Consider the following 111513-nt stretch of genomic DNA (forward strand, 5'->3'; position numbering starts at 1 on the left):
GTGCGTGCGCGCGCATGTATGTATGTATGTATGTATGTATGTATGTACAAAACTCACTTTTAATTAAATTGATTTTTTAATTTGCCTCTCTCAATCTAACAAAGAATTTCAGGATTCCAAGCTATCTTTCCAGTTGTCGCTGAACATAACGACGCCGTCGATGTATGCAGAGGCGGCGTTAGGAGTACGCAGGGCCTAGGGCCGACAATGACCACGCGGGGCAAGAGTATCGGGAGAATATAGCTTGACAAACTCATAAGGACGACCTTAGGCCTGAAGAGCGGGGTCCTCTCAAGAGCGGGGCCTTGGGCGGTCGCTCCACTTGCCACCCCCAAACGCCGTTCATGGATGTATGCATCACATACATCCATATCAGATGTTATCATTTTCTTGAACAGCTGGAATGTTGATGGAGAAATTTTCATACCAAATGGCATCACACTGTATTGTTGAGTCCATCTGGAGTTCCAAAGGCCGAAATTTCTTTTGTTCTATCTGTAGATGGAATCTGCCAGTATCCTTTTCACGGGTCAAACTTGGTGACATAATTTGCGTTTCCAATTTTGTCAGTACAGTCATCAATTCTTGGTATTGGAAATAAGTTCTTTTTGGAGACAATGTTCACTTTTCTGTAGCCAGTGCACATACGGGAAGGATTATCTGTTTTCGGCGCGAGAATGCAAAGCGAACTCCAGTTACATTTGCTTCGTTCAATGAAGTTATTCTCCAGCTTGAGAGAGTTCATCCTGTAAGGGGGCCTGTTTTACAGGCTTAGAATCTACAATTTCTGCATCATGGTAGATTTTGTTTGTTCGAGTTGGAGCAGCTGAGAACAAATACACGTATTCACATATTAGCTGATTTAACTCATTCGTTGCTTCTGGCTCTTTAATATTGCCGAATACTGAAATATGGTTGAACCAAACGCATTACAATATGGTTGTTCATCGTCATTTAAATCGCCACTGTGCGGGACAGGTACAACTAAATTTACTTTGATTTTTGATTGAGTAGACTGAATATTATTTATTGCCACCTCACAAGCTTTCGAAAGTTTGTATTTACGGTCAGACACATAAACAAGTATATTAATCTTAGAGGCATCGGTTAAAGAAGTTTCTCTTTCAACAACTTCAGTGGTCAACAAACAATGTGTCCAAAGCAAGTTAAAAAGGGCAAAAACCTAGGACTCTTGAACTCGCTCCCTAACAACAAGCAATAATAAATGAACATCTTCGACCCAAACTTTTCTGTTATCAATGCAATATGACCCTATTTCATTCTTTGAAGTGTGATCAAATCTTTCCAACCCCCATCCCCCTCCGGCTTGCAGCATGAGTTGCAGAGGACATAAATTGTTGAATACCTAATTCATACATAACTTGTTAGAAGATCCCAGGTTTGAAGTTAGAACCTTGTTCAGACTGGGCGTATTTTCGAAGGCCAAACATTGTAAAGAACTTTATTAAGGCTTTTACTAGAGTTTTAGTCTTACTGTTCCGTAATGGAATTGGCTCTGGAAACCTTATCGGCGCACACATTATGGGCAACAAGTATTGGTTGCATGTCTTGGTCATAGGTATGGGACAAACACGGTCTACCATTATTCTAGTAAATGGTTCGTCAAATGCAGGAATAGGTTGTAAATGAGCTTTAGGTATCTTTTGGTTGGGATTTCCTATCATTGGAAAGTATCACAAGATCTAGAGTATTTATTAACATCACTCTTAATGTTCGGCAAAAAATGATGCAAGATCTTGTGAGAGGTTTCATCGAGCCCTAAATGTCTAGCCAAGGGAGTTTCATGGGCTTAACTACGAACATTCTGTCTATACGACTTTGGAACAACAATTTGTTAGCTTCCTGACCCCACTTCACCAGCTATACTTTAGATGATCTATATTTGCTCATATTGACCACATTTATAAAAAAATGGCAAGTTGGTACCTCTGCAGAATATGCTTCGCTAATAGCGCTCGGAAACAAACTGACGATCTGAGGATCTCTTCCTTATTCGACGACAAGTGATTGTCGTTTGTCACCCTGATTTAAAAAGGAGTGGTTAATAGAGGATCCCAATATTTAACACTTTTGATTGATCAGTTTCAGATACAAAAGTGTCTTCATCAAAAGCCTGACCAATAAATGTGTTAGGCCAAGGAATACTTTCCTGATTAACTTCAATCTCAAGAGCTCTTTTTGCCATAACTCTAGTAACTGCAGAAACTGAGTATGAATCAGGGATTTCATTTTTAATGCGATCAACTTTTTGACCCAAGTCAGGTTTTTTCAGTTAGAAGTGTATTAACCACAAAATAATCTTCAGCTAACTAATTGCATCACAATAAATGAACACCCTCAATGGGCAAAGAATTCACATCTCCTATATTAATCGGTCATGAGCCTAAGTGTGATGACAAATTAACATTATGTATAAAGTAGAATTTGTATAAAGCCACCGCACTCTACTTCCTGAAAAAGAAGACCTTCGGAAGAAAATAGTTTCTCGGACAAATGCAAAGTAGCTGATGATACAAGTATGTGAAACGCATCTGTCCCTTAATATTTTAATAGGGATTTAATTGACCGAATCACTAATAAGTGATATAGAACCTTTCGACGTGAATCGTTTGTAATTCTTTAAAAAAATCAGACTGTGGCTTGTTTGACCCAACAAAAATGTTGTTTCGTCTACATGACTATGACTTCGACTTCAGAGAAACAATAATATTTGGAACAGCTCTATCTTTATTCTGCTGATTATTTTTTTAAACATAAAGCAGTCAGAAATAAATTGCCCTATTTTTTTCCAATAGATGCACGAAGAAAGAGAAAATAATTTCTGATCAGTCTTATCAGAGGATAGATCCTTATTAATTGTGCCAGATTGAAATTTGTAAGTAATCGCTTGAAACTGAATCGGTTTCCTGCTTAAAACAGGCTGAGAGGAAAAATGAAACTTTGTGAGTCAAGGAAAGGTCATCAACTGTACGAAGTGTCTACATGGTGCTCATCAAGGCACGTAGGTAATGACAGTACTACGGACGCAGCTCTTGAACTCTTAGAGTAATATTAGTTATATAAGTTTCTCATAACTTTGATTAATCGTTTTAGATGCAAACCACCTGTCGAATAGATGTTCCTTCTTCCTGGCAACATCGGCATGTGTTTGGCTACTTTCTTCTATTTTTATGACCCATGTACCGATTCACAACCCTTCACAAAACGATCCTTGACCAAACCATAAACAGCACTTGCTTCTACTCATAGTGAAGTGTACATTTCACGAGCTTTGTCAATAAATACACTCTGTAAAAGTAATGTTCAATGTTTTCTTGGCCATTTTAAATTCTCGGCTATTTTCCCAAATGTGAAAATATGGATTTACTTCTTTTTCTTAAAAGCGGGTACTGATCTAATATTCTTGTTAGGATCAAAAACTGAACTTTCGTGAGGCGAGTGCTGCTCCATTTCTTTTAATTTCAAATGCATTTCAATCTCTCTTTCTTCTTTTTGTTTTGGCCTCTTTCTCTCCCCTCATTTCTCTCTCTCTCTCTCTCTCTCTCTCTCTCTCTCTCTCTCTCTCTCTTGCATTTGTGTTATGTATCTTTGATTCAATTTGTATTTGATTTAATTTAATTGTAAATTTAAAATCTTTTTCTTTTTTTAAAATTGTATTACATGTCAATGTAACGTAATTTTATCTACTAGGAATTTGATATGTTTCAGAAAATTCGGTTTCACCTGGATCTTTAGATCATTACCTAATAGTAGAAACATTTTTCTATTTTTGACTTAGTTCCTGGCCTTGATTCGAGGTCAAGTAAACAACTTTGTTATTATTCATTTTTAATGTGTGAATGATAATCGTGAAATCGAGGCTGTACTGGTTTACGTGCCATTAGACTTGTAAATTGCTTCCAAGGCGTTCTATAATTGATCACGTGACCTTCATCCGTGCATCTGTTTTGCGCAGTATTCAGGTTTTATGCCGATGTCTATAGACAATTTAGTCAGTCTGGGCTTAAAACACTTGATGTCATGTCCTTCCTCTGTTGTAGCCAGTTTTCGAGTTATATGTTAATTTTTCTTCAGATTATTTGGATTTTAAAAGATTAATTCGTTTCTCTGGAAATAGTTTAGTGCTCAGACAGAATTCTTGAACAAAGACATTTCTTAAAAATGTATTCGGATTTCCAACACCGGAGTGTTATTTCTTGTGTTTCTACAAGGAATTGTAGACAACAGCACTGTATAGGATACATCATACGTCATCGCCTTCCATCTTGGATGCTTCGTCAGGACTCGAACTTGTATTCATTAGAACATTTTATTGTTAGGACTTCTAAAATTTTACTCGTGAATTATTCTTGGATTATTTTTGGATTTCATTCTTAAAAGCGTAATTTCTTTTTTTTCTTTTTCATTTTTACAGCGTTTTCTTTCAAGAAAATATTTTTTTTTAAAAATTGTTCAAAGCTTGTTATTTCGAGCATAAACACGTAACATAAGAATTTGCATCTCTCTTTCTTTTTTGTAATTGCGTTTTCCGCTCTGTCTGTCTCTCTCTCTCTCTCTCTCTCTCTCTCTCTCTCTCTCTCTCTCGCAGCATTTCATCTCTCTTTCCACTTTTCTTTTTGAAGCTCAATTTTTTCTCAGGTTTAATTCTGTCTGGTTGTTCAATTTCAATTCTATAAAATTTATTTCATAGCTAGATGGAGACTTACTAATTAATCATAAATCTGGATGCATAGAATGTCCCCCTCCACCAAATACTTGACTAAAATACATTTTAGTTCCTCTTTTAACAAAGACGATTTTATGTCCGAAATTTGAAAGCGGTTAGCAAGCTTCAGCACCTCATCTTTCCTTAAACACTGAAACCCGCATGTGTCGGATTGGAAACAAAATCTCTCCACTCTAGAAGACATTGTGAAAATTTGTTGGTATCACCATGAAAATAAAATGGCCAGGGGAAAAATTATTCCGAACTAAAATGAATTTATATTTTAAAAAAAGAAAGTTTTATTTCTGTTAAATATTTCTGATGTTCGTATCCCGGACGATCTCCCAATTTCTTTTACGATTCCATGGTTTTAACTAAGTAACAAAACCAACAAGTTTCGTAAAACTTAACAAAAATATTAATTATCCATATCATAAAATACAAAATTTAAGAGGAACTTACAATTTTATGTATTGAATACGAAATAATCCCTTAAAAGTTTTATCAAAGACCAAAATAAAAAAACATTGCGTACAAACGGCAGATCACGAACATACTGGTCCGCCAACAGTCCTAGCGTGTCCAAATGGCGTTGTCTAGAACGCCTTTGAATATCACACAATAGTCGCAGAATAATAGTATTGTATAAGGAGAACATTTTATGTCCACTGAATAATCGTAACAGATTTTTCTTCTCAAATTATCTAAACACAACATTAAACACATCTGCAGACTGATTTCAACATATGAGATCAGAATCCAAGGAATATATTGTATCCAATATAGGAATGAATATGATTGCTATGTTCTCTCTTTATATACACTTTCAAGATTATATCGCGTCTGCATGTCGCAATATATCCCACCTGACAGATCGTACTACTGAATCTAATATTTCAAAATACCTATTTATGTTATCTAATTCGACCAATGGGAATTACCTAATTCTTCTTAAAACCCGCCTGACCTAACCTAAACCCTCCAGCCAATGAGAAATGATCCAAAAGTTGTCAGCAGGTGTGTGTGTGTGTGTGTGTGTGTGATATTTGGATTTTTGTCGTAGCTTTAAAAAAAATCAGTCATATCAGTGTTGCAGTTTAGACTGATGTCGAGCACTGTGGCATCATGCCTCAGACATGTATGATGATGTCTCACCCAGCCACATTATCCTGACACCAGGCTGACCAGTCCTAACACTAACCCCTTAATGCTGAATGCCTTGCGAGGGAGCTGTTAGTACCATTTTTATAAGTCTTTTGTATGACTCGGCCGGGGTTCTAACCCGCGACCTCCCACATCCTAGGCAGACGCTCAAACCACCTAATGTTTTATTATTGGAAACGCGACATCTATTTATAGATCCTATGCACTCTTCACTTGTAATATCTTAAAATAGAATTGCATACCCTAGTACAAAAATTATCTATCTAATATCCTGACTACAGATGATAATTACAATGTATAGTCAATAACAATAACTACACATAATATAAACACAGTCATGAATCAAGAGTTACAAAAATATAAATATACATAACATCATAACAGTTGGGCAGAACCCGCTGAAGATGTTTATCCTTACAGGCTTAATCAAACGCAGTATTTTGAAGAACCAATAGCTAACGACGAAAATAAACAACCCCCGGGCAGTGCTGTACGCGGTAAAGAAACCCGAGAACAGTTAATACACAATTCATACATATTTTCTAAACAAATTCTGCGAGAAATATTATCCAGAGGAAAAGAAATTTATGAGATGTCCTTTACGTTTAGTAATATATTTGTATGCAGTTCTGGTTTGGTAACTGGTATTTTTCCTACTGTTTGTTTTTTGTCTCGCTTTGATATCCGATAGTGTGTATAATGTTTATGAAAATTTTAAGGATATGAAGAGATATTAATTTTGCCATACTGAATAAGATTTTACCTATCATATTAAAGTGCCTGTTATTATTTTAGGTGTTGCCGAGGGTTGATTTAGCAGCACGTGTTCCTTCAGCTATCCGATTAATAAACAAGTGTAATACATCTTTAAAAACCACATGTTCAAAAACACTAGACATCATAAATTTTCTTTTAAATAAAACATCATTGCAAAACGTGATAATCAAGATCATATAAGTATATTTACTCACATTAAATTTAAAAAGGTCGTTAGAGATTGGAACATTACAACTTGTCGATATTGATTTTCATGCCATCTTCTACGTACGTTTACCTCACCATCCTGTCTGTCGCATCTTTAAAAACAATGGATCTTGGTATAAAAATGCCAAAATTATGCAAACCTTTGTTCAGTTCTTTAGGTTCTTTACTGAATCAGTATAAATGGCTACATTTCCATGTAGTACGTAACAAATCTAAGTGTCAACATGATACCATTCAGTGCTCAGATTGTTGCAAATGGTACAATAATATGTTTGAACAATAACTAAAGTCTTGGTCTCGGAAATCACTGAACCTCTTCTGAAAATCATGTGTATTTGAAAATGACGAGTATGATACCAACGTTAATTTCTCAAGGTCATCTAATTTTATGTATTATTTATCCGTCCTATTTTAAAGTGAAGGCATCTCTCATTATGCATGCGTGTAAGAACTTTATTATTATATCCACATCTTCTTATATTTTCTGTAATCTATAGGTTCAAATCTAATGTTGATTTTGCAGGATTATCCAGTAAGCAGTACACACGCATGCATTTAAAACGTCTCTGTAATCCATCAGTTTTTTTATAGCAGTTTCTAATATACAACTTTTATGCAATTTGATATTGTGATATTTATTATATTACAATAATTTATTTTTTATTTTCTTAATTTATTTGCACAATGACTCTCTCTTTCTATATATATATATATATATATATATATATATATATATATATATATATATATATATATATATATATATATATATATATATATATATATATCTGTGTGTGTGTGTTGCTAACTTGTTATAAAATATTTACACCATAAAAATATAAAAAATATGCAATTTCCTGTCGAAGGAAAATTGAAACAGAATATGAAAAGAAACACACAGTTGTTAGAAATGCAATAAAACAATAAAACAATGTCATACTGAAATACATTTTGATTTTTCCCCCTCTTGTTCTGGTAAGTTCTCATTATGTTCCGATAACTGCCTTTATGAATATAAATACACACCAAATGATTTTAATAATTCTTCAGATTAAACGTTATTCTATTTTTTCTGTGAAACTCGCAAAATGCTTGTTCCGTAATTCCTGAGAGTCAGGTCTCTTCCGATAATGTATATTTTCTAATTAATTTGCTGTCGAATTCCTGCATGTAAAATTTGTTATTTAATCATTTTTCGTCAGTAAAGAAAGTACACGTTGCTCTCGCATATAATTAATATTAAAATATCAACTAAGGACTTATAAATTTCGGTGGTTCCAGTGTGTTCCGTTTTTTCGTTTCGTTTCGGTATTGTAAGCACCTAAGTTGGACCGTGTAATTGACAGTAACAAGGCATCAACTTTCGTTTTTGAAAGGATGTATACGGATTTTGTTTGATTAGAAACTCGTGTTAAGTTCTGTAGTTGGTGGGAAAATAATTATGGCATTAACATATATATATATATATATATATATATATATATATATATATATATATATATATATATATATATATATATATATATATATCAATTTCACATCGAGGCTTGGGAAGGAATTTCTTGTAAATAAGTTCCTGGTTTACACAATTTTGTTCCTGGACGGCAGGGATCAGATGTTGTTCTGTATGCATTTATAGGGATATCCTATATATAACAAAACCACAAGGGATACTACTTTCCATGGTGGGTGGGTTAGTTCTTGCATCATAGTGTCTTCGTAATAGTATGCCTTGTAAAGGAGCCATACTACCTGTGATTGGTCTTGAGTCTGATTAAAGGTATGTCAATGTGATTATGTATGTTCATCTACTGAAATGAAATTAAATATTACTGTAATTGTTGTTCTAAAATGTTATACTACAATAGTTTAACCAAAGGCTATTGAATTCTGATTGTTCGATGCTCAGCACCTTAAATGCCGTTAAAAAATCATAGACGAAAATTATTGATAACTATCGGTTTTTACAATAATGACCAGGTACTGAACTGGGCGAAGAAAAGAGAACGTCGGGTCTATCATAGCAATTAACATGATAATACGAATTTGTTTTCAACATGTGTTGCTTTTATGGCGACAACACAGTGCATGACATTCAACTGGGTTTGTATTGGATCACACCGTTGGGTTGACGTCATCAAAAATGTCCCTGTAATTTTGACATTGATTTTGCCATAACTATTTCTTGGTGCATGTAAATAGCGACCATCCAAAGGAAAATCGATGTATGAGAATCCAAAAATAAAGTGAATAATTGCTATTGAAAGGTAATCAAATGCAAAATAAATGAAATCCATTTCTGAAATAGTTGGTTCTGAACACCTGCATGACATATACGACTTTTACTATAGTTCAATGCCACATTATAATGATATTCTTGTACTGTACAGCATCAACCTTTAAAACAAGAACTTAATCAATATTTGTGGTAATGAATTCCAGTCTTTGGTTGTTTTGGGGGTAAAGGCTGAATTTCTAAACTGTCAGTTCATGTGTATGGAGGTGTTATAATTTGCGCTGGGTTTTATTTGACTTGACCATATTGTATTATTTTACTTGTACAGGCCTTTGTAGAAAAGTCTTAATCTATTTTCCAGTCAAATTTTTTAAATAGTTTTTGATGACAACTTATTCAGGACTGAGGTTACTTCCTGGGGTATAGTCATAATTTGATGTAATAAATCTGCCTGTTCGCTATTGGATATTTTCAATGTCATCTTCTAAAACATTGGAAAAGGGGGTCCCAAAGTGATTAAACTTATTCTAAAATGGGTCTAACGAGACCCATTAATGTTAACTGTTCTGCATTTTGTTGTCAAGATGACAATCTACATCTTAGTTGACCTAAAGTATGATTTATACATTCTTTTAATTTGAAGGTTCCATTACAGATCACTAAAAATTGTGACCCCTAAATGTTTTGGTTACACAAAACTCTCAAATCTACTCAAATGAACCCTGATCTACCCCAAATATACATTTGATACAGATAAGATACAAAGGATATGTTCTTTAAGTATGCAGTGTATCCACTAGGGGTGAAAGAGTAAAAAATCCTCTTGGTGTCAAAATTGGGAGTCAGGCTGAGTAAAAAAAACAAAACTGGGGGTGAAATTAAAATTGTTGGGCCCTTGAAGCATAAATGAGGGTAAAGGGAAACACTGGTATCACAATAATAACATGAATATATTAGAAAAGTAGATAAATTGCAGTAGATGGTTAAGAGTTTCTATACATAGCATAATATATATAATAGTCTGGTTTTTGTATTTTTTAAAATATTTATATATACAATTAATTTATATAAAATATTGCTAAAGGTTCTTTTTCATATTTTTAATTGTTTATATTGACATCACAATTTTCAATATTTTTTGCCCTTGTATGACACCAAAATAATAAGTACTGTACCTTGTTTATTATGTGTATCACAGTTATTAAAGGTATATTTGTGTGTACATGTATTTGTGTGTACATGTATTTGTGTGTGCACAAGTGTACTCCAAATACACATACATTGCATTATATACACAGTGTATTTTTTTGGGTATCATGTATTTGACAAAAATATCAGAACCGTTGATTAAAAAATTTGCAGTTCAGATTTTTGTAAACCTTGATTAACCAAATACACAAAATTGCCCTGTCACATTACCCAACATGTATAGATATTGTTTACAGCTGGTACTGTATGGTGGTGTGACTTGAGATCATAATTAAAATTCAGTTCTAATCTGTGCTTGTTTCTGTATTTTGAGCATGCAACAGATTTAGGTGGTACTCCCAGTGTACATGAATTGTTACTGTGTATTCTTTCTTTGGTGTATACTTTCACAAAATATGTTTGTATATCATCACTGTATTTTGGTTTGAATCATTGGATGGAATAGTAAAACTGCTTGATTTGTTGTCTAAAACACTAAATGCTTTGTTTTCAACACACACACAAATATGAAATTTAAAGAACTGACATTCTCTTACTATTTATTGATTTTTCAAGTGTTTGTTTACTATTTGTTTGTATATTACACATATCAAAGGTATATTTTTGGTGTAGATTTGAATGGATTGGGTGATTTGTGTAACCAAAATGTTATATTCAATTGACGTTTTCTAATGTAGTACCTTCTAATGAACATGACATTCTGATTTTATGGAATTTCTTTCTTGTTATTTGGATTATGTTGTATTTTATTGGGTTGGAATGAACGTCCCATTTTTATGTCTACTGTCTGTGTCTGTTAATGTCATTTGCAATATCTTGGTATCCTGTTGGGTTGTCATTCATCTGTAGCACACAGAGCCATCTGCAAAGAGGCAAATTTCTTAGTTCATTAATGATGCCATTGATGTGCAAGGAGAAAAGTACTGATTCAAGGACTGTGCCTTAAGAAACTCTGTAGAAAGTAATTTTGGACCAACCAGATTTGTATCGATTTACCACCACACATTTTTCTTGGAAACAAAAACAAAAGACCATGTCCAGTCTAGAGTTTTCCCTGCAATTCCATAATGAAATTGGTTACTGTTTAACAATACATGGGGGCAGTGTCAAAAACTTTTAGAAAGTCTAATAAAAAAAATCTCTGCTTGGTCACCTTTATCTAAATATTTAGCCCAATCATCAAAAACACAACAGAGTTTTTGGTGTTGTTTTTGTCTTAGGTTTAACTCCATTTTTCAGCGCATGATAGGCTGGCTATACATGGCGGCCAGAATAATTGGTGGAGGAAGAGCCTGGGAAGACCAGGGTTTTCCCAGGCTCTTCCTCCACCAATTATTCTGGCCGCTGAAAGAGGTTACTGGCTAAGGTAGAAGATCCTTTATTCCCTTCATTACTTTTGCTGTGTGTATAAATCGTGGCTGTGTTAATTAGAAATAAAGAATATTAATGGCATGCAAATAATTAATAGAGAATTCAGGCTTTCGTAACAAGTGGATCATCCCTCAAACATTGATTGTAACCTTTGCTAAGTTTGAGACAGTTTCTGGTTTCAAAATATACATCTGTATTCCTCATGATAAGAAATAATAATAATTACACTACCTTACCCCTAAGACTGTCTGCTCCCACGATGTGCCCCTCTGCCCCTTCTAATGTGCCTCTGCCTTTTGGAACTACAAAATTAGCATTTTTATAATCACTATGTCATTTTCCACATGCCTTTTAGCTTCAATTGGCTGTTTTAATTGTCTTTCCAACATTAATCACTTGCTTAATCATTTACAGATCCCATTCTACTTGGACTAAACACTAAGTGGCTGGTACATGTCATTGTCTGACTTAACTTTAAATTTAAAGGTGTTTCTGCAAGTTGTCCAGCTTGGAACCATCTGTCTCGTCAAGGTTCACCAACAACATGAATGAGTTTACTGGTTATTTCTGCCACATTAAAAAATAATTGTCAAATTTAAATATTTGGGGTATAAGTCAAACAATATTGCTATAAAGCTTACAAATTCAAATGGTTGTTTGATGGATTGACACTCAAGTCGTACAGCCTTGTCTAATGAAAAATATAGACTTTCCAAAACAATCGCAAAAAATGTTGCAAACCAAAATCATTCATTAACTCCCTTTTGGGCAACCAACAGCTATTCCAAGAAATCACCTTACATTTATTAAAAAATTTCTTCATATAATCAGTGCTGTCACTTTTTATTGCTACCTGCCATACTGTCTGATAAATGACTCTGTCACAATTTGATGTTGAATGATTAATTAATGACAGGCTTTATATTTACTTTATGAGTGATTTGAATCAATTAATATCATCATCATCATCATCATCATCAGTCCTGTAGTCTGGTAGACCGTTGGGGCACTGCACAAGACCGAATAACCAGCTTCCGCCATTCCTCTCGAATTTCCGTCTTTCACAGTGAGTCACGCAATGTCAAGCCTGTCCATTCTCGAATGTTATCTTTCCACCTCTTTCTATGTCTGCCTTTCTTTTTTCTTCCTTGTACAGTGCCTTGCAGGATTGTCTTGGCAAGTCCTGATGATTGTGAGACATGCCCATACCACTGCAGTTTACGTTTTTTCCACTGTGATCAGGAGGTCATCATGAGGCCCATTGGCTTGTCTTATCCTTTGCTGTATTTCTTCATTGGTGACATGGCATTTGTATTTGATGCCGAGGATCTTTCGGAAACATCTCATCTCTGTGGCCTGTATCCTTTTCTCTAAGTCAGCTGTTATGGTCCATGATTTGCAGGCATAGAGAAATATGGAGATCACCAGTTAGTGCATCAGTCTTACATTTGAGCTGAGTTCAATGTTCTTGTCGTTCCAGATGGGCCTCAGTTTTGTCAGTGCTGCTGTTGTCTGTGCAATCCTGGAGAGTACTTCAGGCTTCAATCCTTCATCTGTTACAGTTGACCCCAAATACTTGAAGCTGTGGACTGCTTTTAGCTTCGTACCTTGGACCTTGATGTCAGTGCTGATGCCATTGGAATTTGGTGTTGTTGGTCATCATTTTGGTCTTATCTGCACTGATTTCCATGCCATAGGCTGTATATGTTTTATCGAGGCTCTCTACTAAGCTGGCCAATTCTTGCTCATTTCCTCCTAGTCCATCAATGTTGTCAGCAAAACGTAAGTTGGTGATTGTTCTGCTTCTGATGCTGACCGTCCTTTATGCTTTTCAAGCGCATCTACCATGATTCTCTCCAAAAAGATGTTGAATAGTGTGGGAGAGAGCAGACAGCCTTGTCTAACTCCGACTGTCATTCTGAACCAGTCCCCTATGTTGCCGTTGAAGTACTGCACTGGTGGCCTTGTCATAGAGATGCTCTATTACTGTGATGAGGTTGTCATTGATGTTGTACAGTCTCATGGTCGCCCACAAAGTTGCATGCCCTACCCTGTCAAATGCCTTCTTGACATCCATGACGATGTACAGATCTTGTTGGTGTTAGATGTACTTCTCACACAATATCCTGAGGTTGACGATCTGCTCCGTTGTGGTGCAACCTGCTCTGAACTCTTCCTGCTCCTCGGCAATGATCTTTTCAGCCTGTGGCTTTAGTCTGTTCAGCAGTATCCTTAACATGACTTTGCTTGGATGGCTTATAAAACTGATTGTACGGTGGTTTTGACGCTGTTGCAAGTTGCCTTTCTTGGGGAGGGTGATGATCAGTTATTGGGTCCACGGCGATGGCCATACTCCTGTTTGCCAGATCTTTTTGCAGATGTTTGTAAGGGCACTGATCATTGCTTCTCCCCCAGCTTCGATCACGTCTGCTGGGATGTTGTCCACTCCTGCTGACTTCCTCTTTATCAGCAATCTCACTGCAGCTTCTTCTTCTTCACGTAGGATAGGGTTGTTGTTGTTGTTTGTTGCTGGAAGGACATTCAGTACCTCTGGATCTATTTTGTTTCGATGGTTGTAAAGTTCTGCGCAGTACTCTGTCCATCATTCCAGAATATCTTTTTCTGTGAGGTATTTACCGGCTTTGTCCTGTAAGGAGGTAACCCGCCGTTGTTTTGTGCTTGTTAGAACTTGGGCCAGTCGGTATGCTTTCCTGCTGTTGTTCGTATTCAAGTTTCCCTCAGTGTCTTTGGAATGTTCTTATATCAAGATCTCTTTTACTTTTTTCATGTTTTTCTTAACTTCCGGTTGACTGCCTTGTACTGCTCTGCCCCTTCTGTATCTTTATCATTAATATACAGAACCACAAATAATGACATTACATCAATTATTGAGTTGATAGTATTTGTGTTATAATGCAGAATACTAACATAATATTGCTCACTGTTTCCTAGTTTTTCATCAATAACAGTGACACTGTACCAACCCTACTTTTGTTTTCTGATATTATAGGTCTGTTTCAGTTTTGGAGTAAACAACTTAAGGTAAATTATCACTCTTATAAAATCTCCCCCTGATACGAGTAACAAACGTCAAAAGCATGATTAACATAAATGCCATATTCCCAGACTGTTGGATTTTTTGAGACTCAAAAACGTTTTTGAGGTCCCAAGGCAGGGTCACTGTGCATAACCTAAAAATATTGTTGTCCAGTTGAGAATGGTGCAGTCATTTCATATGCTCCAAAAGAAAATGAAGGAGGTAGAGCATCACAATCGTATGGTTGTAACCTCCCTTTGAGCAGGTTGAGCACATCATCAGTGGATTGTTCCATCCTAACCGGAGGTTGAGCACTGCAATACATATCGTGCTTCTGGCAGAGTGTTGCCCTCCTTCTGTTCGGGAGGCAAAACACCATACCCTTGATGCACACAGTGATAATTTTTTGAAGACGAGTTCTTCCCCATTTATCACTCATGGGCCTCTAGGTCCAGGAACAGAAAAGAGGACCAACCTCCCCCTTTTTAACATCTCAACCTGTGCAGGATTCCCAATCTATACACAGGACTCAGGCTAGGGTCAGGGACTGCATCGATTTATCCTGTTCCCAGTTATACATGTGAACCCTTATTGGATGAGGGGCCTTCCACCTCAGGGCCACTGGTCCATTATGCATCCAAAAGTTGTGAACCTTGCCTTCGCAGTTGAAGTGATGCTGTGGCTCATATCACCTCATCACCAGGTGGCTCCGTTTTGGAAGGTTTAAAGTGGTATATCGTTGAGGGAAGACAGATGTTCTTGTTGATGATGATGACAATGCACTCTCTCTTTCTTCATTGCCTCCAGTGAGATTTAGACAGAAGCTGTGGCAATGACACCTTCTCTCAGGCCCAACCCTTAAGCTCAAATGGATGAGGAAGAGGAGGTCTGGTTCTTTAATAATGTGGTAAACGAGGCTTATCATCTATTATCCACTGACTTGTGCCCACAACCACCTGGCGCACAGTCCATAAGGATCCTTTCCATTCTGGCAAAGCTCTCTGGGGTACAAGCTCAACCAAGCCTCTTACTTCTCCCACATTCATGATACATACACGATTACGGAGGTATTCACAAGGCCAGTGAGGTCAACAATGTAGAAGATGGTCTGTTTCTCCCTCATAAAATTGTACCCCATTTTCTCCTGCTACAGGGTACATTCCCCGAAGTGGTCTATCAAACCTCCTCCCTTGTACACTAATGCAGCCAAGGTCGGTATTTCTGTGGAAGCCTGGACATGCCTTCCCATCAAAATAATTGATGCCATGGAGCAGGAAACTGGTTCCTTGTAACCATAGTTTTGCATGCCACCCTATTCTCAGCTATTTCCTTAGCATTTTGATATAGGCCTCTTTGAATCCAGCCGCATTGCCACCTGTGCAGGATGCTGTGGTCAGGCATCTCGGCATGCACTCTGTTGCTTTGGCATTATAGGCAGACTTTATGCACATCCACCATGATATTGCATGGACTCCTCGAAGGCCTTGCTTCACTACAGTAAAGACCTTATAAAAGCTGCTTCTCTAGAAGCAGAGACCCTCTTGGGGGCATCATTCCTACCCTGACTTCTCCAGCCTTGCTGAATCACCAACTTTGATCTTTCTCTCCACTACCGTCCATCGCAATTGACCAGGAAATGAGATCAGACAAATCGCCCTCAGTGACCATCTGCAATTTTTTTCAGCAGGCACAAGCCCATTCCAATCCTCAACTTCTGCTAGACCACTTACTCATCAGGTTCACGGTGCCCAGGTCACGACAGATCTGTGAGGAAGTTCTCTGACCCTCCTTCCTTTCCTACCAGTAGAAAAATGGGGGGGGGGGAACCGCCCTAGCAAATTAACCTTATCTCCTGCTGTTCATCTCCGTCACGCATCCCAGTAAGTGCTCACCCAGGCCTCTTAGGGGCTTGGTCAAGCATTATGAGACGGTGGGTGGGTCCTCTTCATTGTGAATGAGGGTTATATTCTATAGTTTTGGGAACATAGCCTACTATCAAGGACCCCCAACTTCTTTCCCCATTCAAATCTGGTGGAATTGAGGGAAGAGGTGCACACCCTTTTGCAGAGAGGGCAGTTGAGAGGGTCTTGAACAATCCCTCTACTCCCGAATCTTGCTAGTCACCTAGAAAAGTGGGAAATTTCAAACCTTAATCAATCTCTTCCCACTCACCCAGTTTTTGTCGGAGGAAACCTTCTAGATGGAAACAACCTCCTCAATCCAGAACACTCTTCCTTCGATTGGGCCATCTCCATCAACTTTCAAGATGCATATTTGCACATCCCCTTCTTTCCTCCACACCGCAAATATCTTGTTTTTTGCTAGACCGCGAAGTTTTTCAATTCCGGGTTCTGCCATTTGGAATGTCTTCTGTACCCAGTCTTCAACTGGATAATGGGAGTGGTAGTGGTCTACCTACAAATACAGGGAACATTGATTCTCTAGTATTTCAGCGACAAACTGATCAATAGTGTTCAAGTCCAGTCCCTTCATCAGGATTTGTTCCACTCTTGGTCCACTTTAACTCAGTTGGGTCTCTTACCCAACCTCAAAGTCAGAACTTGTTCTATGGAAAGTCTATGTTTATGTTGGGATGAGCTTCCTCACAACTAAAACTTGGTCCAAATTCTTCTGGAGGAGGAAGATCGAATCCTGGTTCTCCTAGAGATGCTACAAGCAAAGCGTGTAGTCTGCCCACCTTTATCTTTCCCTTCTCAGAACCTTGAATGTCCCATGCATCCTCTGCATTTCTGCCCTCTTGCAAGTTGAAAGCCGCACAGAGATTCTCTATCAACTTCAAGTCACCTGGGACCAGTTTATCACCACCATTGCTTGGTTGGTGAATTGAGACAGATTTCTGATCAGGGTTTTCTTGCGCTCACCTGATCCCCACTCCTATCTGTTCGCCGATGCCTCAGATTCCGGTTGGGGGTTCATCTAGAGCTTGAGGGCATAATTGTCCACAGTTCTTAGACTCGGGCAGAATTGTCCCTCCACATCAACATCCTAAGAATGAAAGCAGTATTTCTAGCACTGCAAGGGCGCATCAACATATTAAGGGGCCGATGTGTTATGGTCTCCTCAGACAATAAGTCCATCTTAGTGTATACCTATGATCTCAAAAAGGCACACATGCCCCTTCCCTTTGGGTGGTGGTCTGGAACCTCGTTATCTCGTCAGCCTAAGACAATGTCACAATCTGAGTTCTCCAGATTCTGGGTAAGATAAATATATTAGCGGACAGTCTATCCAGAACAGACCAAGCCTTTCCCAGCAACAGATTGGGCTCTTCACCACTCAGTAACAGTGTCCCTGCTTTCCCTCAGGGGAAGACCTCTAGTGGACCTGTTTGTGACCAAGTTAAACAAACTTCCCATTTACATGTCTGTCCCAAATTAGAGAGCACGGGCAGTCGATACATTCAGCATCCAGTGGGATCACCTATTCTGATATGCCTTTCCACCCTTCTGACTGCTACCAAAAGTTTTGCAATGAGTCTAAACTTCTCTCCTCAGATCATTCTCATCACCACTTTGTGGCCCCAGCGATCATGGTCCATTGATCTCCATGACCTGTTGATAGATTGACCCAGGTCTCTACCTCATAGAAGGGATCTCTGTCATTACACAGCATCCTACATTCTCCACCTTCTTGCCTGGCTAATCTCTAACATTCTCTCTCTGCCAGAACTGATTTTCGGGCCAAGTTACCAGTTGCATCATTCAGGCCAAGATATTTTCTACTTCCAAGGTCTATGATGCCTGGTGGACAATCTTCTGCATTTGGTGCAATAGGAACACATTTATCCTCCCTGTCCCCCTTAACTTCATTGCTGATTTTCTTTTGTTCCTTTGTAAGACCAAAAGATTTTCAGTATCCACTCTTAAGGGCTATTGAGCTTCTGTCAACTTGATGTTCTTGTCTGGTGTTTTGGGTTCCTGAGACCTTTCTCCCACTTTCTTACGCCAGATGGAATCTTGATTTTTATGGTCATTAACCAAGCCCCATGTGAGTGAAGCTTCCTTCTGAAAGATAAGAACTGATATTCCTGCCTTGTCTATTGAGACTGGCTGAATCTGGTTTCTAGCTGGTTGCACCCTCCCATTAGGTAGGTTGTGCATGGCAATGGCAGGTTACACCATTTTCTTAAGGAGGTAGATCATCAGTACAGCAGGTTGCACTCTCCCATTAGGGAGATGGAGTTCTGCAACCATGTGTTGCACCCTCCCATTAGGGAGGTAGAGCACTGCAACACATCTCGTATTAGCGTATCTCTCTTGGGCCAAATGTTACAACACAAGAAGACCTCTAGTGAACCTGTTTGTGACCAAGTTCAACAAACTTTCCTTAAGTGTCTGTCCCGAAATAGAGAGAACGGGCAGTCGATATATTCAGCTTCCAGTGGGGTCGCCTGTTCTCATAGGCCTTCCCACCATTCCGACTCTTACCAAAAGTTCTGCAATGAGTCTAAACTTCTCTCCTCAGATCATTCTCATCACCACTTTGTGGCCCCAGCGATCATGGTCCATCGATCTCCCTGACCTGTTGATAGATTGAACCAGGTCTCTACCTCATAGGAGGGATCTCTGTCATTATACCGGGGATCCCTCCTCCACAACATCCTACATTCTCCACCTTCTTGCCTGGCTCATCTCTAGCACTCTGTCTGCCAGAACACATTTTTGGTCCGAGTTACCAGTTGCATCATTCAGACCAAGAGAACTTCTACTTCCAAGGTCTATGATGCCTGGTGGAGACTATTCTGCATTTGGTGCAGTAGGAACACATTTATCCCCCTACCTCCAAACTTCATTGCTGATTTTCTTTCGTTCCTTTGTAAGACCAGATGATTTTTGGTATCCACTCTTAAGGGCTATTGAGCTACCATCAACTTGATGCTCTTGTCTGGTGTTTTGGGTTCCAGAGACATGTCTCCCACATTCTTACGCCCAGAACAAATCTTGTTTCTTATGGTCATTAACCAAGCCCCATGTGAAATACTGAGTGAAGCCTCCTTCTGCAAGACAAGAAGTGAGAATCCTGCCTTGTCTATTGAGACTGGCTGTATCTGGTTTCTAGCTGGCTGCACCCTCCCATTAGGTAGGTTGCGCATGGCAATGGCGGGTTGCACCCTTCTCTTAGGGAGGTAGAACATCATGACAGCAGGTTGCACTCTCCCATTATGGAAATGGAGCACCACAACCATGGGTTAAACGCTCCCATTAGGGAGGTAGAGCACTGCAACACATATTTGTGTTTCTCAATAGGGCCTGTTGTTACAACATAAGATGGGGCTCAGAGATACATCAACCTTCTATAGATGGACCTCGCCCTCTATGGTGAGTACGACTCAGGTTCTCTGTTTTTGATCAGCTTGACTAAAGCATCAGCCTACCCACCTAACCGACAAGCTCATCTATGCAATAACGGAAGGATAAGTAATTGCTACTGTTAAAATGTAGATTTTTAGTGGGTAAAATGAATTTTATTTATCCAATACGTACGTGAAGCTATCGCCAAATGTCCTCCTCCCACCCCACTCTGATGTTTTGGGTAATTGTCTGTGAAAAGATGACGGATAATATCTGCCCTCTGCATATAACCATGTGACATATGGAAAAGTGTGCAAAATAAGAGAGTGGAGTACAAAATGTCATTCTGACAGTTTCTCTACTATGTGAGAGGATGTATGGACGGTTAGTTTTGACACAAAAATAGGCTAGCTAATCAATAGTGTGAGGTAAGTATTGAATAATTAAACTTAGTTTTACCCACCCAAAAAACTACATATCACATCAAAATATCCAGAGATAAAATTTACCCTACAATATTAATTTTAAATTCTGAATTCTAGATTTAATCATTTCTAAGAACCTGCCTTATGATCTTTGTGTTGCACTTAATGGTGAACCTATTGTTGAAAGTGACAGAAAAAGACAGACAGAAAATAATGATGGTATAAAAGCATCATTTTATTTGGAATATGCTATTTGTTTAAAAAGAAAAACAAGGAAGGCTGGATTTTTAATAACACTTTCAGCACTTTACTTGACTATATAATGCAGAGGAAATAGCTCAATGTCTTCTCAAGGACAAACAGAATAAGTTGATTCAGGCTGGTCTGATTACAAGTCTGATGCTCTACCAACTGAGTAACCATGGTTCACTGAGATAAATTTGATGTATATGATAAGTTTATCTTGTATCAATTTCAATACCATACCCCAATATCAATACTTTACCCAGGGGGTAAGCTGAATTCTCACTTTGTCAGTATTATCAAAGGGACATATTTTATATATCACTCCTTGGACTTATTTTCCTGAGTCTTCTGGGATGTCCCACTGTCCAATAATGAGTTTATGCTCATTGTTATATTGCCCTTAACAATGACATACAGGCAGCAGCCAGAATGACCTATGTTGCAGTACCCATACTAGCAAGGCCGAAAAAAGGCACTTTTGGCCCAGAGTTGGTATGAGGGTCATGCCGATAATAAATCATTTTTTGGGGGTGCAACTTAAGCTGCATCATCTATCCTTACTCTAATCTGCCTCACCTCCCAAGCCAAGGGCTTCTCTGGCCTTTGACTCTTAGCTGGTAAGGTTGGAAAACCTTTCAAACTGGGCAAGTTGATACAAGTTCTCAGAACCATCTACATGTTATGTACATTCTAAATCTGAGGCGGTAAGGAAGCATTTGTCCAGGGTAACTATGGAAGGAGGTGGGATGGAATATTCTCATTGTATTTGGTAAGAGGCTTCGGTTCTGTCATGGCATGGTCTGTAATTCCAAGATGAAACAGAAAAATGTTGACCACCACTGGAAACATCTTCTCCAGAATGTGGATGGTTCTATATAATCTTCAGTATCACCACATTCAATGGTGATGCTGTCATTGCTTGAGGACTCCTCCACCATGCTGTCTTCCTTCTTATGCTTTGGCTGTTTCCCATGCAGCAGATCACCCCTCTCCATGCAGCTGGTGGACCCAAGGGAACAACAAATGCCGATACAGCTTGGCACCAACGGTGTCTCAGGAATTGCCGGAATGACGTTGAAGTCAATGTCCGACTACCTTAGGGACTCCGATTCCGGATTTTCTGTCGAGGTTTACTCCCTTAACCTTTCCCATGAGTGGGTATAGCCGCAAGGCAGCAGAGGTTTTGAATCGGAGTTTTTCTTCTCCTTAGAAAGATGAGCTACCACCCAAGGTTTACAAGTCCCATCTACCCGAAGCGACTGGTTTTAAGGCGCCAGTGGCCCGCCTTCACCCCATCTGCTGTTAGTGAAAACATGGTCCGCCGGACTTCAAAGCTAAGCCACTCGCGAAGGCCTGGAGCTGGATTTTAGTTGACAGAGGTGATGAGAGATGCAAGCCGTATGGGGCATTTCTGGAGGAGTGGGGCGCTTGTCTTCCACTCCCACCCCGGCCATGTCAGCCTTGGACCACTTTGTGTTATCAAGGGTACAACAGCAAGAGAATATTACTATAATACAGATTGATACATAATATATATATATATACCCTTTATATTATCAAGGGTACATATATTATGTTTCAAGCTTATTATAGTAATATTCTCTTGTTGGATTACATTAGTTAAATAATACATCTTGCATAAACACGGCGTGTGCTATAATGTATATTGTTTTCCTAAACAATTTGGCAGTGATACAGCTGAACAGCTAATAGAAGTACTTTTTTTCATTTATTTTATGAGCAGCTGTGGTAGCTAGCTCAGTTGGTGCAGCATCAGACTTATAATCTAAGAGTTGCAGGTTCAATATCTGCCAAGGTCAGCAGCCTCAGTTTATTTTTGGGAAAGGCATCTAGCTTCTGTTTCATCAGCATGATATAGCCAAAAGTTCTGACTTTGCTGTAAGAAAGCAACTAACCAACCATCCAACCAACTGCTCTGTTTGTAGAACGAGTTGGGATTTTTTTGTAACCATGTCAGTTTTTACCAGAACCATCTAAAGTGCAATATTTAAAAAAATGGTTGAGAGAAACTTCAACGTTTTATTATAATTGAAGAGGTTCAATTTATAAATATTTGATTATGTTTTATGATTAGATTTGATCTCCAGGGTCTGTTCTAGGAGCACAGTTGTGGCATTGATACTGATTGTTTAAAAAAGGTACTAAAAAAACATAAATACAAATAAATTGTGCATAATTATGGCAAGACCTACCTTTGATTTAGTATATATGCTGATGGATGTCAATCTGTCCATCACAATTACCGGTACATAAGTGAGAATTTTGATGTTTAGACTAAAACTTGTCTCCACATGTGAGAAAATTTCACTCTTTGAGTAATAAGTATAGTTAGTGAACTAGGATAACGTATTTTGTTAGGCTTGGATGACATAGGAATGGCCATACATATGGACCAACCAAAAGAAAGGGATTATCACAATCTCACTAATTCTGTACCTGTATTATGGGACAAAAATGTTACATGCTGTAATTATACTTGAATTCCTTGTCTGCCTTATTTTCCTTTATTTCAGGCATATATAGTGTACCCAAAAGAATATGTGCAGAAATGTACATTAAAGGTGTCATCGATTATGATAGTAAACATCCTCAAACTCAAGTGAGGGAAATTCACTTTGTGGATATCAACAAAGATATGTTACAAGAGATCATAGGTGCATATGGGAGATGGACGCAGAACCAAACATGTCTGGACTTCAAGAATGCAAACAGTTATATCTCTGCTTCTGCTTCAGGTATATATGGTTAGTGACTGGCTGTAGTACAGGACATGTTATGATGTACCTATCTTATCAGTACAGTGTCAGATGTACATCTCAATAATCGAAGCAGATGTCAACATTTGAGAAAACAAAAAGATAATTATAATGTCAGTTCCATATGTGTATAATAACTTTTGTTAATTTCAAGTAAAGATTATTAAAATTTGTATATGCAGTAATACATTAGCAGCTACTGTTGCATTGCTACCCATTTCCAGGATGCTAAGTCCCCAGACCAAGCTAAAGATTCTCTTGTCCAGTTAGTAATTGGAGTGCCAGAAGCAAAATGAACATGATCCCAATCTGTAGTCAGTATCCAACGTATCACATATTTTCCTCATTTGGACTTTGACTTGTATGCATAGATGAGTGTCAGGATGCTCAGTGAAAGTTCATTTTCATTGTCATTTGGCTTAGCATATACCTTTTTGTGTAGTGTTAGCTTTTAGTTATTTTCTCCTCTTCCTTTCTATGCATGTATTTTTGACCCGTTTTATTTCTTTTAAGATTTTGTTTTGCACTTTGCTTCTAAAAGATGTTTCTTAGCCAATTTGACCCCGTCATTTTTACCAGTATCAATGTAAGTTTCTCTTATATTTTTCCATGTCATTTTTGGTGATTTGTCTTTTTAAGCTAATTAATTATATGGGTAAATGCAAGCATAAGAAGATCCCATGAGGCACTCACCCAAACTGTTATCATGCAGTAAGTGTACACTTGGCGACAGTTGTCTGATTTGTTATTGATTTTGGGAAAATTGGTGTTGGTCTAAATTGACATACTTATAGCGAAGGGAGCAAGGGTCCATTTCCTGTCTTTTTTATCTCTTGATGATCCACTCTTCCTAGAAGTCTGTGTCACATCCTGTTCAAGAGCAGTCTATGCATTTAGAGTGGGAGGGATCTGTAGTACTTTCTTTTGTTCAGAAATTGCCTAAAGCAACTGCCATCACTGAGCTTTAAAGCTGATGCTGTCAGCTTCTGTTATGGAGAAACTCTTGGGATGGAAATTGATGGTACCCAATAAAAGCAAGTGTTCAATCTTTTACAGATCTTATGTTGAGTCTAGTTCTCTGAACAGAGACTCTTCTATCAGATCACAATTACTGGACTGGTTGTCTGACACCAGTCTTCTAGCACCAGTCAGTGGTCACCAGGCAACAGCAACCAAACAGGTTTTGCCAACTATCTGGAGAGAGGGATTAGGTCAGTAGCCCCCCTTTCTCTTTGTTAATGTTTAATCCCAATGGGATATAGGTTGTCTGGTTTTATTCTCAAATGTTTGGAATGGTTTAGGGTTGTTCCCCATGTTTCTTTTTAATCCCTATGTAATATATTTTCCAGTAGTCTTCACATCATATCATTATAGATGTATCTTCCTTGGTTCCATAGTATGTCAACTGATCAGTTTCTTCCCTTCCTGGTCTCTTCTGGCCTTGGTTAAGAAAAAGAGCGGGCCACAAACAACCTTCTACGGTGTCAAAAACAGATCATTAATCTTGTTCTCAAGGAGAGAAGATTGTAGAGTTAGTTACAATGTTTCTTTTGAGCTAGGATAGGATGACTAAATATCATCTTAAGGACTCATTCTTCAGAGATGGAGATCAGGAAGGATAGGGTATTCCTCTTGCCTTTTTCATTCCACTACTGAGGACACTAGCATTCTCTCCAGTTTGGATAGAGATTCTGGAACACATTCTCATTCAGATCTTCTGTTGCTTTTGCATTCAGTGGTGGTTGATGGTTCAGGAGCCTAATCAGAATTATTTTAGTGTGGCATGAGGTTGCAAGATAGCTGGTTTCTGCCTTTGGTCAGATGATTTGAAGATTTGGAAACCATGCTTGAACCCTGGTTACAATAGTCTTACATGCCAATCTCTTTTCTGCTGCCTCTTTCACTTTATTGAAAGAGGAATTGTTATTTCCAGCAGCTTTGTAGAATGTGTTGAAGGCTGTGGCACAAATGGCAAGGCATACAATTATGATGTGAGTGGCACTCTATATCAAGCTACTCTACTTCTGTTGAGATGTTGCTTTGGAATCTTAAAATGTTTTGCTGGATTATAGCTAAACCTTTTGAGGGCTGCCCCTCTCGATGCAGAGATGCTCTTAGGAGGTCGGTTTCTGTCTGTGACTTTGCAAAGCTTGAAGAATCAACAACACTGGTCCTTGTGCACAACTCAAGGTCTGTCTAAACCAGCCAAAAAGCATGCTTACCCTGCTCAGTCAATGGGTATTTCTCCCATGTTTTTTAAACAGGGTCTACTCCAACAGCTACTCAAGCAGCCACGGTTGAAGTTTCCTTCCTTCCCATCCTTAGCTAGATTTGATGTCGTAGAGGCTAAAAGAGGGAGACAGTCTGCTTTAGGGAGTCACAGTTCCTCTCCTGTGATGTCTTCCACTGCCTATTGTCTAAATATATGTTCAGGTAGCTCTCTTTCCTGAGCTTTGAGAATGTTTGGGTCCTTTCACAGTAGAGGAAGGTTATCTGTGTCATTTCCAAGAATTTTCAACAGTGGACCTCATTTCTTTTCACCAGTCCCAGCTGGTAAATGTAACTCTAGTGGAAAAGGTGTACACCCTCCTACAGAAGGCATATTAGAGACTAGAGACTGAATTCTATTCCCAGATATTTTTGGTGTCAAAATTGATGGTAAATTTCAACTCACTGAACTATCTGCGTTAAACAGATTTCAGAATGGAGACAACCATCTCGGTCAGGAACACAATAAAGCTTAATTATTTGTCAGTCTCCTTAGATCTTCCAGATGTTTACCCTCACATTTCCATCTTCTTGTTGCTATTGTGTCGGGTACTCTTTTCCAGACTGAAAATATCCTCTAATGTGTGATGAGAATTCATCTTGCCATATGATGACTCCATAAAATTCTGAAGTTGAATCCATACTAATCTGGCTTATGCGCACTAATCCTCAGTCTTTTCCTTCGATCCTCTGCTTTGATGGATTAAAATCCACTGGGATGATAGTCTTGTGATTTGACCTGTACATGAAATATTAAGGTCCAGTTGGTCCTAAGTGAATATGATCATACTTTACCTCACCCCTTGCCAGTATCCAGTAATGTCTGCAAAGGTGGCAATTCTTTTTGGTCAGTTGAACTTCATTCTCTTCAGGAGGAGTTATAGCAAGCATATACATATGGGTCTGAACAGGGATTTACAGTATCTTGGTGTCCATGCCTATTCTTCAAAAACATAGAGGTAGCAAATGCAACATTAGTCATACACTAGCTTACATGTGAGCATGGTTGTCTGTCTGATAAAATCATTATGATTTAATTATACCTGTGCCCATTGGGTGCCATTTTGTTTTATGTAGTTATGGGTGGGGAATATTTTCTTCACTTTTTCTTGAATTTAATAAATAATCTACCCATAGGATCAAGGTTTTATGTAACTTAGTACACTTGACAAATCCTCAAATCTGGTGCAAACTTCTGACTTTCAAGTAGAATTATCTTGTCCTACACTGAAGTATTTTTTTGAGGATATGATGAATCTTATTTGTGAGTTCAGCAATTTTTCAAAGTGATCTTGTGTGGGTTGTGACTGTTGAAAATATTATATTGTTTTTATCTGAAGCAATTTATTGTTGTTGTCATTCTCTGACTTTCCTTTGAAAAGATCTAAAACTTTTGACAAAATGAGGTTTTCTTCTTTTGTGAAAATGTCAGCTCTGGTCATTGTACATGTTCAAAAATGTTTATGAGTTTTGTGTCTAATGATTATAATCATGTGATTAATTTAAACTGATTGGCTGCTTTCCATTAGTCATTTGGATGATATAACAATTTCTCACTGAAAGAAATGAAAGGATTAAAGAGGTGCTCTAGGGAGGTATGTGTAACAAGTGGAGAAACAAAAGCTAATCATACAATAAATCAGTAAGACAATGTTCTCACATGGAAATCCAGATATATAATAGGAAGGAGTACTCAGTGGGTAGGGAGAGAAATCTCTGATGATACAGTGTTATCATCCTCTTTATGATGCTCTGGCATCCCATTCATAGATATCATCTAACTAATATAAAATTTGTTGAATGATCGAATTTAGAGCATCTTGGAAACTACTTTTATTTTTATACATACACATCCAAGTGCAGATAATTTTGTTAAATTTTTCATTTACACTTATATCGCAGATGGTTGTGTTACATACCACATAGGAGGCTACAGGCTGTAAGGTCAAGGGTAACCGTGTTTGCTTATGAACTTGAATCGTTGAGGAATGTTTCCATCTGTTCTTATTTTAATACTTTATGTACCATAAGAGACATTAAAGACACTTGGTTTGCCCATAACACGTCACAAGAGCATATTTGCATTATGCACCTTATTCAAGTGCAATGATAAAAAGTCACGGTCACTGGCAGTTTAAAAAATCCTTTGTCTTCTAATGTTTCAAGATCACTCACAATGTGTATAGATCAGCTACCTATAGCTAGCTTTCCCCAGTTGGAGGTGCTGAAGTCAAAGGTCAAGATTATACCATACTGTTACACTCCATTTACTTTAAAATTTTCATTTTAAAATGGTTTATTTCTGCAAGCACTGCTTTTGTCAATGTATTTTGTATTGTTTTCTTTTTAACTGAAACGGTAAATAATATCCATCATATTTATACATGTTTGTTTGCAATTATGCTAGAACTGTTAGAACTTGTACATTGCTAAATTTATGTTACCATTCCCAACATTCTCAAAATTTCATAAGAAAGAGACTAAGGCTCAAACTCAGAGTGGGAAGATTTTGACTTTCAACACTATAATAAGAATATAAAGTTAACATTAGGAAACTTTTCGTAGATTCTTAGGATGATTCCTCATGAGCTTTTAATTTCTTTGAACATTTATATTTTACGTACGTATTGGTCCAAACAATTAAAATTGCAACTAGAATTATAGGTTGGTATGCATTTTCCTTCACTTCATTTAATTTAATATATCTAAGCAAGATTCAATATAAAGAAGAGTATGAGGAAAAACAGTCACTAATTGTTCATAAAATAGTACGCGAATGAATTTTTTCTTTTTTAAATTCATCAATCAAACATCATTGTCAGTCTTGTTATTAAATACAAAGAAATTGTGTGTGTTGGTCATTAAGTTTTTTCAGCTTGACACAATTATTGACATTACTTCAGCTTGCTGCAGCAGAATACCGGTGTGGCTGATTTACAGTAGATTGTAATCATCATAGATTTCAAGATCTCATATACTTTTCCTTAACTTTATCAAATTTTCTATGATAAATCTGAGTAAAACGTGACACAAAAATATCATGTTATTTAGAGCTGCACAGTAAGCATTGATTAGGCTGAAGCAGGCTACATTAAAATTCAGTCATCTAATGTCAAATATTAATGCCATAAATATACTGTAAGTATTGTATATAATTTTGGGACTTGAGCCTGAGCTTGGATTTTTGTGTGCAAACGATATTTGAGTATTAGGGGCAAGTGCTTCAGAAGCAGAATATTCTACTGGCCAGGCTCATATTCTGCCCATCCATACAAGGTATATATGATTAAACTGACACCTTGAAGTTCATGCACATGAAGGAAGTACAGGAAGAAAAGTGGAATAACTTGAAGAGCAATAGTTTCACATGGAGAAACAAAAACAAATTACAAAAGGGACTTATACTTTCTTCTAATTTTAAGATTTAAATCATTAAGTTGTAAATTGAAGATGCTGAAACAGTTGCAAATGAGGCATCAAGTGACCATGAGCTGAGTAGCGACTTTGTTGAAGGACCAGAATGGAAAGGAAGTGATGGTAAGAAACTTCCATATCAATGACCTTTATATAATTCTGTAAGTTAAATGTTTCATAACCCTCTTTTTAGCTCTACTGGTTTATGACCAGAGGAGCTTATGAGATGGTTTGTCATCTCTTGCCTCTCTGTTCATTACCAGATGTTTGTTATTGCTGTTTCTCCAACACTAATTGGAAGATTTCTGTGAAACTTTACACACACCTTGATCAGGTGGATGACTTGGTCCTGGATGAAAATGGTTTCGCTTGGATGTCCAGTATTTCTGCCAGACCAGCCATCTTGAAAATTCTGATATATCTACTAGACCTTCTGAATGGATGGTCAATTCACTATAGGGTTTTTCACTGAAAGTCTTCTTTTAATTCCTTGTTGGACCTAAATGAAACTGGTTGTTTGTTTATTTTTTCTTTCTATTCTAATCACAGGTCTTTTGACTTTTATGAAAAGAGTGAAAATATTATAGAATATCTGATAAAAGAAACTATATATTGGGTTTTCCATTTTTCTTTCAGTCAGATCTTCTGATATTTTTATACTCTTACCATGACATTTCAAAGCCTATGCTACATTACTGAATAGCTACCAGACCAAATCTTGAGCAAGAAAGTATAGTTTTCCAGAATGAAAACTGAATAAAAATGGACCACACTCAGACCAAATTCCTGAGCATTTATATACTTAAATTTCATAAGGACAAGGAACAATGCCTTATTTAACCAGGCTAATGAATATGACTTTCATCATATCAAACATTTTCTGTATCCATGGATGTGCAAATACCTTAAAAATTAATATTAAGATTCAAAATTGGCTTAATTTTATTGGTAGGTATTAGAAGTCTATGTGTACAACTTTAGAGAATGAAAACTTTCTCTTGTAAAAGAAATTATATACTGTGGCTCTTTACTGTATATGAAGGCCCTCAGTGTACTGCATGCCCCTCATTTAACAATTATAGACATTGATCACATTAAATTTTTTGCATTTTTCTCACTGCAACTTAATTGTTGGATTTGATTTTTAGTTCATATCTAATAAGAACCAATTTGATGTTATTTCACATTATTAGATTCCCTTTTTGTGTTTTCCTATTGCATTTTTAGACAGTCTTGGAACATCATTCTTTATAAGATTCACCCACTTATAATGTGGCTCACTTTAATAGCCTCCATGAGTGGTGTTATATGCAAATTCAGATTGTTTTCTTTAATGAACTTGTCTTTAACATATTGCATATTTTGCATGACCATTCAGCACTGGATTTACCTGCACCCAAACCTGAGGATGTTTGTGGAACCCTTATGAACAGTTTACTGGGAATCAGCCAAATGGGAGTATGTATAATTATTTACAACAAGATATCCGCCTTCCAGGATTTGAAAGATATGACACAGTGGAGCTTTTATATGATTTTCAAGATGGAATCCAGCAGGTATGAATTTGAAATTGATTTTAGGAGTATTAATTAGCATTTATAATACAGATGTCAGTCATTACACTTAGGTAAGCTTGTAACAAGAACATATATTTGAAATAATCATTTTTCAATAGATTTAACTAAATCAATGTGGATCTTGTAATTTATGGCTAGTAGTCAAACATGTCTTCTGTAATTCCCGGATAACCCAACATCAGATGTGCAAATGATTTTAAGTAAACAAAAACAGCATTTCATATTCATACATGTATAAATTAGTCGTGTACAAAATGAGACAAAAATAAAGAACTACACATACATGTGCTTATTTTTGTACTCAGGAAACTGGCTTCTTTGTATGGTGCCAAAATTATTTTGGATTACTTATTGAGTTTCATTGTAAGTAATCATTAACTAGTGTGCTTTACTAAGTAGTACTTACAGAAACAGTGTACCTATCCTAGACCCTACCCCCACCACTGAAAAAACTGCTTCACTGGGTCATTTTATTTTCATCTGGCTTTAGGCCAAGTGAAGTTATGATGTGACCATGCATTGTCCCTTGTGTATTGTCTATCATGCCTCCATATTTTTAATTTTGAGCTTCACTAAAACTGCAGGAGCAATTTTACCCAAATTTAACAGAAGACATCCTGGCTGAAAAAGGCATTTCATGTTTGTACAGATGATGCCAGTCCATCATCAAACATGACTGCTTTAACTACACATATAAACAAAGTTTAAATGAATTTTATTTAAAAGCTACTGATCAGAATTTGAGAAAAATTGACATGAAACACTCAGCCACAAACACTGGTACAAACCAGATGCCAATCTGATGTCCAACGTGACCACTATTCTTAAAAATTATACATATCATGAAACAACTTATTATCAGAAACTACTAGATATACAGACTATGGCTAAACTTGATGCAAAACATTCTGGTAAAAACTAGAGGTCTTTCAGTTTCGTTTGCAAATGATGACAATTTACTGTCAAATGTGGTCACCATTACTACAAACATATTAACCTTTAAGTGACCTCTCCTCAAAACCTGCCCAACAGGATTTGACCAATTTAACAGAACCTTTGGATAAAGGTCTTTTCAGTTTGCATAGATGTTTAGTAGTTCTGGAGCAGAAGTCATTTAAAAATTCTCATATTTAATTTTTAGCCCTAATGGTCCTGGACCAGAAAAACTTACGGAATGACCTATTTTGTCTGTTGAAAGGCATCCATCCATCATTAATCCATTAGCACAGACTTTTTTGCCTTGCACTACTTTCCAAACTACATGAAACTTGGCACAAGCACACATACATCCCCAAAATCTAGTTGGTTCAAAAGAAAATGTCATGGCTAGGACATCAAATCTTGTTATTGCTACTCCTTCTGAACATATGGCCCATATTAACTTGGGGCTTTCACTGACAGATTGTTTATGATATATATTTTGTCCTAATGAAAATGTAGCTATCAGTCTTGAAAATTGTGCTTTCACTTCTCCTGAACGATTGATATCATATTTTCATATAAGAAGTCTCATCTTGTCTTATTGGTTCTAAATGATGCTGGTGCCATTTAGACATTCAGGAAAGCCACTTTCTTGGTCATTTTGAAAATATGTTTGTATCACTACTCTTTCTTAAACAGATGATCATATTGGCATGGGGTTTTCGTTAACAGACTTCTTACGATTGGTCCTAAATAAAACTTATGCTAATGAGCTAAACATTAGCTATCTTGAAACTCGTGTTCTTGAAGGGATAGTCAAATTAACTTGGGGTTTTCATTGAACCACTTTTCACTCTGTGTAGTTGGTCCTAACAGAAAATGATCCCAATATAAACCTCCAAATTTTGAAAACTCTCATAACAGCTACTTCTAAATAGTTGACCATACTAACATTAAAAACAAAATGTCTTTCTTGCAATATATAATTACTTCTTTAGACTAATGATACTGGTCTGAGCTCCAAAATGTCTGACATGATGGCATTCTTGAAAATCTTTTTACGGCAAGTTCTGATGGACTTTATTATACCAATACGTTGCTAGTTCTGAATGAAAATGATGTTCATCTGACCTTCAACATTTATATTTCTATCAAAGTATCACAAAATATTATTAGCACAACCAGAAATGCAGTTTTTGATGGATCGTCATGAAACTTGGTAAATATTATGGCCATGACATGAAGACATATGTATTTATAAATCACTGTATTCCCAAAATTTGTATTAGTTATTACCCTTTTATTGTCTAGTAGCTTAATGTAGTCCATGATACAAACTCATTAGTGCAACTATATTTAAATACTTTTTTTATTATGGATTACCATAAAACTTGATATTATTGTCATCACCTGAAGATGTGTACTCAACAAATGATCTTGCTTCGACTTCTATTTCATTTTATTGTTGCATTCTTTCTGTGTCACAGTTTGTAATGAGCATCTGACAGTAATATCAACTGAGCTTATGGTAAACTGACTCTGAGCCCTTTGGCATTTGGGAGTTTTCTATAGTCCATTGTCTGTCAATCAGCAATGGCTTGTTACCACTCTGGAGTCCATATTTCTTATCCAGAATGATGGAATCAACTTGAAAATGGACATTTAAAAAATCACTTTGCTCCCACAATTTTTGTTTCAGTTGCTGCCATTTTAGCCTTGTAGCTTGATGCAGTGTATGACACAATCTCAATAGCACAACTAGTCCAGAAGTTTTTAATTGGATTACCATGACCTGAAGATATGCATCCACAAATCGCTTTGCACACACAATTTTTGTTAGAGTTATTGTCCTTTTGCCTTCTAGCTCAATGCAATGTATAATGACTCAACCTCTTTAGCACTACTAGACAGATTGCGGTCTGCCATCAAATATGTAAAACCACGATCACTGTTACTGGTTTGAAGGGCTTTCGTGTTTATAAAAATGACAATCTGTAATCAAACACGTTTGTGTTATTAAAATTAGGAAAATGTTTAAATTGTATTTTCTCAAAAGCCTTAACAGATCTTGACAACATTTCACACAAATCAATCTTAGCATAAATGCATATATTCTAGTCTTGACTTACACGATACTTCCTAATTAAAAACCTGATTGATTGCTGGAATTTACACATTTTGTTCTGCTAATTTAGCATTTGGGTTTTAAGAGTTTTATGATTGTTATTTTGAAATGATTTTACATTATCATCATTTCACCTTGGCTGAGCTGTCGGATACGTTTATGTACACCTGACCCTCCATAATGGTCAAGATATTGGGATTTCTGAATCTTCAATGGTCATTGGCATTTAGGGGATAGAGAATAGCCCCTGTGTTCACTCGAGTGCAACACTATTGTTCCTTGCTTTATCTACTTGTCATTCTAAAAGCTTTACTAATTTTAACATGTTAGGTTTCCCATCACTTAATATGAAGGTTCTATATGTTTATAAAAGATTTGGAATTTCAGATGTTTTAATTATTTGCCAGATTCATGGGAAATGTTTTGGTATATAATGCCACAAAATGAAATTTAAATACCAACTATACCAGAAATTTAAAGAAGATCAAACATTTATGAAATATTCTGCTGATGTTTCGATACTTTCAGCAGGGTGGTTCCATAGTTTCTTCTCGTGTGCTTTATTTTAGGATAAATCTTCTTTTTTTTAAATTCTCATATTTACTATTGTTTCTTACAGGAGGACCATCCCCACCCAGGGAAACGATACACAGGTACCAGAAGAAAAGCATTTCTTCCTGATAACTCAGAAGGAAGAAAAGTGCTACAACTTCTGAAGGTAGCATTTGACAGGAAGCTTATTTTCACTACTGGGAACTCCAAGACAACTGGAAGGACAGATGTCATAACATGGAATGGCATAGAACACAAGACCAGTGTTAAAGGAGGCCCCAAACAGTAGGTTTATAACATTATTAACTTTCAGATTGTATGAATCAGTAGAGTAGATGTTGATTATTGTAGTAGAAATACATTTAAACTGCATGACTACACTTATAATACCAATAATCCACTAGTTAGAAAGATTTGCTGGCTTTTTAAGTGTATGTCCTCATTGTGTATCAGTCACAGACAGGAATAAATCCTTGCATATTCCTTGCATATAAATTTTCGCTTGAGATATTTATACTTATTAGTTCCTGGATCTGAATCCACAAATAAAATGTTTGAAGTCCTAATATTGAAATATTCTAATGATTCCAAGTTTGAGTCCGGACGAAGAATCCAAGATGGAAGGCGATGACGTATGCTGTAACCTGTAATGTGCAGAAGTCTACATTTCCTTGTAGAAGCACAATAATTAATCCTCCAGTTTTGGAAATACAAAAAAAAATTTAAGAAATGTCCTTGTTCAAGAATTCTGTATTTAAGCAATAATATTTCCAGAGAAATGAATTAATCTTTTAGACTCCAAATAATCTGAAGAAAAAGTAACATATAACTCAAAAACTCAAAATCTTAATACTGGTCACAACAGAAGAAAACAACTTGACATGAAGTGTTTAAAATCCCCAAAACTCTATGAGATCTCTCTCTCTCTCTCTAAACATCACTATTAATACTAAGTAGTTCACAATTTTGGAAATGCCTAATTGCAAAATAGAGGATTATGTGATCATGTTTACATATAAAAATGACGTAGCTCCTGTATGTCTTTGATAATAACCAATAATTTTACTCCCAGAAAACATTGTTTACTATCAAAGCCAGGAACTAAGTTAAAAATTGAAACAGTTTTTCTGTCATTAAGTATTTAAGGAAAGATTTGGGTCAAACTGAATTTTCTGGAAAATATCAAATTCCTTGTAAACAAAATTACATTTTGCTCATTTGCTCAAAATTACATTACACTGACAACCCACAAACAATCAAATCAAATCAAACAAAAATTAAATCAAATAAAAATTAAATCAAATATATGTAACAATGTACTTTGTATAAGATAAGTGGAAATTAATAAACATTGTTCTCATTAGTAATCCAAGTTAGATATAACTAAGTTCAAACTGTCATGTCATCACAGGCTTATCTATCAACTTTTAGGCAGTGGAGACGTAATTTTCAAATTATGTGGTTGCAATAGAGGTCATTGTAAACGGTCTATTGTGTTAGTAACAGTTTGATTTTATTGAATAATATTAAAAAGAATGTATCATTGACTTTGAAAAGGACTTCATATTGGCCATTGAAACCATTTCTTGGTAAGGTAATCATCACAAAGTTTGGTTGGGACGTCACAAGTACACCCTTTCTAACATTATTTTTTATGCTAAATTAAACTGGGTGCGTTTGTGTAACTTACATGGTCATCATCAATTCCCTAAAAGAGTTTGATAATTACATATATGATTTTCAGGATTTGAACATTATTGACTATGAATTTAGCATTTTGATATCTGTTTGTGATACAATGTATTGTGTATCTCTTTAGAAAATGTAATATTTACCAACATTGAACAAGGGTCAATATTCCATAAATGTACATATACTTATTTGAAATACTCCTTGATTTGTGTGTATAATATCAGTATTGAGTTGATGTTAATCTGCAGTTACAATTTTATGTAATGTTTTCATGTCTTTGATTTACATTTGAATGTCAGTCAACACAATACAGGGCTGCTTAATATTTCTTTTCAGTACATGCGTAATATTATTTCAGCACATGATATACCATATTTGCCATATATGTTGAGGCACCATATCTGTTGTGATGGCATAAACTAGTTTTTAAAGTAATTTTTTGTGCGCTGTATGTGCTGGGACACATTGTTTTAGTCATTAGTTGTGGGACACTTTAAAAACCATTAAGAAATTACATGTCAGAAAATGCACTCCAACTAAATTTTTATTTTAAAAATTATAAAACTGTACTTGAGATAAAACTATTTAATCCACTATAGCATCATCTCAACACATCACTTCTTATGCACATGTATGAGCCATTCTTTCGGAGCATGAATATTTGTTCATACACTGAAAAGTTATCGTTGGAGAGAACACATCTCCTGAGGCGGAAACTGCAAGGATTAAAGTCAGATTTTTTTAACTTTGCACCAGTCATGCTAATTCCCCATTCAGCAGTAAGATCACAGTACACTAGAATTCCATCCATGTTAATGATCATATTGTCTGCAAAATCATTTTCTCTTCTTGCTTTCACGAATTCATCAAATGATTTTATTTTCTCAAAATCTTATGGGCAATGCTGAGTCGTCGATGTCCATGCACATCCGATGAAAAGGAACCAAAGTTATCTTCCATATCTCGACTGACTTTGTATATTCAAAAACATAAAAAATAAAAAATTGGCACACTTAAAAGAATTCAAAGGTGGCTTCCGAGTACAGCTTGATTTGCAATAAAAAAACCACCATTTTCTTTGATGTCCTGCCAGTAAGCTCAAACAATGAGTTTACTGCTTGATGCCAGTTGTATTTATTCACCACTTGGGCTTGTATTTGCATGGCATTTGTAGTTATAATTAATAATAATGGACATTGATGACTGCAGGTAAGCTTGCTTTAGTAGTATGTTTTGCAATCATGCTAGCGAAAAAGATTATAACTTGCACTCAAGTGAATGTGTTTTCAAATCATGATTTTTACTTTGCGAGATATTATCATATAGTTGACCTGGATATAATTCAATCTTGATTATTATGGACCTAACACAGTGTCATGTATGAATGGCAGATGTCTTCTAGTAATAGGTCAATTATCGCACTCCCGTTTGCGATTTTGTTGGATCCAGTTTTCAGTTGGATAACATATTCAAACCTTTGAGCACGACCAAACAAGATTTGTTTCTCAATGTTCAAGTCACTGAACAATGTGTTGTGTGTTATCATACAACAGCGATACAGGCTACAGTATGGATGCCTATGCTACATAAACAGAGTTCATGGATATATTTTATTCTTTCATGCTTATGATGAAAAAAGAGGAATAAATGATTACAATACAATATTAGTTTCTTTTATTTTAATGTAAAAAAGCCCTTTATTTATTTTTATTTATTTTTGCAACATGCAGTGGAGGTGTGTGCACAAATTCATCCAGTTTCTTCAGTCTTGGGACATATGACCGAGGTGGAAAAAAAATTGGACCATACGTTCTGGGACAGGAAACATAATTATTATTTTATCATGTCCCAATACATATTGTAAATACGGTATTATGATATGGGTACCGGTCAATGTTGTGTGGAAAACTTGTATTAGACAAAATGTCAAAGATATCAGATGCAATACAGCTTTTCCAAACAACACCGATGACTAAAATATAACTCATATAGTCTTTTTCAATTGTAAAAAGACCTTATTATTATTATACATCACACATCTTTCTTGAAAATTTGTAAATGTTCTAAGAAAAAGAAAAAGGGATGGTTTGGGTAGAACACTAAACAGGGTAGATTCATTATCGGTGGAAAAAGAAAGGATAGGACATGTAATTCTGTATTTCACTACCCGTGTTGCTTATTTATTGGGTGTGTCATCAGAGAAGCACAACAACACTTTGGTCTTAATATATTCAGCTTGTTTGTTAAGGTGTTTTGTCAGAAACATGATGTTGAAAGGAACACTGCTGAAGCAACAGAGTTGGTGAACAGACCTTCTGTTGAAAAGTCATTTTTTGAAAAAATAAAACTTCATACGAAAAAAAATAAAAATATACGGTCAATAACGTCAAAATGAATCCTCTAACTTGCCGATAGTTTCTCTAATTGGGTTAGTTTTTTTGTTACTTTAACTTTGTCGTTCGTTTTTTTTTAAATTTGTATGTCCGTTTGTTTCCTGCCGGACAATTCATTGAGGTCGCATCTCCTCTGCTGCTATACATGTATGAGCAATTAAATCATTATTATATCAATCTTTCTTAATACGAGGTGATCTGGAAAATTGAAAATAAATCCACGCCGTGGTTCATTTGTAGGAAATCCATCATTGGTAACTTTATAATAATTTCTGAAACATATATCTGTAAGATGTATACAGGGGTAAAATGCTATAGTGTTGGATTCTCATACTTGAGTTCTGGCGATCAAATCCTGTGACGGACAGCTGTTGACGGTGACGATATTTCGCGATTTTTCATTACAAAAGTGGGGGTTCACCCTATAGTACTTGCGGTGTAAATGTATATAAAATATATCCTTGTTGAGCATGACTGGATTCTTCAAGATCTATTTGACAGCTACCATCAATTGCATCACATACAATATTGACTGGATTGTTCATATGATATTTACAATTCCTGGTGAAACATTTCTGCCGCCACCGTATGGATCATTGTTATATTTGAGATAAGATGCTGGTGCTGATGTTTTTTTCTATGATTCAACAAGTTTTGGAAAGATTTCATTGATAATATCGTTGATTAATTGTTTTTCGCTCATCAGCACCAAGTCATGGAAGTACAAATCTTATTAATTCTGATTCAGTTATTTTAAAATAATTAAGAAAATACTGTTTTAGTCTTATTGTACTACGGGGGCAAAGATTCAGCACCATGGAAAATTACTATTTCAACGAGAATTGTATTGATATATTCAAGGTCTGATGTAACCTGGTTTAGATGCTAATTGCTGCAATAACCTGTTGTTTTCTATCATCATCATAATACTGAGATAAAGAACAAGATTTCGAAGACCTGTAAGTGATTTAGAGTGTTCAGACGTAATATCTTCGAAACAATACATTTTGGTATAATTTTTGTCGATGATAGTTATTATCCCTTTATAAGTTTCAAAATATAAAGTTACTCCTAAATCAGGAAGGTTTGCACCATCAGAAGCAATGAAAGTTCCATAAATACTCCATGGATATCCTTCTCGATATTCTGGAGTTGTTATAAAAAAAAATTATTTGTAAGAAATTCATTTAACATTGCTTTACGAAATCCTTGATAAACAGGTACAATTTCAGGCCAACCTAAAGCAGATCTGATTGATGATTGATAAATATCTATAAAACAATATATTTCTATCGGAGTTGATAAAGTTGGTTATATATTTAATTCTGCGCTGGAATTCATTGTTGATTTGATCAAGTTGACGGTTGCCTGTTGGAAGTTTGACAACTTGCCAATCAAGAGCTCCACCATCAGTAATATACTTGTAATTGTGCTAGCGCTATTTCTTTTGCTAGAATTGGAAGGTTAACATAACATTCAGGATTAGTTGAACTTAATGATATCATCGTTGTTTTTGACGGACTTGTGTTAATGACAATCTGTTGTAGTAATTCTTTTGGCGTTGACATTATTATTAGCAATATGATTTAAATATGATTATATCACAGTCATTGCTTCTTTGTAGACGTTAATCAACTCCGTGAACTCAAAATCTGACATTTTTCCATCACTAAGGCTTGGTGATAATAACGAGGATAATTTGGAGTATGCTAACGTCACTGTGTGTAATTTCATTATATAATCATCCAATTGTGCATTTGTCATGCACATAACATTTTTGCGATGATATTAAGAAGGCCAGCAATTGTTGTTGCAGCTGAAACACAAATTGTTAAAACTGCAGGTGCCATCACTAGCGATGGTGTTATTGTAGCAGCAGAGGGGGCGAATCGGACATTTTGTCCAATCGTTATTTTGCTTAATTATTACTTTCTGCACTCAACGATCTAGTGTCGTCAGCGCCTGGTAAAAAAAAAAACGACGTCGTCGTTGGGGGATCGTCCAAACGTCATTTGGTTTAATTAATACCTTCTGCGCGTCGATCCCCAGCGTCGTCAGCGTCCGGTAAGCACGTCGACGACCGCGTCGATGTCATTGCCCCCTCTGCTCCTTACAATGAAAATTATTTACAACTAACCGAATATTTGGTCAAGTCCGATACGATATCGTGTCCGAGGATTATGTAAATTTATCGTTACGAATCCATGTGGGGTCGACTGAGCATGACTAAAAAAGTTTCGAAAAACATTAAAGTCCATGTCACCGCCGCACCATGTCTGCCAAATATTTCGTAGCGTGTGTGTATCAACGCCGTTGAACACAGCAAGAATATTACAGTTGTCTCTAATTACTTTTGGAATCTGAGTGTATCGTTGAGTGACATATATCACGTCAGTGTTTTTATGCCTGCCTCTGGAAAATATCCTAGCTGGGTTTTTTTGATTGTCTAACATAACATCATCGTACACGACTAGATTGTTAACGTCGCCATCAATATCATCAATACCCGGTGCATCATTGATATCCGTAATAAACTCGATGACATTTTTTTTAGCGATCGCTGATGCATTCTCGTTGAAATCTTTCAACACCTCGTAGCATCGTTGATCATCTACGCTAGGAGCAACCAAATACAACTTATCCCACTTCATCCATCTCATTATTAAATTGAGTAACAATTGCGTCTTGCCGGATCCAGATGGTCCGATGATAATCATTCGGATCGAGTTTGGTAACGCTGCAACATGCTTAACTGGTTCTCTTGTTTTAGTCGCCGAAAAATCAATTATATTCATATCTCTATACATAAATTATGGATCTATATTGTGTGAAGTGTAGAGTACGTACTGGCACAAATGATATGACAACCGCTACGACAAGAAATAACAGATCGGCCCTTACTGGCAAGTGTGTACAATGCGGTACAAAGAAATTTAGATTTATTTCTATTAGACCCGGAGATGTTTTAAAAAAAAGCGAGGAGGTGACATCGCAGCCAAATTGGCAAAACTCCCCGGAACACCGTGGGCAAAGTATCCAGGAGAAAAACACCTTCCAGGATATAACTACTGTGGCCCCGGAACACGATTAGATATCAGACTCGATGATCAAAATCAGCCCCGGCCCGGTGAGTACCCAATAAACGCTATCGATAAGGCGTGTCATGCTCATGATGTTGCTTACAAAAGTAGCGATCTGCAACAGCGTCATATCGCGGATGTAAAATTAATTCACGCATTAAATGCTATTCCTGATAAATCCGTCAAAGAAAAATTGGCCTCATGGTTGGTAAAATCGGCTATGAAAGGTAAATTAATGATTGGAAGCGGAGCTTCTGGCGCTGGTAATTGAAAACGATAGCGTTTATAATAACAACATGGAATCCATCTATTATTCTCCGAGAGGATACTGGAAGGGGAAGGCCGCAATTGGTAAGCTTGCAAGCGCTGCAAAGGTAACAAAGACCACTGCGGCTAATTGGTTATCCAAACAGGCTATATGGCAAATCTATCTACCACCGCCTAAACAAATCAACTTCTCGCGCTTTGATGTCAGCGTACCTAATGAAGTTCATCAGGCTGATATACTATTTTTGCCGCATGACAACGGTTACAAATACGCGCTAACCGTAGTTGATGTTGCGAGTCGATACAAACAAGCGGAGCCGTTAAAAACAAAGTCGGCAACTGAAGTAGCCGCTGCGTTTGAAAAAATTTATCGAAGAGGCCCTCTGCGCTGGCCAAATCTATTACAAGTTGATCCCGGTAGTGAATTTCGCGGTGCTGTTTTATCAACGCTGAAACATCATAGCGTCGCGATACGACGAGGTCATACTGCGCTACATCGTGATCAGGCAATTGTTGAACGATTCAATCGGACTCTTGCTGAACGGTTATTTGGATATCAATACGCGAAGGAATTCATCCAAGAAAAACGATCTCGTGAATGGGTTAAAAGGTTGCCAGGTGTAATTGCAGCGTTAAATAACGAGATTACCCGAGCAATCAACATGAAACCCAGCGACGCGATTAAATACGAGTATATACCCAAAAGATCAAAAATAAATAGCGTTTCCAAGCCGATTCTCGGCGATGTTACCGTGAGATATCTATATGAACCAGGAGAGCTTGAAGGCGGTAAAAAAAGAGCTACTGATCCTATTTGGAGTGTTACCACACATAACATATCAACGATAACACGATCAACTGGTAGACCACCGATCTATAGACTGGATTCAACTGCTCCTCAGCGCGGATTTACACGCGAGCAACTACAAGTGATACCTAACGATACTCAATTACCCCCACGTGGTCTTAACTAGCGCCGTTGCGTCTATTGCACTCAAGACAGGTCAACCTCACATTGTTTTTGACATGACCGAGACTGTTATCGATCCTATCCACGGTAAATTGGCGAGTGTCTTTATCCGAATAACGCCAACTCATTATACAATTGCAACTCGCGCAGTGATTATTCTGTTGTTGTCGTAGCGAGATTATTAATTCGGCATCAATATCAAAACGCCGCTGTTTTTTTTTATCCTGTTGGCGGTAACCCGAGAGTTTTCTATCAATGACGCTTGCATCGATGGTGACTTTGTCGCCGGCTTCGTCGGTGGCTTCGTCAATAACAATTCTTCGAAGCTGATTTATCCTTCGTACTCTGGACACTGCAAGATAGACTAGATTCGACCATTCGATGCGATTATCAACTATCCAAACAATTGTGTCCGTGATGGTTAGTCCCTGCGAGGAATGTATTGTTGTTGCGTATCCTAGCGTCCACGGGGATTTATCAGCACGTAGCGCGTCCTCGACGACACCGATATCAACGAGCACGATATCATTCAGCACGAGAATTTGTTTTTCTGTCCGGCCTGGAATTTCAACTTCAATGTTCTGCCGCCGTGTGTCCGCGGGTCTATAACATAACGGCACTGGACGCGTTGGAAACTTTTCCTTATGCAACGTAAACAACTTCCGCTGAAGTGTGTCTCTGACTATCTTTCTACTCGCTACAATTAAATCATTTGGTCTCCATGTTTCCCAGAATTCATTTAACGGCGTTTCCGGAATCACCTCGCGGATTATTTCACACTGAACTCTATCCGGCTGTAATCTGATTAGTTTTTTAACCTCGCGCAGTTGTTCATCAAGTGCTCGGTAATCAGTATCGGTTTCTTCATAATAGTCCACGAACCCGCTCAACCAATCATGTGGACCCTCGCCGACAAATGGTGGTGGTTGGCCATGGTCCCCACACATGATCACCGCTGTATTCGCGCGCAGCAACCACTCAAGAAACATTTGTAAAGTATCTAACCAAACAGTACATATCTCATCCCAGATGATAATGTCGGGAATAAATTTTTCACCCATTCGATCAGGAGTCCACTCGCCGCCGCTGTATCGAAAAAAGCTGTGATAAGTAACGGCGTCAACATTTCGTTGTTTTATTTCTCGCGCTAGTCTATGGGTCGGTGTAAGCACGATTATACTTGCCCGCGTTCGAAATAATTCAATTGCCCGAGTCGTCTTTCCTGACCCGCCACAGCCGCTTAAATAAACCGTCTTGTGTCTACAAATTGGATCAGAACACGGTGGTGCATTAGACCATTCTGATAATTTATCACCGCGTAAGTAGTCGTTCTCAACGGTGACATCTGCTGACGGGGAATAATCGCGTCGTATTTCATTTTTAATTCTCCATGTACCCCAACTCTCGTCCGGACTAGTAAACTCGGCTACGTTTCCCTTATACTTTACGTCTATATAAAATGAATCAACGGCTACTCTAACCGCGGTGTCAGGAAATCTATTTATCATCGAGAATAAATTAATAGCGGCATAACCCAGCATAGACGCCCTCAAATGCGGGTATGCCGGGCTGTCTCCATCGCTGTAGGTAACAACTGTACCCAACCTTGTTCCATTGGACAAGAAAGCTGTTTTGCAGTTCACGTATCTATTTTTTGCCACTGCGTCCTTGATTACGAAATCATATTCTGCGTCATCTATAATCAGCCGTGAGCAATATCGTTTGTAGTCGTGGTTTTTTCCACCTTGTGTAAACTTACCAATTATTCTTCTACCGAGATCTTTTGCCTCGCGGTTTCGTTGGTTAAATATCCTCCTGGACCATTCGATGTTATATTCCTCGTCGGCATCAATGTTTTTTCTGGACTCGTCAATTATGCTATCTAGACGCTCCGGTTCTGGTAACCAGACTTCAGTCTGTGCCCGGTATGATATAATCGCGTCACTGACAATCAACGAAACTAGCATGCTACAATCAATCATATACCGTAGCAGCGCTATTGGCAGCCACTTCTTTTCAGCCATGTGTCTACCGATCCAAATATAGCAACAGCGATGGAGTCCTGCCGCGAATTCAAATGATACTATGCGAGCGAATCCGGTTAAATCAAAATCAGGCAGTGGTCCATTAATAGCAACACGAGTCATTTCATGTCTGGGGTGTCCAAATCGTTTGAAATACTCAGCGGCGGATCCATACCCGAGAAAACTCGCTGGATAACAGGCAACCATATCAACCGAGATCATAGCGTCGCGGTTGTATTCAGTGTTCCATAATCCACCGTGATAGTATTCCAAACAACTGGATTGTACATCCGGTAGAAATTCCTTGCGCGTTGGTCTCCACGCATTTTTCCTTGCTGCAACATGAGCTACAACCGATGGAATCGTAAAACAATTTGTTAGCAGTTGTTCATCATGCTCCTCAAATTCTATGGCGGTTTTTTTCATCCTGTTGTGAAATGCTTCAGTGCGATATAATTCACCGTTTGGTCTTACAAACTGATCAAAGGTATCCGCATCGTTTTCAGCGCTGCGAAGTAACCACATTGATACAGGGTCGTTTTTACACAAGTAGGCAATAGCATCAGATAGTTTCCTCTCCGCGAGAAAACCGCCCTTGGAGAATTGTTCTCCCAGGAATTCTTCGGGTATATACTTTACTGTTCTATCCCGTGGAAATATTGTGATCACGGGCGTCCATGCGTGTTCGTTATGATCAATAATTTTGATTGGGGCTCCCTTCGATTTATACTTCGATTCGTATAATACTTCACCGGTTATCGTTGTAACGGTTATTGGAAATCTCAGCGATGTTTCTAATCTCGCTATGTCGCTGATGGTTGCTCCACGCTCTTTTACGGTTAGTTCCCACTGGTTGATTTTGCTACGTCGTAAATCAGTCAATTTGTTTCCTCGACATGCATTTGTAAAATGCTCTATTATTCGTTCTGCTACACAATTTATCCCAGTTGACTGTTTCATCGGTTTCAGTTTTCCGATATCAGGTTTCTTATTTAACGGGTATATTCCATAAACAACTGCTGTTTCAGGATACGCTCGTTCATAGTATGGTTTGTCAATTCCGGTTAACAACCCCGGCTTGGAGTCGCGGCTGACAGTGACTGTTTTCTTGTCGCTGAGAACTGGTTCAAATTTATCACGCATGATCCAATCGCCTGATTCCACCCGGACAATGAATTTTACTCTGAAGAAATACCTTTTACCGTCAAGTTGTGATATTATCATTGCTGCGCGGTTGTCGTTCATGGTAGCATCAACAATGCCATCAATTCGAAATGTTGACCAACTGTGAGATGCGCCATCACGCTTGAATTCATTGATACAATCGCGTATTTTACTCAACAGGGTTTTATCGTTTATTAACGCTTTTGGTGTGTCCTTGAGGACTCTATCGAGATTGAACTTAATATTTTTCCGGGGTTTAATTGCTGCCAATCTCTCGAACTCATCCATATAATTAAAACAAGTATTTAAATGAAAGAATATAGTATAATGAATCACTGCAAATGGTTGATGATTGGGTCGACAACCCCGTGCAATAAATCATGTAGAGGTGAATTCTGCGGGTATCATTTACAAAGCGTTCGTAATGGTTCTCTTGGCCCCCTCCCGTGCTTGGTTTGCCACGTCGGTGTAAGAGGAAAATCGCAGTTGTGTATCAATTGTGGCGGAAAGCGATACAGGGAACTAAAACGCTATTATGACAAGCGAATTAAAAACGCCGTCATTGACCCCACCGCCGACTTCGTCATCAAAACCCCCCAAGACTACGTTGAAAGATTCATAATTAAACCAAATAAGAAATTAGACAAGTAGTATTATTATACAAATGGATCAAGAATTTCAGCCGCACCCCCTGCTCGTCAATTACGAGGCATCTCGCGACGGCATTGTTAGAAATCGTAGACTGAAGAAGCCGGTTGGATGGAAAAACAATCACGGATATTTGATGTTTACTGCTGGAGGGAAAAAATATCTCTGTCACAGAATCATCTATGAATGTTTCCACGGATTGATCAAAGATAGTCTCGTTATTGATCACATTGATTCTAATTATCAAAATAATAGACTGTGTAATCTGCAAGCCATCTCTCAGAGTGAAAATAGTAAAAAAGGCCAAACTGGTAAATACTCAAAGAAAGCAAAACCCGTAAAGTCATTTGATACAACAACTCACGAGGAAAAAATATTTCAGTCGATGAATGAGGCAGGAAAATATTTTGACATTTGTATCGCGTCAATACAATTTGTTGCAGAACGAATATATCAAACAGCGATCTCAAAAAAGACGGGTCATAGAATTCGATTTTCATATATAACATCAAAGGGAGATAACTCGTTTTGTGATAGCGTCGCATGACAAGAGTTACGTCCCTTGAAGTCCAATTAATGTTGCGATTAATTAATCATTTTACGATGAAAACTAATGAAATACACGCTGTTATCTAACAGCTGTATTCTTTTTTTTAATGTTTTATTTGAGTATTTGGTTTCATTTAAATGCCGTGAAACACCATTAATAAGTATTTAAGGATTCAAACGATTCAAGGGAATTCAAATTAACACACACCTTGTGACTGACGCCGCTGTATTAGTCACTTTATATATAAGATGACTCGTTATAAGCCTGGGGCTTTCGAAAGCCAATTCAACTAATCAAAACTAACCCACGCTCTTGACCCGGGCGTGTGGTTGTCTTTTGTTCACAATCATGCAACCGGGTTAATTTAATTGGGTTGCTTTTGATTGGTTGAATTGGCCGTAGAGTTCCGCCCCGCCGTTTTATATTTGTGCTGTCTTGTGTCGTCCCATCATCCATCAATCATTTCATTGTAAATATATTCATCCATGTAGTGATGTCCCCCAAGCATATCTTCTGGGCGGTCTACGATGACGTTTGTCACCCTAGGCCTCCCTCCCGGAGATGTATGCTTTGGGGTTCCAAGATGTGAATGTCCTTAATTAAGTATATGTATATGCCTGTAATCTGCCACAACACTCGAGTGGAGATCTACGGCATTGTACTGTCCATACAAAAAACGGGGTCAAAAATGGCCCAATAATTTTATTAAAATTTTTGATATTAGAAATAAGATGTTTTATAAGAATATGGATTCCCAAGACATCAATAATATATTAACTGAGATTTCAAAATTAAAAAATCAAGGAATTGAATTATCTGATGGTCTCGACAGTGAAAAAATATTATCCGATTATGAGATTATTAACGAACAGTCGAAACGGGGGCGTTTTACCCTGGCCCGCGAGTATTTTTTTATAAAACGATTACAACATACGATTAATGAGAACCTGTACCACAATGACGCAAATGCATTCATTGGACTATTTACTGCCGTTGAAATAATACGAAAAAAACTCGGACATGTTTATGAACGACGCCGGGAGATTTCTAGTAAGATCAAAAACATTAGAAGGATTATAGACGAAAACTCCGTGGAGCCCCCGATGGTACACTCGGCGGAAAATTAGAAATTTGCGGAGTAATTTGCAATAATGGTAGGTGAATCACTTACTACTCGGCTAGCCAGAGAGCGACTAGCAGCGCTTAGAAAGTTTATACCGTTACGAGACAGAGTGAGAGAGAAACTTCAAACGCGACAACAAATGCAAACCGATTTTACTGTTGGAAGCGAACAACTCTTTGCCCCGGTAACTAAAGCGACTAAGGATGTTACAGCTGCAACAGAACGAGCAATATACGGGGATATTCCTAAGGAGGGCGAACGGAAAGAGGCGCCTCTTCTTCCTGTACTTGAAAAGATAGCAGCAGAGACAGAACAAACACAGCAACGGATAAAACAACTTTCCAGTGATATAAAAACCCAACGAGAGTATGAACGATTAGCTGATATTGATGATTCTGAACAGGGTGATGTTGGTGAACTTCAAAAAATTTCCACTCAAAAAGGAGTCCCCTTTATAGATAAACTCACTGAAGAGGCTATAGCACAAATAAAACGACCTCAATTACTGAAATCCGACGAGTATAGGGTTTTTGGTAATTTTGCCGCTCAAAGCTATCATTCAAGAAAAAACTTTTTAAAAGACGAGTATAAAAACAGTAATATAAAACGAAATGACTGGGTTAATTGGTTGTATAAAACGAATAAAGAGATTGATCGCTTGGATACAAAAGAATTGGGATATAAAGAATTTAAAAAAGGAATTGATGATTATGATATACGACAACAACAAGAAATACTACAACAGCAAAAAGAAGAAGTCCGAGAAAAACGTCAAAAAAAAGCTGGTTCTAAAAAAACAAGCGGAGAGGGGTATCCAAGTGGTAGTGGTCTAGTTGAAAACGCTAGTGTTACCTGCCCTAATAGTGTTCTCAGTGATATATCACGGCTAGAGGTATTAATTGGAGGAAAACGAGCCGGAAATAACTCTACGGAAATAATCAATGAGGCTGCTGATATTTGCAAGCGGTTATTTGCAGGCGGTATCATAGACATTAATGCATATCGAACGCTTATAGACGAACTCGTGGATGATTAATTGGAAAACTGGTGTTTTTAATAAGGATGATCATACACTACAACCATGATAAACCAGTACTCGTCTACGTGGTAAACTCGCGATTGCCTGTTTACCGCGCGTACTATGGAGATGGTCTCGGTAGCACCATTGCGGGGTTATTTACAAGAATGGCTCCAAAAGTAGCGCCGTTAGCCAAACAATTAGGAATGAAGGCTATTGATGTTATTCGTGATAAGGGAATCAGCGCTATTGGAGATGTTGCCGGAAAGGCGCTTTCAGCCGCGCGGGGCAAACTAATGTCGTTGGTGAGGAGAAAAAAACAGAAACCACCGGTGATGCCATCAACGACAGTGATGCCTGCAAATGTCAGTAAAGTAATAAATAACGCCGTGGAAGAAAAACTAGAGTCGTTGGCGGCTCAGTCATCCACCAACGCGCCCATGAACGCAATAGCGGGAGAGTGGTCTTAAACAGAATTCAAAGAATTTACGACGAAAAAATCGCAATTGAAAACATCAACATGATAAATAATAAAATGTTTACGCGAACCGCTGATCCCGCGTTTGATATGGACGCCCCAGTGCGCAGGGATGATTCTGTCCGTGATTATCAATATTATTCTTATTATGCAGCGCAACCTGACCTACGATCGCGAATTGAACTTCAAGTCCAAGATACCAGTAAATACTTTCTGCCGTGTGAAGCGTTTATCGAAATTGAGGGAGAACTTGTGACAAATGCCGCCGATAATGCACCATACGCAGATGACGATCATGTTCGAGTTGGTTTCGTCAACAACGGTATCATGGCGTTATTTGAGAGCGCCAGATATCTTATTGACGGGCGAGAAATTGAATCAATAGAACGCGAGGTTGATGTTGCAACGACGATAATTGGGTTGGCGAGATACTCGGATGATTATACAAGATCGGCGGGCCCATCTATAATGTTCGCAAAGGACACCACTAATAACGCTGATCATTTTCAGTACATCAACGTGCTAATAAAAGAAAATACCACAATTGACCAGGATGAAGCAACCAATCCAGATCGCAGAACAAAACCAGGTGCTAATTTCACTGTTATAAAAAGTCTTAACGATAATTACAATATGGGATTCGCAGCACGAATGTTGATGCTAAAAAGACCACGCCGACAGTTTTCATGCGCGATTCCACTCCATCACATATTTGGATTCTGCAGAAATGTTAGGAAGGTTATCTATGGGGCCAAGCATACAATCGCGCTGACGCGAAGGGGCGATGATAACAATGCAATATGGCATGCTGTTGGCGTCGCTGCCGGTAAGGTTGTTTTAACTAAAATGGCATTGTGGATGCCGGTGCTGACTCCATCAGTTACCACGGAGGCACGATTGTTAGCATTTATGGAACAGGGAGGGAAATCGTTGTTGAGTTGGCTAGCGGTAACAACTGATGCTAAAGAAGATAACGTCGCCGATACGTTTACATGGCACCTAGCATCAAAACAGGGTGTTTCAGCCCCGCGTCATATATTCATAGCGCTACAGAATAGGGAACGATTGGGCAGTCAAGAACACAGCCATATGATATTTGATCAATTAGGAGTCAGGGATGTTTCGCTGAGAATAAACGGACAACAGGAACCATCCGAGGATATACAGCTTAATTACGGCGACAACCATATCGCACGTGTGTATCATCGATTGCTGTCGTATATGGGTCGTGATCAAAACGTCGACACTGGTTTGCAAATATCACAACTTGATTTTAAAAAACTGTATCCGATTTATTATTTTTCGCTGGAACATCTTGATTTAACGAGACAATCCGTCGTTGATATACACTTCCGAGCTCGTATAGCCCCCCCGGGTGGTGTTAATTATAGAGCGGTTGCTGTCATTCTCAGCGATAAATCAATGCTGCTAGAAGGCGTTGGTGGACGAATGAGAATCGTTGATGCGCCAGTGGAAAACATGTAATTGAAAGCACAAAACGCGTTTACAATAAAATGTCATATAGTGTCGTCAGTGTAGAGTTGACTGATGGTCAAGTCAAGAAATTACGATCAAAGTCGGCTAAACAATGCGGAACCACAATAACGCTGAAGCCGTCACAGATGGCAGGTGGTAATCATAAGATATCGTTGACGACGCGTCAAATAAAACATTTCAATGATGCGATGAAGAATAAAAAGGGTGTTCAAATAGATTTTTCAGCCGCAGCAATTAAAAACATGGAAAAGACCGGTGGGATATTTCCGCTGTTAGCTGCGATTCCGGCATTGATTGCCGCGGCCGCACCAGCAGTGGCTAAGGCGGCGGCGTTAGGAGCCGTTGGTACCGCGGCGGGAATGGCATTGAAGAAGGCAACCGGGAAAGGCTACAAAAAAAACGACCCGTGGCCGGAAAGGGTCTAAGACTACCGGGAACCCCGTATTCATGGTACTCGGGAAAGGGTCTAAGACTACCGGGAACCGTTTATTGACTCGAGAGTCAATGACTCCTGAGTCTATGACTCCCATGTCTAATTTTGATTTAATAGACGCCGCAAACGCGCTAGCGATAAAAAACTTCAGAGGTGTTTTTATGAGGGATCAATTACCGGCGGCCCCAAGGAATACTGAAACAGGCATAATTAACCTCGATGGGTCCTCCGGAGCGGGAACTCATTGGGTTGCGTACGCGATTGATCCGCGTGCAATCGTCTATTTTGATTCATACGGGTTAGCCCCGCCGAAAGAGTTCATGCGGTATGTCCGGGCGTGTTCAGCCCGGGCGTGTTCAGCCCCGGTTTTTTATTCCACGCTGCCAACACAGCAGTTAAGTGACCCACCGATATGTGGCCGTGAGGTATTGAACGTACTTGCGGCGATTTCATCATCGCGAAAACCACCTCATATGGTTGTAAACGAATACACTAGTGGGGTCGTAGAAGCTCAACGGATTTTAGAGAATAACATTTACAATAATAATGATTGATATCTGGGGGCGACCAGTTTCGGCGCTGAAAGAATCCACGGGAACGGCCGCCGCCGACATAAAAAAACTAATTGAGGATGAAATCGCTGATATGTTGAATCTAACAAGTGTTGACCCGGGCGAAATAGTTGTATTTCAAGACCGCCAGGGTAAATTGAAATCCGGTAATGTGTCACTGAATGACGTTTTAATACGACAGCGTGATGCCGCCGAGGACACTATCGCGCTGTATAACAGCGACGGACTACTCAAACCGGGTGAATCCATCTTGACGATAAATGGAAAAATAAGTACACTTGGCGACAATTATATAACCATGTCAAATTCGTTAAAAGGTTTACGTAGTGAAATTAAATCGTATGAAGAACGGATCGTGTTGACGCTAACGCATTTCGACGATGTGCGACACATTGTCGATAGTTTTTTTCGGGGACCCCCGACGGCAACCGAACCGAATTTTATAATAATAACAAATGCTATTTCGGATCTTATGACGCTGCCGGGCCAATTTACCTCGTTACGAAAAAATGTTAACAGGATCGATGACAACTTTGATAAATTCTTTGGTAAAAAAAATACCAAGCCGGATGAGATCACAATAACTATAAATGATATCACTGCGTATAGACAGGAAATAGAAACAATCAAAACTAATGTTGCAACGAACAAAAAGAGTGTAGACTCGCATGAACGGGAAATAGAAACAATCGGCGCTAATGTTGCAACGATCATAAATAATGTAGACTCGCATGGACGGAAAATAGAAACAATCAAAACTGATGTTACAACGATCATAAATAATATGGACGCACATACACAGGAAATAGGAACAATCAAAACTGATATTGAAGCGAACAAAAAGAGTGTGGACGCGCATACACAGGAAATAGGAACAATCAAAACTGATGTTGAAGCGAACAAAAAAAATGTAGACGCGTATTGGCGGGGAATAGGAATAATCAAAACTGATGTTGCAGCGAACAAAAAAAGCATAGACGTGCATACATATGAAATAGGAACAATCAAACTTGATGTTGCAGCGAACAAAAAAAGTATGACCGAGAATACACGGGAAATAGAAACAATCAAAACTAATGTTGTAACGATCATAAATAATGTAGACGCGCATGGACAGAGAATAGAAACAATTAACACTAATGCTATAGCGAGCAAAAAAAGTATAGACGTGCATGAAGGGGAAATAGAAGTACTCAAAATTAATGTTATAGCGAACAAAAAAAGTATAGACACGCATATACAGGAAATAAATACACTCATTACTAGGGTTGCAGCGAACAAAAAAGATGTGGACACGCATATACAGGAAATAGGAACGATTAAAACTGATGTTGAAGCGATTAAAGACGGACTACCGAGAGTAGCAGAGCAATTCGAAAAAATAAAAATCCCTCATGAGAACATCATCAACACAGTATACACAATTCGGCATGGATCATTCGATTGGACTCCTACACAGAATACAGTAAATATTACCGCAACTGTTAAGGGTATTTATCGATTGACACTGGTTTCAATGATGCAGTTTAATATATTATCGTCGAGTTCATCCGGGTTTAACAATACAATATCAACAATTATAGACAGGAACGCAACTGAACAGTTTACAATTTATGCCGTTGATAGAAATCTAGCCCGGGCAAACATTACATGGTATGTGGAATTTGCAGCGAATCTAAGTAATTAAAAACACTAGCTCTTTTAAAATAAAAATGACCACCAAGGAAATTGAATCAGAGGTATCACCGACGTCACATCAATATCGATTCGATACCGCAAAAGAATTTTCCGCGAACTTGAAAACGCTTTCCGAACAATACCGTGCAAAAATAAAAAAATACCGCAGAAAAATAACCGCCATCGACGCGGTCGTGTACTCGGTATCGGGTATAGTAGCTGGCGCCGGTGTTATTTTATCCACGGTGACCACGATAGCCCCGATCGCTGTTCCAATCGCTGTCTCCGCAATGACAACAGTGGCTGGAGTTGCCAACGCAATCACTAGGAAGATATCATCGTGTTTTCAGAAAAAACTCAACGAGTATACAGTAAAACGTCAAATAGTATCCGACGCATACTCGAAATTATCCGGGTTGATCTCGTTATCGATTGATAATTTGTTCGTATCCGATGTTGAATTCTCCACGATGGTCCAGTTATATAGCTCCGCGATGTCAAAAATCGAGGATTTTCAACTGGAAGCCGAAACCACCTGGTTGTTAAAATTAGACACTAAAAACAACGAATAATAATAATGTCGCTGAACCCCGAAGGGTCTCAATTACTTCAGCGGATCGCGGAGAATACCACTCCGGTACAAACAAATATGATATCGATAACATCAACGAAACCCGAATTCAGTGTAAACTTTCCATCACCGGTTCCAGTAAAGGAAATAGCGCTGGCAAAATTGCGAGTATATCACAGTTGGCCTAATATCCGAGCGGACGCATTTAACGGACAACAACCTAATAACTCGCTGGTTTTTGCACGGAAAAATAAACCCGATGGGACCCCAGACTGGGAGGAGGTTACAATACCAACTGGGTCATACCAAATAGAGCAAATCAATAAAGAATTTCAACGCAGAATAAAATCGATCACAGGAAAGGAATCAAAAATCGCTATTACGGTTCATGAACCGACGTTATCGTCGACGATTGAAATAAGCACACCGGGGTATATGGTTGATATTTATAACAGTTCAATAAGAACCATACTAGGATGGCCTAAGAATCCACCCGCGGATGCCCCCCCATCAACTTATATCCTCAGACACGATAACGGAGATGATGGTAGGCATATTGCCCCGTACAACGTAAATATCGCATCGGTGATAGCGATTAATCTAGTGTGTGATGCTATCGAAGGAAGTTACCAGGTGGATACCAAGCAATCAAATCAGGCTCAACAGGGATATATCCTTTATTCATTTTCACCAACAGCCCCTCCGGGATTTTTAATCGTTGAGAGTCCGATTAATCCGGTCTATATGCGATGCCATGATCGGTTTTTAACGAGAATTAATTTTAGAATTACCGATCAGTCAAATAACCTAATTGATCTGCAAGAGGAGGAGTTAGTGATCACTCTGTTTGTAAGATCATTGTAAATAACCACTTAGCAGCAGAGGGGGCGATGACATCGACGCGGTCGTCGACGTGCTTACCGGACGCTGACGACGCTGGGGATCGACGCGCAGAAGGTGTTAATTAAACCAAATGACGTTTGGACGATCCCCCAACGACGACGTCGTTTTTTTTTTTACCAGGCGCTGACGACACTAGATCGTTGAGTGCAGAAAGTAATAATTAAGCAAAATAACGATTGGACAAAATGTCCGATTCGCCCCCTCTGCTGCTATTGTTGATAATAATACGCCGGTTCCAACAATAACAGCAGATGCTGAATAAACAATTATGTGAACAGCAACTACACATCTGCGATATTTTTTACTTTACTGTATATTCATCAATGATTTTTTTAGTTTTGTTTGCCATTCATGTGCTAGAAATGTACCTAATACTTTGCACGTTGATTGGAATATTCATTATATTTTAATTGTTTAGTAATCAATTGAGGTGCTTAAGCAACATATTCCAGATACCACCAGTAAGACGCTGTGGTTAATGTTTTATCAGATGATTCCAGCATAAACGTTTATTCGTCGTCTTTATTGAACACAATAGACTCGGTTCCAGAAAAACTATCGGTTGAATGACGCTAGGGATACATGGTAAATATACTACATTTTGCACCGCTGAACACGGACAGTCTCTACACACCATTGACTTCTGCAGTATGTTTGATAGTGTTATTTTGATGTGACCATGTTGATAATCCTGATAACACTGTGTATACCACGTTGATAATCTGCTTGTGGGCAATTTTAATCAGATTAATTTTTTTTAACGATATTAGGAATTCCACTTATAACATCTAGTTTTTTTAACATTATTAGGAATTCCACTTATAACATCTAGTTTTTTTCTAATATCATGGATATTATTCTGCGCGATCGTGATTAGCTCTGAAAATGATTTAGGATCTCTGATAACACTTAATCGTTTATTGATAGTTTCAATGCCTGATATACCTGTTTAAATATCGCCGAGTTTTACGTCAACACTCAATGCACTTCTAAAGAAATCATCTGCGATTTTATTGAGTTTTTGAAAGTTTCTGCGAAGATTAAAAAACATAATTACGTGAACGTCATACTCACCTCTCAGCGTGGTTAAATTAGTATCTACTGTATTATATTTATTGTCTCCATATTTTTTGTTCCGGCATCTTCATCAGATATTGGATCTCTTAAAACAACTATTTTATTTCCATTCATGCTGAGTTCACCTGTCATTGTATCACTGGTAGATCGTAAACGATTAGCAACACTTTTTGTAATTTCATTTATAATAGCTGCGATTGATATATTTGAGTCTCTGATTCTACCACCATCAGTAAATACTGGAATGTTATCCGTAGTAGCACCGAGAACTCTACGAACTATGTCATTCCATTTAATATTACTCGTCTTTAAAACACCGTATTTATCCTGCAAAATAACAACTTCATCTCGGTCAACTCCAGAGAAATTCATAATATCGGCAAGTTCATCTTTAGTCGCGTAATTTGACAAATCAGTATCATCTTTTTTTTCTTCTTGTCTTTGATAGAAGAAGATCTTCCGTAAATATCTACCATTATACTTTAAGATCTGTTTAAGACGATTAACGGCTACTTCATACTCGTGTACGACTTTATGAGGCGGTAATGTTGATGAAGATATGGCAGATCCATAATTGTCTGTGTTGGTAATGTTGAATACCTAACTGGAGTTTTTACTATTTTTACGTAATTTAAAATTTCTTTTGGTACAGCCAGGCAATACGAGTCAGAATAAAGAATTCCACGTGGATCAATTGCGTATGCAACCCAGTGAGTGCCAGGACAGGAACTTTTATCAAGATTAATGATACCTGTTTCAATATTGTTTGGTAATTGATCATGCATAAAAACACCTCTAAAAATTTTAATATTTAATGTTTAGCTGCATCAAGTAAATCATAATTTGACATTGGACGGATTAGCGAACTGTTCCTGGAAGTGTCAGACCTTTTCCATATCGATGATGGGTTTCTGGTATTCTTAGACCTCTACTGCGTCTATTTTTAAATCCTTGTCATGTTGCTTTCTTTAATGCCATCCCAGCTGTTCCAACAGCACCACATGCAGCTGCTTTTGCAAAAGATGGTTTTTAGCGGCTATTAACGCTGGTATATCTGCAAGAAGTGGACATATATCGCCTGTTTTAATTGAGTATTTAACTGCAGCAGTAGAACGATTGAGTTTAACGCCTGTTTTTGATTGTTTGCCACTATTGAAATGCCTGAGTTTACGTTTTGACAATGACCACCTGTGATCTGATCTTTTTCTAGTAATCTTTGTATTCCGCAGTTCTTTGTTGAACTTGATTGTAGCTTTTTAATCTGACCAGGAGTCAGACTGACACTAACATGATGATATGACATTATAAATATCGTGAGCAATTTAATTACGTTTTCTATCGGAGCGTCAATAACTCTCATTCGTCCACCAAGTACCATCAAGTAACATTGCTTCAATCGCTGAGTATAACTGCAACTGCTCTGTAATCAACACCAGCTGGGTTTACACGAGATCGATAATAAATATCAACGACAGATTGTTTAAATAGGTCTATATGTTCCAGTGAAAAGTAATAGATTGGATACAGATTTGTAAAATCTAACTGTGATATTTGCAAACCAGTATCTATATTTTGATCACGCCCCATAAATGTCATCAACTGGTGATAAGCCTGTGCAACATGATTTTGATCAAAATTTAACAATATATCTTCAGATGGTTATTGATGTCCATTTATTCTTAAAGAAACTTCACTAACATTAAATTTATCAATTATTATATGACTATATATTTGTGAGTTTGGGGGCCCCGAGTGGCCGAGTGGTCTAAGGCGCTCTTCGTTACGGATCACTGCCATCTCACCTCTGTCTGCGGCGGTTCGAGTCTAACATTCAGCCAATTTGGGTATGTGAGAAAGCTTGCCAGTAGCTTCTCGAGGGTCGGTGGTTCTTTCCGGGGTTTTCCCGGGTTCTTCCTCCACTATTAATACTGGCCGCCATGTATAGCCTATCGTGTGCTGAAAAATGGCGTTAAACTCCACAACAACAACAACAACATTTGTGAGTTTAATCGTGCAGCATTTTGTAAAGCGATAAATATATGTCTTGGTGCAGAAACTCCTTGTTTTGATGCAATATCCCATGTAAATAACCCAGCAATATTACTTTGAATGCTATCTGCTGTCATTGTCAAGCATGATAACAATGATTTTCCACCTGAATTCATAAAAGTAATTAATTTTTTTCTTCAGCAATTGATGGGGTCATTACTGGCATCCACAGTGAAAGTTTTGTTAGTATTACTTTACCATGAAGTTGCAGCAGGATTAGCTCCTTCAAAAGCGCATCATCATCAGGAGACGTTCTTACAAGTACAACTTCATGTTTAGCAACAAATATAATTTTTCTGACATTTCTACAAAATCCAAAGATATGAGACAGTGCAATTCACATTAAAATATTCTACGATTACCTTTTTAACATTGATGCACGTTCGGCAAATCCCAAGCTGAAATTTGCGTTTATCAATATTAATGCAGGTGTTTCTGTAGTTCCTGCAGCGTTTCTTACATTACCTGTAGTTATGTTTTTATATTCAGGACGATTAGTGTTGTCTTTAACAAGCATCATTGACGGATCAGCTGATCTTACATAATTATCTAAATATCTTGCTGAATTTAATATTGTTGTAGCAACACCAACGTCTTTTTGAATTGCTAACAAAACCAACGCTATCATATGGATCATATTCAGCATCATCTGCTTTTACAATTTCTCCTTCTACTTTAATAAACGCTTCAACAGGTGAGTAATATCTGCGTGTATCTTAAACTAGCAGTTCTATTCGACTACGCTGATTTGCTACACGTGCGTCATAAGAATAATATTGAAAATCGCGTAAAGATTCGTCTTTAAGAACTGGTGCGTCCATATCAAACGCTGGATCAGATATACACGTAAACATTTTATTATAATTGTTATCGTCTAACACGAAGACCACGCCCTGCTAGTAAACTTGCTGTTATATTTTTTCTTTTTCTGATTGGGGTATATATGCCAACTCTGTTAATTTTTTATTTGCAGCTTGATATATTATTTTACTGATAATTGCAGGCATAACTTCAGTGCTGGTTAATTGTAATGATTGTGGTTTTCTTCGTACTAATCGAGCTAATCTTTCTTTGATTGCTAAAAATGCTTTGCCGGCAACATTACCAACAGCACTGATAATTTTATTGCGAATAGCGTCAATATCATTCATTCCTAATTGTTTTTCAATCGGTATTGCTTTTGGAGCTATTCTCTTAAATAAACATTGAACAACATCACCAAGTTCGTCTCCGTAAATCAATTGGTATGTAGGCAATCGTGAGTTTACTACACTAACTATCACAGGTTCTCGTTGAGCATTGTGTATAATCATTTTTTAAAATTACATGCTGATTAATTAATTGTTTTCAGACCCTGTATTAATCATCGACAATTTCATTAATGAGAGAATGATAAACATTATGATCCATAACAACGCCTGTAAATAATCTTCGACAAATATCAAATATTTCATTAATAATTTCTGGAGAATTATTTCCTGCGCGTTTTCCTCCGATCAGAACTTCTAGTCTATCAATATCGGCAAGGACACTGTCAGGGCAAGTTCCTTGAGTAACAAAACCACTTCCAGTTGTGTTTCTTCTGCATCTTTCTTATCCGGCGAAGAACGTAATTCCCACACTTGTCTAATTCTCTTAAATTCCGGGTCTTTTTCTTTTTCTCTCTCTCGTTTAGCTTCCTTTTACTGTTCTCTTGTTTGCTCAGACTCTTCATCACTTATTGTTTGAGATGGTTGCTCTTGTAATGATAATAGTTGTTGTGATTCTCTTCCTTGTAATTTTTTTTTATATAGTTATTTACTCCATCAATAAAATCATTATATCTTGCATCTTTTTTCTATCGATCCTATCAATTTTACATTGTACATTATAAACCCAATCGTACCAGGTTTCACTTTTTACATATTTATTAGAGTACTCAGGTTTAAAAATGCTTTCCTATCATTATAACTACACACGGTGAATATAGGTAAATCTACCTCTTTAATATTCCTTATGTGGAGAATACTATCATCGCTTAATTTATCAATTGCATAAACTCTTTTTTGTTCTGATATATCACCCTCCATTTCATCCTTTTTAATACGAGCTTGTTCAATATCTTCAAGTACTTTTTTATATATGTCAATAAGCTGAGCATCATTTACGTTAATAGGCTGAGTGGCATCTACTTCATCTGAAATCTTTTAAAATCTTGTTTGTTTCTTTAGTCGTTTTTGCTTTTTTTGTCAGTTTGTTCAGCAGTTTGTTTTAATGCCGGAATAAACCCTTCAGTGGCTTCTGCAACTCTTTCAGTAACCTTTTAACAGGTTTAAAAAATCGTTTTTTATCTTCTGCATATTCAACTTGTGCTTCTTGTCATTCTTGCAGTTCTTGTTTGAGAGCATCATGAACAAGAATATATCTTCTGATTGCTTCTAATCATTCTCAAGCTAACCTACAAGTGTAAGATTCCATTATTGATATAATAATGATTTAATTACTCGCACATTTATAGCAGCAGAGGAGGTGCGACTTCAATGACAACGTCCGTCGGGTAAACGAACGCACCTACAAATTTTAAAAAACACGAACGACAAAGTAACAAAAAACTAACCCAATTTAAGAAACTCTCGGTAAGTTATTGCCTTCGGTTTGACGTTATTGACCCTTTAGTTTTTATTTTGTTCGCATGATGTTTTATAGTTTTCAAAAATGACGTTTCAACAAAAGGTTTGTTTACATCCTCTGCTGCTGTTGAGATTGTGTTTGAGCACTTCTGATCTAGTTAATGATAATGACAGTACATTTTATATAAATTGATTTACTCAGAGCTCTAGATACACAGTATATTTGTTTATTTCTATGCAGATCAAGTGATAAAAACACATAAAGAAATATTTTAATGCATGCATATTATATATAATAATTACTTTTAAGAACTTAGTCCAAAGTTGTCAGTGTTTGTTTCTACTGCCTTCCCCATGGTGCATGTTCTATGGTGGTGCATTTTATCCCTATGATTTCCGATATGGGTACAATAACACTGAATGAAACAGAACCTAATAATTAAATGCACCTTGAAGTAGTCTTCATGATTAATCCATTTGAAACAGGCAAAACTTGGAAAGTTTTAAGAGATGGGTGTTTGAAATAGACGTAATATGCCCAAGATAATATTAGCATGGAATGTTGATATTGTAATAACTTACTTACAATCACGCTCGCCATTTTGTAAACTTCACTTGAAATTTCCCAGATACAGCATGGGTTTGCTTCTGTCATTGTATTCTGGCCAAAGATCTTAGAAATTTAGATGTAAAATAGAAGTATTTTATAAGAGATCTTGTGCAGCAGGAAATCATTTAGGAGAAATTTGCATAGTAGTTTATGCAACTGACAGATGTCTTTGTACAGTCACCCTTGTTGATATCTAGATAGGTCAAATTTGCATAGCAGTTTATGCAACTGACAGATATCTTTGTACAGTCAATCTTGTTGATATCCAGATAGGTCAAATTTGCAAGGCGGTTTATGCAACTGACAGATATCTTTGTACAGTCACTCTTGTTGATATCTTAGATAGGTCAGACGGTATTAGGAATAATGAAACCAAATTATTTGCTAGTTTCCTGACCCCTTTTGGGCAGTGAATGGGGCCGCTATTTCAAGATGGCTAAAATCCACATTGAAAGCTGCTGGGATCAATACTGATAGTTCACACTACATAGTACATGCTACTTTTTCAGACAAGGCACCTGTGCTTGCATTATAAATGGCTGGTTGGAGCAAGGACTCTATGTTCCTGAATATTATCAGAAACGTACAACATCAGACTTGTCATTCTGTTAAAAACTGTTTGAATCAGTTCCAGCCAATCGCTATTAAATTCATTGCACGCATTTACCATGTTCAGTTGAGTTTGCATAATAAATGCGCATGATTTACAATGCACAGCAATTCACCATTTAACTATAATATGCTTCTGTCACAGGATACACTCTAAACATCTAGTGGGGTCCTTTAGGGTACAAAAGGATCACATGACCACCTTCCCTTTCTGTCCCTGATCTTGTATTATGTGACCTCCCTAAAGTATGGCCAGTGATGTGACCTATGCATCATCTCATGTCATCCTTTAGGGTACTACAGGGCTCAGTGAAATTATCTTCAAAACTTCAAATTAATGTCATTTAATTTTCCGACTTTCAAGTATGTTTGTGTATTTTTTTCCTCTTTGTTTTCAGTCATTGAATTGTTTGCATTCCAACTCTAACATAAATCTTCATTTACACAAGTTAAATGTTTACTATTAAGACTTATTAATGTGGCTGGAATAGTCTAAATGGCTAGTTCACAGACAACCATCACTGACTTTGAACTTTATATTTCCTTTAATGACTTAGCCATCAAGTATTTATTTGTTTGGTACTATTGTGTGGTGGCTGGGAACATACATAAACTCCGACTGGGGTAGCTATCTTTCTAGATTAGCACAGCGAGAACATAATGTCATTCCAGATCCATAGACCCTTAGCTCAGGCATGGCCAAGACCATCACAGATTTTGTGAATGCTTGTTAAAAAAATGAGGCGCTCATTGAAATAAGTTCTTAAGACATAAATGAGAAAACAGCTTCAGCTAATAAAATGTTTCTCTGTTGACAGATATGGCTATCCAGATGGGGACTATCTAATCAGGGTTCAGAAGGAGTTGGCATTTATGGGTGTGACAGAAAAAGATATACCAGCTGCAGGTAAATAATACACAATGAAAGTACATCAATTATCTTATACATAAGTGATGATTAAGACTCATAGTGACACTGAATGCATTTGAGAGCAATTACAATAGCAAGGTGGGGTTCTATACAGAGACATTACACTTGCCAACCAGCTAGAACATGCATGGGCACCTTCTACCAGGGCACAGGGCAAATCAGTGGTTTTAAATGCAACACCCTGTGATGTAAATTAATGGATAAAATGAGAAGGTACCAAGGCTAAAATTGTCTTTGTTCAGATAATTAACTTACAATGTACCTATAAATTTGTTATCCATCATATGCCAATTGTCATGCAAACGTGACTACAGTTGCTTTCTACAATTACAGAGGCATTGTTCATGACGTTAGACCAAGCACAAATTGCATATATTTATATCATTCAGTGGAACTGATGTTTAACAGCTACACAAGCTACATGTAGCTAGAAGCTTTATTTGTGAACAGTTTTATTGAACATTTTCTGTATCAGCATTTGTCATAACAGTTTTGGACACATATAAATACCAGTATCATTTACTCATGGTAGCAAGGTGATGGTAAAATACAGTATTGGATTACATGTAGTAAAACTTGTTTCCACTGTAGAGGCTATATGTATGATCAGATTTAGAAAATACTTCAAATATAAGTTTAGTTCTTTTATCAGTCAGATCTTGGAGAAGTTTGGTCACCAGTGTTATGGTGACTTGGGGTGTAATTGGCCTTTGACAGAATAGCATTACAATTTAAACAGTCAGAATTAGTCAGTGCAGATTCTAGCTATTTTTTGCATCAGTTATCAGATTAGTCATAATTGGATCTAAATCATCAAAGTCAGGATAAGTATTGTACATGTCGAGTACGATAAATATTTGTTTCTTCTGATGATTTATTGTATTAGTACACTAACCCCATGAATAATAAAACTACTTATCATATTTTGCTTAAATGATTGCCCCAACCCCACCACATCAATATGAGCAAATACACACCTTTGACTCAAATATATCCAATAAAGGAGTTCTATTAAGAAAGTACAATCTACATCCTTTAAGTGTCCAATTTTACACATAAAATATCCTAAGATTAACAAATTCAGCACTGAACAAATCATGAACTTGCAGGTGCCTTATTGACTTGGCCTTTGTAATTCCATTCAGTATCATATATATTCAGTGGGAAAATAACAACAGCACATGTGCTTTGTTTGCAAACCTTGAATAACCTTTTTATTTTTGTTGTCGTTGTTTTGGGGTTAACACTATTTTTCTGGTAAAAGCTACTAACCCATGCAATGCTACTGGTAAACTTTGTCACATACCTTCTTTGGTCAAGCCGAAGACTCAATCACACATGGTTTATTTTTGTATTGTGTAGATAATATACAACTGGTACTATAGCCTTCTAGCCCAGCAACATGAGCAGTTTTTAAAACTCCTCTGACGAGTATTAATTAATTTTAACTGCTCTTCCAGGATGAATTATTAAATTCCATCGGTTTTTCAAGAAAACAATGTAAATTGTGATTGTAATTTGGAGTGAATTTCCTGCTGATATATGTCAGCTGATAAGATTATGAAGTGACCACGTTAGTTTTAAAAATTGATAAGTGATGTCATTACGGGTGGATGTGAGTGTGTATCAGTGTAAAACAGCATATTCTTTAGCATTGTAGCTATAAGTAGAAATGAGATGTAACCTCTTTTCACTGTTGGTTTATCGGGAGATTACTACTATTTGGAAACAAGCATTCCTAAGAATCTATTTTAATTTTGGTAATGTGCATCTTGACAAGCCTGTACATTGCATAAGCTGGCTCTCTTGCAAGTATCCACATTCCTGTGTATGAATGATGTTATCTGTGGTACTGTTGTGGATTCTAGCAAGTATGATGTGTAACATAATCTTCGTGAATAGAAGACAGTCATAAGTGGATACATGTTTGCATCTGATACAGTATTATTTTCTAAATTACTTCAGACATTTTACCATACATTTTAATGTGAGGTGGATATGCGATTCATATAATTTGCAGTTGGATTTCAGATTATCATAGACAACTCAAGACTTCAGTAATAATTAGGGATGAGCAGTTACTAAAGGTCAAATATGAATCCAAAATTGTCACTGTTTGATTTAGAAATAAGGGGAATGGCCATTATTAGAGAATGGGCAATTTGGAACAAATACAGTACCTGAATATAATATAAACACATCCAAAGTTTTCCCTTTAAAGTTTATACAAAGCTTTTATTGAATTTACTCAGAATGATTTACATGTATATGTTTATATTTGCTTATATGAAAGTCTGATGTCCATTGGTCATCCATTCATCTGTCCATTAGCAAAAGTGTTTTATTATTATTCATAAAAAACTTGGATGAGTGCTTTGAAACTTTGTGCACACATTCGTCCCTGCTTTTAACTTCTAAATTTATATAGGGTTTTCAGTAAACAGAAAAAAAGCTGATCCTTATTGAAAACATGCCTCTAATATGGTCACCATGTTGGCCTTCTTGAAATTCTTTGCTCTAAACGCATACTCATATTTACATGGGTTTTAGCTAAAAGACTTATGTTGTCGTTGTTTCTAAATACAAATGGTGCCAGTCAGCCTCTCCATAATTATGATGGTGGCCTTCGTACAATGTTATATCACATGTACTCCTGAATAGATGTTTGTTATTGACATGGAATTTTTATCAGCTGATTTCCTACAATATGCAGTTGGTCTTATACGAAATTGGTGCTGAACAGACTTCCACTATGGTGATCCTCTTAAAAATGATATCACTATTCCCTTTGAAGAGAAGGTCATACTGACATGGGGTTTTCAATAAAAGACTTCACACTATATGAAGTTGGTTCTATATGAAAATGGTGGCAATAACACCTTCACAATATTGGCGATTATAATGAAATTGAATTTTTTATGGTTGCCATATCGACGTGGGGTTTTCAATAAATATGTAATTAGTACTAAATGAAAATCTTGCTGTGACATCCCAAAATGGCCACCACAGTGCAGTCATTTTCAACATTCATGTCACAGGTACTTCTCCTGAACTCATGGTATTACATACATTTAAATAAGCAAAACTGCTTTCTTGCAAAATATAGTTATTCTTATTAACATTTTGTAGATCCAACCCCCAGAATTGTTTCCCTTATTGCCAACATGAAAACCATTGTAGAATGTTTCATTAAACTGTGATCATATGACCTTCAACACCATACAATAGTGGCCATCTAAACAATTTTGTTATCACTGCTCGTTTTGAATGAATGGTGGCATTGATGTTGGGTTTTCAAAACAAATGGTGCCAGTATGGACAGCAGTATATCAAGATGTGTTTTAAGCCATTTCAAAATCGTATCTACTTCACCTTGGGGTCAAGTCAAAAGTCATTTCTTGCATTTTTGTGCTTTATTTAGATTTCTGAACACAGAGACTTATACATATGCAGGTGAAATGTTTACAAGATTTTGTATTTAATACCACTCCAGTAATCAAGTTCATAATCAGTACTGGCATTTATTGACTTTAGGTCACATATCTTGACTCAGGATTATGCCTGTACTGGCTTGTGATGAAGATAATATATGCCAATAGGGGTGGATTTTGTCAGGTCCAGTTTTGGGATATATGTGAAGAATACCCAGAATGATACCAGTTTAGTAACCTTTTTATCTTCTTCAAAAGATATCAGTTATAGATTTAACATGGCTTTGCATGTGGGTGTCTCTTAAACATGTCTTAGTACAAATAAAGTGAGCTTTTATTCATTATTGGTTCACCTAACATGTATTAATCATTGAATAGCCTGGAATGTGCTGATCTGCTATTCAACCCAATACTAAATCCATACAGTATTGTTCCCAAAGTACTTGCTCATTTATGTGTTTAATCATTTCATTGATTTGTTTATAATTATACACATGTTGATACATTTAAACATTTTATAGTAAAAGCTCTTAAAAGATTTTTAATGCCAAGGTTTCACAATTCGATCTCAAATTTTTCTCGTTGTTGAAGACAATTGATTTTGAAGTAACTGTAGTATTAGGTGTTGAGATGAAAATGTATTTCATATGCAAGGTCTTTATTCCATGTGCATTGTCTTTATTCCATATGCAAAGTCTTTATTCCATATTCCATATACATGATCTTTATTCCATATGCTAGATCTTTATTCCACATGCATGGTCTTTATTCCATATGCATAGTCTTTATTCCATGTGCATGGTCTTTATTCCATATGCATGGTCTTTATATCATATGCACGGTATTTATTCCATATGCATAGTCTTTATTCCGTATGCAAAGTCTTTATTCCATATGCTAGATCTTTGTTCCACATGCATGGTATTTATTCCATATGCAAAGTTTTTATTCCATATGCATGGTCTTTATTCCATATGCAAAGTCTTTATTCCATATGCATGGTCTTTATTCCATAAGCTAGATCTTTACTTCATATGCATGGTCTTTATTCCATATCAGTGGTCTTTACTCTATAGCCATGGTCTTTATTCCATATGCTAAATCTTTATTCCATATGCATGGTATTTATTCCATATGCATGGTATTTATTCCATATGTATCATCTTTATTCCATATGCATGGTCTTTACTCTATAGCCATGGTCTTTATTCCATATGCAATGTCTTTATTCCATATGCAAGATCTTTATTCCCTTTGCACTGTCTTCATTCCATATGCACGGTCTTTATCCCATATGTAAGGTTTTTATCTCTTTATAAGTCTCTTGATAAATAAAATGATTTATGAACATTCTATGCAGCAGATGACACTCCAGATGTACTAGACAGACCAATGAAACTTGAAAGAAAGAAGGAGGAAAATGTACAAAGTGGATGCGAACAGGAACAAAGAAAGCAACAGGACAAAAAGAAAGAATCATTCTTACTTGATGGTTAGTGTCTTGTTTTGTATCATGCTGTTGAAATGGGAGCTAAGTTTGTTTCCCAAGGACACAAAAAGACAGTCTTCCCTAGCTGGCCTAGGCTCAACATGTTACGCTTGACTTTATCCAGCACTCTACTAACTGTACAGCTGCTACTCCAGACATTGTTATTTGAAAAGGGAGAGTTGAAAAGGGAGTGCTGAAAGGGTAGAGTTGAAAAGGTGGAGGTGAAAAGGTAGAGTTGAAAAGGTGGAGGTGAGCATAGAAACAAGGTTTAGCAACATTTTGTACTCAGATGAAAAGAAGCATTTTCAGCAGCAGAAGCACCAGAATGTGAAACGTCAAAGAAAAAGCTTAAAGTGCAGGAAATTTATATATGATTTTATTGACCTTAAAGAAAAAATTAGTGTGCCCTACATTGCTTTACTCAAACATTGGTAGACAATAATGTACACATGATATTATACATTTGAGAACTTGAAGTAACACTTGAAGGTAGAGATTGTATTTAAATATTGATCATCTTGGGAATGAGGAGTAACTACATCCAAAGCATGAAAGGATGTCCAGGGTTTTAGCTCTGTTGGAATTCTCTAAGATTTTATATGACTGTACATGATACTAAATACAAATTATGACAGTCTGACTTCCAGCATGAACACCACGATGATCATCTTTAAAATCATATTACTACTGAACAGTTGTTCATATTGACATGGGGGTTTTGAATACAATACTTCAAACTCTGACATCTGGTATTGGTGCCATGACATCCATCCTGAAGATCTTGTTGTCACTGCTTCTTTCAAATGGATGATCATATCACAATGGGTCTTCCACAGAAAGACTTCTTATATCACGCAGCTAATTTGACAGCCAGTGTGGTCACTATGACAGCCATACTGTAATTGTTCATGTTGTTGTTGTTTTTCTTTTTCTTCTTCTGAATGCAATCTGTATTGACATGAGGTTGTCATTTATTATTACATATAGATTCTCTGAAATTAAAATTGTGTCAATCTGATATCCATCTTGGCTCTTAGGGTGCCCATCTGGAAAATTGTGTTCACAACCCTTTTTCCTAAACAGGCTGACATGGTATTCTCACTCAAATACGAATGTAGTTTGTCCTGGAAACGATTGTGCAGTTTTGACTTGCAAGTACAGCCACCACAGCATTTACCATGAAAATCGTGTGATGGTTGTTCGTTTTGAATAGATGGTTGTATCAGCATCAGATTTTCACAATCTCTTGTTGTAGAATGATTTGGGCTTTCAATCTCTAATATAAAAACAAAACAAAACACAACCAGCCATCAATTATGGCTTCCATTAGTCAGATTAGAAATTTTATTAAATTGTTTCTTTGCAGAAACTCTTGCATATGATAGAAAAGACATGCCAGGTCAAAACATATTGGAATATTTCCAAACTTTGGTCTGGAGATTTGATCTCAAAAAAGGAGGATTTTCATCAACCCAATTTTTAGCATGCAGATGGACAAAAATTACAACTATTTAACAAATTTACCTTTTTATATTACAATATGCACATCACCTCATCAAGTAGGCATTTTCACAGTAACTTGTTGCCATTCATACTCCTGTTATGTGTATCAGAAGCAATTTTAGTAATTGTCTTAGATCGTTTCTACATTATATAGGTGGAAGTCATCATCATGGTTGATCTTAACTCTTATGAGATTATGTACTGTTACTGGATCCAGGTTTCCTTTAGAGTCAACCTGAATTTGCCATTGAATGGAAAATGTCCTTTTTGGTGTCTGTGTTGGATTGTGGAAATATCAGTACAATAGTAGTGATTGCACCAAGGACATGACACGTGATGTCAGTCTTGCCGCTATAAGAAACTATAAAGTCTGCTTTATAGGAAGAACAGAATGCACATTCATGTTCCTTTGAACTGCAGCTACTGAAATTCCAGTTTCCAAACATCACCGAAGTTCGTGTGATAGTTTGGTTGCTTGGATTTGGGTGTTTTGACATTGGCATGCATATACTTCTTGACAAACTTGAAATACCATAGTCAAACCAACCTCTATTACGTCACTTGCGTTCTTGAGTAATCCAAATATATATATTTTTTAAATCTTTAACCCTGTCCAAAATTTCTTTTGGTCATATATCGTATAGACTTTAGTCCATCTCGACAACTTTTAAGCACTGAAGCAGGACATAACTTGCAGAGATATTCAAAGGAATGTTGACTGTGTTATGCTGACTTGGCTCATTATCAACCATAATCAGTTAACATATTTAATTCATTCCATATTACCTCTGCTCACACATAGTATAATCCGCCTCAAGAAATCTCAAATAATGAATCCAGCCAACCAATATATCAACAGGATCAAATGGTGAAATTAGCAATGACATGGTCTTGCCCTGCTTATGCCAGTTCAATCATGTGATCACTGGCATTATTAACATACATATACTACACTTGAATCAAAATATGAAAGATATGGACAAAATAAAAAACTTCATTAATAATTTTGTGTACGCTGGAGATTTCAATGAGTGATTGGAGAGACTGGAGACACCCCTAAGCAAGAGGAAAACCTCCTTTTCATATATCTTGTCAAGCATTTCATCAAAAATTAATCAAATTTGACCTCATTCACACTGTTTGGTCTTTTAGATTTATACAGATCATGCTCATTTAACATAAAATACAGCCAGCATTACTAACAGTAGAAACTCAAGTTAACAACTGCTTCTGAAGTACCACTCAACGGAATTTGACTAAATTGTACATAAAGAATTTTGACATATAGTTCTTCATATTTATACAATTGATTTTAATCTTGCACCAATTATGGCTCATGTTACTAAAAATAGAAAACACTTTAATAACTTTTTTAAATAAACTGCTACTGGACTTATTCAGATTTGAGTGAAACGGTTGCAGCTCACCTCGAATGCCTTTCATAGTTGTACAAAATATGCTGTTCCAATGTCAGATATGGCTAAAAAGTACAAAAGAAACAATTATTAATTTTTATGATAAAAAAATCTGCACAAATTCAAATGGCATCAAGATCTTTGAATATTAAACAAAAAATGTTGATAGACCAATAAACTTGGAGGAAGGTATAAAAGCTAGAGAAAGATTGAAACGTTTTCATAACATACGCAATCAACTGCATTTCATGAAATGTCAGTGGAAAGCATCCTACTGAATGAGATTGGGCCAATTGTTCTTGCATTTAGCTAATAGCAATGATTTAAACAGGTGAGCAACTATACGTATTTTTGTGTTATGCTTCCCTTTGGTGTGTGATAATTCCTTTGTTTGCAACTAGGTCCATAGTTTAATATGAATTGGCCTGATGCTTGGCAGATGTATGGTATTTGTTGACAGTACAAGTGTATATGGAGTATTATTCAGATTTGCTCATTTTGAAAATTTCCATCTTTGTCACTAGTAATTTTTGATTTCTTGAATATTAATGGTATCACTACATGCTCTTCCAGATTACTGGCAATGGGGAATTGTATCACTGATGCTAAAATGCTTTTACCACAATTTTGTTTTTAAAAGAGGAGCACCTTATGATCAAGATAAAGTATGCTCTGATATGAGAGAGAGATTTCAACCCTTCTTTATGCTGTTTTGTACATTACTGCCCCTGCTTAGTTGAAGCTTTCATCAAAGAGAAGAGAGAAAACAGTAATGAAATAGTAAATGGAACAATTTTATACATTCCATGATCTATCAGTTTCAGCATTTAAATAGTCACAATATTTATATCCCATTTACAAGTGGGTTAAAGAACAAGAGTGACCATTTTAAATGTTGTGTTACTTTCTTTGCCAACAAATATAATTACCCTTCATCAGTAAGTACATGTACCCGTATTTACCATATGTTTTCCGACTGCAACAAATAATTACTTTTTTGTCGTCCGAATACATATTAAATTCTTTAATTAGGGGTCCGAAAACATGCAGGTGAAGATACAGATGTATATCCCCCACACGTCTGTAACGAAGTTACCATTAGTTCACATGACGACGTACTGCCATGAAGTAAAACAAGTATTTTGTCTAGCACCACGGAAAGGATAAGGCATTACTTGCCTATTTTGTCTCTTTGATATTTGTCCCTCCACCAGAAAACACAGCCAAACATGTATTAGAGCCACGATTGTGTGCGTATTTTCCGAAAAAGAACCGCCATATTAGTAATCTTGCAATCCACAGTTTCACTCTCTGCTAATCAGTGATCATTAAAATCTACATTACAAACGCATGCACGGTTTATTTCTGTGCAATTAAGATATTAATATAAACTAAATAAAAAGATTTTGGAATTATAATTCTTAAGATATTTATGACAAAAACATTTTAGTATCGAGAGTAGAAATACCGGTACATGTATGATTGCTAAACTTAGAGCACCAAGGGTGAGAGGCTCCATATTGGGTGAGTGTTGTATGCACACCTAGGAAGGGTAAAATTAACAAGCAAGTTGCAATATACGAGTCGGCGTGATTAATATGTTGGTATTTTTTTTAAAATAAAGCTGATATATTGGTTGTTTTTCTCTCTTCTTTTTTTCCACCTAGCCGAGGGTAAGCTTCAAAATGAGTAGAACTTGCTGACTCGAAACAATCGACTGCTCAAAGATTGTTTTTGATGCATGTCGGAGATTTCAAGGTGTCTAGGTGATAATTTTTAATAATGTAACTTGTGGGATGTCTTTGACAGGTGTGTTCGGAATTAAAATACAGCCATCTGGATTTCATTAAAAAAGCACACGTTGTACCGAACATTTAGCACAAACAATCAATATTTATCATCTCCAAAGAGATTTATTACCTGTAGAACAATAACTATGTTTAAAACTTGGTATATAATGCCTCAGTGATAAGGGGTTTGTTTTCTTGCACAATGCCAATGAATTTTACTAATCCATACCGACTCTCTGATGTATTGTTTAATGCTATAAAGCAGGGGCCATGGTTTCTAACCAAAGCCATAACTGTCACACCTGTTTCAAGTGGTTTAGTGTGTAACAATAACAACCAATCATATTTTTGTTAGCGGAATCAAGCTATTAAAATATAAATTATAAATAAAATACCCACCACTATCAGAAGTTTATATACTGAATAGCTGTCGTTGTGAAACATAATATTGTTAGTACTGTAACAATTTTGATGGATACGTTTATCATACGTTATGCAACAAGCGAGGAGGCACTGCCTAGTTCGTGGAGGGACTCGCCTTGCTCAAATCGTCTCCAAAGAGGTCAGTAAGGCCGTCCACAGAAGCGACCTCGAATTAATGATTCTGAGGATGCATGAGAGAAAGAACCGCCTACGCAGAAAGCTGATCTAGATGACGAGTCTCATTATCTTCAACTCGAAAGTGCTCCAACCCGGTTCTGTACGTGGTCACTATAAACATTACACATTGAAGCAAAAGCAGGATATCGTTAACAATGCAAAACGTCTGGGAATTAGACCTACAGCGGAAAAATTCAAGATTCCGAAATCAACTGTGAGTACCTGGATGAAAATTGACTTTTCTGCAGATCTGAACTTGAACGGACATTTCCCTAAATGTGGACGACCCATTTCATATGGACAAGCTATGGATGATAAGATAGGAACTATGGATAACTCGCCCCATGGAGAACTCGCCCTAGGAGAACTCATCCCAGGTGTCAGGAGAACTCGCCCCATGGTGGTCTGAGAAGTCGACCCACTTAGCCTGGAGACCTGGCCCCAAGGACAATATATACTAATTCTGAGATGCAACATGGTTGTTAAGACTTTATTTATTGTTGTTTTTCTTCAACTTGATAACTTATTAAATCTATACAATTTGCAACGGAGTGAAGCCATCAGATAATCAAGACATATTTCATTGAAACTATTTCATTATTTCTAACTAAGTTTTTTTTCTATTAATTAAAAAGGGTACTCGCTAACATAATTTAGATATTACTAAACTAATGAGGTAAGATTAAAAATCATTGAAAATAGTTAGATCAACTGTTACAATGAACGGTCTGCTCCTTGATGGATGGTTTGATTGATATATTATTTGGATTTAGGTCGCATGCGCCCAAAAGGGCATGTGCGACGGGTTTATTCCCCCACAGCGGGATGCTAAATGTTCCTGGGGGAAGGAATTAGTGCCGATCCCCCAGGCGTTTATGTGCTCAAGGAGCACTGCTAATTTAGCCGTCAGGTCGTAGGACTATATGTCTCTAATGAATGAAGGGTTTTCATGAGTGGGAATGGGACCAACACACACTCATGTTAACAAAGAGTTGATTTGAGTCCGTTATTGACTGTACTAGGTGTCAACCCAAGCAGTATGTAATGCCCGTTGTGATTGGTCGCAACGATGATGTCACATCGGGACACCTAGCTTTAGGCGGGTGGAAATTGTTCCACATTTCCGCCGTTATACGATGTCAGAGAGGGCAAGAGGGTGAGGAACTCGGCAAGCCAGCCATGGATGTCGTGCACTCCCAAGAACGCCAGCCCGTACTTAGTCAAATTTGGTATAGTTGTACTAATGGACAATAACAAATGCCAATAATATGTTAGCCACCTGTGCAATTGGGTCAAATCAAAACAAGTCGTAAAATTTTCCTACGTACTAACAATCGTAAAAATTCTAGTACATAGTGTACATTGTAGATGCCCTACACTTTTTTAATAACTAAAATGTCTGAGAAACATATAAAAGGTTTGGTCACTGCTAGGTCATAAAAGGTTTGAATTTTGAAGTGGTGGATTGAAGGATCAAGTTAGTGTACATAATAGTTTTATTGAAACGGGATACCAAGCCAAAATGGTTCCCTGGATAAGAGGCAATATTGGTAGCCCTTAGAAGGGCATTTTAAGCAAAAGTTCCCCGTTTTTCTTCTGCGTCTTTATATTTCTCTGGAGTCCTTTTTTCTCTCATGTAATTTCGGGAAAATGGTAGCTGTTTAGCGTAAAAATGTTGTTAGCTGCTTCTACTAGCTGCTGGACTGGGTAATTCTTGTAGGCCTCTTGATGTAATTGTGTAAGGATTCTTACACCATAGTGTCACTCGCTATTCATTTATTTTTGCTTTTATTGATGTTAGGTGTTTCATGCGCACGTTGGACGCTTATTTGTGTCCGACTGGACAGAGGTGAGTTTATTTACTTCTGTAAGTTAACATTTGATCCAAGCTTATATATACGGTAGATTCTATATCTATGTTACGGATATAACGCTCCCTCACCCCACCCCTCCATCAAATAAGCAATACCCTTAGTTTTACTTCTTATTGTTGTTCTTGTCTTGTAGTTTTACGCTATTTTTCTCATTATGATATTATTATACATGACATAACAAAACTATTTGGGTTAGTCACATATCCATATTCAGACAGCCGAGATAATTGTTCCTCAATTACCTTTTGCAAGTCGAGTTCAGAAATGGCCGCCAAAAATGTTCATTCAAAACTTAACATTTCAGAAGGTGGGGTTACAAATGTTGTCCCACGATCCCAGCCATTCAGTAAAGAGGATACTGCACAATAATTTCATGGGCTTATTTGGACCAATCAGAATCACATAAAGTGATATTTTAACGTGTGGTAATATCAAAAATATGACACTGCACATACTATAGATCTAAAAGATACACGAGTCTCTATTAAAACTTGAATTAGTAAAATAATAAAATAAAATAGAGACAAACAGTCATACACATAATTATATTGTTATAAATGATGTACAATATAGCAACTGTTTCAAAAAAATACAATTTTATATAGTGCATTGGCATTAAGTCCATTAGGATACAATGTATATAACTTATGAATCCAATAAGTTTCTTTTATGAGTCTGTTCATGTCACTATACACAGTATATATTGGCATGAAAGAAAAATCGAGTAGAGAGTGATTATTGTAGTTAAAGTGTGTTGAAATATTAGAGGAAAACTGAGGATCTCTATACTTTTTTTATATGAAAGAGATGATTATTCATTCTCTTAGAAACTTGCTGAAGTGTTTGTCCAACATATTGCATGTTACATTTTTTTTTTACAGATTATCAAATAAATCACATCAGTTGATATGCAGTTAGTGTTATTACGTAGAGAAAATACCTCTTTTGTATTAGCACTACTGAAAGAAGTACTTTCTGTTATGTTCGCACATCGAGAGCACTGGTGTATGTTACACTTAGATGACGAAAATTGTTTTCTTTTTCTTTTTTTTTTTTTGTTTGCTTAGTTCTAATTTAAAAAATCTTGCAAATTCTTGGGTCTTCTATAAGCGAGAATTAGTTTATTTTTGTAAAGTGATTTTACGCTGGTTTTATCTGATAAATTTAGGAGACTATAATATTTATTACTTATACGAACTATGTTAGATAATGAAGGATTATAATCTATTGTAAAAGGAATTACATCTCTCTCTATTTTACATTCTGCTGTGTTTAAAGCCTCATGTTGAGTAAGATTACGGGCTTTGTTCAGCTCAGAATCAATTGTATGTGTACGATAATTTCTATTGTGGAAATATGTTTGTAATTTATTCAACGAAATTTGTATTTGACAATCATCATAAATAATTTGTCGGTATCTTTTGGACTGGCTATATGGTATACCATTTTTACATGACATGGGGTGACATGAAGACTATTTCACATATTGGTGGAATTTAGTCTCCTTGACATGAATATTTGTAGAGATAGTTTTATCAATATTTTTTATTACATTTACACATAGAAATGAAATGCAGTATAAGTAAATTTAATCGTTAGGTGGAAATGATTTAGGCGATTTTTTCATTTCTTCAGTTGATAAATATGTCATCTAAAAATCTGAACCAAACAGATGGATTAAACTTTTCGTTTTGAAGAAAATCCTTTTTTAATTTACCCATGAAAAGGGAAACGTATGAAGGAGCCATAGGTGTACCCATTGCCGTACCCATTATTTGAATGTAATTTGTATTATTAAATTGAAAAAAATTATTTTCCAAAATAAGTTTTATTATTTTACAAATATCTTCACTAGATAGAATGCTATTATTAGGATTGTTATCAAGAGAATATTTACAAGTTTCAATACCATCTGCATGCGGAATGTTGATATATAGTGCTGTTACATTTAATATACCAGGATTGAGTTATCAGATAGCTGTGGAATGGACTTGAACTTTTTAATGAATGTAGTAGTATCTTTAATGTATGAAGGAAGTGTTTTCATTAAAGGTTGTAGAACACTATCAATAAATTTGGATAGGTTTTCAGTATATGAATTACAACCTGATAGTATGGGTCGTCCTGGAAAATTTAAAGGTAAATTATGGTCAGGATTTTTATGAGTTTTGGCTAATATGAAGAATTGAGGTGTACGTATGTTAAGAGGGAAAGTATCAAATTCCTTATATAAGGAATTATTATTTTTAGCTATCTCATTAATGCATGTTGAAATTTGTGATTTAATTTCTATTGACGGGTCTTCGTTAATATATTTGTAGTATTTCTCATCATTTAATTGACGTTCAAGTTCTTTAACATGATCTTCTTGATTCATAATAATAATAGTGTTTGACTTATCGTCCTTTTTAATCACTATACTGTCGTCATTCATTAGGTTATATGAAGACTTAATTTCGTCCTTAGAAATATTACTATAATATTGCTTTTTATGATTACAAGTTAATATCTCTTTTTTGATTGCGTATATATAAAAATCTAACTATGAATCACGTCCACTAGGTGGTGTAAAAGACGATTTGATTCTGTTAAAATAGCCCATCTTTTTAGAATGAAAAGAATTCGATTTACTCTCTGAATTGTTGTATGCTTTATAAAATGAGTCTTTTAATTGTAGTTGTCTATAAAAATTAAAACTTTCTTCAGCTAATTTAAATTTATTGTGACATTTTTGTTTGGGACAAAATTGTAAGCCTTTGTCTAACAGTATATAATCATTATCAGTTAATCTTCTATGCGAGAGGTTTAGCACTGTTTCTTTACCTCTCGTAATTGTTATCTTCGCTTTATTTCATTTCTCCTTCAAATACGTTCCTCGATCACATTAACATTAGGATATAAGCCTGCTACCTCTCGAATCCAACCCTACTAAAAGACGAAAATTCGTCTTTTCTGTCTCTCTAATATAGACCAAAGGGCAATAACTCTTGCCCCTTACCTCCCCTTGCCACCGCCAGGTGTCACTAGTTTTTAAGCTTCGCTTGTACTGATAACACGTACATTATACCTCCAAACAATCCAAGCCATCTTGGCGTTAAATTGGACCATCCGAAGTTAAATTTGGATTTATTGCGTTGGGCAATCATTCTTCTACAGGTTGTATACATTATTTTAAAATTGTTTTCAATATTGAGTGACTTTGTCACCCTTACGGATTTTGTCTACTGAAGACCATGCTACACACGCTATCGCTGAACTCGTGTTGTCAATTAAGAGTTAACGCGACACTGACTAATTTCGCTTACTCTGTTAGTAACGGTTGTGGTATTAGCGAATTAATAACATGCTGAATTGCCAATTTGTGCTTTGTTTTCTTTTCTTGTGTCGTTTCAGTAGAAATGTCAACCAAATGCATGAAATGCAAAAAGTTCAAAGCAAAAGAAGACAACCATGACTCTTGTATTGTATGTACCAAGTGTACATCATCTATACCATGCAGCGTGTGTAATACTTGGACAGAGCAAATGTGGGCTGATGTAGTCCAGAAGGCAGCAAAAGGGAGGGATAGACGGAATAAGTTGAAGAAAGATAGCATTGATGTCCTCAGTATACATCCGAAGACAGCCTCCATTGCGAGTCTTGTGGGGGACTTTGGGTCCCCCCTCCACCTAAAGTTCGTCGTTTGCAACCGTCAGCCACAGTAACATCAGCGGCAATGGAGGAAAATAATGTTGACAGGGTACAACAGTCCACCTTTGAACAGATGCGTCGTTTGGTCCAGGAAACGACGACGCAGCTATTGACATCAGGCCAGATATTACCCTTATTTCCCTCGCTCGCTTCCATAGCTTTTTCTGACTCTTTGGGGGAATGTTCCCCAATTTTAGGCTGCCCAGTGGGCGTAAGTCCCCCCGCATGTCCGAGCATGGCCTTCGGGCCTGTAAGTCAGGACGCATGGGGTTTTTATGGGATCCAGCGAATCCATTTCATTATACAACCTCTACGTCACCGGTTGTCCAGCTGTCCCAGCATGGGGACCCTATTGCTAAAACGGTCCGACCAAATATGATTTACGGGGATCTTAGTGATAAATCCGTCCGTCAAGCTGTACCGCCGGCAACATACCAATACTATGGCGGAGATTTTAGTGAGAAATCTGTCCGTCCAGCCAGGCCATTGGAGCAGCCGGTACCGGTAATAGCAGGACCGTCGCCAACATTCAGGCCGACCACAAGCCAGACAAACCAGCCGGCAGGGCCGGCCGTCCATATGTTCACAGCTTATCCACAAGGGAGAGTTAGTGACAGTGTCAAGGATGACGGAATCGCGTCATCTATGCTACCTGTTATGCTCTATCCAGAAATGCAAGCTATTCCAGAACTCGACTCGGCACACAGTGAGGGTGATGAAACTCCTGCAAATCAGCCGTACACAGATCCAACCATGGAACGGACTGAGTTTGGCTTCAAGGCGGCAGTGGAAGAAATTTATAGGGTGTTGGCAACTTCAGAATGCCCTCCGCCTCCTACCGCCACTCAAGACTACAAAGTTAAGGCGTCTGTAGATCTTGACGGGGAGGAAGAGACGCCGTCCTTCCGGCTCCTTCCCCAGTCGGCAAAAATTAAGGAGATCAATGATCGTCTATCAGGACGAATAGGTGATCCGGGGACTGCTAAGGCGTTCTTTTCAGAAAGCCAAGTATCAGCGACGTTCTCGTGTTGCTGGTACAAAACTCATTCAGACGCCTTCAGTACGGATCTTCCGGCCCTGGACAAAAATATGGCAGCAGTTCTCATGTCCGCTCCACTGTTTTACAAAGTGGACAAAAATGTGTTCCATGCCACGTCAAAGCTAGTCCGGAACGTAGTCGCTACGTCTTCAATGTTAGACTTGGCTTCATTAGCTATTTTCCGACTCGCAGAAAAATCCGACAATGACCAGGCTTGGGAAGCGACGGCCCGGATTGCTAGAGTTATTAACAGGGCAGCTCACCATTCCATGGCTAATGCGTTGACTGCTTCTGCCAACTTAGACCTGATACGACGTGACGCATGTCTGCGGTCCACGTCGCTCAAGCCCCATCATACTCTAGCTTTACGGATGACTCCGTTTGGGTCGCCTTTACTCTTTGGAGGAAAAATTGAAGAAGTTCGGAAGCAGGCAGCTCAGGAACTGCCCCTCCAACTCGCCGCCCAACCCTCGCAGGCGTTTAGAAAAAAAATCAGCCCCTGCCACAGCGGAGGGATGATTGGCGGACCAGGGACTAGGGATCCTTACAATCAAATGTGCAGTATAGATCCCAACCCAATGCCAGGAGACAACAGTCTAATCAAGCTAGAAGGCAACCATACAGAGGCGGTAAGAAACAAAGTTTCTCCGTCTTCAAGCCTCCTAACTCTAAAAGTTGACATACCCTCCCCACCACCCGTGGAAAGCCTACCTGTGGGCGGCCGCCTCCTGCAATTTCAGGACCACTGGACCACCTTTTTTCCTCAGAACGATTGGGTGATCCAGGTCATTTTGGAGGGGCTTCGGATTTCATTTATCCAACCCCCTCCCTTGTCCTCCTCTCCCCTCTTCACGGACGTATCGTCCGATCGGGAGAAGGATACCTTTCTACAACAGGAGATACGGTCGCTCATAGAAAAACGGGCTGTGGAGATTGTGAAAAAACCACAATCGTCGGGGTTTATTCCAGGTTGTTTCTTATCCAGAAGGCAAACGGCAAGTTTGCGACGGCAATGAATGGTTCCCAAACGGCCGATCATCGACCTGAGTCGCCTCAACCAATACATTTTACCACCGAAATTCAAGATGGAAACGGCGAGATCAATCCGTCTTTCCATCTGGCCGGACGAGTATGTCGTCAGTCTAGATATGACCGACGCATATTTTCACGTCCCTATCCATCCCGCGTCACCGAAATTTCTCCGATTCGCTTACCGCGACGCGGTTTATCAGTTCCGGGTCCTACCCTTTGGCCTCAACATCAGCCCTTGGGCTTTTACCAAAGTTATGGATTGCGTCGTCACCCTGTTCCGCTCGACTTCATCTACAGGGTAGTCAGTGTACTTGGACGACATCCTCCAGAAACATATGGTAAGTTCTATTCTGCTCAAAGGCAGAAACGATCTTTTAGCACTTTTAGATCATCTAGGCTTTCTCGTGAACTGGAAAAAGTCCGATCTCCGTCCATCCCAGCGTTTTGTCCATCTGGGTATGAAGTTTCTCACCGATCTGAATCTGGTACGGCTTCCTCGCGCTCGCGTAATCCGGATCGTCGAACTCGTCCAGTCCGTTTCCAACAGGACGTGGATTTCAGCGAGAGAATTCTTGCAACTCCTCGGATTATTCAATGCGGCGGCGGACTTGATCCCGCTTGGCCGTCTTTTTATGCGTCCCTTACAAATGACGTTACTGGCACAATGGCGCCCCTTTTCAAGTCACCTCAATCAAACAATAATGATCACGCCCGAGATACGATCATTCCTGCGTCAGTGGCACAACCCCGGTTGGCTGTCCACGGGGATTCCTCTGGAGATGCCCCAAGCGGAGATAACGGTATGTACCGACGCCAAACCTACGGTTGGGGTGCCCACCTGTTGCCGGACTTCGCTACAGTTAGCGGCACGTGGGAGCCAGGGGAGAGGCCTCTCCACATCAACCTTTTAGAAATGAGGGCTGTCATCAATGCCTTTCATGTCTGAAAGGATCAGCTCTCAGGAAAAACTGTTCTCATTATGCCAGACAACTCTATGGTGGTGACTTACCTCCTCAAACAAGGGGGCACCAAATCACCAGACCTGTGCATTCTGATCTGGCAGTTTCTACGTTGGTGCGACAACCTCCACATCAACGTACAAATCAGACACATTCCCGGCAGACTCACTGTCTTGGCCGACACTCTCTCCAGGAAAGGTCAAGTCATTCACACGGAATGGTCACTCCATCAATCAGTCTTTCTTCGGATTTGCACACTTTGGGGGCGTCCGATGATCGATCTTTTTGCGACAAGGCGGAATTGCAAGTTGCCCAGGAGAGGTTGTGGGCATTCGCCTACCCTCCCACGGTTTTGGTACCGAAAATAATCCAGAGATTAAGGGGTCAGAACTGTCGGATGATTCTGATTGCCCCTCTCAGATGGAACAAGACCTGGGTCACCGATCTACTCGATCTAGCAATAGATCTACCCAGGAAGATTCCAACCAGCCCAAATCTTCTCAAACAACCGCGGTCACGGGTGTTCCACCCCTGCCCGGACCATCTTCTTCTTCACGCTTGGCTCTTGTCCGGACAGCCTTGCGAGACAAACAATTTAAACCTTCGATTGTGGAGAGAATCGCAAGAGCAAGAAGGCCCTCCACTCTGAAGGCTTACGAGGGAAAGTGGCGTGTTTTCAGGGACTGGTGCCATATCAATAACATCGTCCCTTTGAGTGTCTCAATCCCACAACTGGCCGACTTTTTTCTCTGGCTTTTCGAGGAGAAACAGTTGGCCCCAATTACTATCAAAGGCTACCGCTCCATGATATCAGACACATTCCGCCATCATGGTAGATGTGATATTGGGCATAACAAAGATCTATCAGATCTTTTAGCCAATTTTGATTTCAATCGACAAAAATCCCTCACCCTGTTTCCAAAATGGAATCTGTCCTGGGTTTTAACATGGCTCAATTCAGACAAATTTGAACCTTTAGCCCACACTTCGTTACAGCTACTATCATACAAAACATGTTTCTTGATAGCCTTAGCTTCAGCATGCAGGGTGAGCGAGTCACATGCCCTTTCCAGTGACCCGAACTTTCTTCAGTTCAGATCAGATAGTTCGGTGGTCCTCCTGACGCAACCAGGCTTTGTAGCCAAAAATAGGTTATCATCCATTGGCAATCAAAGAATCGTCATTCGCTCGCTCTCTTCCATAGATAAGTCAAGAGCAACAGCCATGCAAGATCCTGTTCGTGCACTCAAGCACCATTTAAAACGCACAGAGGCGTGTCGGGACACACGTAAGCGCCTCTTTCTTCCGGTCAAAGCTGGTAAACAGGATATCACCCCTCAAGCCCTTGCTTCATGGCTGAAGTGGGTTATACGCTCAGCGTACTCTGAGGTCTCACAAGATCAGAGTCGCCTCATGAAGATTACAGCTCATGAAATTAGAGCAATCTCGGCAAGCCTCGCATTTGAACGCAATGTTTCGATCCGACATATAATAGAAGCTGTTGGCTGGCATGCAGAGTCAACCTTCTCCAGTTTTTATCTCAGAGATTTGGCTTCGCAGAGGCAAACCTTGAATCTGGTAGGTCCGGTGTCGGCAGCCCAGATGACCACCAGACCCATTTAAAACAATCAGCACAGCCTATCAGCTTCGCTGGATTCGCCAGTGAAATTTCGTAGGTAAGAAGATTTCAATAACTATCTTCTTAACCGTATATAGGGGTCACATATCACGGGACCCTAGGCTGTGTTGCTGATGAAATTAGGAGAACGGGTTATCGTTCAAATGGGGAATCCAGCCATCATTCCCTAGAAGGTACCCGGGGTGGAGGTAGGATGCTCATCATTCCCTCCTCCTATTACCTATTCTCCTAACGCTAATGTGATCGGGGAGCGTGTTTGAAGGAGAAAGCAAATTTTTAGTAAATTATGTTTCTCCGAGAATACTTACCCGATCACATTACTTAAAAAACCCTCCCAACCACCCCGCTATTATGGGCAGCCGTCGCCGCCAAAATTACATTAATCAAATGATCTAGTATGAAATCAGATGATTTAACCTAGCAAATGAAATGATCAATCCAGATTCCAAATGATGTGGTGTCACATGAAATGATTTAACGAACAAAACCGAATGATGCATTTAGATTTCAAATGACGTGGTATTAAATGAAATGATGTAGAGTAAAATTAAATGATTTAACCCATCAAACGGAATGATGAATTCAGATTCCAAATGATGTTGTGTGATATGAAATGATTTAGCATGAAATGAAATGATTGAACCCCAACAATGAAATAATGAATTCAGATTTCAAATGATGTGGCGTTAAATGAAATGATATGGTATTAAATAAAATGATTTAAAGAACAAAATGGAATGATGATATCTGCTTCCAAATGACGTGCTATTCAATAAAATGATGTTGTCTAAAATGAAATGATTTAACTCAACAAATGAAATCATGATTTTAAATTCAAAATGATCTGGTATTAAATAAAATGATTTAAAGAACAAAACGGAATGATGATATCTGCTTCCAAATGACATATTGTTAAATGAAATTACGTAGTATGAAATGAAATGATTTAACTCAACAAATGAAATGATGAATTCCGATTCCAAATGATGTGGTATTAAATTAAATGATTTAAAGAACAAAACGGATTGATGAAATCTGCTTCCAAATGACGTAGTATTAAATGAAATTACGTCGTCTAGAATTAAATGATTTAACCCAAAAAATGAAATGATGTATTTAGATTCCACACGATCTGGCATTAGTTGAAATGGTCTGAAGAACAGAATGGAATGATCAGCTCATATTCCAAATAATGTGGTATTAAATGAAATGTATGGAATGTAAACGGTCTGATCAAAGTGTAAATCAGCTAGCGTAAATCCAAACAAACACGGGGGGGGGGGGGGTGCTGTTATCTATGACGTATGATGTCAGCGTGCCGAAACATAATCGACGGACGTATTTACAGCATTCGGCTGAGATTTTTGCAGACGACAGTTGGACAGCAAAGCAAAGGTGTTTCTTTTCGTATTTTATAAACAAGAACCATATTTTCCAATCAGCATAAAGTGATTTTATCCACATTAATGAATGTGCGTGTATTTTTTTCTTCAAGTTCTGCCCTGTACTGCGCGAGTTTTTTAGGTTTCAACAAAGCGAGAACTATTAACTAAAGAGATTAAATCTTCATTTTATTTGATCAATATTAATTACCATGTTTAATGACCTTACACACTATGCCAAAAATGTGTTCCCGTCACTTTTGGTTTATTTTAAATTACCGGCCCTACGTGCATACGCATTATTCGTCCAAGGTCTAGATGTTATCAATTCTTCTTTTTCACCATTGAATCCAGTTTGCAGCGACATATTAGTGTGGGTTTTTTTTCTTTCTTCTTTTATATTTCCGCTTTGATATCCAATATAATTTTTCTTAGAATCCCTTATTCACGACTCTTAGCGTACTTCAAACACCCCACTCTCCTTTCCAAACGTAATGAAAATTGGGGGGGGGGGGACTTAGTCATATATTTTGAAAGAATAATACGTGAACAATAAACACTTACCTCCTCTGGAGTGTTTTATAGCGAAGAAGAAGCACAGATCATGTTTGAATAAACCCAAAATTTAGCAAATGATGTATGAAAATAACAAGGAAAGGCCATGGATTCTATCATTTATTTATTTAATAAAACAACAGCATCAGCGATTTGTAAGTGATACCACGTAGCCCTTAGGGTAAAAACGTGCTCTCTCTCTCTCTCTCTCTCTCTCTCTCTCTCTCTGTACTTTCTGCTTCCTGCTGACTGCTGGACCCATGCTAGATTTTACCTGATCTACATCGATTTAAGTAGTGGCTATTTTGGTATTTATTTGTACCTAGCTCACTTGCCTGTTTCAACATATAAAAAAAAATTCTCAAAAAGTAAACAAACAAAAAAATAATAATGGGATGAGCAAACTTTTTTTAACAAGTTTGAATTTAAAAATACAAAAAGGTGTTTAAAAAATTGTGACCTCTTGTTAGACAGCTTGACACATAGAAATATAAATGTGGGTATCAATCTAAAAAGGGGATACATTTTCAAGATAAAAATTAAAAACGTAAAATTGGGATGAGCGAATTTGAAAGAAATTTTGAACATAAAAATGCCAAAAAAGGTATTTACAAAAGAATTGGGATGCCGCCGCGAGTTTCGAACTCTCGTCTTGTTTTACAGAAGCGAAGCATATTTTAACACTTTTCTACTTTGATGTCATTGGCAGTGCCAACAAGAACAAAATATCAATAATAATAATAATAATAATTATTATTATTATTATTATTATTATTATTATTATTATTATATGTCATGTCAAAAGTAACAAATTGTCATTGCCACAAGAGCAATGTTTGTTTTAAAGTATAAATACATTCTAACTTTGCATACAAGCAGTGGCGTTCTAAAGGTAAATGGCGTCGGGACGACGATGATAGCCTAAGGGTTTTTTTGCGCCACAACACCTCTGGCGCCCATCCATGGTTTTGGTGCCCTAATGCCACTAGCGCCCGGAGCAAACACTCCGTCCGTACCCCCACCCTCCTTTACAACATTAGTGCATGCAAGTTTATATTATATACTTCCTTCTCCTGACATCATATACCTAAAATCAAGGTTTCTTAATCGTATGCTTCCAAATATAAGTCAAGCCCAATAGCTCAGCGGAGCACCCCTCCCCAAAGGTTTGATCTCCTTGTCATGCCACTTAATATCAGATAAAATGAATGAGCGATATTAGTTTATTACTAAAATAGTCCATTTTAGTCAGAAGAGATTCAAACTTAGAATTAAAGTAGGGCATTATCATCCTTGTGTATTCCGAGACAAGAAAACATAAGGTAGCTAGGGTAAATCCCCCTTAGCTGATGATGTGATAATCTGTGGAAGTGAGAAAAAATAATTTATACGTTTGTGTAATTGTGTCACATACACACAGATATAAAAACCAATTCCACAAAAGCACTGTACCTCGTCATGAAATATTTAAGTCCAATTTTCATCGGTTCCCAAAAGTGTTTTAACAGAAGAGTTTTTTTTAGGTGATCACAAATATATACAATCGGGTTAAAAATAAAGTTCAAGCAAAAAATAAGCAGCCTCCAGCTCATCATCATTACCATTAGCGGCACTATCATCATTGTTGTCATCACCATGCCATTATATCAATTTAGATCATTCATTTTCTTCTTGTTCTTGCTTTTCTTCTTCTTCTTATAATACTAATAGTAAGAGGAATAAATATATTTATTTATTTGTTTATTTGTTTATTTATTTTTTTATTTATTGTCATGGTAGCTTATAACTTTTCAGTGCTGACTAATTTTAAGATCAACCAATAACAGCGTTGTCTCCAAAATTGTACAATCCTGTCAGTTTTCCAGGCTTCCACATATCAAGAAACTCAGTGTATATGTTGCATTATTTCTTATATATTGGTAACTATAAAGGAGGATGTACTTAAGGCATGACATTGTTTTTTGGCTATATTTTAAATGTATTACCAGTAAACGGTAATAATATATGGCTATATGTATATTAGAAGTAACACTGAAGAAACTATGACCATTAAAATATTAAAATATTAAATTAAAATAAATAATTTAAAATAAAAATAAAAATTAAATTAAATTAAAGTTTTTGAAATGATATTAACATGGAAGTTTATAAATGTTTATGATTAAAATTTACACTGACCTTGTGCATGCAACATTCGTGCATCTCTTGCTACTTTAAGTTTGGGTCTATATGAAGTGTTACAACTATAAGGTGTTAAACTAAGTAACAGAAACAGGCGAAACCGTAAAGTGTAAGAAAAGCTAACTTTGTACACAATCAACAGATTTATTATGTCAAGTAATTTCTTCTTCTTATTATTATTATCATTATTATTATTATTATTATTATATTTGTACTGCTGGTGTCTTTAATTTATTCTCTTGATATTGTTTTATTGTGGTGCTGTACACACCCTCAATCACTTCTCCGCATTTTTCTGACATGACTGGAGGCGCCATCCAGTTATTGGTCTAAGTGGTGCTAAATACTGATGGTTACTGTAATGTTTTGTTATTGAAGAATAACTCCAGTAGGGATCTATAACTTTTCTCATAGATTTTATTCCATAAAATATGTATATATGTCAGCAGTATCACATGTGCAGGCGCGCACTGAGAAAATATATTATGAAAAGAAGAGCGATAGATGCATTCCAATCAATATGTAAGGTATGACAGCAAGTATGACTTAGAACGAGATGAGAATAATGATAGCGTATGACATGAAATTAATGTTACGTATACATATGAGTGACAACATTATACGTGGAAATGTTACTAAAAGAAATTTGTTAAAAGTATAAAGACTTAGTTTCTAATGATTCGACGCCAAACTATATAAACGATATGTTCAGTAAAAGGAAAAAATAATGTCAGTACAGTTTCTGGTCTATCGATACATCGCTCTATGCAAAATTATAACTTTCTTCTTTCTAAGCCCGAAATGGAATTGCATAAAAATAGTTTGGGTCCAATCATTTGGAACTGTCTACCTATAGATGTTAAAGAAGATTCATCAGAGCATTCATTTCGTCACAGGCGTTTGAAATGGATGCAATCTAAATAATGTCTATAACCGGTTATAGTCAGCCCCCCCCCGTATGTGTGTGTGTGTGTGTGTGTGTGAATGAAAAAGCTTTCATATAAAAAGTGGCGGGCAACAAATTGTTGGTTTTGTGCGTATGCTACGCTAGGTCGTTAAACATGGTAATTACTATTGATCAAATAAAATGAAGATTTAATCTCCTTAGCTGATAGTTCTATCTGAGATGTAGTACTAATATTAGTACCCTTACTCGTACCTCATGGACAGGGTACTAACATGAGCATATACGTGTTAATGGAGCAAGCCGGGTGTGATTCACACCCGGCGTTCCTTTAGCCTAATAATAAAACTTTAAACAAATTCCTTGCATGTAATCCAATAAATTGAGTAGTCCTCTTATTTAATACCGGAAGTATCGAAAATCATTGTAGAAATAGTTGTAAAATCTCGTTTACCTTTTTTAGCCGATATTTTCGTTTAGATCGTCCACCATATTATTTCAAATAATGATTACTTCCGTTCTCAGCCTCGTTTGTTTGTGTGCCATATAAGGACATTGGCGCCTTTTTTGGAAATGTAAACAAATCGTAGTAAAATTTTGGCGCCATTTGGGTCAGAAATTCTGCGCATTAAAAGTAAATACAGTTTATAGGCAACTTTGAAATTCCACCAAGAAGCATTATTCGCACTTAATAGATAATTATATAGCGTAGAAAATCCAAAATATGGTCTGGCAAGACTTACGTAGAAATGGGGTCACGGCGAGAGTCTCGCATTATCTGTCATGGCGGACAGGATAAGGTTAGAGTAACCATGCCAATTTATTTTATCGCGTAAGGGCTTAATAAATTCAAAATAAGCCAAATTTCTTCCACAGTATGATTATACTTATGTATTTGATTTCTACACTGTTTGTTTTTCTGACTTTAGTGACGAATTTTTTTGCTCCATTACATGATATGGGATCAGTTCGTAGCCTCAACCACAACAAATCAAGTTGAAGCTACGACATCGTAGCTAGCTGAGATGAAGCATTGAAAACTCGTGCAGTACAAGGCAGATTCTAAAATAAAATACACAGATATTCATTAATGTGGATAGTCAATTTATCCTGATTGGAAAACATAGTTCTTGTTTATATCAAATGAGATGAAACACTAACCTTAGCTGTTAAATGTCGTCTGCAAAAATCTAAGACGAATTCTATAAATACGCTCGTCGATTGTAAGTCTGGCTAACAGCGTCCCCCTGTGTTTGCTTGGGTTTACGCTAGCTGATTTACACTTTGATCAGACCGTTTACATTCCATACATTTCATTTAATACCGCATCATTTGGAATATGAGCTGATCATTCCATTATATTCTTCAGACCATTTCAACTAATGCCAGATCGTGTGGAATCTAAATACATCATTTCATTTTTTGGGTTAAATCATTTAGTTCTAGACGACATAATTTCATTTAATACTACGTCATTTGGAAGCAGATTTCATCAATCCGTTTTGTTCTTTAAATCATTTAATTTAATACCACATCATTTGGAATCGGAATTCATCATTTCATTTGTTGAGTTAAATCATTTCATTTCATACTACGTAATTTCATTTAATAATAAGTCATTTGGAAGCAGATTTCTTCAATCCGTTTTGTTCTTTAAATCATTTTATTCAATACCAGATCATTTTGAATTTAAAATCATGATTTCATTTGTTGAGTTAAATCATTTCATTTTAGACTACACCATTTTATTTAATAGCACGTCATTTGGAAGCAGATATCATCATTCCGTTTCATTTGCTAGGTTAAATCATTTGGTTTCATACTAGATCATTCGATTAATGTAATTTTGGCGGCGACGGCTGCCCATACGCTATGTGAACATCTTTGTATAATATATATCGCTCAGCTTAAAAAACTAGTGACACCTGGCGGTGGCAAGGGGAGGTAAGGGGCAAGAGTTATTGCCCTTTGGTCTATATGAGATAGACAGAAAAGACGAATTTTCGTCTTTTAGTAGGGCTGGATTCAAGAGGTAGCAGGCTTATATCCTAACATTAATGTGATCAGGTAAGTATTCTCAGAGAAACATAATTTACTAAAAATTTGCTTTTTTTATATATTTCATCTTTGAATTACAGTGCCAATGTAAACCAGGAATAAATATATTCTGAACTAGGTAATTTAACAACTCAAATTGCGATCAGTAACTTATTTATTTCAAAGAAAAATATTAAAAATGTTATTTGGGTGACTTCTCCAACCACTCCAGAGCGACTTCCCCAGATACGTTGGGTCGAGTTCTCCCAGGGCGGGTTCTGCATAGGGCGAGTTCTCTGCATACCATAAGATAGCGTAATGGGTGCTCACTCAGCATGACTTACAAATTACAGTCAGTGTTGGGAGAATATGTATATATGCCAAGGATCTTGTCTCAACAGAAATTCCGGAGAGTGAATTCCATGCCACTCTTTCTTGGGGAGATAGTTTCATGAAAAGACATGGGTTTGTGCTCAGAAGCATGACCTCTCTTGTCCAACGTTTACCCAAGGATTTTGAAGAAAAGATTGCTTCATTCCATACGTTTGTGATGGATATACGTGAGGAGGACGAGTTTGACGATAAGTTTATTAACATGGACGAGACACCGATGTACTTTGATCTTGTGCCAGAGAAAACGGTGGACAAAGACGGAAGATAAGCATTCTGATTCGTACGACTGGAGAGGAGAAGAGGCACATTACTGTTGTTTTAGCCATTGCATGTTCTGGAGAAGTATTACCCCCAATGATTATTTTCAAGGGAAAGAGACAGCTAGAACTGCAGGCACTAAAAGGGTGGATTATCACAGTTCAAGAGAAAGCATGGATGGACGAAATGCTAATGCTGCGATGGATTGAAGAAATTCATTTGCCATTCACCAGAAGAGAGCGATCACTGTTAGTTATGGATTCGTTCCGGGCTCACATCACTGATGACGTAAAGAAATGTTGTGCCAGCAATAATACCAGGGGATTCCACATCCAAGTTGCCTGTAACTGTATTGATTTTAATTAGCATGTAAATAATGCTGCAAAGTCATGATGTTCTTGGGACAATGCCTATGGGATATCGTAATAATTATAACTAGAAGGAATTGTTTATTTACAGGTATTAATTAATAATGGGATATAGTATTGCCCTTGGACAGGGGTATGATCACAGTCAGATTTGTACTGTTGAATGGACAACAACTCCCAGACCTGTTGTTGAATTTTTCTGACACATGACGGTTAAAATTGGTTCTATTTTCTACCCATCATAACATTCTAAATCTTGAATGGTCTTTGTTTTCTAGCTACCATATCAGTAAAGAGGCCAAAGCATTGGGCAGAGATGAATAGTACTGAGGTCTTGAAGGTTGTGACCCTTGATATTTCTAATCCTGAGTGCATGAAAGTAGTCCAAGACTTTCATAGATCATCTGACAGCCAGAGACATGTTGTAAAGGTATGTGAATGCTGTGAAAATCCCATCCGAATACAACAATGAAAATGATATCCTTAGGAAAATGATACTGTTCATTCCTGATTAGTGTCTTATCATATGTACACTCTACGTTCCCACTAAATAATTTCCAGCAGTAGTAAACATTAAATTAATGACTACACATTTTAATCTGTATAATGGACGAAAATAAAAAAGCAGTAGCAATAATAGATTATTTTTTAGTAACTATCTGGAAAAATCATTATCAAATGGTTATTGGTCTGCCACTATTGGGAACACATTCATTGTCAAAGAGCAAGGGAGATATTAAGTTTAATTGTATGTTATGGGAGCCATGATAACTCACTTTTAGAGTGTGAAACTCATAATCTATGGGTGGTTGGTATACAATTAATGTTCTACTTTACTTTCCAGATCTATTAGTATTAAATTATCCAATTTTAGTTTCATCATAACAAAACAGTATGTAAGTCCATATTTACGAACATTTTTATGTTTGAATTTATTTGCTTCTATCATCCACCTTGAAAAAGAGATCTGTAGATCTTAAAAGCATTTGGTTAATTTATTGGAATTGCTGCTGCACCACGCTTTGTGATGTTTTGGAATTTTTTGTGTGTTTACATACACAGATGCTACAGGGTGTGCACGTACACAAATCGTACATTAATTGTATGCATTCATGCACTTTGAAAGCAGTTATACATAAGATCCCCTGCAAATTTGCTTAAAGTTGCACATATAAAATTGCATTCTGCTCAGTATGTAACGTTTCTTTAACTATTAACCTGTAAAGTGTTTGCTGAGTCAAGCTGTGCCACCAGTAAGGGTCTTGAAACACTTGTTACAACATATGTCTATTCTGGTAGGCAGCTGTTTACACATTAGGGTACTTCTACTTGACATCAATAGTTGTTAAACTAAATTTTGTTATTACTTTGGATCCTTGAATAAGTAACCTTATCTTCATCAATAAAGTTTCACAAATGGTTGTTTGAATTATGGGCTACATAGAAATTCCAAAATAGTTGACTCCCAACATGGATAATCTTCAGGTGACGATTTCATTCTACAAATACTGACTGATGATAGTGATGTGACAACGATTTTGACAGTTTTGAAGTACATTAGGCTATTCAAGCTAGTGAAATGTTACAAGAAATGCCAGTGAGTGATTATTAGCCTAAAACTAACATTGAACATGAGTCTGATGTACATGCATTATCGACGAAAAGACTATATGCTGGTCAACCCAATATTCTATAGTATTCTGAAATCAAAAGGGATAATACACTGTACCAAGTATAATTAAATTACAGACATTTTATGTACAGAGTGCAATTTTCATTTTCTTGCAAACTATACAGAAATTTAAGGGTTATGATAAATTGAATAAATAAGAATCTAATCAGAAAGTAAAAGTAAGGATATACATCTTTTTTTCATGAACATTAGTATAGCTTTATGGACAAAATATGGCATAGTAGTCAGCAAAGCATGGATTCAAGAAAGTGAAATTTTAAGGAAACATTTTGTTTTGGAGGAGAGATACCTATGAGCTGCGGAAAATTGTACATAACAACTATAAAGAACAAGATGGCTTGTATAACTAGAGAGGACATTTTTGATGATTTTGATTTCAACAGAGCCCCAATAGAATGGACAGGAAAAAAGAAATACAATATATATTTAGGTGTTATGTAAGTATTGAATTATCAATTCTTCTTTCCCCTCTTTATGTTCATACCCACCTCTTATTTTAGTGAAAAGAATGCAAATCTACCCCTTACTGCCCTTTAGATAGAATCCTGGCAGAATCTCTGTATATATATATATATATATATATATATATATATATATATATATATATATATATACTTATAACAGTGCAAGTAAAGTGCACAACAGTGTTCCACTGTTTAGATCCAGACATGCTTTTTGTCAGCGGAATAAGCAATTCGCATTCATAAAACGAACTCTAGCTACATGTGTGAAAAACAAGGAGAAAACTACAAAGAAGAAATAAAAAATAGAAGTAAGAAGAAGAGATTATAAAATGGTTACAAAATGGCTAAACTACATGTATATTGTTTGCTCACATCTGTCAAATAAAGTTATGTAGCAAAAATCAAAGAAGTTAATATTATTTGTATTGCACAAGAACCACGGTGTTTTACCCAACTCCATCCTGGGAATATGGGACTGAAATACGATTGGGGAAAAATCAACTTTATCTACAAACATTTACGGTAGAAGTTATTACCTAGCTATTCATGAATATATATCATTTCTAATGTTGAAGTTGATGTGCTACCACTCCATAGTGCAAATATAATGAGTGAATTTCACTCATGCATTTCTTTTTATTGCAATTCAGGTTGAAAGAATCCAGAATGTAATTTTATACTCCCAGTACATAGTGAAAAAGAAGCAGTTGGAAATACAGAACTCACATAATAACAATGAGCGAATTCTCTGGCATGGCACAACACCTGATGCAGTGGACAGTATCAATACACATGGCTTTAACAGAAGTTATTGTGGAAAGAATGGTATGTTTTATTTAAGCCGTGGCTAATTAGTCTCTTAATTAGATATCTTTTGTCTTACCTGACACTTACTATGCTCAGCTAATGTGCTGTTATATTGAAAAAATTATACGATGAAAGAAATAAATTATTTCAGGCAGCCTTCTAAAACATTGCTCTTATCATTGGCCTTAAGAGGAAAATCATGCTGCAATTACTTTTAATATATATTATCCACGAGACTTGCTTTATATATAAGATGCACACCAAAATGTATTTCTATAAAATCAATTTCTTGAAGTACTATATTTTCATGGTCATTTTCAGTCACTTTTAGAGATCGTCCTTGGCATCACAAAGTCAGTTTATGTTGACATGTACTAATTGCAGTCTTTCCATAGAGAACATAACTACTTACTTACTAGCTGGACATTCCTGATGCTGTAGCTAAAATAGTAGCAGGTGCACTTAACATTTGGCCCCAAAAAGTAATATATATATATATATATATATATATATATATATATATATATATATATATATATATATATATAATTTGAGGGTTCCAACAATCATAGCATCATTTTTTTGCTTTCACTGGGTTTAAAATCAATACAAGCATGTGTCTTTATTGGCCAAATCAGACATAGTTCAATTAAGGCAAACATGGCTCTGGGGTTTTGCGTGGATACATTGTTTTATGTTATGAAAATATTTCACTCAAACAACATTCTTGTCGGTATTGTATTTAGCACTGCACTGAATATGAACCAACTTTGTGATGTGATAACCTATCAAAAGATCCCTCCAATCCTTTCACTTATTATAGCTCTACAATGGCAGACTTTTTCAAATTTGAACAAATATTTTCATTAACACAATTTTTTCCAAATTTTATATGTATTTTCTCTCCTATTGAAGGTAACATCAATCAAATAATACAGAGACAATTTTCATGTTGGTTCCTTTTGGTTTGTCATAATGACATGGAATTTTCTTTTCAAGACTCATTACAACACATACGTTGTCTTGATTGAAATTATTGCCCATTTGACATCCAAGATGGCCATCATGCATATGTCAGTCATTTTATAAATCTTGACACTATAACATTATTTGAAAGAAATTGTATTGGTTAAATTGTGGTACAGAAAGGGGCATCACTGGTTTAATTTCACTAATTGACTTATAAAGTCTAATAATGTTTGGAAAACTAAATATGAACAATTCGTTACATTATTGTGTATCCTTGAAAAGACATTAAGCTTTAATTATTTCATACAAAATCAACCAATCTTCGTTACCTAAAGCTACTGAATGATTTATAATACACCATGGCCACCCCAATTAAGTACTGGTAATTAAAAATTGCATTGTGTCCAATTTACCTTCTTTTCTATTACATTATTTCATAGCACACATTTTTCTGATTTACTTTCAAACAATCAGGTTACTAAAAAATTATACAATTTTACTTTTTGCAAATCACTGGGTGTGTAAATGTGTGTCTGCAAACTACTGCATCCAAGTTATGAACTTGCCTAGAGATTGTAGGGTAAATGGTATTGTTCACAATTGCATGGCCATTTCAATTCACAGTTTAGTGTTCTTTACAGCTGTTTCCTATGGAAAAGGGGTGTATTTTGCTGTCAGTGCCTCATATTCGGTCAAAGAAACATATTCCACACCTGACAGTCATGGACACAAGAGGATGTACCAGTGTAGAGTCCTTACTGGAAACTACACACAGGGACAGAAAGGAATGATAGTACCTCCACCCATATCACCAACACAGACTCATATATTATACGACTCAGTAGTGGACAAACCAAATAATCCTAGCATGTTTGTCATTTTTCATGATGCTCAGGCCTATCCGTGTTACCTTATAACTTTTGAATGACCAGAAGCAGTGTATCTGGACTGAAATCACTTACTTCCAGAAGACAAAATATAAGTACTTAAATTGTTACACAAGAAGGTGGAAAGAACCCTATTAATGAAAATAGCCACTAGTAGGTTTGAGGTATTGTACAATAGTTTTCAAACAAACTTCTGTGTTCCACAAAACACATGACCAGTATGTGTAGCCACCTGTCATTACAGAAGAAAACTTGTACATAAAGAATTGGATTAAAAAATATATTAAACAATTACCTTAAAATATAAGCTGCACAATAAAAGTATGCAGACAAACAATTTTGATTTGCTGCAGAATTAATATTTCAAATTACAAACTTATATAGTAATGATATCATTGCCTGTAACTGTATTGATTTTAATAAATAATGTATAGTAAATGCCTCTGTTAATTATAACAAAATGTATAATGTAGTACCTTACTTGAGGAAAGTTTTATTGTTTTAACTGATACTTACTGTTTCTGGATGAAGTTTTGATTGCAATAGACTTGTCTAATTACAATTTCATATGAAAACTTAAGTTATGTTCATTTTGAGTGCACTGTTATTAGAACAATGGATTCTCATATAACATTGCTTCATTAATAGTAACTTAACATTTTTTGCACATATAAGATTACTTTCGAAGATTATAAAGTATGTTTTTATCTTTTCATTTAGATCATATTTCTTCTTTGTTAAACAAAATTGGGACTTGGGGACATCACATTTTTTAGTAAAAGTTTATCATTGCCTTTTTCACAGTAGTGTTTTTGGTTAAGGGGTTTAAAAACAGAGTGTCGAAATATTTCATCACTTTGTGCATTGTATTTAACTTTTATTGAGATATAGGTTACATAAAGAGAAGAAAGTGAAGAGACTAACTTTTGGTACCTCTTACTACCACACAAATCCACCAAATTTATTTACTCTGCAATCGGAATAATGCAAACATACTGAATAGAGAAGGAAACATGTTTAATATTTTTTGTCATATTTCAAAGAACATTATAAAACCATCAGGAAATGCGTGATTCATATACATTGTATATGGAAAAGTTTGACCCACAATAGCTGGATCATGAAGTGACAAATCAATCTGTTTAAATAACTAGAATCTGAGGTGAAAGAGTTTGTTCTCTAGGTTTAGGAAGCCATGCCCTTTCATATTTATGCATTTCTACCACAACTCTGACAGTCATGCAACTTCATGATTGTGCAATGTTTTTTGCTTAATTGTTTGTCTGAAGATTTTCTGCAGGGTTCAAAATGCCAAATACTGGGTGGGATAGCTGATTTATAAGGACTGTACGAGGATAAAACTGCCCTTGTATATCCTTCTACCTCTTCTCTCCCTTGAGCCAAGTTTTGTCATCATCATCACTGAATTGCTAAGCCCTGGAAGTGATATTTATGTCAATTGGACAGTGGAATGAATAATATTAGCACTTAAAGATCTATACACTTCTACCTTCTTTGTGACTCTCGGGCAAAGTATAGGTAATTTGAAAATGAAATATCTTTGTCAGGTATGGGATCAAGGAAGACATTAGCTTGAAATTTTCAGTAATTAGGAAACAGATAGAAAACAAATCTCTATCTGCTGATCAATTTTAAGAGATTGGTTTGTCATAACTAAATAGCTGCTTTGTTTGGTTTAAATAACTTTAAATGTTTAATGTTCATTATGAAAAGCAGGAATACTGGCATTTGTTACTTGCTGAGGCAGATACTCACTTTTTTGAACACCACTTCAAACTTGATATTGTTGTGCATACATATTCTTTTGGGACTACCGAGAACTTCATTTGGTGATATAGACGATTATTATTGTTATTGTGAGTGATAAGCGGCCTTTACTTTTGGCATCTATTTCTCAAAATAAGCAATATTTTTCTGTTGCAGCAAAAACTTTCTCTGTTTTATAACATCAGTGTACATGCCAATGAGGATTTTAATGTCCACATTTACAAACGTTGATGAATTCTTGTCAGCAGGGTTCGAATATGCAGGATGGTTAGACAAATGTGAAACAGTTCAGTCCATTAAATAAATCTTCATTTCATCAAGAAACACAAAATGTTATTCACTAACATTGTAATTTTCAGATTACATTACCAAATGCCCAGTGAGTTTATTGTACAAGCCTGCATTGGTTATCCATTCATCCATCAACATGTGCTTGTGATCACTCTGAATGTTTCATTTCCAATTTGTTTATTAAAGTTCATATTATAAAAAGCTTTGATAAAATCGGTTTTTATTGACATGCATTCAGGTAATCATCTTGCATCTATTTGAGTGAGTTTGTAAACACTAAACAGGCTGTGTGTTATGTAATAAGGTTTTTTATGAGATTTGGTACATAAGCTTTTATCATCAAGGTTTAAGATGATCCATTATGAACAACACTCATACTGATAAGACGAGGATATTCAGTGCTAGTATATGTAATATCATATTCTAACCATGTGCATGGATGTATGTATTCTATAGTGCATGCAATTAATTACCAGTTTATATTCTAAAGAAAATGAAGTAACCTATGATAAGCACTATTTATAAATAATAGCTGGGGTTATTTAGAGTTCTTGCACTTGTGGAAAAATTAAAAATATTTAAAGAAATAATTTTGAATATAAGATGATCAAGTTTAATAGAGCAATATAAAAATATCACGTATAATAAATTTTAAAGATTATAAGGAATGATTTGTAATTTAAACCGACAAAATACAAAACTGACTTTTGTTAGAATTACTAAATTAAACTGCCTGAAACATATTTTATTCAAACATTATTTGTAGGCTTTTTCGTGTAATTTAGCACCATTACATACAAATTATTCTAAGAGTATATTTTAGGGCATTTATAACCTTTAATAAAAATAATAAAGATAACTTACTTTCCTCCAGAAACAATTCCAAATTTAAATAATAGGAGTAAAGAAACTCCTGATCGCAAAAAAAGATCACATTAAATTTGACATTCAATCCATGCTGATCAGATGGTGAGAATCAAATCCACTACCTTCTGGTCAAGAACTCTTCTCCTTAACCACTGAGCTACTATATCTGCCTTGGGTGGGGATCCCTATGAATTCAGAGTTGTCACACTTGGGGCAAAGCTCCTAGTGGGTAATTTAGATACACCCAGGAATCCACTCTGGCTGCACACATTAATACACTGTGGAATGCTAACCATGAGTATACACTTTAAGAATGAGACATTTCCAAGTTATAGATCAGGGTCCAATCCCCAAGAGGCAGATGCTAGGTGCATCAATGACGAGTCACTTTTAGTCTAAGAAAAGTATTTGTTATTATTATTATTATTATTATACAATGTAGCTACTACATCTTAACAGCTTTTTATTGCTCAGAGTGGATCATAAACTGCTTTGTCTCTATCAAACTTTTGTTCGAAATGTGATAACTCTTGACATTAATAATATTTTATTGGATTGTCTCAGATCCATTCACTGTATGCCCAGTAACATTTTATACACAAATTATGATATGACCAATCAGTTATTTGCTATAGTTTTTGTCTCCAGTGTATGCAAAATTATACATATTTTAATATAGAATGTTAATGCTGTAATCTTGCTCTAAAACATAAATGTATAGAATTTTTATATTCTTATTTTTAATGCCCGAAATGTGCCATATGACAGTTGAATAAGCAAATGATTTTTATTTTCTTTTTTGTTTCAGTTATTCCTGTTTTGCAGAGATTGTGTTGCAATAGCAGAGAATTATCATTTAATATGCGAAAATACCATTAGTTCATTGTGTTTTTTGTTGTCTTAAGAAAAGTGGATTCTCATAAGAAATTTCTTCATTTCATTGTAACAAATATTCTTGTACAGTTAAAATTATTTACAAAGCTTTTGGTGTTAAATCAATAGCTTGTTAAACATAACATTTTTACTGGTTCATATTTTGTTCCTTTTGAATGTTCTAACTTAATTTTGTTTATAATCAAAAGGAGAGCAGCATATCTTCAAAAGTTAAATATGCCTCATAAAATATCATCTCTCATATTTCCTTGAAGCAATATCTTTCTTTTTCAGATCTGAAATAGATTTCAATTATATAAGACTTATATTTAGATAGCTTTGAACATGGTAACAATCAAATGGAGTTATTTTTCATGCAAATGACAAGACTTTGGAGAACAAAATTTTACCTTCATTGAGGAAGGTCCAAAACCCAAATAAATTATATAAGTAACCATGAGATTAAGGAGCTTTCTCTATGAAAGACAAAAACATTTTCTGTATTTATCTGGTGTTTATTCTTCATCCAGTTTCAGTATCATTATTTTGCAACAGTCTATATTGTTATGCATATTTAATTTGTATTGTTTGTTGGCATTTTTATGATTATATGTAATTTATATCTATATTTTGTACTTAACTTTTGTTCAAAATCAAGTTAATGGTATACCAGACTCATGACATTTAGTTCGTAAATAGCATAATACAAAGTTAATATTTCTCTACGAGTACAAATCAGTGGAGGTAGACTTGTTTACTTCTATCTGAATATATTAGTTTGAATGTTTTAGGAAGGAGACTTACATACATCCTGGCTCTATTATTATGTCTTAGCTTTTCATATAATGTTGTTTACTTGAACAATTTTGCATTCTTGTTTTAAGAATCTGAAGCAGAATCAGTTTTATTGTTGGATTCAGTTTTTAATTAGGATGGATTTATTTATTCAAATTGTTCACTGGAATTACAAAGTGCTCAATAATATTCTTGCACTTAAACAATAATCTGGAAAAATAGTGAAATCAGCCAAAGATATTTTGAATTAAATTATTGTGATACATTAAAAGATTGTTTGCACATCACCACAATCCAGGCCACTGGCACATTATCACATTCGAGACTACAAGCACATCAACACATGTAATATTGGAATTTATTTAGTATACCACTGGAATTCAATTGGAACCTCATACATTTCGACTCGTGATAGAACTTATAGGACTATTTTGGATTTAATTCATAATATTGTAAGTTCTTTATAAACTTTCAATTAAATTATTTGTTGAATTTTAGAAAACATGTTGATTTTAATTCTTTTATATTACTTAGTTTAAGACCATACAGTCGTAATAAAAAATTGGGGGCTCAAAAAGTGTTATTGAAATTTAAATTCACTTTGTTTCGGAATTTTCTAAGTCCCAGATATTTCAGTTTTACATGTTTGAGAAATCTATAGTGAAACAAAAAGCTTTCACAATGTCATCGAAAATGGATAACTTAATTTTAAATCCTAACCAGGAAGAGTTAGGGTCCTTGTAAATGGATGAATTGCTCCAGCTTGCAAGATAATATGATCTTTCTGAGGTGAAGGTTTCTTTAACACATTAACTCCTGGAGGTTTTTGTCGTTTTCATCTGAAATTTGAGTAGGAAACACATTTTTAAAGCTATTTCTGAATGCATCCGAAACCACCAGCTTCCAGGTGATCTTCCAAAAACATACTGCCTAGTTGTGTTAGAAACATCATTTTCATTGGTTATTTGGCTCGCGCATGAGCAGAAGGGTAAAAGATGGATTTTTTTAATATTATTTTTTTTTCTTAACAAACCCATTATTTTCCTATCGAGACCACTCTTTATTCCAAATGCCCATCTTATCCTATTTTTTACAAAGGTTCATCTGTCTGTTTGCAGTTCATACCAGTTTGCCTTAGATCTGAGACCAAAAAGTCTAAAATCTGGACACAAAATCGGATTCCGACCATGGGCGAATTGTGGGTAGAAAAAAATCGGGTCCAAAACATGAGGTTTTTCCCTGTTATTTGTAGTGCAACTACAAATTCCAGATTATTTGGTATCATTGAAGAGCTACATCTGTCTACCTTTCTATAATACCACCGCTTTAGTGTATCATACATGACCTTGACGCTACAGAGCTCGGCAGTAGGCTACTACCTACTGCCACTTAAACTTGTCACCAGGGGTTAATGAAGTAAGAAATGCTCGTGGTATACATCAATCAAATGGCATTGATCACAGTGATCCTCTTTTTACTACTCATTCTCTTTATTATAATCAGGGTGACAAAAGACAATCAATCATTGTTGAACAGGAACAAGATTCTGAGATCTCTTGTTTGTTTCAGAGGGCTATTAGTGAAACTAAAGCCACATACGTACCAGTTTGTTATCTTGTTAACAATGGGGTCCGTATGAGAAAATGGACACCACCTAAGGTACCCGCTGGTGAGGGGTGGTCAGTGAACTATTGAATTGTTGTTCCTAAGTTGCAAGATAGGACATTTTTAGTCTAGTCCTGAAACACTTTGGACTGGTCATTTCAGGGTCACTAAGACTTTTTGCAAGATCTTGAATCATTTTCATTGGCTGAAAATGAAAAGCCATGTTTCTAAATACTGAAGATCTTGTTAGACTTGTCATATGTCAAAAGGTGCATAAAGCTCACCTACAACATATTCCTACATATGACAAACCATTTCGCTGAATAAAAGCAGACTGTGTCAGTCCCTTACCTAAGACCAAGTCAGGCAATCATTACTTGCTGACAATAATGTGTTCGTCTACAAGATTTTCAGAGGCAATTCCTTTCAGAAATATTAAAACTAAAACCATAGTAAAGGCTTTGATTTATTTTTACAAAGTTTGGCCTTCCCAAATCTGTGCAGTCTGATCAGGGATCAAATTTTATATCTGGAATTTTCCAGCAAATTATGCATGAAATTAGGCATCCAACAGTTTAAATCTGCTGTTTATTGCCCTGAATGTCAAGGGCTATAGAACGATTTCATCAAACTTTGTCAAACATGATTCAGTGATATCGCTTTTATATCGTAAAAGATTGGGACAACGGTGTTAATTTACTGTTGTTTTCTGTTAGGAAATCAGTTAAAGAATCCTTAGAATTTAGTCCTTTTGAACTAGCTTTTGGATATTCTATTCATGGAACATTGAAGTTATTAAAAGATTAACTTCTTTCAACTGAAGATTCAGACTTTAATCTTCTTGATTATGTTTGTGATTTTGGATAAAGTTGCAGTCCGAGGCTTGTTAAGAGGCATGAACTAATATTCACTCTACTCAGTCAAAAGTGTAGTTGATGTATGACAAAAATATAAAGGAATGGAGTTTTCAGCCCGACAGTAGTGTTCTGGCTCTCTTGTCAATACCACAAAATGCTCTTCAAGCTCAGTGCTATGGTCCTGATTTAGTTCAAACAAGTAAGTGACTTAAATTATATCACTGACAGTCCTAGGAGGCGAAAACAAAAACAACTTTGCCGTATATATATGTTAAAGGAGTGTGTTGTTAGAGATAGTCCAGTTAATCAATTCAGTCATTTTAGTTGTTCGTCTCCTGCGCCGTGAGCACTTAAGAGATGGAATGCAATCGCACTGTAGTTACTTTGGCGCAAACAATCTTCGGAATTCAGAATTATTATATGCTCCTTTTTTCTCCGTTAACCTTGCATTCTCAGAATCGTTCGGTATTTTACGTTATTGAACTCGCATCCAATTGATATTGAACTCAGTGAATAAAAGAACTACTTTCTATTGTAAAAAAAAAACAATGGATGCAGACACCAGCAATTTTGATTTATTTTATTTGTCTGTGGATGAAGTAAACCAACTGAATGTACTAAAGCAGATGTTTCGTGGACTGCCACATACCAGCTGCATTGGCACATTCCGTATTAACATTTTAGATTCAATGTTTCGGATTTAGGCAAGCTAAAGACTCCAGACAGGGTCCTTACAAATAACATCCAAGTGACAAGGCGTAAACTGTCTTCCTTAGCTGGTAATAAGAATGGCAAAAAATATACTTACAGTTTTACATCCTGAATTTTCTCAAAATTTACTTTCTTAGTTCTGCAAATCTGAATTACATGAGCCATGTCACGGGTTCTCAAGCTTGATTACGCATTTCAAAATTGTACTGTAATTTCAGCTATATTCCAAGTGCAATTACATCCTCCTTATAGCACTCAAAATGAAATAAACATTATATTCGATAGCCTCTTTTTGATCATTGCAATTGAAAGTCTTCATATTTTTCCCATATTAAGATTTCAAACATTCAATGGCAGAACAGAAAAACACTTGCAGATGTCAACAGTATGCTGCTCCGTTGCCACTGAAATCCAATGTACTTCACGTAGAATTGGCATATAAATCCAGCCCATAATCACGAAATGTCTTCGAAACGACAAAACTGCCAAATTCTATTCATTCCAGATCAAATGGAAAAGTTGTTGCAATGCACATTCATTAACAATATGACTCCAAATTTCAATTTTAAGTAGACCAAATTTATCTGGGCAGAGTTATGTGCACATTAAGACTTGTTGTGTAATGATGAATCTGTGCTTGTGTATTTAGTTCGGAATACGGCATACATTCATTTATTTTGTTTCGTGTAGTGTATTTTTATTTACATAATTAAGCCTTACGTAGAAAAAAAAATGAGCATATAATAAAACGGTTACTGAATTTGTATGGCAAAATATTAATTCGTTTTGTCAGATGGATATAACTGCAGTCCCAAGGTCGTGCAGTATTTCCATCCGAAAAACTCGTTTATATTATCCCATACAAATGCAGTAACCAACAAATACAGAATAATATGAACATAAACTTTCACATCTACAGCCACAAAAAAAGAATGAACTAAAACAACTATTAGTTGAATATGAGTATTAAGAATGACTCTTTACATTTTACACAGGCAGCAGGAAAATATCGTTTGTCAAAAAAGGTGTCTTTCTCTCTAAGATGACTGAAAAATTAATTGTTGTAAATGCATCCTTGTCTGGGGATTTGAGACTAAAGAAAGAATTTTTTGTGATACACATCATATATATGTAGTTTGATCTTAATAGATCTTCATTTGTGTTACCCTATTAAAAAGAAATAATCAAAACACTCTTTCATAACTGTTTAAAATTACAATACCCCAAAATTCTATTGGATACTTTACTACAACACTTGTGTAAATCATCTAAGTGTGCACTGGTTTCAGTAAACAGATAATTTTCAAAAGCCAATGAAAGTCGTTTATCATTAATTATATATAAAAATAGTTATGACTTAGATTGGTCAACTATAACATTGTTTTTATTTTGCATTAATTTGTATCATTTATATAATATGATGTATTATTTTTGATTTATTTTCTATGTTTCATCGTTATTGTACTGATCATGTTAAGTGTATCTTCCCCATTTATTATTTCTTTTTAAAGAATTATATGTTTCCTCATTTTTATGTGTTTATTTTAAATTGTTTTGGATCTGTTTTTGTATTTTCAAACTATATACTGTAGGTGAAGTAAAATTGTAAATAATTATTTTGTGGGGACAAGACTTTTATGGTCCACCAGTATAAATACAGACTAATTCGCTCCAACAAAGTTTGGGTATACAGGTAGGTTAAATTAATACGAAACGAGTCAATGATTTAGATAAAACAGCAAGTCATCCACATTCTACTGTGTACTGGCTTTAGCTCACCTGACAAAAGGATCAGTTAGTTTATGACATCAGTCATCAATCTGTCCATCAGAACATGCTTGTGAGCAATCTAAAGGCTTCATTGCTGATCAGAATTTGACAAATTTTGTATGAGAGTTTATATCATCAAAATCTCGGATGAAAATAATTGTAAGCAACATGTATTCTTGAAGTTAGCTTGCATCTGATTGGTTGAGCCTGTGGACCATAGTACTCCTTAGATTTGTATGAGATTTGGTACATAAGTTGATATCACCATATGAGTTCCATTATCAACAACATTCAGGCATGCTGATTGAACGATCTTACACCTGATTGGTACAATTTATAAACACACTATGGAAATTCGAAAGGTGGCAACCTGATCATTCTTGGAGATTTCAACTTTCACTTTGGCTGTCCCGGAAACCCAAAGACATCAAAGCTCATAGATTCCATTAATGTTTTCAACCTCAAACAGTCAGTTAACCAACCCACCCATAACCTGATGATAATATTCTACGGTCTTCCCTGGCATCCCATGACCTTGCATCAGATCACCTCTGCATTATATGCCATCTTGACATATCAGTCTCTAACCCTCCACCTTTATCTGCTACTAAGAGAAACCTCCATATGATAAATAGAACCAAACTAATGCACGACATCCAAGCAAACCTAACAACTTGCTTACCTCCTACAGCAGAACAAGTCGATAACTGTTTGCGTTCATTGCTCGACAAACATGCCCCAGCTAACAAGTGCAGAGTATCAATTCAAAGGTGTTCTCCATGGTATAGCAGTGTTAGGGACCAGCTTCGCACTGATAAAAGAGATCGCCGTAAAGCTGAGAGGCTTTGGCTTTCCACCAGACTCACTATTCTTAAGCAGATCTATGAAGCCGCTAAGAAGAATGTCATAAATATAGTCCATGCAGCGAAATCAGCCCACTACACTACTAAGATCATGGAAAGTTCCAGCTGCAAAGAGCTCTTCGAGATTACTAACAAGCTAATGTCAAGGAACAAATCTACACCACTTCCAACTACCTTCTCTCCAGTCGACCTTCCAGACATGTTTGCAGATTTCTTCCTTGACAAAGTACAAACCATTAGAGATAAGCTTTACACCACAATTTCACTTGATTCGTCATCACCATACAGTTGGGATACAGAATCTGGGTGGCAACCACTAGCAGCATTTGAACCTGTCACTATGGATTTCGTACATACAATCCTGTTGAAGAGTGCAACAAATCATGTGAACGTGATCCAATTCCAACATCACTGCTGCTTGAGTGCTTAGATCCAGTATTGCCTTCACTAACTGATGTTATTAATACCTCTCTCTCTCTCATCCGGGGAATTCCCATCATTTTTCAAAACTGCCATTCTAACGCCTCTGCTGAAGAAACCAACACTAGACCATAACGATTTAAAGAACTACCACCCAGTTTCTAATCTCCCATTCATAACAAAAATCTTAGAAAAGGTTGTTCAATCCCAGCTTGTATCTCATCTGAATTCAAAGAGTCTTTTTAGCAATGTACAATCTGCATATCGCCTTTGCCACAGTACTGAAACTACTCTTCTAAAAGTAGTCAATGCCATTCTCTCTGCGTTGGATAGCGGAAAGATTACAATCCTCACCCTCCTTGATTTGTCTGCAGCATTTGACACAATAGACCATGACATATTACTTCACCGTCTCCAGCATGTATTTGGCATTCATGACACAGCTTTGCTGTGGTTCAAGTCCTACTTGGTCAACAGGACACAAATTGTATCTGCAAATGGAATACACTCCAGCCCAGTTGATCTATGTTGTGGTGTTCCACATGGGTCTGTTCTTGGACCTGTTCTCTTCATTCTATACACTCGGTCGCTCTCAAGTGTCATAGATCATCATCCAGTGTCTCACCAATTGTACGATGATGACACCCAAATATACAAATCTAGCCACCCAAATGAAGTTAATGCTACCATCCAAGGTGTAAAGAGGTGCATTTTTGATTTGAAATCATGGATGACATGTAACAAACTGCAAATGAATGATGATAAAACTGAGGCCATTCTGAATACAACACAAAGACTTTGTCATTTACAGCCTTTACATCAAACAATAAATATCAGCAACACCAACATTAAATTCACACAATCAGTATGAAACCTAGGTGTTACTATGGTTAATACTCTCACATTGCATCAAGATGTCATGAACATATGCAAGGCTGCATATTTTGAGCTGAGACGCATCATTTTAATTCACAAATATCTTTCAGTTGATGCCACTAAAACACTTGTGTATTCATTAGTATTTTCAAGACTGGAACTCCAGAAACTTCAAAATTTCAAAACACAGCTGCTCGGATCATACTTGGAGTACTACGATCAGAGCACACCTCCCCGCTGCTCAGTACCCTACACTGGCTATCCATTGGATCCAGAATCAAACACAAAATTTGTTCTCTGTGCTATGTTTCACTGTCGGACTTTAGTCCAACATACCTATCCGACCTCACCCATGTGTACACACCAGCAAGATACTTACGCTCCTCTTCTGACAATCGTATGCTTATTATTCCCACTATGAAAACAAAGTCATATGGATAGCGTTCTTTTGCATACCAGGGCCATGCAACGTAGAATGAATTGCCCACTGCACTTAGACACAAAGACACAGTGATCCCATTCAAGAGTGCTCTCAAAACTCACTTATTTCGACTGCAAGAACAAACTTAAAGACCTAATAATGTTTCCTACCTTAAATATTCTCAGCGTGTTTTTTATGTTTTCTAATTTCATGGTGTTTGTTTTTGTAATAATATCATTATATGTTGTTTATCTTATAAGTGTTGTATAATGTTGTAAAGCGCTTAGAGCTTCTAAAGATTAGGTGCTATGCAAAGTCCTCATTATTATTATTATTATTATCATGACGGGAGTAGTACGGATATTGAGTGACGTCATTCTCGTGGCTCGAAAATATGCAACACTGCCAATTTATATCAAGTTTTTGACCAAAATCGGCACACCATATAGCAAATTCATAACTTTTCAAACACCAGATACGCAATTTAAATAGAAATGATCAACAACTTACGAGGTATAATCTTCTTGACGGCTACTCAGATTTTCAGATTTCAATTTGTGGCTAGCTCCTGGCTTAATATCTTGGGGTTTATGGGGGAAAACATAAATTCATAACACATCTGCAATCGGGAGATCTTCCTCTATCACAGGTCAAATCTAATCTTTTTTAAAAATTATATTTCTTTCATCTAGTTGTAATATTCCATCCATCAAATGGCTGAGCCTAACTCAAAGAAACGCAAGCCTGAAGACACTGACCGAGGTTGTGGCAAGCTTCAGGCTGATTGGATTAAAGTCTTCCCTGGAATTGCAGATATATCCAAGCTGGGATCTTTCCATGATTTTTATAAAATATGCAGTAAAGACATTAAAGTGGTGGCGTCGGGCATATATGATCTGGAGGAACACTTCATGACAAAACTGCGTGAAAGAAATTTTGAAATGAAGAAGGGAGCATCCATCAAAATCTTCTTTGCTCAGCCAAAGCAGGAAGATCATAGTGTTATAAGTAAAAATAATGAGATAAAGTTTCAGAAATGTAAATAATTATGTAAGTATGTGCAAAACTACTTTCTGTATAGCATTTGTTGTTTCAAAAACTGTTGATATTATATAATGTACAAATACATTTGTTCATGTAAAAAAAAAAATACTTTTTTTATTTTATTTTATTTTTTTAAGGTTTTTCTTGGTCTGGCATACATGTTTTCATCTCAAGGGGTTGACACCTATAATGTTACTATATGGGTTTGGGGGATAGCAGGACAGCTATGTAGTATTGTTACTACATCAGTTGTAGTATTGTTACTATATGGATTGGGGGATGCTTTGTAGTATTTTGACTACATCAGGTTTTGGAGTTCTCAAAATTTCTGTGTTTGAAAGTAGGGTAACGTTACTACATGGGCTTGAAGGATAACATGAGATCTATGTTATTGTTACTACATCATTTGTACTACATCAGGTCTTGGAGATCACAAAAGCAGTGGCTCGATATAGAGTAATGTTACTACACGTTTGGGAATTAACAATGTAGTGTTGGTACTATAGTGAAATTCCTTTAAAACGGACAAGCAAATAATTTCTTTTTTTATCCTGACAGCCATTGATTGTGGATGAATATGAATGATATGAATCATCCCATACATACATGTATTATGTCACTCCTATTAAGGATAGCAGTCGTGTTTAAATATTGTTGTAGCCTTTACTTCCGCAAATGGATGTCGATCATCAATATGCCGTAGGCGAATGATGTTGCGCTCTCCCACACCCTGCTCTCTCTCTCTCTCTCTCTCTCTCTCTCTCTCTTTTTAAGTCTTGTTATCAGGTTACGAGCTAGTAGTGGAACCCATGAATCGTTCGTCGTGATTATGTAAGCATTATATGATATTCGCAGTCGGCATTGATATTTTATACAAGCTGCAGATGTTCAGAGTTGTCTATTAGATTACACCATCAATTTGCTTGATAGTAAAACATTAAATACAAGGAAAATGTGTATGTAGATTACCCTTGGGATGAGAGATAAGTCTATATCTTGGAAAAACGTTTAATTTGTATATTCAGCTTGTAATCATGTCATGTCACTTCGCTTGAAATTGAAATGTGCCTGATGTATTGTTCAGTACTACCTCACGGTAAATTAAAAAGAAATATGAATGAATTTCTATGCAGGGTTTGATGGTAGTTTTAGTGATGTCTCCTTTTTTACGTAGCAGCAGCAATATATATAATTTTCTATTACCCTTTAGATATATAGAAATATATATTTATAAATGCACATCAGAAACATAATCATGCCAGAAGCATCCTTTGAGACATTCATGCGAGAGAAAAAATGGAACTTCATACTTATCTTCCTGGACGAATGTACAGTGAACTTGCTTCTTTAAACTTTAGTCGGTTGACGCATGCGTGCCTGATATATGTATAGGTCAGCAAGAATGATCTATCCCTTTGACTTTCCATTTGTTTTAGATAAAAAAAATTAGCAAAGCTTGGTCCATCGTAGTAAATAAAATATGGTCGTATCTATGTATGACCCATACTGGATGCACACGAAACTTTCTCCAGACAATGCCAACAAGATGCATGCACGTTATTCACGTTTTTCGAATGATGTTGGCCGTCATAAATATTCCATTACAGCGACAATGAACATGCGTCATTTTGTGGTTTGGATGTGTTTGTGACCTTGGTTATGCTGAAGAGAGACTGATTCTTGT

At 36.7% G+C, this 111513-nt stretch overlaps 2 protein-coding genes and 1 long non-coding RNA gene across 4 annotated transcripts; all 3 read left to right on the top strand.

The window, feature by feature from the left end:
* The first annotated feature begins 8518 nt into the window (after nt 1-8518).
* LOC149773816 (uncharacterized) lies at nt 8519-29564 on the top strand. The gene is made up of 3 exons (XR_016417266.1): nt 8519-8654; nt 23245-23466; nt 29206-29564. It is a non-coding gene; the product is annotated as an uncharacterized LOC149773816 (long non-coding RNA).
* A 566-nt stretch (nt 29565-30130) lies between these two features.
* Nucleotides 30131-72762, top strand: LOC149773817 (E3 ubiquitin-protein ligase DTX3-like). 2 transcript variants are annotated; one of them, XM_089945953.1, is made up of 4 exons: nt 30131-30725; nt 34412-34629; nt 63177-63265; nt 68081-72762. In XM_089945953.1, the coding sequence occupies exons 1-4, from the start codon at nt 30630-30632 to the stop codon at nt 68215-68217; spliced, it is 540 nt and encodes a 179-aa protein (XP_089802079.1). In that variant the 5' UTR covers nt 30131-30629; the 3' UTR covers nt 68218-72762. The 2 variants fall into 2 exon arrangements, with proteins under 2 accessions (XP_089802079.1, XP_089802080.1); XM_089945954.1 differs by having other exon boundaries at nt 68084-72762.
* Nucleotides 72763-91556: 18794 nt separating this feature from the next.
* Nucleotides 91557-96808, top strand: LOC149773818 (protein mono-ADP-ribosyltransferase PARP15-like). The gene is made up of 4 exons (XM_089945980.1): nt 91557-91803; nt 92107-92258; nt 94636-94810; nt 96403-96808. Exons 1-4 carry the CDS (start codon nt 91557-91559, stop codon nt 96687-96689), a joined length of 861 nt encoding a protein of 286 aa, XP_089802106.1. The 3' UTR covers nt 96690-96808.
* The last annotated feature ends 14705 nt before the right edge of the window (nt 96809-111513 follow it).

The sequence above is a fragment of the Sinohyriopsis cumingii genome, unplaced genomic scaffold (genome assembly GCF_028554795.1).
Source record: "Sinohyriopsis cumingii isolate HCF-2022 unplaced genomic scaffold, ASM2855479v2 utg000552l, whole genome shotgun sequence".
NCBI lineage: Eukaryota > Metazoa > Mollusca > Bivalvia > Unionida > Unionidae > Sinohyriopsis > Sinohyriopsis cumingii.

Excerpts from the sequence above, each read along its gene's own strand:
- LOC149773817 (XM_089945953.1), top strand. The coding sequence starts at position 30,630 with ATGTATAATTATTTACAACAAGATATCCGCCTTCCAGGATTTGAAAGA. Across the intron at positions 34,630-63,176 it reads GTTAAAGGAGGCCCCAAACA|ATATGGCTATCCAGATGGGG; the intron begins GTAGGTTTATAA and ends CTCTGTTGACAG. Across the intron at positions 63,266-68,080 it reads AAAAGATATACCAGCTGCAG|CAGATGACACTCCAGATGTA; the intron begins GTAAATAATACA and ends CATTCTATGCAG.
- LOC149773818 (XM_089945980.1), top strand. The coding sequence starts at position 91,557 with ATGATTATTTTCAAGGGAAAGAGACAGCTAGAACTGCAGGCACTAAAA. Across the intron at positions 91,804-92,106 it reads ATTCCACATCCAAGTTGCCT|CTACCATATCAGTAAAGAGG; the intron begins GTAACTGTATTG and ends TTTGTTTTCTAG. Across the intron at positions 94,811-96,402 it reads AAGTTATTGTGGAAAGAATG|CTGTTTCCTATGGAAAAGGG; the intron begins GTATGTTTTATT and ends TGTTCTTTACAG.